Source organism: Mobula birostris, chromosome 17 (genome assembly GCF_030028105.1).
Source record: "Mobula birostris isolate sMobBir1 chromosome 17, sMobBir1.hap1, whole genome shotgun sequence".
Taxonomy (NCBI): domain Eukaryota; kingdom Metazoa; phylum Chordata; class Chondrichthyes; order Myliobatiformes; family Myliobatidae; genus Mobula; species Mobula birostris.
Window position 1 is genome coordinate 57,274,652 of NC_092386.1, and position 144,179 is coordinate 57,418,830.

Sequence of the window (144,179 nt, forward strand, 5' to 3'; positions counted from 1 at the left end):
GCTGCTTGGGAAATAGTAAGAGAACCTGGAAAGCAGGGGACGGGAGCAGGACAAGAGAAGGATATTAGGAAGAGACTGTCAGTTCTCCGAGGGCAGCCCTCACCTCCTCCAGAAGAGCTATAAGGTTTGACTAACTTTAAAAGTGCTGATAAACTAAATGGAAGCAAAAATAGACAGTGATATACCTACCTCGAGAAATACATGTTATAATGTGGATTTTATATTACTCAATTTTTAAAAATTCATTTATTCATTCCTTTTTCCCCACCTAAATGAGAATATATATATTGGAGGAATACACTGGGAAATCATTTCTGTGTAATGGACATAGTTTTTTTTAACTTACTTTTATAGGTACTGCAACGGGGCCCCTCAACTCACAGGTCGGAGGGGCTATCCCCCACAGCTAGACTTTTCTTGTAGCCCAACCCAGGGTCATCTAGAGACCCCAGCCTTGGAATCACACCTTTGTTACCGTTTTTTTATTATTCATGTTTCTTGGCTCTTATTTGTTCAGGGAGTGGATCGATTAAGTTATGTTCTGCAAATTTCAATCATATGCTAACAGATAAATACACATGGCTAAGGACAAAGTAAAATTCATTTCTTTTAATGTCAATGGGCTGTTGAATCCAGTCAAGTGCAGTAAAATTCTATCAAAATGAAAAAAAAACAAGCCCGTGTAGTATATTTACAGGAAACTCACTTAAGTGATAATGAGCATGGAAAATTAAAGAGAATGGGCTTCACTAATTTTTTTTTCTCCTCATATAAATCAGGACATAAAAGAGGAGTTGCTATTCCCATCTCAAGTAAGCTAAATTTTGAAAAAGTATTCAAAATGGGAGATAAGGAGGGCCGATATATTCTAGTAAGGGGGAATATAGATGGAAATCCAGTTACTTTATTGAATATATATGCACCCCCAGGAAGTGATATTAGTTTCTTCCAGAAAATTACTAATATTATGGTAACGGAAACAGAAAGTCTCTTGATATGTGGGGGAGACTTAAATTTACAATTACAACCAAAGTCAGACTCTTCCAATAGAAAAACGTATGAAACAAAGTCCTTACATACGGAAGTTAACACCTTTTTTGAGGATGTTGGTCTAATTGATATATGGAGGGACCTTTTCCCCAACAGAAGGGATTATGCTCATTATTCTGCCCCCAATTCCGTATGTACAAGAATAGACTATTTCATAACTTTTGGAAAAGATAGAGACAAAATAATCACCTGTGGAACTGGAACAATAGATGTAAGTGACCATACACCTATATACTTATCTGTTGATTTTGACCTGATTTAAGGAATAGAACATCAGAGGAATTACAAAATAAGCCAAAGGAACTAGAAAAAAACACAAACAACAGGAACAACAAATCTCTTACTAACTCTTCCTTCAGTTAGTCCTGACGAAGGGTCCCGGCCTGAAACGTCAACTGTATCTCTTCCTAGGGATGCTGCCTGGCCTGCTGCGTTCACCAGCAACTTTGATGTGTGTTGCCAGAAAAAAACGCAAATTCAGTTTGGCACAGGAGGCACAGGAAATTAAAAAAAATTAGGAATGAAATTAATAGTTTGGCTACACAAGAAATTTTTAAAAATTTAATGTTTCTGAAACAGACACTATGAAAGTGGATCTAAATCTATGAAAATACTGGCATGGAAACTGAAAAAAAACGATAGCAGAAAATACAATTCATAGAATAAGGGATCCAAGAACAAAAGTGATAAAAAAAAATAAGCTAGGTGAAATTCAAGAAGCCTTTGAAATGTTTTACAAAACTCTATATTCCAAAGTTCCAGGGGGAAGCATAACCCATATTGACATCTTCCTGAATTCTTTAGAATTACCCACTTTAAGCAAAGAATAAAATAGAACAATGACTGCTGACATAACTGAAGCTGAACTAAAAACTGCAATTAGTAGGCTTAAATTAGACAAGTCACCAGGATCAGATGGATATACGGCAGAGTGGTATAAAGAGTTTAGAAGTGAGTTAATTCCTGTTTTACTCCCCACACTGAACTGGGCTCTAAGAAAGGCGCAAATGCCACCCAGTTGGAAGGAGGCGGTAATCTCAGTTATACTGAAAGAAGGCAAGGATAAAATGGAATGTGGGTCATTTAGACCAATATCTGTTCTCAATGTGGATTATAGAATATTTACTTCCATCATGGCCAAATGATTAGAAGACGTTTCTACCCACACTGACACATAATAATCAGACAGGCTTTATACAACGACGCCAAACACAAGACAATATACGAAGGACACTTCATTATGGATCATATTTTTAAAAAATGAAATTGAAGCAATAGTGATAAGTGTGGACGCTGAAAAGGCATTTGATTTGGTTAATTGGAATTTTCTTTACAGAGTTTTACATAGATTTGGTCTACATGACACAATTATTAAAACTATATAGGCACTATATGACAATCCTACTGCCAGGATTAAAATCAATGGATATTTATCTAATAGTTTTACCCTAGAAAGGGGCACGAGACAGGGTTGTGCATGGTCACCGCTACTCTTCACATTATATCTGGAACCATTAGCTCAATACATCAGACAAAATGAAGATATCAGAGGAATTACTATTAAAGGGACAGAGCATAAATTGGCCTGTTATACAGATGACATTTTGATCTATCTAGGGCAACCAACATACTCTTTACCTAAATTGATGCAATCCTTTGAACAATATGGCCAATTATCAGGATACAAGATCAACATAGATAAAACCCAACTACTTTCACATAACTATAGCCCACCAAGAGAAATTGAAAGTAGATATCCTTGGGCATGGCAAACAGGGTCCGTCAAATATTTGGGTATCATTATGCCAACAGATTTGGCAAAATTATCAGAATGCAAATTATCAGCCTATGTATATATAAAAATTAAGGAAGATATAACAAGATGGAACCTAATTCCTTTTCTTGGTCTCAGTTCAAGGATTGAATCTGTTAAAATGAATATAGTACCCAGACTACTATTACTCTTTCAGACCCTACCAATAGAGATTAACCAAAATCAATTCAATGAATGGAACAAGATGCTATCAAGATATATATGGCAAGGTAAAAGGCCTAGGGTTTGTCTCAAAACTTCACAATTAGCCAAGGAAAAGGGGGGATGGGGCCTACCTTCTCTTAGAGATTATTATTTTGCAGCACAGTTGAGAGCCATGATATGCTGGTGCAACCCATCATGTGACGCTCATTGGAAAAACATTGAGGAGAGGATACTTTCCATCCCGATACAGGCAATTTTGGCTGATAGCAACCTATAAAGTTACATAAATAATATTGACAACCCGTGGGTGAAATGGACTTTAAAATACGGAAAACTATTATAAAAGAATATAAACTAGAGAGAGACATTCCTATTCTTAAATGGTGTGCATGTGACTCGGATTTTACGTCGAATAAACTGGATGCTAGATTTAAGGACTGGACAGCTAAAGGAATAACAGCTATTCGCAATATAATGAAAGAAGGAAAACTGTTCAGTTTTAAAATGCTGAAAGAGAAACACTTATTAGAAAAACAAGACTCTTAACAGTATTTACAGATGCGACAGTATGTTAATAGGACAGTTAAAAACGTAACCAAGGCAAGTGCGTGTCTGATAGAGCTATTTAGAAAAGTATATAATTCAGACAATGGTAGTAGGATAATTTCAAGCATGTACAAGGGTTTATGAAATCTTAAAACACATTCGACTTCATACATTAAAACAAAATGGGAGAAGGAAGGAGGGATAATAATACCTGAGGAAGACTGGACAATAATATGGAGGTATCAATGGAAGTGTACCAGTTCACAGAAATGTAGGGAGTTTGGGTGGAAAAACTTGATAAGATATTTTATTACACCCTATCAGAAATCCCATTATGATAGTAACCCCCCTGTTTGCTGGAGAAATTGTGGAAATCAAAATGCAAACCATTATCATATTTTCTGGGAATTATCAAAGACTATTGGAGTGGGATACATAATGCCCTACAAGACACCTTTAAATGTGAAATACCCTTAGAGAGTAAGACCATATATTTTGGGTATAAACCTCAAGAATGGTTGAAAAGAGATAAATATTTAATGTACTGCTGGTGGCTGTTAAAAAGACCCTTACCAGGAAATTTTAAATGTATGGATGGATATTACAATGGATATTTACAAAATGGAGAAGATAACAGCATCTGTTAATCATAAGTTGGAACAATTTGATTCATACTGGAAAAAATGGTTTAACTACATAACACCTCATAGGCCTGATTTTATTCTCACAAGTCAATGAATATGTTGTAAAAAAAAATCACTCCCTACTTTGTACATAGTTTTCTTCTTTCAATTGTTGTTTCTTTCCTCTCCTTTCTATAACTGTATACCTTAGATAAATATTATGTGGAGATTTGTGGCAAATATGATTATATGATATATATGTATAGTATCTGAAATACATCTTATGTAAATGTTTGTTTGATGATGAAATTCAATAAAAAATAAGTTACAAAAAAAAGTGGAAGAGAGCACACACTTGACGCTTTGGGCTGAGACCCTTCATCAAGACTGGAAAAAAAAGATGAGGAGTCAGAGTAAGAAAGTTGGGGGGAGGAGAGGAAGAACCACAAGGTGATAGGTGAAACGAGGAGGGAGGGGAGAGGTGAAGGAAAGAGCTGGAAAGTTGATTAGTGAAAGAGATACAGGGCAGGAGAAGGGGGAATCTGATAGCAAAGGACAGATTTGCTGTCCTGAGCTGTAGTGGTGTCTGTTATAGTATTTTGTAATGAAGGTCAGTTTTGAATGTTATCTATGTTGGGTGGGATGGATTTGCAAAGAAAGATATTGGAGAAAACAGACATGGGAAGGAATCCAAGTTGAGATACCAAGTTTCCAAACTTGAGGGCCAGGCAGTTTGAGCCAAGAGGGAAGGAGCAGAAAATGTGACGTTATGTTGGCATAAGTGGTGAACAGGAAGTTGAAGATACATATACTCAGATGAGACAGAACATTCCTGTGGCCATCCAGCTCCAGCATAAGTGTAAAGCAACCCATTGGGGAAGGGATCTTTAGTGAAGGGCACTTTGCAGCCCTGTTTAATTTTAACCCCTTTAGACTTTGGGCAAATTTCTGTCTGTGGGCCAGTTTAGTGGTGGAGGGATTGTTAGGGATGGGACATTCTTCAGGAATTATATGATCGTTGTAACAAGTTAATACAAATGAGAACTGGTCTTCACATTTGACATCCCAGCTGTAATCTGACACCACTATCTTTAAAGATCACAGGCAGCTTGGAAGCCAATAAAGAGCCAGGCTTTGGAAATTGTCAAGGCAATCTCTTCCAATGATACCCATACAAGTATACCTCCTTCAACAATGTAACATTCATCAATACTCTAATGACTAGTCATTGGATGTGGGACCTTCTGATTCAGCACCACTGTAACTGTCAGGGGCAGCCAATAAATGAGCTTTTATGTTCATTGGTTCTCATTGAAATTCACAGGATGAGATTAGGGAAGGTATTAAGTGGCCTTTACTAATATAAAGTGCCATCCCAGTCACTTATCACATGATACAAGACACATTTGTTTTGTCAATTAAGGTATTCTGGGGGATTTGCATATCCATAGAGACATCCCTTAACACTGTAAGAGCAGTACACACTGTATGGATCATTGGGGTTTTATGCTCAAAACCCTTCAGAATGTCCGCTGGTACTTGATTATTTAAAGGTGTCTTGTCGGTTAAGATACATTCTACTGTAAATCTGGAAATCTACAAAGTTAGCTATCTACACCCAAAATGTTATAATTCAATAGCTATTTGTAAAGAAGTGTGGGTTAGTAGGTGACATGGGTGCAGTTGTGTGGTGTAGGCTCGTTGGGCCGGAAAGGCCTGTTACCATGGTGTATCCCTAATAAATTGTATCTCTAAGCGAGAGAGAGAGAGAGAGAGATGGATACTCCAGAAAACCTGTTGGACCTGCTGAATAAAAAGCTGTTAGAACTACATCTCCATTCTCCGCGTGATTCATTTACAATGACACCATTTGGGGCATTTCTGGAAATGACGTGAAATGTAGTGAAGGAGGCATATCCATATTTTGTCTGATTTGAACTCCAATATCCTGTGCATAATATGGAGAAGAGGAGGCATATATGTGTTATCAATTGTGCCATACATATGCGTGCATGCACACACACACACACACACACACACACACAAAACGTGCGCGTACACACACAAAACGTGCGCGTACACACACACACACACACACACACACATGTAACAGCTATGTTTTGAGATCATAACTGCAAGAAATTCTTCAGATGCTGGAAATTGAAAAAAAATGCTGGAAGAACTCAGCAGGAAATGAATAAACAGCCAATATTTCAGGCTGAGACACTTCTTCAGGACAAAAATTCTGAGATTATAGCATTAAAACATTGAAAATCAATAGCACTAAAAATGTTTTTCCACACAAATGAACTTGTAGCCCAATATCAATATAATCAGAGTTACCACAACTTTCTAAAACAACTAGGGCAGTATAGGATTGATTATCAATCTCTCATCTAGGGCTGATTTCACTGTGTCCAAATGCTTAAGGTAATTAGAAAGAGCGTTAAGACCATTTCAATATTACAGTACTCTAATGTCCACTTCCAGTTATGAGAATAAGGAATTTCTTAGGCACCGTGCTACACTGTTGCAAAGTTCACTGATCAAGCTGAACTATTTACATTGCAAATGGGAGGAAAATGTATCATGATGTTCACTGATGCGACTCAGTAACAAAATTAATCATTAAGTGCTTAAGTAAATGACCGAGTATACTCCTGGACTATAGACCTTGCAGGAAGTGTGCCATCCTGTCTATAAGGGATCAGAGCAGGGGTTCCCAACCTTTTTTATGCCATGGACCGATACCATTAAGCAAGGGATCCAACGACCCCAGGTTGGGAACCCTGGATCAGAGTAGGTTGTGTTTCTCTTCAGAATTTCCATCTGACACACTGTTTTCAATATCCTTTGTAGAGAGTTCAGTTCTACAGTTAACCTGAATGGAATGTCATAGCAGGCTAGTGACTCACTTTGCTAAATTACTGCCAAGAGAGTAAAGACTAGGTTTTATCCGCCTGGCTTGAAAGGCATTACCACAGCACTACAACCCCATGCCTTACCAATACACTAATTATTTCTTTTATTTAGAGATAGAGCATGGAATAGGCTCTTTAGCCCTTCGAACCATTTTGCCCACCAAACCCCGACAACCTCAATTTAACCCTAACCCAATCACAGGACAATTTACAATGACCAATTATCCCACCCAGTACATCTTGGATCTGTGGGAGGAAACCAGAGCACTGGGAGAAAACCCACACATTCCATGGAGAGGATCTATGGAGACGGCTTACAGGGGACGCTGGGAATGAACACTGAACTCTGACGCCCTGAGCTGTAATAGCATTGTGCAAACCACTATGCTACCACCACATGTGACCTCCTTCTCTCTCTGGTTTGAAATGACCATTGAGTTAGAATAAATTAAGTTAATTATATATATTGCAGAGTGATCAGGCTAATTGCATATCAAATAACAGCCTTTTAGTTTTGATTCCACCATAGGACTAGTAAATGCTATGCTCAATCTCTCAAAAGCTGGTAACAGGTTTGGAAATTATCTACAGTATGAGATTATGTATAAACATGCTTTTTAACACATGTAAATATGTACACAAATGCATCAAATTCCTAGGTGCAATTCCTACATCAAGCTTACATGGTACAGGTTCCTCCTGTCATATAGAGTCCTGTATAATCTCTATTCCGCTGATTGTAGTCACTTTTAGTAAATAGTCGTGCTTGCTTGCTTTAAAGCTACTTCATTAAACCTCCTAGTCTAACTATTCACAACTTCAACAGGGTATTTATTAGTTGTATTAATTTCACAAGTCATCAATGTTATTACTGGTTGACATCAGTAATGTCACATTTTTCCTGCCTAACTACTAATTTATATCTAAAATGTCTTAAAAGTAGAAGGTACCCTTTTTCTCTTTATAAAACCTCAAAGCTTTACTAATGTTCTTTAAACTCCAAAATAACATGATACTTGAAAAATATACTGTAGAGGTAAATATCAACTTTAACCTAAGTGGCTGTCTTCTGAAATTGGCGACCTCATGGTTGATCCAGGTGGCAGGATGACCTTGGATGCCAGAGAGCAAACAGAGGCAATCTTCATAAACTTATAAATGGGCACGTTATAAACACATTAGAGGCAGAGAATCACGGGAACAGAACACTTTGTCCTAAAGAAGTAGCCCAACCATGCCTACTGTTTGTAATACTTATGCCCCAGAGCTGTTTTTCCCTCCTTTTCCTTCATCTATTTGTTCAAATGATTAGATCGACATATACAAAAGAATTCTAACTAGTACTCAATGCTGTACTTTAAAAAGATAAATAAATGTATTATGTAAAGTATTTCTCACTCACAATTTGTAATTGAAACCGTACTAGACATTGCAGAGAAACATTTAAAAGGGGAGCATGTTAGTGCATGAAGCAATAAAGAAACTTAGTAAATAAGCAGGAGAATTTTTTGGAGCGTATTTACCAACTTGGGCAGATTTACTTGGATTAATTTTCTGTATTTAAAATTCTCTATCATTTTATGAGTGCATTGTCTGTTTTCCTCAAGGCATCTGGGATTTAGTGAATATTAAAGAAGCCTTAAATCGTGAAGTGTAACTAATGGCCAATTTTCAGTGGCGCTGATCCTCTCCTTCCCTCAAATCCTGTCCATACTGTTCAGCAACTGGAAATCTGCGTTACTGCCTACAACATTTCCTCTTTTTTTAAAAATCACAGCTGAATTAATCTTTGCCGTAGATAATAAAAACAAAACAAACTGTAGTTTAATCTCACTATATTCACCAATATTCGAAGCTCTGTAGCTCAATTCTGCCTGCTGATTGAAATGGCAATTATTTTGCTGGAAAAAATACCTGACAGAAACTGAAAAGCAGTGGATATGCAATCTGGGTTGTTATGACTGACACACTACAAGAATATTCTAAAAACATATGATGAAGGGACTTTGACCTGAAATATTAACTTTAATTCTTTTTCCACAGATGCTGCCTAAACTGCTGACATGCTTTTAGTATTTTCTGATGTTGCATTTTCGGTATCTACATCTTATTTCATTATCAGTGACTGTAATTTGTTTTATTGGACAGCACATCACTGGGTCACTTCATCAATCGTACTCGATTAAGCAGAGTTTTTAGATTTTAAAAATGCAGTCACTTGGTAATGTCTGCCAAATAGGAGATTCTGCACTATAGAGTCATTGAATCATTGAGAAGTACAGTACAAAAACAGGCCCTTCAGCCCATCAAGTCAATGCCAGACCATTTAAACTGCCTTCTCCCATCGGTCTGCACCGGGACCATAGCCCTCCCTCCCTTTACTATTCATGTACCTAGCCAAACTTCTCTTGGCCTTCATTGCTAGAGGGATTGAACTTAAGAGCAGGGAGGTTATGCTGCAACTGTTCAGGATACTGGTGAGGCCGCAGCTGGAGTACTGCGTGCAGTTCTGGTCTCCTTACCTGAGGAAATATATACTGGCTTTGGAGGTGGTGCAGAGGGGGTTCACCAGGTTGATTCCAGAAATAAGTGTGTTAGACTATGAGGAGAGATTGAGATGCCTGGGACTGTACTCGCTGGAATTCAGAAGAATGAGAGGAGATCTTATAGAAACATGTAAAATTATGGAAGGGATTGATAAGATAATCAGGAAATTTGTTTTCACCAGTAGGTGAGACTAGAACTAGGGGACATAGCCTCAGGATTTGGGGGTGAAGATTTAAGACAGAGATGATGCTTTTCCCAGAGAGTGGTGAATCTGTGGAATCTTCTGCCCCATGAAACAGCAGAGGCTACCTCAGTAAATATATTTAAGACAAGGTTGGATAGATTTTTGCATAGTAGGGGAATTAAGGGTTTTGGGGAAAAGGCAGGTAGGTGGAGATGAGTCCATGGCCAGGTCAGCCATGATCTTATTGAATGGCAGAGCAGGGTAACGGGCCAGATGGCCTACTCCTGCTCCTATTTCTTATGTTCTGATGTTCTTATGTTTTTAAATTCTGCTCCTATATCTTATGGTCTTAAGCATTGGAATTAAGATTGCATGCATTACTTGTGGGGGCAGCTCATTCCATACCCTCACCATTCTCTAAGGGAAGAGGTTTCTCTTCATGTTGCCTTTAATCCTTTCACCCTTAAGCCATGACCTCTGGTTGTAGTCCCACTATATGCTAATTGTCTCTACTTTTCTTTTATTCTTCACCCCAGTGTTTATTCTTCACTCCGCTGGCTGTTCATTTCTCAGCGGACTTCAAGTTATTTGTGTTCATACATTTATCTTCATGTGTTATCCACTTGAGCTTTGCAACCTCTTGCAATATTGTATTCTAATTTGGAACCTACACTCAGGGTGACTATGCATAATCCTTCACTTTCATTTGCCAGTATTAGCAGAGCTTTCAACTTTTGTCAGTCTAATCTTTTTAAACTCTCATTGATGCTTTAATTTCTGCTCTCACGGCATAATTTTAGACCTCACAATTTCTTACTTTATCAAATTCATCTAATTTCTGCATATTGCCTGGACCTTCTCCTTGCTAAAATTCTAGGTGCATAAGAAGTCATTGTTTAGGACTGTTATCCTCTGAAATTATTCAAACGAATCAAAGGGGTAAACTAAAACTCCAATTCCCTGCTAATGGTTCAGTATCTGGCTCATTCCGGGCAATCTCTGCTGCATGCGCTTTCAAGTCACTGGAGGACACTGGGGCCTATGCTCCTCTCAAATTATTGGGATTCTGGTTCAACTCATGAGGACCCAATTTCTGTGCTATAATTCAATTCACCAGCACTCTGATTCCTATGCTCCCTTTCAACTAACCAGAGCCTCAGTTGTTTTTCTATTCAACGGGGTCCCAGTTCCTGTCCTCCCTCTCACATCATGGGAACCTCATTCCCGTGCTCCAATTCACACCGTAGGAGGTTCAGCTCTCCTGTTCCATTTCAATGCACAGGTTCCCATGCACCCTTTCCAACTCATCAGGATTAATGGAATATTTATTATGATTCTGTGTAACAGCTAAAAAATATATTAAACCAAGGTGTGATTGGGTCTCAAAATGAATAATATCTGAAAATAAAGAAAATCTGCAAGACTGACATCAAAACCTTGAATATGCTGGGATGTTATTGTTCAGTGAAAAGCAGACACTGGCATTCTGAAATAAAAAAAAGTGAAAATACTCAAATATTCATACTTCTGTGAGTATCTCTAGCATCTCTAGCAGTTATGATTGCACTGCCCCTGAGAAACGCTGTCTCATTCTGCCCTGCAGAGCTGGTGTATGGTTAGAATGACAATAAAGTTTTTGAATCTTGAGAATCCACAGTTGTTTAGCGAAGCAGACCTGATGGGCCAATTCTCCTCCCTTACTTTATAGTCTTATTATGTATGAGAACTGATGAGCATAGAGACCAAGGTAAATGAGAAATAATTTGGCTTCCCTTAGCATGAAGCTTGGATGTTGTTAATTCTTGGACATCATCTGCATTGGCCATATTGGTCTCCTAAGTCCTCAGGAACAGGTGGATTGTTGTGAGATTTTGGCCAGTCATAGGAACAGCTAAAAATAATTGGCTACATTCTTAGGATGAGAATTTTGGGGCAAATGTAATGTATTATTTTGAACCTTACTGACTAACTGTTAATTTTTAATTCTACATTCTGTTATTGTTTTGCCCTGTACTTCCTCAATGCACCATGTAATGATTTGATCTGTGTGAACTGTATGCAAGACAAGCTTTACACTGTACCTCAGCACATGACAGTAATACACCTAGTCCAATTCCAATGCCAACTCAGCAATGGTCTCTTTTGTAATAAAAAGTGCTAGGAGTTTATTGTAATGGTAAATAGAATTAATTGAAATGCGCTTACTAATAGAGGAAAACAAGATGAAGATAGTTGGTACTGGGACGAAGAGGCTGTTCTGTACAATGATCAAGGAGTAGCGGCAGGTTTACATTCAATAGAACTTAATATGGTTTACTCAGAAATGGGGAAAGATGGTATGTTCATTTGCAGACCAGAAGCAGCCAAGCTGTTCACCTTGTACGAACTAATGGAGTTAAAGTGGTGTGAGTACAGGGGAACTTACCATAAGGCCTGGCTGCGGTAAGCGCAATCTGATAAAAAAACCAGAACAAACAAGAGAAAGTCTGCAGACGCTGGAAATCCAAACAACACACACAAAATGCTGGAGGAACTCAGCAGGAGAGGCAGCATCTATGGAAAAGAGTACAGTTGACGATTCGGGCTGAGACACTTCAGCAGTACCCTTCAGAACCTGCTGAAGGATCTCAGCCCGAAACGTAGACCGTACCCTTTTCCATAGATGCTGCCTGGCCTGCTGAGCTCCTCCAGCACTTTGTGTGTGTTGCAGCGAAAGTTCAGACAGCACCTATGCAGAGAGAAGCAGAGAAAATCTTTCTGGCTCTGGTTTTCTGGGCAGTATGGTTAGTGCAATCGCTTTACAGTGCCAGTGATCTCTGATTGGGGCTTGATTCCCTCTGCTGTCTGTAACGAGTTCTGTATGTTCTCCCTGTAACCGCATGGGTTTCCTCCGGGTGCTCAGGTTTCCTCCCACATTTCAAAGGTGTACGATTAGGATTAGTGAGTTGTGGCCATGTTATGTTGATGTCAGAGGCATGGGCACCCCCAGCACATAGCAAATACAAGATGATGCAAACAACTCATTTCATTCTATCTTTCGATGTATAGCTAATCTTATCTTACCTTATGGCTTTTCATCAGAGGCAAGTTTTAAGAAGAGTATTTCCAGCAATTTCATTTTTTGTCTTAGGTAACATGTTACAATATTTTTTGTTGTGATTATGAGCATATTGTAAAATACGGTATGTTCTCATTGATTAAGACAGCCCTAGCGTTGCTTCATGCCATTAAGAAGCCATTACTTTCACAGTCTTTGTTCTGATATTTGCTTCAGAGTATTAAATCTTTTCAAATGAGAGCTTCTTGCTAGCAGCATAAGGTTTTTTACACAGAATACCTCCTTAATCCTAAAGACTTCAAGGTTTAGGGCAGGTAGTTTCACTAATACAAGAAGACAAAGACATTCTTTGAACTGCTAGGCAAATTAGGATGCACTTGCTGGCAGTATCAAATGTCTCAGATTGTGTTCTGCATACTTTCTGAGTTTATTAAACTTTGCAGTGTAGGAATTAACAAATGTCAGCTCTAATGAAAGATATTTTCATCATCTCCCAATTTGCTGAAATAATTATTTGATTAAATATTCAGTTCGTTCTAAGATGGCAAACAACCTAAACATTCAACAAAGGGGTGAGAAATAAAAGATAACCACTAAAAAACTCACAAACTACAAGGAGGTTTTTTTATGTCTGAGGTTGGATATAAAAATTACCCAAACACAGCTGTGTCAGAAGATCATTTTTGATACTAAATGCCAAGTCTTGTCTTGGTTATATGTATAAAAATTGCAAAATTGTTGTTAAAATTATATAGGACAAAACTAAATAGATATTTGGATATCTATTACTTGCGGGTATTTGCTTCCTTTTTTGAGAAACAAAGGAGTGTATTTGCCCCTTGGCCATGCTCAAAGTTAAGCCATCAGCTATGGTGTAAGAACCTGACATATCCATCTACCAGAGAACATAAAAACTTGCTCTTCATGCTCCAGGTCAGCTTGTAGCCAGTTGTAGATCAATACAATGTGAAACAAGGACACTAGAAACCAATTTATATTTTGATGATCATCCAGCGATGAAGATTAAGAGATGGGAGCTCACTATACCAAGCTGGAAAAGCATGGAATTCCGTTCAGCAAGTGGTTAGTTACACTGTTTTATCTCAGTCTTGTCAAGTTAGCACTGGAACCAAAAAATGTACTGTTTGGATTTAGTAAGCTTTCCAATTGTGCAGTATTCATCTGTGGAAGATAATAATTAGGTTTGGTCTTTACAAACCATCAACATATATTTTCATAGGGAACGTAAATCTTCTGCTGTGTTTCCCAATCTGCTCTCACCGTCAGTAAGATCTGTCAATTTTCTCAATTCGGTTCCGTACAGTACAGAAAATATAACTAAGATTTTCTGTCATTATTACATGGCACACAGGAAATAAAATGCTGAGATCGATTGAGCAATGATGCATGGAAAGGAGAATGAATTAAGTAAGAGACACACAAGCGAAATCAAGATATTACATTTGATATTTTAAATATTTATAGCAAGGATCTGGCAGTTCATGAGAGTCCTGTTCCTGAGAACTGTTTGTAATCGGGAGAGGATTGAGAAGCAGCTGTGATGGGAGAAAGTGCAGGTGAGGGAAGAACAGCTGCCAGTCGGCCTCACTGACTCAGTGAGCGGGTGAGTCTGCTCAGTGCTTCCAACTCTCATTAGCTCAACCCAGCCCCCACTTTTTTGCAGCTCATGGGTGGATGGGAGGCTATGGAGAGTCTCTGAGCAGTTCTTGTAGCCAAGGTATTTATGTGGCCACTTGAGTTTCTAATGAATGGTGACCCCCAGGTTTATGATCATGAGTTTTCAGTAATGGTGATGCTGTTGAATATCGCAGGTGAGTGGTTAGTCTTTGTTGTTGGAGATGTTCTGTATATGGGACAAATTTTATCCGCCATTTTCAAGCCCATGTCTGTATACCATCTTGCTGCATGCAGGCATAGGCTGCTTTATTTGCTGAGGAGTTGAACATTCTGCGATCATCTTCAGATTTATCAAAACATCATCAAATCCACACTTCTGACCTTATAACGAAATGGAAGTCGTTGATGAAGCAGCAGGAGGTGGCTGGCCTAGAACACTGAACCAAGGAACCTCTGCAACGATGTCCTGGGGCTGGGATGTTGGACCTTCACCAACCACAAGTACTTTATGACTCCAACCACATTAGTTTTACCAGAATGCCTAGATAATAAATTTGTTGAAATGCTGACACAAGAGACTGCAGATATTGGAATCTGGACCAAAAAACAAAGTGCTGGGGGAACTCAGGGGGCCAAGCGCAATTCGTGGGGGGACAGGAACTGATGATCTTGCAGGTTGAGACTGCCTTGGTGCCACTTTCACTTCAACTTTAGGAGTCATCTCTTGGGTTCAAGTTTGGACCAAGGCTGAGATGCGGTCTAGAGATAAATGGTCCTGGTGAAACCCAGTCTGAGCACCAGTGAACAAATCAATGCAAACAAAATGCTGGAGGAACACAGCAAACCAGGCAGCATCTATGGAGGGGAATGAGCAGTTGACATTTTGGGTCGAGACCCTTCATCAGGACTGGAAAGGAAGAGAGCAGAAACCAGAATAAGAAGGTAGGGATGAGCAAGGAGGGAAAGTAAATAGATTATTGGTTAGGTGTCACCTTATGACAGTGCAAATGACAACTTCCATCACTTTTTTATCATTGTGCAGTAATAAGCTGGGTTATATTTGTCCTGTTTTTTAGAACAGGACACATCTAGGTAATTTTCTCCATTGCCCAGTTGATGCTCGAATTGTATCTGCTTTGTAAGCACTTGGTTGGAGGTGCAGCTAGTTCTGGAGGACAGATCTTCAGTACTTTAGGTGGAGTCTTAGACCCATAGTCTTTGCTGCATCTATTGCTTTCAGCTCATCATTAATATCATTAATTGACAATGATAAACTTGTATGATAGTGCTGTGACATTAATTTTGAAATCTGGCAAACATATATAATTAGCCAACAGTTTGTTAGTGTGAAGGCATTAATAGAGAAGTTTAAATTAGTCAGCAGTCCCTGGTGACTGGTAACTCATGTCATGGTATGAGTGTGTGTGCCAGTGTGATAGCGTTAGTTCTTTCAGCAGGTTTTGGCCAATGATCTCAACACCCAGTCTCTTACAACTATTTACATGTTCTCAATTATAGCAAGCAAGCCAAGTCTTAAGACTCAAGATGGAGTGAATGCAGTGTTTGAGACACTTTTAGTTTTACTGCTGTTAAAATACATTTCAATATTGGATTGCTTTCTGACTTATGTTTTGTTAGGGAGCACTTTAAAAATGATTGTTCCCTGGTTCAAAGTATCTGATAGTTAATGGCAGGTAAACTTTTTATTAATGCTAGTTTTGTATGAAAGTTTTTGTTAATATTGGGTATACATTCTATACATACGCATTGGATATACATTGACGTCTATCCACACGTGCTATTCAGGACTATGGGACGTAATGAGGATTATTTTCTCGTGGATAGAAGGATTGAACAATATAGTTTTTAAACAAATGTGGATTTAAAAATATACATTAATTTGGAGAAAGATTCATTTATTTTCAAGTAAATATAACATACACTGCTGATGTACTTAAGTGACCTTGTGACCAATGTTGCTCTTTCTCATCATTAAATCTCATGTTGATAGTCTGGAAATGTTTCTGCCAGATCCTATAGATTGCCTGTATTTTAAAATAAATAAACATTCAGGCAAAAGAAAAACTTACTCCTTTTCTGAAGGCCCATTTTATACCCAAATAAAGGAATTTTATTTGACCATTAATGTGTAAAATACTCCAGGGATTCTACGAGAGAAATTGGTAGGGCTGATTTCACCATTTCTTGATTGGAATTGCAGAATCTACAATTATACGATGGACAGGGTCTTTTAAAAATGTGGTTTTATGTTCAGAGGTAGCCATTGTTAGGTTCCTCTGCCTGCATTCAAAGGGGGTGGTGCTTAGTTACAACTGTGTCTGCAGTGACGGAATACAGTGCAGAGGAGTAAAGACAGCAGGATTTCACACTGAATTCAGCACTCTGTCTTTGAGTGTGAGCGTGTGTGTGTGCATGTGTGTATTTTTAAATTTGTTCTTTTGAATTCTAATCATCAACAAACATGGGGAAGAAATCAAAAAAAGGATGTGATTTTAAAGCTGCTTTGAGGAAGAACTGGTTGCTCATGAGCACAATTCTCGCTGTAGTGTTAGGTAAGCATTGCATGTGTAACCTCAATATTTTGTTTTTGTACAATGGTTATTTCTTTGTAAGGGAAGAGATAAAATGGATTAGTATCAACAATACTACAATACTGAGTCCAGTATAAAATGTGGCCGTATTCTAGATCTTAATAATATCAGTATCTTTGTGATTATATTAGCACCTTCCAGCACAGCTGATTGATTTTACATGCTGAAGTTGATTGGTTTGACAAATCCTGCGGGATTCCATTATCTCAGTGTCCCAATCCTTTACAAACCTGTATGATAACAAATGCCTGATAGATTTGTTTTGATTTGAATATGTATCACTGGATTTAAATATCCAGCTCCAGCCAGTAAACATAAGAGTCAATAGGCCCAGCATTTGAAATGTTGTTTTATATTTTTTTTGATTTAGTCTTTTTTTCTGTCCAGTCAATTCATTGGGTTATCATCTTCAGAAAAAATTAATATTATCAATTAATATTTTCAGAAGGTGAGCAAGCAATATTTTCGTGGGTTGATCTGAGGCACTCTGTACTTAACTCACAGGGTACTTAACTCCTGGGTGGTATTCAGGAGTGACTTGAAATGGAATGCTCTCAAATATATGAAGCAAATTTGCAAATAAGAGGACAGAAAATCTTAAAAAAAATAATTTTAAATATCATTGTAATGGATGAATAGAGTTTTGGATGAATAAACAAAGATGTATGAGATGCCCTTCTTTATGTTTTGAGAATATCTACTTTAAGTCCTCTAGAGAAAGAAACACTATCATTGTTCAGTGTCTCTGCAAAGAGAGAGACAGAGGCAGAGAAAGAGAGAGACTAACACATAACTGACTTTAAAATATTTTCCACTTGTCCCCTACAGACAATTTCCTTCCTCTATCCCCTCTATCTAGGGGTATGGACAAATAATATATTTAATAACTGAAGTATGTATTAACTGACAGAGTAAATAATTCCCTACTAGATCTGGCAAAACACTTCAGGTTTTCATTATTTAACTGAATGATAATTTCATACATAAAGTAATGTTTTAAAATCTTTATATCCATAAAAATTACTACTCTTTTTTCTAAATTTTCCAAATTATGCTATAAGTTACGTGCAACAGATATTTTCTTACAACATGATTCTATAAAATTGAATTTGAAGGATTTCTGCAAAACCAACAATATTCTCCCAAAGTATCCAGTCATCACCTTTTTACATGCTAACTATCCGTCTCCGTTTGATAACGTATTCCCTTTGTCTAATGATAACCTTTGCTGTGTGTCTTCTGATTGTTAAGTCTTGGTTATCACTGTACATCTACAACTGGTGTCTGCATCAGTGCATTATGTCTGCCAAACAACCTGTCAAGTCTGTTCTACCTGACAGAAATAGATTTATGAGGTTGCTCTTATCGCAGTCCAACTCCGCTCTCGGTATTCTTTGCATAGAAATTTAGTACCACAGTTAAATGGTATCATTACTGAGCAACGTTCTGATGTTAATATACTATGATGAAATTCCCTTTTGAAATTAGCACTTGTGATTATCTATGATCACGAATTTCACGTTTGTTCAGATGGATGTGGCTTATATTTCATCTCAGCAGAAGCGAACCATGATTAGTATTATTAGTCTCTGTGCTGTTAGCCAAATTAGTGCCATTAGCCAAATCATTAAAAACTGTTAAATATAAGTCAATAATTAAATATAAGTGCTTCAACATGTTTGGCAGCTATTGTGGAGGGCGAAACAAGTTGGGATGCACTGACGGTTAGCTGGTGAAACTGCCTGAATTGCACATATCGCCCTTTTGAACTCTGACCTGTCCCTGGTTTCACCATTTAATCCTGTGTCGTTCCTGAATAACACTGAGCTCTGGGCCCGGATGCACTTTGTATCTGGATACTCAGCTCTAAGTCAGCCACTTTGTGCACCTAACATCTAGATGTCATTAAGAAGATGAGAGAATGCACGTTTTTATTTCATTTTCATCTATGTTAATTAATATCAGTGTTTTAATTAAATTGCATTACTTCATTGTGTCAAAGAAATAATTACTTCTAATCATTTTAAAACTTATTCATTTTATTTTCAAATTCCATCAAAATGACATGTCTGAGTGTAAAGTAGCAGATACCTGAAACAATTTTAAAGGTCTTCCAACAGCGTAAGCTATGACAAGGCATGCTGGGTGTCCTTGTGTGGGTTGCAAGCTTACGCAGTCTGAAGCCTAGTTGCACTTTTACTTTGTGGACTGCCCTTGATAGCAATGCCAAAGGTTATTGAGAACTGTGTGGTTATAGAGCACGGTGTAGGCAGGCACAACAGTGGTGTGCGGGTGTTGAGGTACAGGAGTGGGAGTGGGAAGGATTGTCAGTGGGGCTAACTGAGTGCAGTGAGATCAAATTCAGCATTTCAATTCTCCCAAAATACACTCTGACTGCTTCCAACATTTTATTATTACATCAAATTTTCAGCATCTGCACTTTTTTACTTCAGTTTTCTCGAACACCATTGTTATTTTTGCAACATTTATTCCATCCCCATTTACCAAAGACATTCTGGAAATGCATGCATAAAACTGAAGTAACTGTCACCCCTCTCTTTGTTTCGCATAAAGTTTTAGTTGCAATTGACTCGCTGTTTTGAGTCAAAACCACTAATGCAGGATTTTGACACATGACAGCTACAATATTTTGAGCTCAAACTTCCCCGATTCTTTCTTCACACCGGTGCTGCTCAACCCACTAAATTCTTCCAGCAGACTGTTTGCCAGTTAAATTGGGATTTTCAATTATTTAGCTATTTGTCTTCTGGGCATCAAAATCCTAAATGCACAACACAGTTACTGTGGCTACTAAGATACAGTATTTTGAGCAAGCAATCCATACTTCGGCCATTACATTCCTTCATATTGTTTCTTAGTAACTAGCTACGGATGGAGTGGCACTCTGTTTTTTCCCCACATGCATAAAGAAAGAAGAACAAAAGTGATAATGGCTGGTATGAGTTCATCCAGCAGATCTCTTATTGCTCAGGATTCCAACACCTGCAGTCCCTCATGGCTCCAGAATAAGCCAATTGCATTCCTGATTGGTAAATGAAATTGGGCAGTAGACAGCACAGTTGAGCATCTGATCCTAACACTTGAATCATTTTATTCATTTGATGTTGGACAAAATGTTAAGATGGAAAGTAGATGGATTATGCTTAGATACTTTAACTCACAGCAATTCAGCAATTTCCATTGGAAAACATACTGTTGTACAGGTCTGGTTTTAGTCTATCTGCCATAAAACATTGTATCATTTCTTAATGCATGTATGCATTTCTAAATGACAATAAAAGAGGACTGAGTGTTCTCATAATCTAATGTAAAACTAATTCTCTTCATTTCTATCAATTAATGCAATAAATAAATGTTTTAAATTATCCATGTCGATATCTCCCATAATGGAATGTAAAACCAAATGGCAAACGCAGTTATGTATTTGGTAAATAATGGCAGTACATTAAGTACACATTTATTTATTCATTGAGATACAGCACACAGAAGTTCCTTCCGGGCCTTCGAGCTCACTGCCTAGCAACCCCCAATATAACAATAGCCTATTTGTGGGACAATTTACAATGGCCGATCAACTTACTGTGAGAGAAAACTGGAGTACTCAAAGGAAGCCCATGCAGTCATGGGGAGAACATACAAACTCCTTACAGGCAGTAGTGGGAATTGAAACTGGGTCGCTGATACTGTGAAGCGTTGTGCTAAATGTTGCGTTACCTTGCAGCCACTGAACCTTTTAGTGTTTAATGAAAACACTAAAATATGTGCTGAGTCAAGAGTTGACTTTATTCAGCCATGAGACCTTTGGCTGAGCAGCACACACAAAATGCTGGAGGAACTCAGCAGGTCAGGCAGCATCTATGGAAATGAATAAACAGCCAATGTTTAGGGCCAAGACCTTTTATCACCATTTCATTTTGCTGATCTTGGGAAAATGCAGGTGTAATGATGCCATTCAGTACATTTTAACTAAGTGTTATCATGAATATTGAGGCATTGTCTTTGAAAATCTGTGTTGAAATGAGGTAATTAAGCCTGGGGAGATGTCTCCACTCATTGTACATCATGTAAAAACCGACAATGAGCAAATTGGTTTATCCCTTGCCCATGACTCAATATGACCATGAACATTAAAAAAATGTGATTATCCTTCTTTTGCAGATAACCAACTAATACTCTTCATGAAAATGGAGGAATTTGTTTTATATATTTCCCTAAATATTTAGAAGAGGGATATTAATACATGCAAATAAATCTCTTGTAGAAAGCTATTTAAGGCAGGCTTTTTTTTTGGAAATAAAAGTATCAGGCTGTGATTTTTTTTGTGTTGACTGGAGCTTGAAGCCAAAAGCACACCAAAAACCTGAAAACAACCATTGTAAAAAGCTGAAGTCATTCTCTTCTCAAGAAAATTGACGATTTAAGGATAACTTCCTCAGAAGTTGGTAGAAGTGAAGGAAATTTCAAATGCAGTAGGAGTATGAACAGAAATTTTTATTTGACCACGTTGAAGGGGCATGGTCTCACATCCTCAACATTCTCAAGGCGAATTTAATTGCACATCGAAAATAATATTCTAGATGAGCACTGGGCAGGGTTTTTGATGGGTGTTGGGGAGTGGTCGTTTTATACCCAACGTCCATTTGCATACTCCGTGGAGTTGCTCAGTGGTACAACTGCTAAAGCCACAGTACCAGAGAACTAGGTTCAGTCCTGACCTCTAGTGCTGTCAGTTTGCAACGTGTATGTTCTCCTGTGAGTGTGCTGATTTCACTTTAGTGCTCTGGTTTCTTTTCACATCCCAAAGACATGGGGTTTGGCAAGTTAAACTGGCGGCAGTAAATTGTATCTAATGTGGAGTTGAGTGGGAAAATCCTGAAAGAGCTGAGGAGAAAGAGGGAAGAATAATTAATGGATTAATGTAGATAAGTGGAAATGAGTAGTTAATGGTTGGCATGGTTGGTTGGTAGGCTAGAGCTGCACATTTATACCACTTGGAACTCAGGAGAAAAGTACAAAGAAGGGTTGTAAAATATCCATAGATGAAAAAATGTTTCAGAAGTTACTTTTATTCTAAGGGTAAGGAAAATCCACCTAATGGGACACTACAAAACACACTAGAAAGCCTTCGAAAGAATTAGGAGCACAATGGCTTCTTATATTTGTCATTTCTATTCCAGGAAACAAATCAACATAAATTCCAATGGAACTTGCCTTAACTGTTTTTTAATGAGTGCCCATGCTATTTGTGAAACAAAACACCTCAAGATTTCTCATCTAATCTGTTCCTCATAAATAAATTCACCCTGCAACAAGAATGGAGAAATGTGCCTTCCTCTGGTTGGCTGAGCAGATGATAAAATACACCTTATTTATTTCTTTAAGTATGTCAAACTTGAACTTGCAACCAAAAGACAATATCCCGAATGGGGTAACTATTCAAGCAATTTGATATAATGGCACTCCCAGTTCATAGTCTCTTCAGCCTGAAGGACACGTTTAGAATTAATAGAAGCAAAAATAAATGATGACGTGTCCCTAATAAATGCAAGGTAAAGAGAAAAGTTCAGCTCTAACATTTAACTTATAATTTGCACCTGCAAAACTTGTCTGCTGAGATTGCCTGGTATTAAGTTTGGAAATACTTACGTACTAATTTGTGCCCAGAGTAGCATAGAAACACAATGGTTTTATTAAAACAGGTGCTCAGGATCGTGGGTTCAAATCTCATGAAGGCAGCTGGAGAATTTACAATTATGTAAAACTGAAATTTGAAAAAGATATTAAAGTCAGTAATGGTAATCGTAAAACCATTATGATGTTATAACAACTCACTGGATCACCACTGTCTTACAGGGGAAGAAGATCTGCTGCCTTTACCTCAATTAGTTTACATGTGACCATTTAGGTTGGCCCTTAAATTGAATCCTTGGTTTGGGCAATTTAACATGGACATTAAATGCTGCCGTCGCCAGTAAAGCTCACATCCTGTGATTGATTTGTTAGGTCAAAGTTCCTGTCATTGTGCTGTGAACTCAAAGCAAACACAAAAAGAGCCAAATATATACAAAGCAATTTTGTATGTTGATCTTTGGTCAAAGTTGAAGGTAAAATTTATTATCAGAGTGCATGCATGTCACCACATTTCTACCCTGAGACTCTTTTTCTGTGGGCATTCTTAACAAATCTATAGAACAGTAACTGTAAACAGGATCGATGGACAACAAACTGTGCAAATGCAGATATAAGTAAATAGCAATAAATAACAACTATGAAATAACAAGATAAAGAATCCTTAAAGTGAGACCATTGATTGTGGGAACACCAGAAGTAGAATGAGTGTAGCTATCCCCTTTGGTTCAAGAGCCTGATGGTTGAGGGGTAGTAACTGTTCCTGAACATGGTGGTGTGAGTTCTGAGGCTTTTGTACCTTCTTCCTGATGGCAGCAGTGAGGAAAGAGTGTGGCCTTGGTGGTGAGGATCTCTGATAATGGGTGTTGTATTTCTACAGCAAGATAGATGGTACCGGAAGGTTCCTCCTTATTGTTAGGTTTCCTGGTTTTTCCTTCACCCTTTTTAAGGAAATCAATTGAGTCCTTAAAAGGGCCGACCTTCCTGCCTCCCCTGTGTTTCCATGATTTCTGGAAGGATTGCTGGGATCCTGAAGATAGACCAGATTAATACCATCGACAAACCCGTAAGGAAGCTCAAATCTCAGCTCACGTGGGTCAAAGGTGACCTGAGACTCAGGTCGGCTGGCGTTCACAAGATTCCCTGTGAATGTGGAACAGCGTATATCAGCAAGATGGGACGCACAGTGGAAACCTGCATCAAGGAGCTCAAGAGGTGTATCCATTTTGGTTACCTGGAGGAATCAATGGTAGAAGAACATTGCATTTGCAAAGGCCATAGGATTGACTGCAATGGCATAAATCTACTGTGCTGCACCAATGGGTTTTGAGACCGCCTGCTAAAGGAAGCCATTGAAATAAAACTAGGGGAAAAGAATTTTATCAAGGATGAAGGTCTTGGTCTAAGTAAGAACTGGAATTCCATTGTAAACAAGGTGGGAGAGCAGAAGCCTGATTGGTTGAGGACTAACCAATCAGGAGGGGTGAACTATGGGGGTATAAATACCACTGGACTAGACATGCCCAGGCATCATCCCATATGAAGATGGCAGAGTTTGCTATTGAAGCATTGCTGATAATCAAACCAATACCCGGCTGGAAGCTCAAGAAGGATTTATTCAACATCTGTGTTGGAGGAGTGGAGGGTTGTGCATGTCGTTCCTTTATTCAAGAAAGGGAGTAGAGATACCCAGGAAATTATAGACCAGTGAGTCTTACCTCAGTGGTTGGTAAGTTGATAGAGAAGATCCTGAGAGGTAGGATTTATGAACATTTGGAGAGGTGTAATATGATTAGGAATAGTCAGCATGGCTTTGTCAAAGGCTGATGTCAAAATTGTCAAAATCATGCCTTATGAGTCTGATTGAGTTTATTGAAGATATGACTAAACACATTGATGAAGGAAGAGCAGTAGATGTAGTGTATATGGATTTCAGCAAGGCATTTGATAAGGTACCCCATGCAAGGCTTATTGAGAAAGTAAGGAAGCATGGGATCCAAGGGGACATTGCTTTGTGGATCGAGAACTGGCTTGCCCACAGAAGGCAAAGTGTGTTGTAGGTGGGTCATATTCTGCATGGAGGTTGGTGACCAGTGGTGTGCCTCAGGGATCTGTTCTGGGACCCTTACTCTTCGTGATTTTTATAAATGACCTGGATGAGGAAATGGAGGGTTGGTTAGTAAGTTTGCTGATGACACAAAGGTTCTAGGTGTTGTGGATAGTGTGGAAGGCTGTCAGCGGGACATTGATAGGATGCAAAACTGGGCTGAGAAGTGGCAGATGGAGTTCAAGCCAGATAAGTGTGAGGTGATTCATTTTGGTAGGTCAAATATGATGGCAGAATATAGTATTAATGGTAAGACTCTTGGCAGTGTGGAGGTTCAGAAGGATCTTGGGGTCTGAGTCCATAGGACACTCAAAGCAGCTGCACAGGTTGACTCTATGGTTAAGAAGGCATACGGTGCATTGGCCTTCATTAATCATGGAATTGAATTCAGGAGACAAGAGGTAATGTTGCAGCTATATAGGACCTTGGTCAGACCCCACTTGGAGTACTGTGCTCAGTTCTGGTTGCCTCACTACAGGAAGGATGTGGAAGCCGTAGAAAGGGTGCAGGAGAGATTTACAAGGATGTTGCCTGATTGGGGAGCGTGCCTTATGAAGACAGGTTGAGTGAACTCGGCCTTTTCTCCTTGGAGTGATGGAGGATGAGAGGTGACCTGATAGAGGTGTATAAGATGATGAGAGGCATTGATCATGTGGATAGTCAGAGGCCTTTTCCCAGGTCTGAACCGGTTGCCATAAGAGGACACAGTTTTAAGGTGCTGGGGAGTAGGTACAGAGGAGATGTTTTTACGCAGAGAGTGGTGAGTGTGTGGAATAGGCTGCTGGCAGTGGTGGTGGAGGCGGATACTATAAGGTCTTTGAAGAGACTCTTTTGGATAGGTACATGGAGCTTAGAAAAGTAGAGGATTATGGGTAAGCGTAGTAATTTCTAAGGTAGGGACATGTTTGGCACAACTCTGTGGGCCAAAGAACCTGTATTGTTGCTGTAGATTTTCTATGTTTCTATGTTTCTATGTAGAAGTCTATCAAAGTTTTTGATGACATGCTGAAACTCCACACCTCTGAAGGAAATAGAGGTGTTGTCGTACTTTCTTTGCAATTATATTTATATGATGGGTCCAGGATATGCCCGATACAAGTTAGATCGATGCCAATATTTCACAGCAAAACTGCAGATTCCATACATTTTATAAATCCTTACTTCTAGTTTCAGATGAATAAATTTCTTTGTTTTAAAGAAAATAAAGTCTGTCTTGTGAATGAGAAATGGAAGCTATCAAAGGAGTTCAATGACAAACAGGACTTTGAACTTCAGAGCGGCTAAAGAGATGCTTTGTTTCAGAATTTATAAAGTAAATTTTATGGCAAACTGGAAAATTATTCATTGATGACCAATCTAAAATGATGTGCTAAATTCCAGTTTAGGAATGTTATTTGAGTTTAGCTCATTTCACTGCCAGCTTTGTTTCAGTAGATACTGGGATCATGTTTCACCACGATTTGAGTAATTGGTCAGGTGTTAAACAGAAGACTTCTCTGTCCATTCTCGTAAGACTAAATTATCCCATTCAACTATTGAATGAATGGCCTCACATTGTGAGTTACTGGCTGTACCATTCATTGTTGCAGTGACTGTCTTTTAGATGTGTGTCATTGGGTGTAGAGTGCTCTTGGACAACTTGAGATCATAAAAAAAACCGGTGCCATAGGAATCTTATTCATTTATATATCTTCAAGTATTAAGTGAAGTAGATTGTTTCACAGAAATCTGTCTGAGGGTAACATTAATCTTTTCAGCTCCTTCTGTTAATAGTAACTCACTGCAACTATTAACAATTAAAATACTAGGTTGAAATAAAGCTAATAATGATGATAAATTTAATAATGATGCATTTGAAGGCCATGAATAAAATCAGCCCTCCAATGGGAAATTTATCCCAGACAATGCTTCAGAAATGATCAGAAGTGCCAAAATGAACACTATGGTAAATCAGAAAAAGCCAGTGCATTGATCATAATTGTTATCTTGGTAAAGGAGGTTAGTGAGACCACATGAGAAATACTGAGTATTTTCATTTCCTCACCTAAAGGGTATATTTGCCACAAAGAGTGTAGTGAAGATTCAGCAAACTAGATCATGAGATGGTAGGTCTATCCAATAAAGAGAGAGAGAAGGCCAAGCCTTACTCCTCTCAAGTTAAGAATAAAATGTTACCTCTTGCTTTCATGACAGAGGTCATGCGGCTCGATGCTTACCTCTGCCACTTGGGATTAGGACTGCCACGTCAGAGTCCGGGGTTGGCGAGTCACAGGCCCTCCCCGTCACTGAGCACATTGAGAGCGCTGCCACAAGAAAGCAACATCCATCATCAAGGTCCCCATCATTCAGCCATGCTCCCTTTTCGCTACTACAGTTGGGCAGGAAGTACAGAAACCTTAGGTTCCACACCACCAGGTTCAAGAATAGTTATTACTCTATAAATATCAGGCTCCGAAGCTGGCTTGGATAACTTCATTCGCCTGTACTTGGAACTGATTCTACAACATACAGAATTACCTTAAATGACTCTACAACTCATGATCTCAGTATTATGTACTTTTATTTACACAATTCATCTTCTTTTGCACATTAGCTATTCGTCGGTCTTTGTTTAATAGTTTTTCATAAACTCTGTTGTATTTCATTATTCCTATAAGTACTTACTGCCTGTTACACTGCTGGCATTGGAGGCAGCAATGAAGATTCTCCATCTCTGGTGGTGTTCAGGTCTTCCTTCATCATGTCAGTAGATTCCTCTCGGTTTTCACTGCTGTCAATCATACAAGTCCCAGCTGGAGACTCAGGAATACCATCGCACTTCATTGCTGTTTCCGTTAACAGTTTTGTTTGACCTGTCAGGGTTGCTAGCCCTGAGATGAACCCCTGAACCTGGAAGACCGATGGACCGCTCATAGTCTGGCCTCTACCCTTTGACCTGTTTGGCATGGGTGACCCTACCAAGATCCAAGGCATAAAGCCCTGATTCAAGTCAATGTAGCTCTCCAGCTCATTAAGACACGCAAGCCTCCAGACAGTATGACAAGGTTGTGGTCCTCTTGGAGCATTCCTGTAAAAGCAAGAAAATGAAACTCCAGATAGAATAAGGTAATGAATTTGATAATAAATTTTACTTTGACTTTGACTTTAACTATCAATGCTATTAAATGTCCTTAATCTTGATTTATTAAATTACCAATAATTTATGGTTGTAAAGATACTGACTGGTGGCATAATGTAAACATGGCAACAAGAATTACTATAAATACTACAGTGGTTTTCAATCTTTTTAAGGTAAATCCCATTTCAAGATCTCTCTGACACTAAACATGTAGAGAAGCAGCAATATCATTCTTCATTAATTAATTCACTCCTCCATTTGCATTTTAACAAACTTGGAGTTTATAAATGGATTTCACAACCCTGCAATAGATCAGTAGAAGTGGATTAGGAAATTATTCATTTATCTACCATTTTTGTGCTGCTGTTCACTTAATGTTAAACTGAACAATCCCTCAGTGCATCATTAAGCCCATTACTGAACTGACAATGCTCAGACAATCTCTTCAAATCAGTCACATAAGCTGAAATGGTCTCCCCTCCTTTGTGATTTCACTTATGAAACCTAAAACGTTCTGCAATCAACAATGGTTTCAGTTCTAAATGTTTCTGTATTACTTTCACAATATCAGCAAAGCTCATTTCTTCTGGTTTGGTTGGAGAAGTTAAATTTTGAAGCAAACTGTATGCCTTTAAATCCAATGCACACAGCAAAATTGATTCTCATTTCTTATTGGCTATTTCATTTGCTTCAAAATATTGTTAATTAGCTCAGTATACATGAGCCAGTTACCCGTTGAGTAATTGAATGCATCTATCTTTCCAAAGTAGCCAGCCATTACTGCTCTTTTTTAATTTATGATTATTATCACTGTTTATGAACCCCTGAATTCTTTCATTTTCTGCCCTTTTTAAAGGCTCGATCGTGTCTTCTCTTCTGAAGAACATGTGATGCGCTGCTTTTTTTAAAAACTGGAATGCCTCACTGTGCTTCAGCAGGTCAGCCTCGGGTTTGTTTTAAAATATCTCATCGCCACTGTTATGTTTTGCAACTTCAAAACATTAATTCAAAGGAAGACACGGCAGTCTGAAATGTGAGTTTAACTTTGTGCTTTACTTTAAACAAGGCGTACATATATCCCTTGGTAGAGTGATGACATATGCAATTCACGTATTTTTACATATAACCTGTCATGAATTATTTAAACGAACAAGAACGCTTAATGGACAAACTACTTAAAAGATCACTCAAATATAACTGAAACAATAAGTACACAACACTCTCTCCATGTTTAGTCTTTTTATACTTTGCAGTTTTATGTGGTTTTGATGCTGCTCATTAATACATTGGGTGATTTTGTGCATTTTCCAACTTGTGATCAAAACTTGTCAATTTATAGATAGTTATCTGCCAAAATACGACCTGTTCATTACCCAGGTCAACTTGTATTAGTTTTCCGAAAAGATACTGCATGACATTCTACACAATATGAATAAGGTTGTTCATATATTTACCTATCAAGGTGATTCTCCTGAATCCTTATTGAAAATATAATATGAAAATCATTAGAAGTTAGAATGTGTACAGGAGAAAACTCAGGCTATGTCCACACTATGCTGGATAAATTTGAAAACGAAGCTTTTCCTCTTCGTTTTGACCCTCCGTCAACACTAAAGCGGCATTTTCTTCCACCGAAAACAGAGATTTTCAGAAACAGTCTCCAGAGTGAATAAATCTAAAAACACTTAATATCCATTGTAGTGTGTACGGGGTAAACGGAGAGATTTAAAAACGCTGTCATGACAACACCACAACAACAATGCTTTTTCTGCTTCTGCTTGGTACTGCACAAGCACTGCCATTATAACGCGCAGTTGGTGTGAACGGCGTGAGAGTTAAATTGTAAAGTGAGCTTTTTTGACTACTTAAAAGCGTTGTCATGACGTGCCAGATTAGATGGCCGCAGCACAGCATTTCGTTGTTTTCTTGAACGCACCCCCCCCCCCACATAACCTAACAATTTCAGAACAGGCGGCAACGAGACTGAAGCCAGAAGAGATAGAAATGTACTCACCAAATACTTTGACCTATAGCTTACTGAATAAATAAGTATACTCACTTTGCCCTGTTTTCTGTCCTTGCTTGTATGAAGGTGGGTTACCTATTTATGCAAGTACTTCTCTGACAATAGATGTGTAACAGCCTAATGTAACATTGTATGGAAATACAAGATAACACTGATGCAGACATGTTTTATACATTTAACAAGGTGCTTTATTAATGCAAATGAGTTAGTCAGTTCGTTGTCAGCCGGGTCATACTGTCCGTGAACTCCCTGTCGGTTGCCTCCATACACTCCAGTATTTGTTTTTTTTTAGTTTTAAGTCCTCCTGTGCGAGAGCCAAGAGCATTTCCTTTGAAGCTTTTCTACCCTGTAACTGGACAAACGCGCACTAAGTATACCGTTTCCTCTTCGCTTGTTTTCTGTGTGTCCTGTGCGTGCCCAGTAGAGGAGATTCGCCCAAATATCCGTGTTAGTGTGGACAGAGATATTTTGAAAAACGCTTAGTGTGGACTCCTGTCGTTTTTACTCGAAACCGGCGTTTTCAAAATTATCCAGCGTAGTGTGGATGTAGCCTGAATATTGCAACTTCTCTGTCATGTTGGTATCTCAGAAGTGCTGAACCAAACAGTTGTCAAGTCCTTTAAATATTCTGTTATCAGAGTAGCTGTTCTATTGTGATTCTGAATAATATATCTGTCTCAATGACATCTCTTTGGTTGATAATTTGTTAAGTTGAACTCAATGATCCTTTAGATCTCCTTTACATTTGTATGGTAGTTGTGATTCTATTTATGAGAATGAATCTGGGGATATCTTTGCAGTCTTTGACCACATAAAGTGTGCATAAGGCATCAAAATCAGGAAATGTATTCCTTCCACATCTACCTGTATAAATCACATACAAAGCATTGTGTTATGAAGTAGAGGTTGGCAAATGTCTTTAAATGCAGCTGATTTGCAACAATTATTTAGTTTAATTGGTTGGATCTCAGTTAATGATGAATAATGATAGAATGGAGTAAAAAGAAATTGTGGACTGGCATAATAATGCTGTGAGCCACTTGCATGAACTGTCCATGCTGGTGTAATTGGGTTGAATTATGCTGACTGATAGCCAGGAATTGTGAAGGCAGCCCTCAGCTAGCAGACTGGGATTTCTAAGTGTGGTTAACTGCAGGAGTCCAAAAGATCCTGAAGGTTACATGCTGCCTCGTATGACAGCCCATGTTGTAGATGGATTTACCATTGAGACCAGCAGATGTGCTCCCCACCTAGCCTGGCACTTCTGCCAAGGAAGGCAGGTTCAACACTACTTGAATGTGGTCGTGTACATTTCATGTTAATGCTTTTAATTATGTGTGTTTTAATTAAATGTATTTGTTTCTTTAAATGTTTATTTCCTTTAATGATAATATATTTGAATAGTTTTTATATGTTTTTAATAGACATTTATAGACTGTAAAATATATTTTATGGTCCTTGAGGGTAGTGAGCATGTTTCACCTCACTGGGTGCCAACTGGGTGCAGAGAGTCAATTCATTTAGTGAATCTGGCCTAATATGTGTACTTCAGTTGCAACATTCTGTTAATTAACTTCTGGCTAACACTGGACACAAGTATTTAAGAACTGCTGTTCTTTTACGACCAATTAGGAGATAACATAGGTCACAGTAAAAAAAATGTAATGATTTCCTTCGGTTAGCACAATAAATGTGGTGGAAATACCATTTAGGAAGGATACTTATTTAATACATTTACATAACTTTTTTTTACTGTGGTGTGCAGAAGCTGTTTCATGATGCATACTTTATTTTAGACAAAACTGAGGCCATTTTGGTCCTGGAATGTCATCCACATACTGTGTAGTAGTTGTGGCTGAGACTATATTGATAAGGGATTCAGCAACTGTGCAGAAGCATGCGGAACGGGTGAGGGTTGACATCAGTGGGTGCAGTTTGCTGATTTGACACAGGACAACTTTATTAGTGCTTAACACTCACAGGATACACTCTGCCTTAACCTTTCACAAGTTATCATATGCTCAGCAGCAAGCAAAGCACTTCACTAGACTCTTGAGGGATTATCAGCTAGCTTCAGAGTTGCTGCAGATTGTTATAGATTGCACAAGAGCTTAATGCTGTTTTACAGTCTAATCATTAAACTACTGAAGTTCTCAGGGTATGAATAAGTAAGTACTAAAGAATTTTGCTCTGACATCAACACTTTGCAATAGCCAATTGTAAGAAGGCCCTGATGGGAGTTATTTATAGGTTTCTGAACAGTAGCCAGAATGTTGTCTACAAATTATAATGGGAGATAGAAAAAGCATATCAAAAAGGCAGGGTTACGTTATTCATAGTGGATTTCAATATGCAGTAGGATTGGGAAAAATCAAGTTGATACTGGATTCCAAGAGATAGAATTTGTGGAATGCGTCCAAGATGGCTTTTTGGAGCAGATTGTGGTTGAGCCCACTGGTGGATCAGAAATTCTGGATTGGATGATGTGTAATGAACCAGATATGATTAGGGTGTTTAAGGTAGTGAAACCTTTAGGAACCGGCCATCATGATATGATAGAATTCACCCTGCAGTTTGAGAGGGAGAAGATAAAGTCAGGTGTATCAGTATTACAGTGGAGTAAAGAGTATTACAGGCCATGAAAGAGGAACTGGCCAAAGTAGATTGGAAGTGGACACAAGCAGGGATGATGGCAGAACAGCATTGGCTGGAGTTTCTGGGAGCAGTTCGGAAACTGCATGATAGATACATCCCGAAGAAGAGGAAGTATTCTGAAAGTAGGATGATGCAACTGTGACAGACAAAGGAATTCAAAGCTAATAAAAAAGCAAAAGAGAGGGCATACAATAGAGAAAAAATTTGTGGAAAGTAAAGGATAGAAGAGGGGTGAGAATAGATATTGAACCACAGGACAATTAAATTGGAGAGATAGTAATGGGGGCAAGGGAATGGTGGACGAACTGAATAAGTAATTTACATCAGCCTTCACTGTGGAAGACACCATGAGTATGCCAGAAATTTGACAGTGTCAAGGGGCAGAAGTGAGGGCAGTTGTTATTACTAAGGAGATGGTGACTGGAAAAATGAAAGGTGTGAAGTCAACTACACCTGATAGAGTACACCCCAGAATTCTGAAAGAGGTAGCTGAAGAGATTGTGGAGGCATTAGTAATGATCTTTCAAGAATCAATGAATTCTGGCATGGTACTGGAGAACTGGAAAATTACAAATGTTACTCTACTCTTCAAGAAGGGAGGAAGCCAGACAAAAAGAAATTATAGGCCAGTTAACCTCACTTCTGTGGTTGGGAAGATGTTGGAGTTGGTTGTTAAGGATGTGGTTTCGGGGTACTTGGAGGCACATGACAAAATAGGCCAAAGTCAGCATGGTTTCCTTAAGGGAAATCCTGCCTGAAAAAAACATGAATATAGACATAGGAAGACCAGTGGATGTTGCGTATCTGGATTTTTGGAAGGCCTTTGACAAGGTGATCCACATGCTAAACAAAATGAGAGTCCATGGTATTACAGGAAAGATACTAGCAAGAATAGAGGCTGATTGGCAGGAGGGAAAGAGTGGGAATAAAAAGAGCCTTTTCTTGTTGGCTGCTGGTGACTAGTGGTGTTCCAAAGAGATTTGTGTTGCATCATTTCCTTTTTACGTTTCATATCAATCACTTGGATGATGGAATTGATGGCTTTGTGGCCAAATTTGCAGATTATACCAATACAGATGGAGAGGTAGATGGTGTTGAGGAAGCAGAGAGGCTGCAGAAGGATTTAGACAGATTAGGAGAATGGGCAAAGAGGTGGCAGATGGAAAACAGTGTTGGGAAGTGTTTGGTCATGCACTTTGGTAGAAGGAATAAAAGCATAGACTATTTTCTAAATGGGGAAAAAATTCAAAAATCTGAGGTGCCAAGGGTCTTGAGAGCCCTGGTGCAGAATTCCCGAAAGGTTAATTTGCAGGTTGAATCAGTGGTGAGAAGGCAAATGCATTGCTAGGATTCATTTCAAAAAGATTAGAATATAAATGTAAGAATGTAATCCTGAGGCTGAGGTACTGGTGAGGCCTCACTTGCACTATTGTGAGAAGCTTTGGGCTCCTTATTTAAGAATGGATGTGCTAACATTGGAAAGGGTTCAGAGGAGCTCTATAAAAATTAGTCTAGGAATGAAAGGGTTATCATATGAGCAGTAATTAAAGGTTCTGGGCTTGTACTCACTGTAATTTAGAAGAATGTTGCGGGGGGTGGGTGGTGGATGGAATCTCATTGAAACCTATCAAATGTTGAAAAGCTTAGACAGCATGGATGTGAAGAGGATGTTTCCTTTGGTAGAGGAGTATAGGACCAGGGAGCACATCCTCAAAATAGAGAGATGTCCATTTATAATTGAGATCTATTTCATTAGCCAGAGGGTTGTGAATCTGTGGAATTCGTTGCCTCAGGAGTTGTGGAGGCCAGGTCGGAGGCTGATAGATTATAATTAGACTGGGCTTGAAAGGTTATGAGGAGAAGGCAGGAGAATCGGATCGAAAGGGAAATGGATTACCCATTATGAAATGCTGAAGCAGACTTGATGGGCCTAGTGGTCTAATTCCGCTCCTCCTGTTTTATGTATGTCCAACCATCCTTCATTTGCATTAACGTTGCTTGCGGCAAGTATTTGTGTGGTACTTTTCTTGCCTGGGTAAAATCCTTATTAAAAATATTTTCTAAAAATTAAAAAGGCATACATTTTACAGTGCAATGATGTTGCAATAACTTGTTGATGGTCAAGGTGGCCACATTGTTTATTAACTGATTGTGTTAAAAAGCACACTCTTTTTTATAAAGGAATTACAACCCCTGTAAAAGGCAAGCAGGATCCTCTCTTCTATTTGTGTAGAATCTCCGATCACTCGTTTTTGCATGATTATCATAGTAGTTTTTATTAAGTTACTCCATTATTTTCAAACAATCATCTAGGAATATTAGAACATATGTAGGCCCCCAGATCCTGTGCCTGCAATCCATATTCAATTAACTCACTGCTGATTTATGCCTTAACTCCATGTTTATGCTTTAGTCCCAATACTTTGATGACCCTATCAATGAACGATGATGTGCACAATTGCATTCAGAATTACGGCTCAGAATTTTTAAATTGTTTGCTGTGAGCCTTTGCACCATGATAGTATACAAATTATGGTAATTAAGAACCCATATGGGACCCAGAGGGTGACGTTAATTTATGGATGGTAGTTAAATAACTTGTCTTTCACAATTCAGAATACTCCAATGAACTTCAGAAATTATACAGAGCCAGAAAAGTAAGCAGGCTTCTCACCAATCCATTGCACACACATACACACTATGCAGAGAAAACACACCATTTCTCAAGTCAAAGTCAATTTTACCCCAAGGACTGGAAATTAATGGAACTCAGAATAAGAAATGGTGATGCCTAATATCTTGGTGTGAAATGCACTTAACCCTGATTCAGTAAAGTTTCCAGGAGCAGCACCAGGCATACTTCAGAATGAGAAATCAGCTTACGGAAGCTACAAGCCAGGACAACTTGCATCCCAAACAACATAAGCAACATGCAATAGACAGGAGCCGAGAAATCACACAGCAGCTGATCAGATCTAAAGCAACACACACATCTGCAAGTTTGAGATAAGATCTAAGCTCCGCAGTCCTGTCACATCCATTTGCGAATGGTGATGGATAATTAAACAACGCTCTGTAGGAGCAGTGTCCACATATGTATATTCCCATTTTGAATGATGGAGGAGACTGGCATATCAGTGAAAAAGAGGAAGCTGAAGCATTTGAAAGAATCTTCAGCCGGTAATGCCAACGTGGATCATTCATCTTGCCTCCTCCTGTGATTCCTTGCTTGACAGATGCCATTTTTCAACCAATTTGTCTCAGTCCACGAGATATCAAGAAATATCGAGCATTGGATACAACAACGGCTATGAGCCCTGACAACAGTCTGATAATAGTACCACAGAACTGTGCTCCAGAACTTGCCGTTACTTTGGCTTATCTGTTCCAGTACAGTTACAGCAGTGGCATTTACCTGACAATGTGGAAAATTACCCAGACATGCCCTGTCTGCAAGAAGCAGAACAAATCCAACCTGGCTAATTTCCGTCCATTTGTCCTTTCTTGATCATCAGCCAATCCAATTGTTCAGCCAGAGTCACTCAGCGCCTGATCTCATTATGTGCCTGGTCCAAACATGGACAAAAATTGCTAAACACCAGAGGTAAAGTGAGTTCAAAGCAATTTATTAACAAAGTGTGTACACTGTATGTCACCAAATACTACTCTGTGATTGATTTTCTTTCGTGCATTCGTAGTAGGACAAAGAAATATAATCGAATCAGTGAAAAACTATGCACGAAGACTGACAAGTAACCAAGTGCAAAAAAACAAACTGTGCAAATACACAAAAAACCAAAGAATAATGAATAAATGAGTAAATAAATAATACTCAGAACATAAGTTGTAGAGTCCTTGAAAGTGAGACCATAGGTGATCAGTTCAGTGCTGTGGTGAGTGAAGATGTCCACATTGGTTCAGGAGCTTGATGGTTGAAGGGTAATAACCATCTCTGAACCTGGTGGCGTGGGACCTAAAGCTGCTGTAAGTCTTTGTAGATGTGCTTGATGGTGGGGAGGGCTTTTCCTATGATGAACTGGGCTATATCCATCACTTTGTGGAGGCTTTTCAGTCCTTGGGCACTGGCGTTTGGGCAAGCAGTCAAGATACTCTGCACTGTACATCTGTCAATGTTTCTCATGACATGCCGAATTTGTGCTTACTCTAAGAAACTAGAAGTGCTGCTGTGTCTTCCTTGAAATGGAACGTGTGCTGGTCCTCTGATATGATAATGACTAGGAATTTAAATGAACTCATGGTCCCCAACTTCTTCCTCCTGTCAGCAAAAATTAGCTCTTTAGTTTTGCTGATGTTGAGTGACACTACTCAACCATATTTTCAATCTCCCTCCTAGATGTCAATTTGTCACCACCTTTGACTCGGCCAACAACGGTGGAGTCATCAGCAAACTTAAATACGGCATTGGAGCTGCGCTTAATCCCACAGTCTTAAGTGAGCAGAGCAGAGGGCTAAGCACGTAGCCTGGTGGTGCAGCTGTGCTGATGGAGATTGTGGATGAGATGTTGCTGCCAATCTGAACTCACTGGGGTCTGCAAGTGAGGAAATCCAGGATCCAGTTGCACATGGAGGTATCGAGCCCGAGGTCTTGGAGCTTATTGATAAGTTCTGAGGTGATGATAGTGCTGAATGCTGAGCTGTAGCCAATGAGTAACATCCTAATGTATGCTTCTTCATTGTCCAGATGTTCCACAGCTGAGTGAAGAATGGCTCCTGCTGTTGACCTGTTGTGACTGTAGGTAGTTTGGAGCAGATCCAAGTTACTCCTTGGGTAAGAGTTGATATAATTCATGACCAGCCTCTGAAAGCACTTCATCACAGTGGGTGTAAGTGCTAGTGGACAATGGTTATTTAAGCAGGTTACCATGCTCTTCTTGGGCACTGGTATGAGGAGCATAACTGCCCTTGACACTAACGCAGTATTTGATTGAATATTTCATAAAGTAGCCCTGCATAAAATGAAGTCAATGTGAATGGGGGGAAACCTCCATTGAATGGAATCATGTTTGCTCGTTGTTTGCCATCATGATTGGTGGCAAGTAGGATTTATGTCACATATGCGTAGCAATATCAATATCTAAAGAGGGATATCCAACACAATGATTACCTGCCCCTCTCCCCCAACATTCAATGACATCACCATCACTGGAATATCAATATCCTGGGGATTACTGAATTGAGATAACCTGGGGGAAGCAAGAGTGGTCGCACCTTTGGCACAGAGTCTGGCCCTGTGGCTCAGAAGGGTAGGGAATGGAAGTAGGCAGCAGTAATAGGGGACTCTATTGTTAGGGGGTCCGACAGGTGATTCTGTGGATGCAGGAAAGAAATGCGGATGGCTGTTGCCTCCCAGGTGCCAGGGTCCGGGATGTTTCTGACCGCATCCACGATATCCTGAAGTGGGAAGGAGAACAGCCAGAGGTCGTGGTACATATTGGTACCAACGACATAGGTAGGAAAAGGGAGGGAGTCCTGAAAACAGACGACAGGGAGTAAGGAAGGAAGTTGAGAAGCAGGACCACAAAGGTGGTAATCTTGGGATTACCGCCTGTGTCACGCAACAGTGAGTATAGGAATAGAGTGAGGTGCAGGATTAATGAATGGCTGAGGGATTGGAGCAGGGGGTAAGGATTCAGATTTATGGATCACTGGGACCTCTTTCGGGCCAGGTGTAACCTGTACAACAAGGACAGGTTGCATTTGAATCCGAAGGGGACCAGTATCCTAGCAGGGAGGTTTGCTAAGGCTATTGGGGAGAGTTTAAACTTGCAGGGGAGTGGGAACCACACTGAAGAGTCAAAGAGAAAGGAAGGGGCAGCTGGCTCACATATAGAGAAAACTTGGAGACAGTGTGAGAGGGAGGATAAGCAGGTGATAGAGAAGGGATGTGTTCAGACCGATGGTTTGAGATGTGTCTATTTTAATGTAAGAAGCATCACGAACAAAGTGGATGAACTTAGAGCATGGATCAGTACTTGAAGCTATGATGTCGTGGCCATTACAGAGACTTGGATGGCTCAGGTACAGGAATGGTTACTTTGAGTGTCAGGCTTTAGATGTTTTCAGAAAGGATATGGAGGGAGGCAAAAGAGGTGGGGACATGACACTGTTGATCAGAGATAGTGTCACAGCTGCAGAAAAGGAGGAAGACATGGAGGGATTGTCTATGGAGTCTCTGTGGGTGGAACTTTGGAATAGGAAGGGGTCAATAACTCTACTGGGTGTTTTTTATAGACCACCCAATAGTAACAGGGACATCGAGGAGCAGATAGGGAGACAGATTCTGGAAAGGTGTAATAATAGGATTGCGTGGTGGGAGATTTTAATTTCCCAAATATCAGTTGGCATCTCCCTAGAGCAAGGGATTTAAATGGGGTGGAGTTTGTTGGGTGTTCAGTAAGGTTTCCTGACATAATATGTAAATAAGCCTACAAGAGGAGAGGCTGTTCTTGATCTGGTATTGGGAAATGAACCTGGTCAGGTGTCAGGTCTCTCAGTGGGAGAGCATTTTGCAGATAGTGATCACAATTCTACCTTCTTTACCATAGCATTGGAGAGGGATGGGAATTTACAAGTAACGGAAGTGTTTAATTGGAGTAAGAGAAAATATGAAGCTATCAGGCAAGAACTTGGAAGCGTAAATTGGGAACAGATGTTCTCAGGGAAATGTATGGTAGAAATGTGGCAAATGTTCAGGGGATATTTGTGTGGCATTCTGTATAGGTATGTTCCAATGAGACAGGGGAAAGATGGTGGGGTTCAGGAACAGTGGTGTACAAACGCTGTTGAAAATTTAGTCAAGAAGAAAAGAATAGCTTACGCAAGGTTCAAAAAACTAGGTAATGATAGAGATCTAGAAGATTATAAGGCTAGCAGGAAGGAGCTTAAGAATGAAATTAGGAGAGCCAGAAAGGGCCATGAGAAGGCCTTGCTGAGCAGGATTAAAGAAAACCCCAAGGCATTCTACAAGTATGTGAAGAGCAAGAAGATAAGACATGAGAGAATAGGACCAATCAAGTGTGACAGTGGAAAAGTGTGTATGGAACTGGAGGAGATAGCTGAGATACTTAATGAATACTTAACTTCAGTATTCACTACGGAAAAGGATCTTGGCAATCGGAGGGATGACTTACTGCAGATTGAAAAACTTGAGCATGTAGACATTAAGAAAGAGTATATGCTGGAGCTTTTGGAAAGCATCAAGTTGGATAAGTCTCTGGGACCAGACGATATGTACCCCAGGCTACTGTGGAAGTCGAGGGAGGAGATTGCTGAGCCTCTAGCAATGACCTTTGCATCATCAATGGGGACAGGGGAGGTTCTAGAGGATTTGAGGGTTGCAGATGTTGTTCCCTTGTTCAAGAAAGGGAGTAGAGATAGCCCAGGAAGTTATAGACCAGTGAGTCTCACTTCAGTGGTTGGTAAGTTGATGGAGAAGATCCTGAGAGGGAGGATTTATGAACATTTGGAGAGGCATAATATGATTAGGAATAGTCAGCATGGTTTTTTCAAAGGCAGGTCATGCTTTATGAGCCTGATTGAATTTTTTGAGGATGTGACTAAACGCATTGATGAGGGTAGAGCAGTAGATGTAGTATATATGGATTTCAGCAAGGCATTTGATAAGGTACCCCATGCAAGGCTTATTGAGAAAGTAAGGAGGCATGGCATCCAAGGGGACATTGCTTTGTGGATCCAGAATTGGCTTGTCCACAGAAGGCAAAGAGTGGTTGTAGATGGGTCATATTCTGCATGGAGGTTGGTGACCGGTGGTGTGCCTCAGGGATCTGTTCTAGGACCCATTCTCTTCGTGATTTTTATAAATGACCTGGATGAGGAAGTGAAGGGATGGGTTGGTAAATTTGCTGATGACACAAAGGTTGGGGGTATTGTGTATATTGAGGAGGGCTGTCAGAGTTTACAGAGGGACATCAATAGGATGCAAAACTGGGCTGAGAAGTGGCAGATGGAGTTCAACCCAGGTAAGTGTGATGGGGTTCATTTTGGTAGGTCAAATATGATGGCAGAAAATAACATTAATGTTAAGGCTCTTGGCAGTGTGGAGGATCAGAGGGATCTTGGGGTCCAAGTCCACGGGACACTCAATACTGCTGCGTAGTTTGGCTCCGTGGTTAAGAAGGCATTGGCCTTCATCAACCATGGGATTGAGTTTAAGAGCCTAGAGGTAATGTTGCAGCTATATAGGACCCTGGTCAGACCCCACTTGGAGTACTGTGCTCAGTTCTGGTCACCTCACTACAGGAAGGATGTTGAAACTATAGAAAAGATGCAGAAGAGATTTGCAAGGATGTTGCCTGGATTGGGGAGCATGTCTTAAGAGAATAGTTTGAGTGAACTTGGCCTTTTCTCTTTAGAGCGACGGAGGATGAGAGGTGACCTGATCGAGGTGTATAAGATGATGAGAGGCATTGATCGTGTGGAAAGTCAGAGGCTTTTTCCCAGGGCTGAAATGGCTATTATGAGTGGGCACAGTTTTAAGGTGCTTAGAAGCAGGTATAGAGGAGATGTCAGGGGTATTATTTTTTATGCAGAGAGTGGTGAGTGCATGGAATGGGTTGCCGGCGATGGTGGTGGAGGTGGAAACAATAGGGTCTTTTAAGAGACTTTTGGATAGGTATATGAAGCTTAGAAAAATGGAGGGCTATGGGTAACCCTAGGTAATTTCTAAAGTAAGTACATGTTCAACACAGCATTGTGGGCTGAAAGGCTTGTATTGTGCTGTAGCTTTTCTATGTTCTATGTTTCTATGTATATAAAATGTGGCTACAACAGCTGGTTAGAGAGTGTGAACCTCGCAGCGAGTAACTCACCTTCTAACTCCTCAACACCTATCTGGCATCTACAAGACTAAGTCAGGAGTGTGAGAAATACTTTCAACTAACCTGAATGGGTACATCTTTAAGAACAGGCAAGATAACACACAGAACACAGCAGCTCACTTGATAGGTGCCCCATCCGTAGCCATTTATTCATTTCACCACTGACGCACAGTGGCCGCAGTCTGTACCATCCACAGGATGGACTCCAGTAATTTACAAAGATTCTTTAGGCAGCAGCTTCCAAACCTATGCCTTCTAGCATGTTGAAGGACAAGTGAAGCAAAAACATAGGAACGCCATCATCTGGAAATTTCTCTCTAGGCCCCACACCATCTTGAATTGGAAATATATTGCTGTTCCTTCACTGTCACTGAGTCAAAATCCTAGAACTCTCTCCTTAACAGCATTGTCGGCAGACTCTCACTCTTCACTTCAAGGACTACACTGTTTCAAGTCAACTTTTCAAGGGCAATTAACTGCTGCCTCAGCCTGCAAAGTCCTTTTCACTAGAATGAATAAAATAAACTCACCTCTGTTCGTGGCTGAACAATTTACTGACCAACCTGCTTATTTATCTAAATGCAAGGGCTTTGCATATGTTTACCTACATACATGGATATTAGCCTTTTGGAACTTACCAGAAAAAATCTTACTTTGAGAGCCACATTCTTTTTGACAAACCTATTACTGGAACTACAGGGGGCCCACAGATATTCAAAGTCTTAACTGCGTAGGGCAATTGCTGTCCTCCAGTTTCCGCAAGACCCCACACATCACTGCATACAAATATGAGGCACAATTCAAAGTACTCATATTTAATTTGGTAGCAAAGCGGCATCTCTTAATGTATGTAGAGATGCAGGGCAACATCACGTGGTCTTGTAGTGAACGCGTGTTATAAATTAAAGTTCTATTGCTTTAATGGGAAAAAATCGGCTCTAAAGTTCCAGATTGAATCCATGCAATAGTTAAGGATGGATATTTTAAATTTAATTTCAGCACAGTCAACTGGAGAAAATAAGACAAGGAAAAAGATAAATTTATGAGTGAATAGGCACCTAATTATAAAGTGCCCATCATAGGTTGGCTAGCAACAGATACAATAAGGACAACAGTAAATAATAAGAACTAATTGACTGCACATCATGCACCACAGAATGTCACTGATATTTATGGTGTACTTAGCAATACAATGAATTGGAGAGGGACCAAAGTTTAGCAAAATTGAAATACGGAATGTTTTATGGATGTAGGAACGCTGACTTTGAAATTGCTAAGAAGTCAATGTTAGAATAAAAGGAATAGAGCTGAGAATATAGCCTCAACCAAAGGATGAAGATGCGATAGCTTTAGTGTCCTTCCTGTTAGGGGGTACAACTATCTCAATAAAGTTCACAGAAAATACATTATCAAATTGCGAATATGTCACCATATACTACTGTGAGATTCATTTTCTTGTAGGCATTCACAGTAGAACAAAGAAATACAATAGATCAATGAAATACGACACACAAACTAAGACTGCAAAAGACAATCTGTGCCAATATAAATAAGAATAATAATTAATTAATACACAAACAATAATACTGAGAATATGAGCTGTAGAATACTTGAAAATGAGTCCAAAAGTTGTGGAATCAGTTCAGTGTTGAGGTGTGTGAAGTTATCCACTTCCTAAATGTGATTACATGTTGTAATTACACTAAAAATAGCATTAGTTGATCAAGCTCAAGTTTAATTATCACTCAGCCATACATTAATATAGTCAAACGAAACAGCATTATCCCTGGGCCAAGGTGCAAAACGCATTACCCACAGCACACAGCGTGTAGCACATGTACCACATATGGTTTGGTTGAAATTCATTACTTTATACTTTCTTGCCAAGAACCAACAAGTTATATAATGAAAGTTATAGACTTCCGGTAAGTAAATAATAATTTACATTTCTTTATAGAATCACTGAAAGTCTACATCAGGAGGCCATTTGGCCCATCCAGTCAGCCAGTCCCATCATTTGCTTTGTTCATATCTCTATATTGTTTTCCCTAAACTGTAGTCATCATGTTCTATTTTGAACACTAATACTGAAACTGTCTCACCAACCCCAAAGCCGACTAGTCATTCCAGGTCCTAACTACTTTAAGATCATCAATGTGAGAACAAAGGAGTAAAAAACAAGAAATATATATATCTTTTTAAAAAATTAAAAATGTCTCTCCTCTCATCATTTTTATTTTTTTGTGCCAATAAATTGCACTCCACATCCTCTGGTCAATGGAAACAGTATGTGACTGTTAGATTATATTTGAAGCTGAATTACTGTTGTTATCTAAAATATGTGCATCAAATGCCACAACAAACAAATGGCTGGACACTGAAAGTTCTATTGTGTTAAAGACATTATTATTACTTCTAGCTTAATGACTTTGAAGTTGAAATGTGTTATCAGAAATATGCTCAACGTGTGGGTTTATCTGACTGTGAAGAATGCCATCAAATATATCTGTTATGTGGGATCTAAAGTACAGATTTTAGATTAGTTAACAGACCTCTTGCATCGAAACAATGTCTAATCTATTCTGTAGTCAGACATCTTGGCATTTTCATCTCCTGAGACTTGAAACAATTCCAAGGATATGTAAGCATGAGCTGAGGAAGTGAAATGATAATGTTCGGTCATTGATTTTTAATTATACACAAACCATAAACATGTACCACATGAGAGAGGGATAATATGTCTGTTTTACCCAGGAGTACAATAAAGCACAAAGTGAATTAGCCATGAGATCGGCAAGAATTATTAAATATCATTGGCAAACATGATATAAGTCAAATGATACAATATTACTTGATATATTTGTTTCCCATGAATTTTGATCACCTATCATGTTTCCATGAAGTAATAGAGCTAGGTGTGGAACTTCAGAGAATTCATCACACAGGTGATCCAACTGTCAAATGAGTACCGCCATTTCAGCTTCCAAGACTACGGTCCGACCCAGAAGCTGCAGATGCCGAGTCATCTTCCCAATGTAGCCTACCAATTATAAATACTGGCAAAGTGGAATCAGTACTTGGATGGGACAAAAGATGTAGATGGAATAATTATGAAGAAAAGGGGGAAGTTAAAAAAGGTTATTTTTGGATTCCTCAAATTAAAACTAAGCCTAATTTTAGGCTTACTAGCTCTTCCTTCAGTTAGTCCTGACGAAGGGTCTCGGCCTGAAACGTCGACTGCACCTCTTCCTAGAGATGCTGCTTGGCCTGCTGAGTTCACCAGCAGCTTTGATGTGTGTTGCCTAATTTTAGGACAGGACCAAGGGATCCAATTAGCATTTGAGTTGAGCTACCTCCTGACGTGGCAGCTATTTCTGGGGAGGGACTTCAAAAGCCAAACTCGAGGTGTCAAAAACATGGAGGCTTATTAGTTTTTCTCTATACTGGTTTTGGAGTACGATCCTTTCTGAACGGCAAGGGACGCTGAAGTTCAGCCAGTGGTTTCAGTCCCATCTAAAATGATTTGGCAGTTTTAATGTTTTCCGTGTCAGTGATTTGCTTGGAAGCCTTCCATGCTCTTTGCTTATTATTGTTCAGTTACTTTAATGTGTTGCCTTAAAGCTAGCAGTATGCATTAAATTGCTGATTTCTCTTCTGAACCCAGCTTCATCAAGTTGATTTCAAATACGAATGAGGTCGTTTGGACATATATAAATGTAGCCTTGGTTTTAAATGCTGGTTTGACAGTATACATCATCAAGCTCCATTAAAATGCAACTTTTAGGTCTGTCTTAGATAGTCTGTGGAAAAAACACTGGTGCTGTCAGTCCTGTGAGCAATCCACAGGTAGAAATTCATCTTCGATTCTATGCATTATATGTATGAGGGAATAATAAAAGCATATGAACTCTGTTTTTAAAATATAACTGCATGACTGTACTTGGGATACTTTACAGAGGAGACTTGCATTATAACGTCTGTCTCTGCAGTTCAATGTCTAATTATACAACAAGCTAATCTAGAGGGTTAGCAATACACCTTCCTTGTGATTTTGTCAAAATACTGCGGCTTTCTGAAGGCCATCTGAGACATTCAACCTTGTTTTGGTTACTTCTTCAAAGATGCACAGTGTTAAGGCTAATAAATTCGTATCACTAAACTATCAGCTTTCTGCAATGGTTGCCTGAATTCCATGAAGGTTTCATATGCTGTCTGTTTTAAATTAGACCCAGGGTTTCTGCATAAATAGAATTGGCCTCTAAACTGTGTTTCTGAATTTTTATATGGTTATCATCTTCATAAATTGGAGAACTTTAAAACTTTTTACTGATTGAAACTAAGGCATTTGGGACGTAAAAATAGGCCTTTGATGGAAATAGATTATGAGCACAGAATGTCTTCCCCTGAGTTTAATACAAGTTTTGAGATTGTGTAGTAAACTTCCTGGTCAGATGAAACATCATTGACTGAAAATGTTAATTTTCTCTTTCTTTTCCCTCAGAAGTTGCCTGTTCTACTGTCTCTTTCAAATATTTTCTATTTCAGATATCTGGTTTATAGTATCTGTAATTTTCTGGCTTTTGATTAACAACTGAATTTGTTTTATGTTGTGTACTTTACAGCAATCAAATTCAAAGCCACCAAAATGTGAAAGACCTCAATCATTTACAATACTGATGCAAATTTTCTGATATAGTCCTCTTGGCTTATTAATGTTCGACATTCCAGGTATCGTGACAGGAGTTTTGGTGCGAGAGTTTGCCATTTTATCAAGCTTGGACAAATTCTACTTCGGGTTTCCTGGAGAGATTCTGATGAGAATGCTAAAGCTGATTATTTTACCTTTAATTGTCTCCAGTATGATTACAGGTAAGTAGTCTTAATGATCCCAATTTACTGAAAGAGATCATTGTGGGTCAGAGAAATTGACACTAAAGTATTTGCATTTGAATACACATGGATTTCATAACAGGAACAAATGCATTTACTGGAATACCTTCTGAAATTTTCTATCCTCCTACCTTGAATTTGCATCTTCATATCCCACAACCACTGCTCCTATCCCCACCCCACCTGTGTCTGAAAATATTGTTCTGATTTCCTTTCCAATACAGTTCAGTTTTCCATATTGACATAAATGGCTGCTTTTACAAAGGGCAATCATTTGCCATGCAAGTTTTTCACCAGTAAATATATCATAATTTGATGTAAAATCTATGTCCATATCCTATTACACATTTGGTAGTTTATATAAAGTTTCTATAAGATTTATACTGTGCAGTTACTCTTTGATGCTGCAGTGTTTGCTGAGCTTTGCAATTAGCTTGCAGACATTTCATCACCAGTCAAGGTGACATCCTCAGTGTGTAGTTGTTGTGAGAGGCTCAGTGAACACCATAACATCAAATGCCTCAACCTGAGCAACCAATATTCACCACCATCACAGACAGTTATTATCATTCAGATCATCCTCCAAAGTTGTAAACGTGCAAGGAATTAAGAAATACCTTAGTAATAATCATGCAATTTTTTGTGAAATTTTACTGTGAATGACTGACATGAGAACGATACTTGAAATTATGCTTTGTGGTAGATTACTTTTTTAATGGAAATAGACTGCACGCAATAACAATGAAAAGAGACGACATTCTAATGGAGACCCAAGAGACTGTGCAAACTGGAGCAAACATAAACGCTGGAGAAGCTCCATGCGACAGGCAGCATCTGTGGAGGGAACATATTGGGTTGAGACCCTTCATCTGGTTTACAAAGGAATGCAAATGCTTTCCATTGAGCAAGACCCCACGATCAGCATTGTGATGATTGAATGGTTGATTTATTTTTGAAGGCATTATTGAGAGTTTAACATTTGGGAGATCCTCAGGAGAATTCCTTATTGACCTTTGACCTGTCCTCTCTGCCATACTGGCTTGTTAACTTCCAACTTTGTGTAAGGGCTAGCAAGGAACTAACAAGGTGAGTAATCCATTTGGCATAATGGTACACAATACACTTCAGTTAATTTTATTCCTGATCTTATAATTATTTTAAAGCTGTAGACAATCAGAAGTTGTGAGGTCTCTCTGAAGAAGATTACATAATTTTATCTGGTGCTTCAAGACAATATTAAGGGAGCCCTGTATTTTGAGATGAGGTTTCATGTCAGACATAAATGAGAGCCCTCTTGGGTGCCATTAAATGTCATTAATTGAAGAGAAGCAGAGGAGATCTTCTGGCATTTTCCAAAACATTCATCATTCAGCCATAGTTCACGAACCTTGTAGTGTACAACACGGTTGCAATGTTTTTCTATATTTCAGACAGCCAAGCCTGTTGCCCTAAATCACAAAAGAAGGCATGTACATGTGCACTGGCTGTTAAATTGAATGAAGAATTAGTAAATAAGTAATTTAAAAGGATGAAAAATACTATGGTGGAATACATTGCAGATTTGATTGTACATTTTTTAATTCAACAAGTAACTAAATAAAATTATCTGCTTTGTAGCTTTAATAAAAATATTGCGGTAACAGGTTTCCTAAATCGTTCTCCACAGGAGTCGCTACTTTGGATTCCGATGTCTCCGGGAAAGTTGGCGTACGGGCAGTGGTATATTATTTTTCAACTACTATTGTTGCTGTGATTTTAGGTAATAAACCGTGCTCTGTAATATTATGCATCCTATAAAGTATCTTACAATTTCAAAAGTATGCGAAGAATAATGTGCTATTCTGTTACTTCGGGCAGTGATCATTAACATTTCAGTTTTGACTTGAAAAGAGTCCAAGAGGATATAATATTTCCCCCTAAAAGAATTAAGTCTTGAAATTCATCCTATCTTAAAAACACATGCAGAAGTAACAATGTGGAAGATGGGTGCTAATTGGATCTGTCCTCATTGGGTGAGTAATTGCAATGTACAAACCTGGTATGAGCTATTTATGTAAGCAATAGTTTTGTATAGTTGTAACACCATGTAATTTGAACCACAAACTGAACTAGACTGGAGGGTTTTAAATGCAAGAAGAGATTAGATAGACTGGCACAGTTTTCCCTGGAGTGGTGGAAGCTGAGAGGTGACATTATGGAGGATTTTTTTAATATAAAATCATGCAGGGCATGAGGTCTATAGTCACAGTCTTTTTCGCAAGGTAGAAAAGTCTGAAACTAGTAAGGTAAAAGAGGAAAAATTTAAAAGAGATCTAATAAGCAGGTTTTCCAGACAGAAAGTTGAGGCAGAGAGAAAAAACATTTAATAGACATTTGGACAGGTACATAGATAGGTTTAGAAGGAGAGGGACAAAAATGAAGTTTACCTTTGGTAGGCATCTTGATCATTATAGACAAGTTCGGTCAAAGGGCCTGTTTTCATGCAGTATAACTTGATGACTCAATGCACTGAATGAAGTCCTAAGGTGGCTAGAACTCTTAAAGTGGAGGTTCTCAACCAGAACTACTGCTGGAATTAATGGAGGGGCTTGGTGTGGACTGTCATGAGGAGTGTCAGGTTGACCCTGGAAGTGGGCACATGGTTCCCCAGTTTAGTGAGCACATTGAAAATGGATCAATGCATTGATGGCCTGTCCAGCAAAAATGAAGAAAGTCTTACTTAAATAACCGCTGCCATTCCATTATCACCTCTGATCAAGTAAAGAGATATATTCCCTAATATGCTCACTAAGGTGTAGGCCAGGTGCATCCCTTTCAGCTGTGCACATATGGGCTTACTTCCTTCTACCAGGGCTTAATTTTCCATGCATGGCTTTGTATACTTAGTGGACAATTAACATTATTGTTTTGTGCACAGTGCCTGATACGCACTAATGTTCACTGACGATCATGACCTTACTACATTTAGCCATTAATTTTACTCTAAAATTGCAAATCTAGAACATAAAAAATCACAGACAATGTGGTTAAATTTCTGTGCCTTCATTTTGTTACCCAGTTTTTGTATTGTCTCTTAAAATAACTTGTTATTTCTTGTTTCTAAAGTAAACCCATGCAAATCTGGCAAACTTCGGAGTTCATCACGAGTATTAAATTATGGGATTTTTGTTTTAGCTACTTAATTATATGAATGAACGTAAATGGCAAATAAACATGTTTCCATCAAGTAGGCATTTGTTAAGAGATCTCTATAGAACTAAGTTTCAATGTGTTGTCAATGGCATTTTCTCATGCAAATAATTGACTTTGTTTTGGACAAGGAATTGTGTTGGTGATGACCATCAAACCTGGTGTCTCCCAAAAAGCTGAAGAAATTGATAGAAGTGGAAGCACCCCAGAAGTCACAACCGTAGATGCCTTGCTAGATCTTCTTAGGTTAGTGATTCACTTCAGATACGCCATTTATAATTATTTGTCCCCAAATACGTCCAAGTACATTGCCTTCAGTTAATATATCTTGTTTACATGTACTTTAGGGGGTGACAATTGCACTAACTTCATACCGGCCTCTGTTCTTCAGCAAGTGAAGCAGTCCAGCTTGCATGCAGTAAGACAACATTCAGCCATATGTTAATAAGCACTGTTACGTACCCCGTAACTGGGTTGCCAAACCAGCAGAAATGGATCACTCAATTGGAGTCTGGACTACTAGAACTAAGAAAGTCTTATTAAAGAAACAAGCAACACAGTACTCTAATCAAAAGGATAATAAATGCAACAGTTCAGCAATGATAAACATACATGTACACAGAATTAAGATAACAGGATCAATCAAGCTCTATCGTTGTCTAGGGGTAAATGACCAGTTTCAAAGTGACGAAAAGTTCAGTTCAATTTAGTTCAGTTCAGTTCGCAGTAATCGCTGTCGTGGGAGATGGACAGTGTGGGGGGAAGGAGAGAGAGAGAAAAATGAATGAATATTCAAAACGGCCTCCACACACAGACCTTCGCAGTCAGCTTTCGGGTGAGTCCTTTGTGATGTCATCTGAGGTCACCGACCGTGACCCCTCCATTTCCAGATATGATCGTTTCTCTGCAGTGAACCCGGCACCCAGGCAAGGGTGGACACACACCAGGTTCCCGCCGATCGTGCCTTTCCACCCTGTGCGTCTATGGCCTGGTCCCACAACCGGCCTTCCAAAACTTCCCACCGACTTGTGAGAGACGCACCGCTTCCAGGGTCTCGTTACCTCGGGTGTCATGTGTGTCCTGCCTTAGCGAACCTGTCCCTTTTTATCCCCCTGCTGGGGTATCGCCTGTCCATCACTTCAAACAGTTCAGGGTTCAAAGGGGGAGCCGCTCTTGACAGCTCTCTTTCCGTTCCTTCATTAACATCTCCATTGCTGTTCCATTGTTTTCCTTATCTCTCTCTCTCCTGAAGACAGGTGACAGACCAACTGCTGATCCCACTGGTGCCAGCACAGGACAGCTAACATCTTAATCTATGTGTATTCTCGTCACAGCACCAAATAGCATCTGATTCTTTAAAGTTGCAGACATCTCTAAGCGAGCCTCCAGGCACCTAATCTTGATGCTCAAAACATTACTTTTGCTAAGTCACCCACCATCAACTTCCTGGATGAGCATTGACTAGACTCTTGACTAAATCAGCTAAATTAATGCAGAAGCTACAAGAGCAGATTGGAGATGGGGAAATTGTAGCAGGCAACTTTCTTTCCATCACCTGCAAGGCAAAAGCCAGGAGTATAATGGAATACTCTCCTTACCTAGATAAGTGCAGCTGCATGGAAGTCCAAAAGAAGTTTTTTTACAGCATTTCTCAGGCCATATCTTTACACTGTGAGACATTACATTTACCCTTCGCATTGCATTCATCACTACTGTATTCTGGACGGAGTAGCCCACTTGAATGGCACCCCGTTAACAGTAATTGGATGCCTGGAACACCACCATCTGCAGGCTCACTCCCCAAATCACATGCCTCCCTAACCTGAAATGTATCATCACTGGATCGAAATTTTGGAAATCCCTTCACAACTGTACTTTGGGAGTACCTTCACCAGGTGGACTGGATTGATTCATGATGCTGGTTTACCACTAGAGGAATGAGGGTTGGTCTTGCTAATAACATAGATACTGAAAAATGAGTTACTAAAGCGAATGCTGCAATGTCCCATTATACCACATTACTTAATCAATTTAGCTTTGAATCAAATGTGTTTTAAATTTTTTTTTACCGGAAACATCCATTTAAAACATTGCATACAGACATTTTATTGAGTCCTCTGAAGTACATTCGTTTTATATTAAAAGCGAATTTTGAAATATGATGATTGAATCAATGCAGTGGTAGGATTTTCGGATCCAACACAAGCTCTTTAGCCTATTTCCAACAGACTGCATCTGTGTCTATCTGGTTATGTCAATCAATATGCAATCATAGGAAAAAAATTTAATTTGGCCTCAGGATGCTTTACCTTGCTTCAAATACTTAAAGCAGACGTTGACACTAACTGGTAAGAAAGCAAACTTGTAATAGCTTCTGAAAGCATCAGTTGCTGCATGGAAACCCCAAGGAAGTGTTTTATATTATGTCCTAGGCCAAACTTCTACACTGTGAGATATTACTGTACATTGTACCCTTCACATTGCATTCTGAGATATTTCTCACATTAGTTATTTCAAAGCACATTTATCGATTCCCCTTGTAATTTTTGCCAATCACTATTGAGTTTCACGTTTCTCCTTCAGTATCTTTTAAATGTTCCTTTAAAGCTTCTGCCCCATTTTCAGACAGATAACTCACTGTTTTGTTCTGATATCCAACTGATGCACAAGCTTCCCTGCGTTCCAGTTGAGTCCGTCTCTAAATTCAGTCCACTTCTATAGCCAAGTTAACCTTCCTGGTTTTCTGCCTTCTTTCTTTTCCCTTGATTTATTTTCCTTATTAATTTATGAACAATATTTGCCACCTTATGATTTTGAGAATTCTGATCATTTAAGAACTTAGCAGCAGCAGGGAACAGAATGTCTGCAATTTCTGTTTGTAAGTACTCTGTTTGTAAGGGATGTCCAGATCCCTTTGAATCACTCCTTCAATTGTGGTGTATTTTTATACATAGGAATGCATTCCCAGAAAACTTGGTCCAGGCCAGCTTTCAACAGGTAATTGCTTTTGTATTTTCTCTCAGCACATGAACGCCATCAAAATCAGTCGTAGACTCATCTTTAAGCGTTTAGTTTAAAATTGCAGTCAGCTAATCGAGTAATATATTAAAATTTACCATCAATGAGACACCATTAAAAATAAGTAAGGACAAAATATTGGTAAATTTTGTAAATAAGGTCATAAATAATATTTCAACAATATGAGCAGGCAGATAATGCAAGTGATGTTGCATGAATTTAAATATCCCTTCTTAGTTTGATGAGACAGTATAAAGCCATCATAAATGTCATCCAATTCTAATAAAATTGCATCATTTGTACATAAATAAAACCAAGTAATAATAAATCTGTAATACATTGTGCTTGTTGGAATTGGTTTATTAATATCACATACTGAGATACCCTGAAAACGTGCCTTGCATATTGTCCGTATGGATAGGTTCATTACATGGTGCCTTGAGGTTGTACAAGGTAAAATAATAAAAATGGAGAAAAAATATAATGGCTATAGTGAAAGTGCAGTGAGTTCAAGAGTCCATCTTATCATACGAAGGAGTAAGTTAACTGTATTCTAATAGTGGGGCAGGAGCTGTCTTTGAGCTTGGTGGTACATGCTTTCAGATGCTCGATAGGGGAGGGGAAGGGAGAGAATCTCCAGGCAGGTGGCATCTTTGATCAGGCTGGCTGCTTTACTGACACAGTGAGAAGTGTAGGCAGAGTCCGCGGAGGGGAGTGCTGGGTTTTGTGATGTGCTGAGCCATGCGCACAACTCCCTGAAGTCTCTTGTTCTCATATGCAGAGCAGTTGTCACACCAAACCATTATGAATCCAGATAAAATGCTTTCTATGGTGCATCTATAAAAACTGATAAGGATCACAGGAACCTGCCAGGAACCTTTAGCTTCCTGAGGAAGTAGAGAATTTGGTGAGCTTTCTTGGCCATCATATCGATGTGTTCAGGCCAGTCTACAACAACTGTTCATAAAGATCGCATGGATGAACTACAATTGTTCATCCCAGTTTGGCAAAAGAATAAATCAAGGAAGGTAGTGCACCCGTGGCTGACGAGGTAAATTAGGGATAGTATCAATTCCAAAGAAGAAGCATACAAATTAGCCAGAAAAAATGGCTCACCTGAGGACTGGGAGAAATTCAGAGTTCAGCAGAGGAGGACAAAGGGCTTAATTAGTAAAGGGAAAAAGATTATGAGAGAAAACTGGCAGGGAACATAAAAACTGACTGTAAACGCTTTTATAGATATGTGAAAAGAAAAAGATTGGTTAAGACAAATGTAGGACCCCTACAGACAGAAACAGGTGAATTGATTATGGGGAACAAGGACATGGCAGACCAATTGAATAATTACTTTGGTTCTGTCTTCACTAAGGAGGAAATAAATAATCTTCCAGAAATAGTAGGGGACAGCGGGTCCAGTGAGATGGAGGAACTGAGGGAAATACATGTTAGTAGGGAAGTGGTGTTAGGTAAATTGAAGGGATTAAAGCCGGATAAATCCCCAGGGCCAGATGGTCTGCATCCTAGAGTGCTTAAAGAAGTAGCCCAAGAAATAGTGGATGTATTAGTGTTAATTTTTCAAAACTCTTTAGATTCTGGACTAGTTCCTGAGGATTGGAGGGTGGCTAATGTAACCCCACTTTTTAAAAAAGGAGGGAGAGAGAAACCAAGGAATTATAGACCGGTTAGCCTAACATCGGTGGTGGGGAAACTGCTAGAGTCAGTTATCAAAGATATGATAACAGCACATTTGGAAAGCGGTGAAATCATCGGAGAAAGTCAGCATGGATTTGTGAAAGGAAAATCATGTCTGACGAATCTCATAGAATTTTTTGAGGATGTAACTAGTAGAGTGGATGGGGAGAACCAGTGGGTGTGGTATACTTGGATTTTCAAAAGGCTTTTGACAAGGTCCCACACAGGAGATTAGTGTGCAAACTTAAAGCACACGGTATTGGGGGTAAGGTATTGATGTGGATAGAGAATTGGTTGGGAGACAGGAAGCAAAGAGTGGGAATAAACGGGATCTTTTCAGAATGGCAGGCAGTGAATAGTGGGGTACAGCAAGGCTCAGTGCAGGGACCCCAGTTGTTTACAATATATATTATTGACTTGGATGAGGGAATTAAATGCAGCATCTCCAAGTTTGCGGATGACACAAAGCTGGGCGGCAGTGTTAGCTGTGAGGAGGATGCTAAGAGGATGCAGGGTGACTTGGATAGGTTAGGTGAGTGGGCAAATTCATGGCAGATGCAATTTAATGTGGATAAATGTGAAGTTATCCACTTTGGCGGCAAAAACAGGAAAACAGATTATTATCTGAATGGTGGCCGATTAGGAAAAGGGGAGGTGCAACGAGACCTGGGTGTCATTATACACCAGTCATTGAAAGTGGGCATGCAGGTACAGCAGGCGGTGAAAAAGGCGAATGGTATGCTGGCATTTATAGCAAGAGGATTCGAGTACAGGAGCAGGGAGGTACTACCGCAGTTGTACAAGGCCTTGGTGAGACCACACCTGGAGTATTGTGTGCAGTTTTGGTCCCCTAATCTGAGGAAAGACATCCTTGCCATAGAAGGAGTACAAAGAAGGTTCACCAGATTGATTCTTGGGATGGCAGGACTTTCATATGATGAAAGATTGGATGAACTAGGCTTATACTCATTGGAATTTAGAAGATTGAGGGGAGATCTGATTGAAACGTATAAAATCCTAAAGGGATTGGACAGGTTAGATGCAGGAAGATTGTTCCCGATGTTGGGGAAGTCCAGAACGAGGGGTCACAGTTTGAGGATAAAGGGGAAGCCTTTTAGGACCGAGATTAGGAAAAACTTCTTCACACAGAGAGTGGTGAATCTGTGGAATTCTCTGCCACAGGAGACGGTTGAGGCCAGTAATTTGGCTATATTTAAGAGGGAGTTAGATATGGCCCTTGTGGCTAAAGGGATCGGGGGTATGGAGGGAAGGCTGGTACAGGGTTCTGAGTTGGATGATCAGCCATGATCATACTGAATGGTGGTGCAGGCTCGAAGGGCCGAATGGCCTACTCCTGCACCTATTTTCTATGTTTCTATGTTTCTATTGGTGATGTTCATTCCGCTCAGCCTTCTCAACCTCAACATTGTGGCTGAAGACATGAGCAAGTGAACTGCCTCCCTTTCTGAGGTCAATGAGCAGCTCTTTTCCTTTGCTGACGTTGAGGGAATGGTTGTTGTCATCACACAATGTTATTAAGCTCTCTATCTCCTCCCTGTGCTTTGAACCATTGTTATTTGAGATGTGACTCATCATGATGAAATCATCTGCAAACTTGTAGATGGAGTGAGAGCAGAATCTGGCAAATCTGTCATGAGTGTATAGGGAGTAGAGTAGGGGCTGATGATGCACTTTGTGGAGTGTCAGTGTTGAAAGGTGTTACTGCCTATCCTTACTGATTGTGGTCTGCTAGTCAGGAAGCTGAGGATCCCATTGCAGTGTGAGGTATTAACTCCCAGGGTCCAAAGTTTGGTGACAAGTTCTCTTGAAGTTATAGTAATGAAGGCAAAGCTGTAGTTAATAAGCAGTAGTCTGACATACATGCCTTTATTGGGCAGGTACTCCAGAGATGAGTGTAGAGACAGGGGCATAGCATCCATTGGAGATGACAGAAGGCAATTTGCAGTGGGTTCAGGTTATCTGGGCATCTGGAGGATATTTGTGCCATAGCTGGCATCTTGAAGTACCTCATGATGGAAAATATCAAAGCCACATTCTTGGTGGTAGTCATTCAATGCATTGCTTCTCTAAAATCATCGGTTGAACAAACATTTTCATTAATGTATGAAAGCAAAGTTGAATTTTTCCTTAAAATAATTGTAAAATCATTCCTTGACAACAGAAACTTGTCATTTTAATGGTCTCTTCTCATAAGTGTCAACTAATAGCTTTTTTCCTGGGTGAACCTGGGGAAAAGGTCAACCACAATCACTAACTACTCCTTTCTATCAATTTAATTCTCATTGATACGTGTGATTCTCACTTAAAACATCAAAGCAAGTTACTGCAATATAACTAACTCTTCCTAGAACAGATAACAACACTGCCATATATGGAGTTATGTACCTTGTATTCTGCCATAACAATGTTAGTTGGGTGCACTAGCCTCAAAGAAGCTTTTCCCCTGCACCATCCAGCCTATGGCTCCTCTGAATGTTTGCCAGCAACTATTACAGTTTCAAAGTGGCTCAAGGATTGGGGTTTTGTTTGCAGTCACTTCACATGATCACTTGAAACAACAGCCAGGAAGAAGCATTACCTCAGCAACATACACAAAATGCTGGAGGAACTCAGCAGACCAGGCAGCATCTATGGAAAAGAGTACAGTCTTGGCCCAAAACACTGACTATACTTTTTTCCATAGATGCTGCCTGACCTGCTGAGTTCCTCCAGCATTTTGTGTGTGTTGTCTGGATTTCCAGCATCTGCAGATATCTTCTTGTTTGTGCAGCATTACCCCACCAAGTTTGAAAGTTTGAATTTTCATTTCCATTATTGAATTTTATAAAATGTCACATTTTTCAAATTACTTTGTATTTTCTCCAGTGGTATATGTGAGATGTAAAAAGAACTGAACTTAGATTTACTAATTAGTTAGTGTGTATAAAGTCATGATCTATTCTGATTTGTCAAGTTGTGTGTGATTTCTCTTTTCCTTTTTATTTCCAGTATAAAAGCAAACGACAAGAAATTGGATCTGTAAGCAACGCCAGTGTTACCAGTGAGGTAACAGTTACTGTTATAATGCCCACACAAATGAATGAGGTAACTAAACATTGCTATCATAAAGTTTATTGAATATTTCTATCAAGTCATTTACAAATCACTTGTTATTGAGTGAGCTTCACCCGCATTAGTCACAGAATACCAATAATTAGCAACATAAATGCATCGCTTACAGGTATTCAGAGTGCCAAGTGCATTTGATCCTAGTTACTTCTCCAATGAGAACACAGCCACATTCAATAGGGATGGTGGCAGGTGCTGGTGGAAGACAGAACTGCAAAGCTTTGCATTAAGTTGCAGAGATAATTTTGCTGATTCTGGCTGCAATATTTATATTTAAAATTGCCTGCAGATTTGGAGGTGTCTTCTGCCATTGTTCTGTGCTTATGATCTTCTGTAATGTATATAAGTTATGTGAGCTCTGCTGGAGAGTTGCCAGTCCATCTATGGGTTAATGCATGCACCATCAGTAGAGACACAAAGGACTGCAGAGGGTGGAATCGGAAGCAAAGAACTCAGCAGGTCGAGCAGCATCTGAGGAATGATACAAGATCTCCATCCAAAATGTCAACAATTCTTTTCCCTCCATTGATGCAGAGTGGCCTGTTGAATTCCACCAACAGTGTATCATTTATTATATGGACATCTTATGCTGGCAAGAAGTAGAAATTAGACTATGATTTTTAACTTAAACTTCATTAAACCTTCACAGAGTATAACCAAGGATTACAAAGTGATCGGCATATACTCTGATGGGATCAATGTTCTGGGCCTTATTGTCTTCTGCCTAGTGTTTGGAATTGTCATTGGGCAAATGGGTGAAAAAGGGAAAATCCTGTTGGACTTTTTTGATGCATTGAATGAAGCCACCATGAAAATAGTGCAGATCATCATGTGGTGAGTAAGATGTTGCATTACAATCAGGTTCAGTACTAATTCCACATTATTATTTTTGTACTAAATAAAAGAGGCATCAACACCATTGTTCAATCAGCTAATTCTGTCAAGCAATTAAATCCTTCTTCTTAGTTTTGTGAGAGACATTTCTACTGATCAAGTGGTGAACTAGGATCCAAGGTCATACTGATTCCTGCGGTGACTGTGCCCGCTCTTGGAAATGCAAGTAGTTAAAGGATTCCCTGGTTCAATTGCCTCCAAAATCCCCAGGGTTAAATTTCTGGTCAACTTTCTATATTTAAGTAGCTGAAAATTCCTGTCAATCATTGTCTAAAAAAAAAATGAAGTGAAGAATTAAAATGAAAAGTAAAGCCCCTTAAACTCTGAATTTAGACTCGAGGACATTTTCTTTCCTGATGTTATAAAACTCTTGAACAGACCTCTTCAAAGATGAGTTCTTGATATTTGAAACTACTTTGTCAGGGCCCACACATTTTGCTGACCTGCACTGCACATTTTCGGCAGTGAACATTATATTCTGCATTTTATTTTGATTTTCCATCACCGTCTCTATTACCTCAATGTGCTTTTGAATGGAATGGGCTGTCTGGATGGCACGCAAACAAAAGCTTTTCCCTGTATCTCAGAACAGGTGTCTGTAATAAACCAATTGCCATGCTTCAGGTAGCTGATGACCGCTGTGTATATATCAAGTCCACCTTAAGAGGAATTTATGCAATTTCCAGTCATTTATATCTGCTATCTGGCTTGAGTCTTCAAGCAGAAACTTCCATACTTCAGTCAGGTTATTTATTTCAGAGCATATCAAATGAAAATAATTATTTCTGAAATTATATTTTGCAGATATGTTAATATAACAGAATTAAACCGAAATTACTTTTACAATATAACCATTTATCAATGACTCTTTTCAGGTATATGCCAATTGGCATATTATTCCTGATTGCTGCAAAAGTAATGGAAGTGGATGACTGGGAAATCTTCCGGAGACTTGGGCTTTATATGGCTACAGTACTAAGTGGGTATGCATCATGGTTCTTTAAAATGATTTTTGAAATTAATGAATGAAATTTAAGAGTTCTATTTATTGAATTATTCCAGAGAAAAGAGTGGACTACAGCTGGTCAAAGAATTAAGTAGTAGAGCTGGAATGAAATCTTGAACTTTAACATACTGAGTTAAAAACTGCATTGTCAGATTCTATGCTGAAGCTAAAATAAGTGTATAGATTGATGGTTGCTGAGGTTGTTATGTTAAATAGGCTGAAGTGGCTTTAATGTTAAATACACTGGTATGGTATTCCCGGAATAGAACTTTAAATTACGTGAGATATAATCAGTTTGTGTATTCAATTGTACAAAATCATGATATTAGGATTGAGAATAGATCTTTGTGGTACTTCCCACACAGCAGAAAGCTCTCTATATTGAAATAGGCTGAAAAATAGTGCATATTTCCTAAAGTGTCCAGTTGCAGACAAAATGGTATAAGGAGTTTTATTTCGTGTGCCTTTTTGAGAGAATCCATAAAAATAACTTCCAGTCAAGAAGAGATTAATAATAACAATAATTAGTTGTCATTATTCACAATGCTAATTTATCATGTTATTATCATAATAAATTCACTTTATAAGGTGATCTAATGCATAAAAATGTCCCAAGGTCCTTCTCAGTTGTATGTTTCATTCTAATTGATTTAAGTAATTAATGTGAGCTGGGAAAATACCCCTGGGCTTTCGGGCTCAATTAGTTCCATGAATTAATGGATCTTCTAGAAACATGTTGACATTTTTCTGGACAAGCTGAGTAGGCCATATAGGGACAGATCGCAAGAATTGAATTGATATTGTGATTATGCTATTGAGATCCTTAAACAAAATAACGTTGAATAGCCCTCTGATGTTGAAACATACATTACAGAATGTGGAATAGCCCTAAATGTGGATTTTATTAGCTTCTATATTTTTTTTAACCTGGTCTATAATGAGGTATGATTTATCATGCTCCTCAACCTGAATGCAAACGTAGACACCTCACAATTCCTTTGTTGTTTCATTTCCACTATTAAGATTTTTGCTGTTGTTCTCACTTAGTTCTGTTACTTTATTGTTTTGAATTCCAACTATAAGATCACTTGCAACACACACAAAAGTGCTGAAGGAACTTGAAAGGTCAGGTAGAATCTATGGAGAAGAATAAGCAGTCGATATTTCAGGTCAAGACCCTTCATCAGGACTGGAAAGGAAGAGTCAGAAACAAAATGACTGCTTATTCCTCTCCATAGATGCTGCCTGACCTGATGAGTTCTTCCAACCTTTTGTGTGTGTTGCTCTGCATTTCTAGCAGCTGCAGAATATCCTGTGCTTATAAACAACTTGCAATGTTTCTTCCACCATCCACCATCTTTTGTTTCTCATGGTGGCATTCTTTCTTTCTCCTTTCCTCTTCTTGACCTTTAGCAGTTTCCAAAAAAAAACTTGTATAAACTTGAAGAACAATGCCTGATCTAGGCGTGTTGGTGGTCACAGGACTAACAGCTAAATTAGTGGGAAGATAGAGGATTGGGAAGTTTTTAAAAACCTACAGAGAGCAACTAAAAACCATTAGAACGGAAAAGATGAAATACGAAAGCAAGCTAGCAAATAATATCAAGGTGGATAGTAAAAGTTTTTTTCAAGTATGTTAAAAATAAAAGAGAAGTGAACGTGGATATAGGACCGCTAGAAAATGAGGCAGGAGAAATAATAACAGGGGACAAAGAGATGGCTGATGAACTAAATGATTATTTTGCATCTGTCTTCACTGTGGAAGACACTAGCAGTATGCCTGATGTTGTAGTGTGTGAAGGAAGAAAAGTGGGTGCAGTTACTGTTATGAGAGAGAAGGTGCTCAGAAAGCTGAAAGACATAAAGGTACATAAGTCACCCAGACCAGGGGAACTGCACCCTAGGGTTCTGAAAGAGATAGCATTAGAGATTGTAGTAGCATTAGAAATGATCTTTCAAATATCATTGGACTCTGGGATGGTGCCAGAGGATTGGAAAATTGCAAATGTTGCCTCACTCTTTAAGAAAGGAGGAAGGCAGCAGAACGGAAATTATAGACCAGTTAGCCTGACCTCAGTGGTTGGGAAGATGTTAGAGTCAATTCTCAAGGATGAGATGATGGAGTAGTTGGTGCCACAGGACAAGATAGTACAAACTCAGCATGGCTTCCTTCAGGGAAAATCCTGCCTGACAAACCTGTTAGAATTCTTTGAGGAGATTACAAGTAGAATAGGTAAAGGGGATGCAGTGGATGTTGTATATTTGGACTTTCAGAAGGCCTTTGACAGGGTGCCACACATGAGGCTGCTTACCAAGCTGAGAGCCTATGGTATTCCAGGAAAGTTACAAACATGGTGAGAACATTGGTAGGAGGCAGTGAGTGGGAATAAAAGGATCCTTTCCTGGTTGGCTGCCAGCGACTATTGGTGATCCGCAGGTGTCGGTGTTGGGACTACTTCTTTTTATGCTGTATATAAATGATTTAGATTATGGAATAGATGGCTATGTTGTCAAGTTTGCAGATGATATGAAGATTGTGGAGGGGCAGGTAGTGTTGAGGAAACAAGAGGGATGCAGAAGGACTTAGACAGATTAAGAGAATTAGGGGAAGAAAGTGGCAAATGAAATACAACGTCGTAGAATGCATGGTCATGCACTTTGTTAGTGGAAATAAATGTGTGGACTATTTTCTAAACGGGGAGAAAATCCAGGAATCTGAGATGCAGAGGGACTTGGGAGTGTTCGTGCAGAACACCCTGAAGGTTAACTTGCAGGTTGAGTCATTGGTGAAGAAGGCAAATGCAATGTTAGGATTAATTTCAAGAGGTCTGGAATATAAGAGCAAGGATGTGATGCTGAGGCTTCATAAGGCACTGGTGAGGCCTCACTTTGAGTATTGTGAATAGTTCTGGGCTCCTCATCATAGAAAAGATGTGCTGGCATTGGAGAGGATCCAGAGGAGGTTTACAACAATGATTCCAGGAATGATAGGGTTATCATATGAGGAACATTTGATGGCTCTGGGTCTGTACTCACTGGAATTCAGAAGGATGAGGGGGGATCTCATTGAAACCTTTTGAATGTTGAAAGGCCTAGACAGAGTAGATGTGGAAAGGATGTTTCTCATGGTGGGAGAGTCTAGGACAAGAGGGCACAGCCTCAGAATCGAGGGGCACCCTTTCAAAACAGAGATGCAGAAAAATTTCTTTAGTCAAAAGGTGATGAATTTGAGGAATTTGTTGCCACATCTTTTTGTGGAGGTCAGGTTGTTGGGTACATTTAAGGCAGAGATTTCTAAGTTCTTGATTGGACATGGCATCAAAGGTTATGGGGAGAAGGCTGGGAACTGAAGTTGAGGAGGAGATAGGAAAAAAGGATTAGCCATGACTGAATGGCGGAGAAGTCTTGGTGGTCCAGATGGCCTAATTTTGCCATTGTGTCTTATGATCTTATGGGCTCAATATTGTATTACAGACTTTTGGATTGTCCGAGTCTGAACACGCTAAACGGTTGCTTTCATTTCCTGGTTTCAGTGATTGTAAGCCTTTGGAGCTAATGGACCACACGCTGTCTCTGCTAGGAAATCACCACCCTTGTTTTATTCTGAAAGAAATCTTCATGCAGCAAATGCCTGATCAAGTTTGCATAGCCCTTGCTAATGCGCCAATAAAGGACTATAGGGAGCTTGCTAAAATGGCTGAAACACACACAAACTGCTGGAGGAACTCAGTAGGCCAGGCAGCAACTATGAAAAAGAGTAAATGGTTGATGTTTCACGCTGAGACCCTTCATCAGGACTGGAGAAAAAGATGAGAAATCAGGGTAAGAGCATGGAGGGTGGGGAGGAAGAAATACAAGGTAGTAGGTGGTAAGTGAAACAAGGAGAGGAGGAGAATGAAATGAAGAGTTGGGAAGTCAATTGCTAAAAGAGGTAAAGGGCTGGAGAAAGAGGAATCTGATAAGAGAGGACAGAAGGCTATGGAAGAAAGGATAGGGGGGAGAAGCACCAGAAGGAGGCGATGGGCAGGTAAGGAGATGAGGTAAGAGAGGGAAATGGGAATGGGGAATGGTGAAGGTGAGGGGGAGCATTATAGGAGGTTTAAGAAATCAATGTTCATGCCATCAGGTTAGAGGCTACCCAGATGGAATATAAGGTGTTGCTCCTCCAACCTGAGTGTAGCCTCACCACAGCAGTAGAGGACGCCATGGACTGACATGTCAGAATGGGAAATGGGAAGTAGAATTAAAATGGGTGGCCTCTGGGAGATCCCACTTTTTCTGGCAGACAGAGCATAGGTCAGGAGTCAGCAACTTTTTTGCCTCTGTGGGCTGGATCGTGTATTAATGAGCCGGATAAATGCCATAAAAAACTTGAAATATAGGAATTATCCATTTAAGTACATCTAGTTATGTTTTGCCTCAAACTAATGAATAACGCATACTAGAAAATCACTTGTGCTTAACCAAGGATGCCCATTAGTAATCAAAGAACTCAGTTTAGTTGCCACTTATTTCAATCAAGGCATCTTTTAAATCTACTAAAATGACACAAAGAATCTTTAAACATAAAACGTATGAACATGATGCATTGAATGGTGGTAAATTAAGTATAATAAAAAAGAAAGTTTTAATGCAAACAGCCGATAAATCAATATGAAAGTTGATGCTGTTTGTTGCTTGAAAGCTTCTCAATATTGGGTGTCAGACTTGCTGATGCCAAGAGCAAGACATTATCCAGATGGGCATCAGTCAGTCTTGTTCTCAACTGGTTCTTGGTGTGCTTCATTTTTGAAAATAATTGCTCACACAGATAAGTGCTGCCAAGCAATGATGCCATCTTTTTTGCATGGTCCACTAAGTCAGGATACTTCCCACTTGGATGAATATAGCTGGCATGGGTACTTCCTTCATTTTCACTGTTTTCTTGGCAAAAAATGACGTTTGATTTCCGAAACTAGCCTTCATTCGCTCAACTTTATCTTTCCTTGCTTACCCAGTAAACTTGTTTAAAATTTCCACTATGGCAGCTCTTGTAATGTTGCCTGATATTTGCCACCTTCTTCAACATTTTCTTGGCAAATGAGACAAACTGGTTTCCCAGCTTGCTCGATGAAGAAGTAATCTAGTGTCCAAGTGTCTTAGAAATTTCGGCACTCAGTGTCTACCTTCCTGCGTTTTGCATTCATTGCCATTGGAATTTTTTTCTTCGATTTTATTTCAAAACATGAGTTATTCAATAAGTATCATAGCACATGTAAATATCTGGATACTTAGCATGGATTTCTTTTTAAAACACAGTGAACTGTTTCTGTTTACAAATTTGAACGATCCTATCCGAAAACCTGTGCGTGCACGGGGAGTATCTAATACATATTAATAAGGTAGTCTGTCTTCCCGTCATTCATATATACCAGTGTTTGGTTTGGAACAAAACGGAACCTGGGGCCAGTATAACAAGACGCCATGCATGTCCATCAGTGTGGTTGCGTGAAACACTCAGAATAAAGAAAAATCGTTTGTGGGCTGGATAAGCATAGTATCCCAATACTTGCTTGAGAGCCGTCAAAATACCTTCGCGGGCCGGATCTGAAGATGAAACCAACAAACTCTCAGGTAAAGTGTTCACTCACCTGGAAGGACTGTTTGAGCCCCAGGATGGTAGTGAGGGAGGTGTAGAGGCAGGTGTAGCACTTATTCTGCTTGCAAAGCTAAGGGCTAGGATGGGAACAATGGGGAGGGATGAATAGACAAGGGAGTCATGTAGGGAGTGATCCCTGCGGAAAGCAGAAAGTGGAGAAAGTGGGTGGGTGAGAAAGACGTGCTTGGTTGTGGGATCCCATTGCAGATGGCAGAAGTTATGGAGAATTACGAGCTGGATGTGGAGGCTGGTGGGGTGGTAGGTGAGGACAAGAGGGACCCGTGCTAAAATGACTGATAGTCTACACTCAGCCAGGTGGCAGTGCATCATTGCTCCTCCTTTCTCTACCTGAATAAGCTTGGTCTGCAAGGCCTCCAACATAAGGATGCCCACCACTGTGAAATAGATGACACCAGGTCTGTGTTTTTACCATGCTCACTTTGGTACGAATGCCAGGAAGTGCCAACTGCCTTGCAGCTTCCACAGTGCCAGCAATTCAGGACAACAAAGATCTGTGAACCCTGTGGGTTCCAGCTGCCAGGGTCATCTACTGTTCTTTACAGATGCCTTCTCAGGGCAACACTTCCTGTGTGACACGGGTGCTCAAGTGACTGTGCTGCCAGCATCACCTACTGACAAGAAGGCAAAGAGTGATGAAACATCGCTGGAGGCCACCAAGGGCAGTAGGAGCCAGACTTACGGGACGCTATGAGTGTCGCTCTGGTTCAGTGGGCGATGTTACACATAGAACTTCATCCTGGCTAAAGTGGCTAGATCTCTGCTCAGTGCAAATATCCTGTGTGCCCAAGGACTGTTAGTCAATTTTATGAACTGTTGGATTGTGGATGTCGAGAAATTTGGATCGTTACCCTATTCCCCCAGTAATTTCCCTGCAATGACTTTGGAAGCACATGCACCACCACATGTGAGTTTACTCGACTGCTGGGTGAATTCTCAGACCTCACCAAACCCACATTTCCCACTACAGTCGCAAAACATGGAGTGAGCACCATATTCCCACAACTGGCCCGCCAGTCCATGCCCACAAGCATAGATTAGACCCAGAAAAGCTGGCAAACATGAAGACTTGAGTTTGGCCTATTTGAGTTTTTGCACATGCCATTTGGACTGAAACATGCAGCACAGACTTTCCAACGGCTGATGGAATCTGTGATAAAAGATTTAGATTTTCTTTTTCTTTACTCGGATGACATACTCATTGCTAGTGTGTCCAAATCTGAATGCGTATCACATCTCTGCACACTTTTCAAGCACTTAAACCAACCCGGGTTGATAATTAACTCTGCTAAATGCTAGTTTAGACTGTCAACCATTGACGTTCTCAGCCATCGCATCTCCACAGAAGGTATGAAACCACTCCCAACAAAGTTAGCAGGTTTTATGGATTCCCCACCACCCCACACCAGAAAAAAACATGCAGGAGTTTTTAGGTATGATAAATTTCTATCAGCGCTTCATTCCATGAGCTACTGAACCTGTGATCCCCATGTATAGTGCACTTAAAGGCAATAACTGTAATCAAGTACGTGACTGGTCAGTGGACATGACCAGGTCATTTGATGAGAGAGAATTTGTAGAACATCTAAGAGATGGCTTTTTAGGACAGCTTGTTTTTCAGCCCACTAGGGGGTCAGCTGTGGCTGGAATGGGTATTGTGCAATGATCTGGAGGTGATAAGGAACGATAAGGGAACAGTGATCACAATATGATCGAGTTCACTTTGAAATTTGAGAAGGAGAAACTAAATTCCAATGTGTTGGTATTTCAGTGGAATAAAGAAAATTACAATGGCATGAGAGGGGAAATGGCCAAGGTTGACTGGAAAGGGACACTAACAGGAAGAACAGCAGAGCACCAATGGCTGGAGCTTCTGCGAAAAATGAGGGAAGTGCAAGGCAGATATATTCCAAATAAGAAGAAATTTTTGAATGGAAGAAGGTCACTACCGTGGCTGACAAGTGAAGTCAGAGACAAAGTAAAAGCAAAAGAGAGGCCACAAAGAAGGTCATTAGGAAGGAAAAGATGAATAATGAAAGGAAGCTGGTGACTAATATCAAAGAAGGTACTAAAAGCTTTATTAAGTATGCAAAGGGTAAAAGAGAATTGAGGGTGGATATAGGACCAATAGAAAATGATGCTGGAGATATTGTAATGAGAGATGCAGAGATGCCAGACGAACTGAATGCGTATTTTGCATCAGTCTTCATAATGGAAGACATCTGCAGTATACCGGACATTCAAGAGTGTCAGAGAAATGAAGTATGTGCAGTGAAAATTATGACTGAGAAGATACTCAGGAAGCTTAATGATCAGAGGGTGGATAAATCTCCTGGACCTGATGGAATGCACCCCTGGGTTCTGAAGGAAGTAGGTGGAGTGATTGTGGAGGCATTAATAATGATTTTTCAAGAATCGATAGATTCTGGCATTGTACTGGATGAATGGAAAATTGCAAATGTTACTCTGCTATTTAAGAAGGGTGGGAGGCAGCAGAAAGGAAACTATAGACCTGTTCGCCTGATATCAGTGGTTGGGAAGTTGTTGAAATCGATTGTTAGGGATGAGATTTTTGAATACCTGAAGGCACATGACAAGATAGGCCAAAGCCAGCATGGTTTCCTGAAAGGAAAATCCTGCCTGACTAATCTACTACAATTTTTTGAGAAAATTACAAGCAGGGTAGACAAAGGAGATGCAGTAGATGTGGTTATCTTGGACTTTCAGAAGGCCTTTGACAAGGTGCTGCACTTGCAGCTGCTTAGTAAGATAAGAGCCCATGGAATTACAGGAGAGTAACTAGCATGGGTGGAGCATTGGCTAATCGAGAGAAAACAGAGAGTGGGAATAAAGGGATCCTATTCTGGCTGGCTGCCGGTTACTAGTGGAGTTCCACAGGGGTCGGTTTTTACGATGTATGTCAATGATTTAGACTATGGAATTAATGAATTTGTGGCTTAATTTGCTGATGATACAAAGATAGGTGAAGGAGTAGGTAGTGTTGAGGAAACAGAGAGCCTTCAGAAAGACTTAGATAGTTTAGGGGAATGGGCAAAGAAGTGGCAAATGAAATACAATGTTGTAAAGTGTATGGTCATGCACTTTGGTGAAAGAAATAAACTGGCAGAGTATTATTTAGATGGGGAGAGAATTCAAAATGCTGAGATGCAAAGGGAGTTGGAAGTCCTTGTGCACGATACCCTAAAGATTAACCTCCAGGTTGAGTCAGTGGTGAGGGCAAGTGCAATGTTGGCATTCATTTCTAGAGGTATAGAATATAAGAGCAGGGATGTGATATTGAGGCTCTATAAGGCACTCGTGAGACTGCACTTGGAGTATTGTGTGCAGTTTTGGGCTCCATATTTTAGAAAGGATATACTGACATTGGAGAGGGTTCAGAAAAGATTCACAAGAATGATTGCAGGAATGAAAGGATTACCATATGAGGAACGTCTGGCAGCTCTTGGGCTGTATTCCCTGGAGTTCAAGAGAATGAGAGGGGGATCTCATAGAAATATTCCAAATGTTGAAAGGCCTAAACAGATTAGATATGGCAAAGTTATTTCCCATGGTTGGGGAGTCTAGGACAAGAGGGCATGACTTCAGGATTGAAGTACATCCATTTCGAACAGAGATGTGGAGAAATTTCTTTAGTCAGGGGGTGGTAAATCTATGGAATTTGTTGCCACAAGTAGCTGTGGAGGCCAAGTCATTGGTTGCATTTAAGGCAGAGATAGATAAGTTCTTGATTAACCAGGGCAGGGTATGGGGAGAAGGCAGGAGAGTGGGCATCACTGGAAGAATTGGATCAGCCCATGATTGAACAGTGGAGCAGACTCGATGGGCTGAACGGTCTACTTCTGCTCCTATTTCTTATGGTCTTGTGCTCAAACAAGCTCTCTCCAACAAGATCCTCCTGGCACACTGGCACCCCAACGCACACATAGTCATCACTACTGGTGCTTCAGACTACGCACAAACTCCACGAACACTTGGTCGGAGGCACGTGGCAGTAGCTTACCTCTTCAGCCAGCAGCTCCCCCCACCAAAAGGAAGTACAGCACGTTTAATCTTGAAATTCTCATTCTCTATCTGGCTGTCGGCCATTTTCATTTTCTTCTACCGGATCGCCATTTCACAGCATTCATTGACTACAAACCCCTCACACATGCGACGGCCAAAATCTCAGATCATTGGTCTGCATGGTAGCAACACCACCTGGCTTGAATATCCGAGTTCACAACTGATATACAACAAATTGGGGAAAATAATGTCGTGGCTGATTGTCTCTAATGGCCAACCGTTGAGGCTGTACACATAAGGGTTGACTAAGCCGGCATGGCAGCCAACCAAGCTACTGACCCGGAGGTGTAGGTTTATCAAACAACAGTCAAGGGCCTGAGGTTGGCTGACATTAAGCTTGGGGATGCTGGGGCTTCTCTTCTGTGTGATGTCTCAACCGGTCGCCCTCGGCCCATTGTAACCGTAAACTGGAGGTGGACTGTTTTCGACTCCATACATGGTCTCTTGCATCAGGCTGGAAGGCCTCACAGAAACTGGTTGCACTAAAGTTTGTGGGGAACAGCCTGAGAAAGGACTACATGATTGGACTGCAGCTTGTGTGGAGAGCCAATGTGTAAAAATTAACCGTCATGTTCAGGTGCCATTGGCACCTTTTGATGTCCCTAAGGTTTGACTATGTCAATGTGGACATTGTTGGTTCTCTTCCCTCTCTTGGGTTTTCATGCACCTCTTTACCATTGTGGACTGTACCACCAGGTGGCCAGAGGTCGTCCCTCTGGGATTGATGACGGCTGCAGAAGAGGCTCGGGTGTTCATCAGCACCTGGATTGCTCGGAGTGGCACCCCACCTGATAGTTCCTCTGTCTGCGGTACCCAATTCATATCAGACCTCTCGGCTGTGATGGCCCAGAACCTCGTGTTAGGATACATCACACCATGCCGTATCACCCACAGTCCAATGGCCTAAGTGAATGGTTTCGCTGCTCCTTGAAGGCTGCTCTGAAGGATTCCCTGATCTTTTTGTTTCCCATGGGTCCTACTGTAGCTCAGGGTTGCTCTAATGGAGGACCTGCACTTGTCCATGGCTGAGTTGGCATACGGGCAGCCGTCACGAGTGCAGGGTGATTTCATTTCTGATGCCATGTCTCTCTGGTCGGCCTCTCAACAGAGTTCCACCCTCCTCAGTAAATTCAATTCCTACCTCCCATCATAGAAACATACAAAACGTACAGCAAAATACAGGCCCTTCGACCCACAAAGCTGTGCTGAACATGCCCCTACCTTAATACTACCTAGGCTTTACCCATATCCCTCTATTATTCTAAGCTCCATGTACCTATCCAGGAGTCTCTTAAAAGACCCTATCGTTTCCGCATCCACCACCACCGCCGGCAGCCCATTCCACGCACTCACCACTCTCTGCGTAAAAAATTTATCCCTGACATCTCCTCTGTACCTGCTTCCAAGCACCTAAAAACTATGCCCTCTCGTGCTAACCATTTCAGCCCTGGGGAAAAGCCTCGGACTATCCACATGACCAATGCCTCTCATTATTTTGTACACCTCTATCAAGTCACCTCTCATCCTCCATCGCTCCAAGGAGAAAAGGCCGAGTTCACTCAACCTATTCTCATAAGGCATGCTCCCCAGTCCAGGCAACATCCTTATAAATCTCCTCTGCACCCTTTCTATGGTTTCCACGTCCTTCCTATCGTAGGGCGACCAGAATTGAGCACTGTACTCTAAGTGGGGTCTGACCAGGGTCTTATATATCCGCAACATTACCTATCGGCTCCTAAACTCAATCCCATGATTGATGAAGGCCAATGCACCATATGCCTTCTTAACCACAGAGTCAACCTGCGTAACAGCCTTGAGCGTCCTGTGGACTCGGACCCCAAGTTCCCTCTGATCCTCCACACTGTCAAGAGTCTTACCATTAATACTATATTCTGCCATCATATTTGACCTACCAAAATGAACCACCTCATCTTTATCTAGGGTTGAACTCCATCTGCCACTTCTCAGCCCAGTTTTGCTTCCTGACAATGTCCCGCTGTAACCTCTGACAGCCCTCCACACTATCCACAACACACCCAACCTTTGTGTCATCAGCAAATTTACTAACCCATCCCTTCACTTCCTCATCCAGGTCATTTATAAAAATCATGAAGAGTAAGGGTCCCAGGACATATCTCTGAGGCACTCCACTGGCCACCGGCCTCCATGCGGAATAAACATCCGCAACCTCCAATCCTCCGGAACCTCTCCCGTCCTCACTGATGATGCAAAAATCATTGCCAGAGGCTCAGCAATCTCCTCCTTTGCCTCCCACAGTAGCCTGGGGTACATCTCATCCAGTCCCGGTGACTTATCCAACTTGAAGCTTCTCAAAAGCTCCAGCACATCCTCTTTCTTAATATCAGCATACTCAATCTTTTCAGTCCACTGCAAGTCATCCCTACAATTGCCAAGATCTTTTTCCGTAGTGAATACTGAAGCAAAGTATTCATTAATTACCTCCTTTATTTCCTCCGATTCCATGCACACTTTTCCATTGTCACACTTCATTGGTCCTATTCTCACACGTCTTATCCTCTTGCTCTTCACATACTTGTAAAATGCCTTGGGCTTTTCCTTAATCCTATCCACCAAGGTCTTCTCATGACCCCTTCTGGCTCTCGTAATTTCATTCTCAAGCTCCTTCCTGCTAGCCTTATAATCTTCTAGGTTCATATCATTACCTAGTTTTTTGAACCTTTCATATGCTCTTCTTTTCTTAATGACTAGATTTACAACAGCCTTTGTGCACCACAGATCGTGTACCCTACAATCCTTCCCATGTCTCATTGGAACGTACCTACTCAGAACCAAATACCCCTTGAACATTTGCCACATTTCTTCCGTATGTTTCCCTGAGAACATCTGTTCCCAATCTATGCTTCAAAGTTCCTGCCTGATAGCCTCATAGTTCCCCTTAGTCCAATTAAACATTTCCCTAACTTGTCTCTTCCTATCCCTCTCCAATGCTATGGTAAAGGAGATAGAATTGTGATCACTATCTCCAAAATGCTCTCCCACTGAGAGACCTGACACCTGATCACGTTCATTTCCCAATACCAGATCAAGTACAGCCTCTCCTCTTGTAGGCTTATCTACATATTGTATCAAGAAACCTTCCTGAACACATCTAACAAACTCCACCCCATCTAAACCCCTCACTCTAGGGAGATGCCAATTGATATTAGGGAAATTGAAATCTCCCACTACAACAACCCTGTTAATATTACTCCTTTCCAGAATCTATCTCCCTATCTGCTCCTCGATGTCCCTGTTACTATTGGGTGGTCTATAAAAAACACTCAGTAGAGTTATTGACCTCTTCCTATTCCTAATTTCCACCCTCAAAGACTCTGTAGACAACCCCTTCATGACCTCCTCCTTTTCTACAGCTGTGACACTATCCCTCATCAACAGTGCCACGCTGTTACGTAACCGGCAACAATGAATATTAATTGAGACAGGTTATATGAAAACAACCAAACATTTATTAAACACATATAAACGATAAGGAAAAAAAAAACAAAGGAAAACTTTAACCGGAAGTTAACAGATATGCAGCCGTTTACCAACTCCACTCGGCTCTGGTTCTTAAAGCGTTAAATGCAAAAACAGTTCTTAAAGTGATACAGTCAGATATAGTTCTTAAAGCGATAACTTCAAAAGTCCAACAGTTTTACGCATTCAATTGGGAGAGACTTCTCTGGAGAAGGATTTCTTCACAGACGCAACTTTACTGCTGGTTCTGTCCACAGGATTCCCGATGCTGAAGATAAACAGTTTAAACCGACTGACCTTAAATTCCTTTAGAGAGAGAGAGAGCACCTATTTGCATGAACTCATTGCCCTTTTGCAAGAGTTATCTCAATGCAGGTTCTCCTCTGACGAAGACTCAATAAGGTCGATTCTTAATTAAACTGCCAAATGATGCTGACTTCTTTCGATCCTTCGATGAATTCTTTACTCTCCCTTCAGATGTCGGAATTGAGTAAATTGACACTTCCTGCCACAAATTCCCAGTCCAAATATACTGTATCTCATAAGAGAACGCACCCTCCATTTTAAAAATGAAACTGCATCACAAAAACAAACACGCAACAGAAACGGAGGCACAACATGTTCTACCTGGAAATCTTCAAACTCAAAAACCAACTGCATCACCTGGGTCAACCCTTATATAGTCACGGGGCACATGTCATCACGTGACCTCACATCGGCGGGAAAATCACATCAGGTGACCTCTAAAAGACCATTACATCATTCTCACAAAAAAAACAGATCTCCTTGGGCATGTAACACCTCCCTCCAAAAAAAAATTTTTGGTCTCTTGAAGAATAAAATTTTAACAATTTATACAAAAAAAAATACGAAGGTATAAAATTTACAAAATACACAATATATACAACCTTATCTTTCAACCCTTTACAAACTAATGTACAGTAGGAGTGTTACAAACATTAAACTATCACTCCAAAAAAAACCAAATTTTCCTTGTACATTTAACATCTAGACAAGCAATCAGCAATCACATTGTCTTTACCCTTAATATGAGTGATCAAAATATTGTACTTCTGTAACATTAAACTGGATTATTAAATTGGAGTTTAATTTCCTTAACCCTTTTCCTTAACAGTCACAGTGGCAACTTCTCTCTCATAATACGGTTTTATCATATTTATATGACACAGCTGTGTTGTCTTCCTCCGATCTGGAGTTTTTACCACATAATCCACCTCATTTACCTTAGATTTAATCTCATAAAGACCATGGAATTTGGCTTGTAATGGGTTTGTTTGTACTGAGAAAAGAACCAACACTTTATCTCCAGGCTTAAATGACCTCATCCTAGCTTCCTTATCATACCACATCTTCATCTTCTCTTGAGCTAACTTTAAATTTTCCTTGGCCAAACTACAAGCTTTGTACAAACTGTCTTTAAATTTCAAAACATAATCTAACAAACTAATGTGTACTTCTTTATTAATCTACTGTTCCTTCAACAAAGCCAAAGGTCCTCGAACTCTATGTCCAAACACAAGTTCAAAAGGACTAAAACCTAAGGATTCCTGTACTGCCTCCCTTACTGCAAAAAGTAGTAAATGTATACCTTCATTCCAATCCTTTTCATTTTCCACACAATATGTCCTAATCATAGTTTTTAGTGTAGAATGAAATCTCTCCAAGGCTCCTTGTGATTCTGGATGATAGGCTGAGGAAATAATCTGCTTTGCTCCCAGTTTATAAACTATCTGCTGAAACAACCCAGACATAAAATTACTACCTTGATCTGATTGTATTTCCTCAGGCAAAGCAAAATAAGTAAAGAATTTTATAAGAGCCTTTGTCACAGTTTTAGCTGTTATATTCCTAAGAGGTACTGCCTCTGGAAACCTAGACGCTCTGCACATTATAGTTAATAAATATTGATGTCCAGTTTTAGTTTTTGGCAAAGGACCTACACAGTCTACAATGATTTTTGAAAAGGGCTCACCAAATACTGGAATTGGTTGCAGTGGAGCCACTGGAGTAATCTGATTAGGTTTACTAACAATTTGACATGTATGACACGTTCTACAAAATGTTGCCACATCTTGCCTTAAACTAGGCCAATAAAAATGTTTAGAAACTTTGTTCATAGTTTTCTTTACCCCTAAATGACCACCCAAAGGAATACTTTGAGCCATTGTCAAAATCTCATTTCGGTAAATTTTAGGAACAACAACCTGATGATTAACGTCCCATTCCTCACTAGCAGGAATTGTAGGTGATCTCCACTTTCTCATTAATACCCCCTTCTCAAAATAATTTCCAACTGGTACTTTTTCAATTTCACTACCTGGAAGAGCTTGTTCTTTTAATTTAACTATCTCAGGATCCTTACCTTGCTCTGCTATCATCTCCTTCCGAGATAAAGACAAGTCTTCCTGATCAGACTTAACCAGCAAAATCCTGATCAAATAAGGTAGGTAAGAAAGTTTCTGATACATCCTCAAAATTCGAATCTTGATTTGAACTGTCATGGGTAACAACCTCATCCTTTACATCAGTCTTTTTAGCCATAGCTCTTGTTACAACACAAGAAGAATCTGTGTTAGAATCCCTCTGTGGTTCCTCAGAATTTGAATTTATTGTCAAATGCACTTCAGGAAAAGCTTGTCCACCTGCTAAATCATTCCATAACAAAAGAGAAACATCATTCACAGGTAAACTAGATTGCAATCCTATTTTAACAACCCCTGTAACTAATCCTGACCTTAAATTTACTCTATGTAAATATACTGGCATAAGGGCACTCCCTACTCCTCTTATATAATTTACCTCACCAATGTCAGACTCATCACTAAACCTTAGCACACTGTCTAATATTAGTGATTGCGAAGCTCCAGTATCTCTAAGTATCCTATCGGTACTGCATTGGATCCTTCTTTCAAGGATACAAATCCTTCTGTTATAAAAGCTTCATATCCCTTCTTAACTTGGTCAGACTCTGACACATCTTCATTAACATTTTCTAAACCCTGTGGTTTTACAGGTTTTCCAATATGCTGCACACAAGCATCTGGGCCACTTCTTTCTCTTTCTGTTTCAATTGGAAGCAGTTAGCCACTACATGTCCAGGTTTCTTACAATAATTACAAATAATACCAAAATGTCTTTCCTTCACAGGTCTCCCTTCATCCTTACTTTTCTCACTAACTTCAGATTTAATGTCTGATTTAACTTGACTCTCTGTGCTAGTTTTCCTTTTAAAAATTTTACCTGGAGAAAATTTATTCTTGGTGAATTAAAACATACTCATCAGCCAATTTAGCAATCTCCTGCAATGTAGCAGTGTCCTGTTCATTTAAGTATGTTCTCACTTCAACAGGAATGCTTCTTTTAAATTCCTCCTGCAAAATCAGCTCTTTCGATTTATTATACTCCCCATTCACATTTTTAGAGGAAACCCATCTCTCAAAACATACAGATTTCTCATAGGCAAATTCCACATAAGTTTTTTCCACCGATTTCTTCAAACTTCTAAATCTTTCTCTATACACTTCCGGAACCATCTCATATGCCTTTAATATTTGCTGTTTAACAATATCATAATCCAGTGCTTGCTCAGCATTTAAAGCTGTATAAACTTGTTGTGCCTTGCCTTTAATTACACTTTGCAATATCACTGGCCATTGGTCCTTCGGCCACTGTAAACTCAGAGCAACTGTTTCGAAATGTTGGGAATATGCGTCCACATCAGCTTCATTAAATGGAGGAGCCAAAACAACCTCACGACTAGCAATAAACTATTTCATAGAACCAGAAGACTGACTCCCGAACTTTAATTTCTGCATCTCCAGCTCGAATTTCCTCTGGTTTTCAGCTTCTCTTTCTGCAAACTCCCTTTTTTTTAAGGGCTTCTCTTTCTTCAAATTCCCTTTTTTTAAGGGCTTCTCTTTCCTCAAATTCCCTTTTTTTATTAGCCTGTCTTTCGGCCATTTCCTCTTTAAATATTTCAAACTTTAACTGTTCAAGATGCAACTGCATTTCCAGATTACTCAGTAGAAACTTATCTAACACATCCTGATCAAACAATTCCAAATTAATATAATGTTCAGCAATTTTTCTTTGTATGAAAGCCTTGGTAGAATTCCTCGTAATTCCTTTAATATCCAACTTCTTAGCAATCTCTAATACCACAGGTTTTCTCGCAGTCTCCAAAAATCCCGAGTCAGGCGCCTTCAAAATATCATCAATATCCATTGTTGCTGAATACAACACACACACCAATCAAACCAAAAAAAAAAGTCGGGTATTCCCCTTGTCCAAACCAAAATAGCAATTACCAGCACTTAAACTCAAAATCAGAACACTTCCTGGCCGAGCCCCCACAAATTATGTTACGAAACCAGCAACAATGAATATTAATCGAGACAGGTTATATAAAAACAACCAAACGTTTATTAAGCACGTATAAATGATAAGGAAAAAAAAAACAAAGGAAAACTTTAACCGGAAGTTAACAGATATGCAGCCGTTCACCAACTCCACTCGGCTCTGGTTCTTAAAGCGTTAAATGTGAAAACAGTTCTTAAAGTGATACAGTCAGATATAGTTCTTAAAGCGATAACTTCGAAAGTCAAACAGTTTTATGCATTCAATTGGGAGAGACTTCTCTGGAGAAGGATTTCTTCACAGACGCAACTTTACTGCTGGTTCTGTCCACAGGATTCCCGATGCTGAAGATAAACAGTTTAAATCGACTGACCTTAAATTCCTTTAGAGAGAGAGAGCACCTATTTGCATGAACTCATTGCCCTTTTGCAAGAGTTATCTCGTTGCAGGTTCTCCTCCAACGAAGACTCAATAAGGTCGATTCTTAATTAAACTGCCAAATGATGCCAACTTCTTCCGATCCTTCGATGAATTCTTCACCCTCCCTTCAGCTGTCGGAATTGAGTAAATTGGCACTTCCTGCCACAAATTCCAAGTCCAAATATACTGTATCATATAAGAGAACGCACCCTCCGTTTTAAAAATGAAACTGCGTCACAAAAACAAACACGCAACAGAAACGGAGGCACAACACGTTCTACCTGGAAATCTTCAAACTCAAAAACCAACTGCATCACCTGGGTCAACCCTTATATAGTCACGGGGCACATGTCATCACGTGACCTCACATCGGCGGCAAAATCACATCAGGTGACCTCCAAAAGATCATTACATCATTCTCACAAAAAAAAAACAGATCTCCTTGAGCATGTAGCAACGCCCCCACCTCTTTTTCCTCCCTCCCTGTCCTTTCTGAAACATCTAAAGCCTGGCACTTGAAGTAGCCATTCCTGCCCCTGCACCATCCAAGTCTCTGTAACGGCCACAACATCGTAGCTCCAAGTACTGATCCACGCTCTAAGCTCATCCACTTTATTCATGATTTCCCTCGCATTAAAATAGACACATCTCTTTCTTTTCTCCTTTTCAATATTTTTATTGATTTTGATTTCTATACATAGAATACAGAGTTCAAGAGAATACATTTCATAAAACAAAAAACAAAATATAATGATACCAGATACAGTATATTGAATCATATTAACATACTCCTTACTCTATATTCATATGGATTAGATTAGTTTGTATATTTGAATATAAACATCTCAAACCATCAGTCTGAGTGTGTCCCTTTCTCTATCACCTGCCTATCCTTCCTTTCACACTGTCTCCAAACTTTCTCTATTTGTGAGCCAACCTCCCTTTCCTCTGTCACTTCAGTTTGGTTCCCACCCCCCAGCAATTCTAGTTTAGACTCTCCACAATAGCCTTAACAAACCTCCCCGCCAGGATATTGGTCCCCCTCAGATTCAAGTGTAACTTGTCCTTTTTGTACAGGTCACACCTGCCCCAGAAGAGGTTCCAATGATCCAGATATCTCAATCACTGCCCCCTGCTCCAATCCCTCAGCCACGCATTTATCCTCCACCTCAATCTACTCCTATATTCACTGTTACATGGCACAGGCAATAATCCTGAGATTGCTACCATTGAGGTCCTGCTTCTCAACTTCTTTCCTAACTCCCTGTAGTCCTTTTTCAGGACCTCCTCTCTTTTTCTATCTGTGTCGTTGGTACCAATCTGTACCACGACCTCTGGCTGTTCTCCTTCCCACTTCAAGATATCATGGACGTGATCAGGAACATCCCAGACCCTGGCACCTGGGAGGCAAACTACCTTCTGCGTTTCTTTCCTGCATCCACAGAATCACCTATCTGACCCTCTAACTGTAGAGTCCCCTATCACTTCTGCCATCCTCTTCCTTTCCCTACCCATTTGGGCCACAGGGCCAGTCTCTGTGCCAGAGGCGTGACCACTGTTGCTTCCCCCAGGTATTGTTAAGGGGGAACAGCCACTGGAATACTCTCTAGTACCTGCTTCTTGACCTTTTGTCTCCTGACTGTTACCCACTTCTCTGTCTCCTGTGGTCTCGGGGTGACTACCTGCCTATAGCTCCTCTCTATCACCTCCTCACTCTCCCTGATGAGACGAACGTCATCGAGCTGCATCTCCAGTTCCCTAACACAGTCTCTAAAGAGCTGCAGCTCCATGCACCTGGTGCAGATGTGGTCGTCCAGGAGGCTGGGAGTCTCTAGGACTTCGCACATTTGACACCGAGCACAGAAAACTGGCCTCACGCACATACTCTCTGTCTTTATTTTAAACAGATAACCTACCTCACCTCAACCCTTCATCGCCGAAGGTCCGTTGAGCCAAAGCCTTCGTAACTCTGTCTCCCACTACTCTGTCACCCGCTTTATAAATCTGACTTCCTTTTAAACTCTTCCCGCTGTTCCCACTGGCCAACCCCCATGCGCTTGCACAGTCGTGCCCCGTTCAAACTGCCGAAGAAATAATCATGGCATATAGCACTCTTGGATTCCTGTTCACCTATATTCCGCCTCGTCTGTTTTTGACCACCATGACAAACACCAACATCTCCTTACGATGGCCCATTCTGCATTTTGGAATGGGGAGAAAAAGCTTTATCATAGAACATATTTTTGTAGATCGCCTTAAACCAGCCCACCAAGATTTGGAGGATTCTGCTGTCATGCCACTGGCATATCAACGCACATCTGGATGAGCCAAAGGCAACTGCAGTTCCTCCTCCCATGGAACATAGGACCCGAGCCCAATGGCTTGTCTGAGCTCCTGACAGGTTCACAATGCCGGTTTTAGTGAATTCTGGGTGAGCACGTGTAGGGTAATGTAATTGGGAGAAATGTACATAATTCACAACCACCAACATTGATTTGGGGTTTCACCTTAAGAGGCTAGTCTGACGTGATGACGTTATTCAGTAAAGAGTTTTTAGCGCTTTTGTGATGTAGGTTTTGGAGTTCAATAAAATGTGTTACAGGTTTCATTAAATACAAAACACCTCACTTCGTTTTATTCATGGAAATCTAGATGGATTTAGGGGCATTAAATTGTAACATTTCGGTCATCCTTTCCACAGATGCTACCTAAACTGAAGAATATTTACACAATTCTCTTTAATTTCAGATTTTCAGCAACTGCTATGCTCTGGAGCTTCCAGCTTCAGCCATTTTCCCCTCTGTTGCCTTTGTTCAACTCTTTATGTTTACATTATTTCAGATGGATGAGCTATGATTAACACGAATTCATCATCCCCTATCAGGAGTCACTGACGGTATTCATGAAGCATGGATGTTCTTGCCCTCAGACCTGATGAAGTGTCCCAGCTGAAACGTTGACTGTACCTTTTCTGTAGATGCTGCCTGTCCTGCTGAGTTCCTCCAGCACTCTGTGTGTGTGGCTTTGGATCTCCAGCCTCTGCAGGTTTTCTCACGTTCGTTCTTGATCTCCAACCTATTACCAACATTCCCTCCGTTCCCTCCACTATCTCCTCTCTGCAATTTAAAAAAATCTTGTTTTCTTTCCATTTCAGTCTGAATGAAAGGTTATTAACTGGAAATGTCATTTTTTTACCTCTGTATAGATGCTGACTAAGTTACTAAATGTCTCCAGCATCTTCAATTTTCATTCTTGGTTTTAATACTTCAGCACTGAGTACCAGGGTTTTCGTTACTTTGGCCTCAATCTCTGAAATTCTGTCTATAAAACCTCTTCCTCTCTCATTATTCCCTTCAAATGCTCTTTAAGTTTATTTCTTTGACCAAGTCTTTGCCATCTGTTCTATTTCTTTCTTTGAATGACAGACTTCTCTAGTTTCTGCTCTTATAGTTCCTGTTAGCACCTTTAATTACAACAGAAAGGCAATGTCAATACATGTTATTATTGTTCGTTTGATGTAAGCTAATTTGAAAGTTAGTAAACCAAAGTTTAAATTTGTAATCTTCAGAATAGAAACATGGCAATGTATTTTAAGGAAAATACAATGACATTGCAGTGTGAAAAAAGTGGAATGGTTGTTTTGACAAATACAGTGGGTTTGGTTAATTGGTTCATCTGTTAATAGGGGCATCTGCATATTTCATTAAGCTATATTTCATATCATGGCAATATTTCTTTAGGAGTTCGAGGAGATTTGGTATGTCACCTAAAACAGGCGCAAACTTCTGCAGATGTCCCATGGAAAGCATTCTGACTGGCTGCATCACCGTCTGGTATGGGGGTTGGGGGCTACAGCACAGGATCGAAGTAAGCTGCAGAGAGTTGTAAAGTTGTCAGCTCCATCATGGGCACTGGCCTCCATAGCTTCAAGGAGCAGTGTCTCAAAAACCCCCACCCCATAGGACTGCCCTCTTCTCATTGTTACTGTTAGGATGGAGTTACAGAAGCCTGAAAGCACATTCTCATCGATTCAGGAACACCTTCTTCCCCTTTGCCATCCAATTTCTGAATGAATATTGAACCCATGAACACTAATTCATTACTTTTTAATTTCTATTTTGACTACTATATATAAACGTATATCTACTTAATGTAATTCACAGTTTTTTTCTATATTATCATGTATTGCATGGTACTGCCGCCACAAAGTTAACAAATTTCATGACACATGCCGATGATATTAATTCTGCTTTGGGACAACTCTTAGAGAACAAAAACTAATCAAGAAAGTAGCCGGGATTCCCTTTATTTATTTGAACACAATGCTGCTTAATCAGGACAGGAAACTGTTGCTCAATAGTTTCAAAGTAGTGTTAGCTGCATGAACTTGTGTGGCTGTTTGACACTACACTAGGATTAGAGTGAACGGTGTCATTTGCATGTGTTTGTATTCAAAAAGTAGTGATTTTTATCACTGATAGTTGCTGAGAAATAAGCAGTAAGATAATTCAGAATTATTTTGCTTACTGTGGTTTCAAGCATTCAGTCTTGGAGATGCCAGATTATATTCCTTCAACATAACTATGAAGAATTTGAAGGTATCAACGTTCATCTTGAAGGTTACAATGAAAGTGAAGACTTTGGAGATGAAATTATTGAAAACATTGTTTGAAGGCAGTCCATTATCAACACCAGGTGTCTGTGCTAATTTTGTTGATTTTGTTACTCGAAAGAACACAGCAGCATGTTGTTTGCTTGTGTTTCACTGCGGCATGACGCCCACTGGCCACGCTCACTTGATTTAACCTGCTTGTTGAAGCGGTGTACTGGGGTGTGCCCACTGTCACAAGCAAACAGTTACTTAGAGCCACAGGTAGCAGTTGAGTGTCTGGTGGGGATGAAAGGTAAGTGAGCTGCCCTAGAATGGTCACAACAAGCCCTTTCTCCAGAGATGCCACCCCTCCCTGGACATCTCGTACACAGCACCATACACTGGGTGAATTCCTTCACTGATAAGGTTTAGGAACTAATACATAGTTTTCTAGTGCTGTAGTAGAATTGGTGGTGTTCTAATTTGTTCTGTATTTAACTTAAATACATAATTTGCTACTCAGTTAAATGGTAGTTTCTCTTTTTTATAGCCTTTTAGCTATTTCCATTTAACTTCTGCTTGACAGGTGAGACTTGTGGCTGTGAAACAATCTTAGGTTCTCGGGCGCCCTCCATAGTAGTTGTAGGAGTTGACTCTGAGACTGCAGGAAATGGTTCTGACAGCTCTGGAATATTTCTGATGTTTCTTTTTCTTTTCCTTTTTCTTCTTTCTGGGGTGTGCATCTTGATCTTGGGACAGTGCAATTAGTTCACTGGAGTATTCTTTCATTAATCCTTCTATTGCTCCCTTTACGATCTGATCTCTTCTCTTAGTTTCCTCATTCACAACATCATCTGACAAATCATCTGTTTTCGTATCTCCATTAACTCCCTTACTTTGTGGCCTTCCATTCATCCAACTGGGCTTTGGTCTTTGCATCTACTTTTACAAGCAAGTTTTGTCTCCCACTTGAAGTTCATGCAATAAACTCACAAAAGCTGAAAGCTTGTAACTTTCCTGAAGCTCCTCAAACTCTCTTCCAACTTAAAACCAAGTCACATTTCACAAGTAACTGCCTGATTAACATATCAGAAGCTTTCTCAGATATGTTGCCTACAAATGCTGTTATAGTCAGACCACTTTCATGCTTCCTCTGAGCAGCATGGTCCTTCCTTGATCCGATATGCTTCCCAACCAGAAAGCACAGAGTTTGGCACCAACAGATGTTTGCCCTCTGTTTGGGCAATGGTTCATGGTGCATAGCATGGAGACAGTTGTGACATCACCCACTACCTTTTTAAATTAATTTTCAGTTGACATTATTGCAGGAGATGTGACATGCATCTGGTGGGTGGATCTCCAATCAAGTTGTAGGTGACTCAGCCAGTCATGCCCCACAATGCTGGTCCTTCTGTTTTTCCCACATACAAGCTCAAAGTGGCTTGTTTGTTGCTGTATTTCACAGCTGCCAATGTCGTTTCCACAGGGGTTATCTTTTCTCCAGTCTCAGTTCTGAATTGAATATCTACAGGTTTCAGTTTAGAGTCTTTGAAATGCCATTCAAACTCATTTTGTTGAATGACTAAAATGTCAAATCAGTATCCAATTCCATTTTAATTAATTTTCCATTTACTCCTGGTTTAAGACATATTGCTTGTCTATTGTACAATGTTTTCATATTGTAAATCTCAAGGCTATGCAATCCTCAGTCACTCTCAACATTATCAGATTTTTCATCAACACCATGCAGATTGATGCTCTTTTTGAAACTACAACTTGCCTTTTTATCTTTTTTTCTCTCCCCTGTTCAGTCCATTTATTTTTGTCTCCCTGACATATTCTTTGTATGTGTCCTACTTCGTTGCATTTTCTGCAAGTTTCACCTTTAAATCTAAATTGGTTTGGTGTATGTGAGCCCCTGCCACAATGTTAGTACATTTTTATAGCCAGGCCGGTTTCTGTTTAGATGTTTCAATTTTGTTCATTCTCACTTTCATTCCTGACTGCAACTCAATTATGTCTCTGTCTGCGGTTTCCATTGTAACAGCTATTTCAACTTCTCTTTTAAATGTGAGCTGTGCTTCAGTTAGGAGCCATTTTTAATGATTTCTTGTAAGGTGCCACAAACTAAGAACTGACAATGCTCAGACAATCTCTTCAATTCAGCCACATAGACTGAAATGGACTTTCTTTCTTCATTCCACTATATAACCTAAAGCATTCTGCAATCAACAATGATTTTGGTTCTAAATGTTCCTCCATTACTCTAACAATATCAGCAAAGCTCATTTCTGCTGGTTTGGTTGGAGCAGTCAAACTTTGAAGCAACCTGTATGTCTTTAAACCCAATGCACTCAAAAAAAAAATTAGTACTTGTTTCTCATTGGCTATTTCATTTGCTTCAATTTGCTTTGTAGATAAAATTCAGTTATCAAATGTATCTCCCTTTCTGATATAGCCAGCCATTTCTGCTCTTTTTTTATGATGCTCACTGCTTATGAACCCTGAATTCTTCCTTTATTGCCTTTTTTAACTCAACTGTCTCTGCATGTGTTGTGTTTTTTTTAACTGAACATTCATTGCTGTGTTTTTCCTTTTGTTTGAACGTCTCGCTGCACTTCAACAGGTTGGCAGTCATTGCTGGTTTGTTTTAAAAATACAAATGTTATATTTTGTAACTTCAAAACATTAAACTAATTCAAAAGAAGACAACAGAGTCCAAAATGTGAGTCTAACATGTGAGGTGCGCATGTATCACATGGTAGTGTGATGATGTTGGCAATTCACATATTTTTATATATACATTAAAAACCCATAATTAAACAAGAATGCTTAACCAACTCATATATATATTACTCAAATCTTACTTAAATATTAAATACACAACAGTTCTGATGTGTACCAACTAACCAGAATCCACTGTAACATTCAAATGAACAATATACTTGTTTATTGAGAAATTAGATCAGAAGTCTTAGTCATCAATAGAAAGGGCTCCAGATGTCAAGGAGACTATAAGTGTTAAAGACCTGCTGCATTGATGTTCTTACCATGCACAAGGCCCAAGGTAGGTTGCATCATAGAACAGATCTAAAGTGTCAGCAGCTGAACATTCCAGTACTTTTGAATTAGATAGAAAAGTGATAACCAAGTGAGTGAAAGGTTACCACAGGCAGACGGGAGAGCAGATCTGAGTTTGCATTTCGGGCACAATCTTACTAAATAGTAGAGTAGCCTTCTGGGATCAACTGGCCACTCTTGTTCCTAAAACGGTAGCTCTTTTATTTTGTTGTTAGTGGGGTGGGTGTGTAATAAAATCAAATACTCAGCATGGCACGAGAGATGAGAAGGTCAGCTCTTTCTCTAGCTAATATCTGTTTTGATGTAGGAACTTTAGGCAACTAAAACGGATACTATAAACTCATTGCATGTTTTCTGCCATTATTGCCCACATTTGCAATGTCCATGTAGACATCTGTCCTGTACATGGAATGTCCAAATCAATTCTGTAAGTCTGCAACCTGTGCACCATGTATCTACATTAGAAATCAGGATGTTGATAAAAGTCAATTATGTGGTGACTAAAAACAATGTGATAGGCAAGATGATCTTTAAGCCAGAAATCCTGAAGTAATCATTACAATTCCTACATTTTCTGGGGTTCTCGTTCTCTTTTTAATCAAACTTTCCTGGCTGCTTCAGCAAATGGGAAATATTCTAATAGCTTGTACTGCTCCTATTTTGAAATAAGTGTGAATAGTTTTGGTCATTCTTGCTTTTTTCCCCTACACCTCTTTGGAAGGATGTGTCAGTTTGCTACCAATTCAATATCCACAATGTGTCTATATATTAACAGTGATCTGATGAATATTTAATCTCTTTTTAAATATGGCTGTGAAAAGTATATGACCTTAAATATATATTGTTCTTTTATAGATTAGCCATCCATGGTATTATCGTTCTGCCTCTGATCTACTTTATTGTGGTGCGGAAAAACCCTTTTACATTCATTGGTGGGATGGCTGAGGCGTTACTGACTTCAGTGATGATTTCATCCAGGTAACTGGGCATATTTTAATTGCAATCGTCTCAGCAGTATAATTGCTTCATGAATAGGAATTTATAGTGTCTGAACAGAAGTTCAGATATATATATATCATCCAGTAGCATTTACATTCACTGTGATGAAGTGCTTTGAGAGGTTGCTGAGGAAGCATATTAACTGCTGCCTGAGAAGTGACTTGGATTCTCTCCAATTTGCTTCCCGGCACAACAGGTCAACAGCAGATGCCATTTCAGTGGCACTTCACTCAACCCTGGAATGTCTGGATAGCAAAGGTCCATACACCAGGATGCTCTTTATCAACTACAGCTCGGCACTCAATACTATCATCCCCTCAAGACTGATCAATAAGTTTCAAGACCCTGGCTGTAATACCTTCTTGTGCAATTGGATCTTCAATTTCCTCACTTACAGACCCCAGTCAGTTCAGATTGGCCAAAGCATCTCCTCCACAATCTCCATCAGTATGGGTGCACCATAAGGCTGTGTGCTTGGTCCCCTTTTCCATTTGCTTTATACTTATGACCGTGAGGCTAAGCACAGCTCAAATGCCATATTTAAATTTGCTGACACCACTGTTGTTGGCCAAATCAAAGGTGGTGACAAATCAGCATATAAGAGTGAGATTGAAAATCTGGCTGAGTGGTGCCACAACAACAATCTCTCACTCAATGTCAGCAAGACCAAGGAGCTGATTATTGACTTCAGGAGGAGGAAACCAGAGGTCCATGACCCAGTTCTCATCGGGGGATTAGAGGTGGAGACAGTCAGCAACTTTAAGTTCCTTCGTGCTATAATCTCAGATGATCTGTCCTTTGTCCAGCATGTAATTGCCACTAAAAAGAAAGTATAGCAGCATCTCTATTTCCTTCGAAGTCAGTGAAGACTTGCATGACAACTAAATCTTTGGTACACTTCTATACATGTGCGGTAGAGAGTATATTGACTGGTTGCGTCACAGCCTGGTATGAAAACAACAACATCTGTGAATGGAAATGCCTACAAAAAGTAGTGGATACGGTCCAGTCCATTATAGGTGAAGCCCTCCCCACTATTGAACACATCTACACAGAGCATGGTCGCAGGAAAGCAGCATCCATTATCAAGGACCACAACCGTCCAGGCCATACTCTTTCCTCACTGCTGTCTTTAGACCCCCAGCACCAGGTTCAGGAACATTTATTACCCATCAGTCATCAGGCTCTTAAATCGGATACTCGAAATCTTGAGCAAGACACACAAAATGCTGTCAGGCAGCATCTGTGGAAGGGAATCAAGATATTTCTGGCCAAGACCTTTCATTTGCACTGGAAAGGAAATTTCTGGTGCCTACCCACTTCCTTTCCAATCTTGAGAAAGGATTTTATCTGTGAGGTAAATTTCCATCTTTCTAAACTGGATTCCCTCAGGTATCAGTTCAAAGGGTCTCCAAAAGCCAACAACATTAATAACAAACTGGGAAATCAACAAATCATATCGAAGAATCGTACAGACAAAAAACAAGAAGCAAAAATCAAAATATTTAACTAGTATTAAATACTGTGTTTGAATTACATTAGTCTACATGTAATAAGATGTACAGAAAATGAAATGCCATAAGCATTTAAAAATTAAATATGTATTACATCCATAACAATACTTCCGCAAATGGGTTTGCTATCCACACACATGAAATTATGTTTTTGAGCCCAGAGTTTCCACAACGGTAATCATTGCTGAGTTACCATTAAGACACGTTACAAATCATTAGAATAGTGCCTAATTTTTTTTAGGGTACTGTATTTTACAGGCAGATGCTGAATAATAATTGGGTCTGCAATTGGAGTTGCTGCTATTTCCATGTTTTGAAGTGTCACCTCCAATCTCTGTGTGAAGACCATAAGACCATAAGACAAAGGAGCAGAAGTCGGCCATTCGGCCCATCAAGTCTTCTCCACCATTTTATCATCAGCTGATCCATTCTCCCAATTAGTCCCACTCCTCCGCCATCTCACCATAACCTTTCATGCCCTGGCTACTCAGATATCTATCAATCTCTGCCTTAAATACACCCAATGACTTGACCTCCACTGCTGCCCGTGGCAACAAATTCCATAGATTCACCACCCTCTGGCTAAAAAAATTTCTTCGCATCTCTGTTCTGAATGGGCTCCCTTCAATCCTTAAGTCATGCCCTCTCGTACTAGACTCCCCCACCATGGGAAACAATTTTGCCACATCCACTCTGTCCATGCCTTTCAACAATCGAAATGTTTCTATGAGGTTCCCCCTCATTCTTCTAAACTCCAAAGAATACAGTCCAAGCGCGGTCAAACGTTCCTTATGTGTTAACCCTCTCATTCCCGGAATCATTCTACTGAATCTTCTCTGTACTCTCTCCAACATCAGCACATCTTTTCGTAAATAAGGAGACCAAAACTGCCCGCAGTACTCCAAGTGAGGTCTCACCAGCACCTTATAGAGCCTCAACATCACATTCCTGCTCCTATACTCTATTCCTCTAGAAATGAATGCCAACATTGCATTCACCTTCTTCACCACCGACTCAACCTGGAGGTTAACCTTAAGGGTATCCTGCATGAGGACTCCCAAGTCCTGTTGCATCTCAGAACTTTGAATTCTCTCCCCATTTAAATAATAGTCTGCCCATTTATTTCTTCACCAAAGTGCATAACCATACACTTTCCAACGTTGTATTTCATTTGCCACTTCTCTGCCCATTCTCCCAATCTATCCAAGTCTCTCTGCAGACTCTCCGTTTCTTCAGCACTACCGGCCCCTCCACCTATCTTTGTATCATCAGCAAACTTAGCCACAAAACCATCTATTCCATAATCCAAATCATTGATGTACAACATAAAAAGAAGTGGCCCCAACACGAACCCCTGTGAAACACCACTGGTAACCGGCAGCCAACCAGAATAGGATCCCTTTATTCCCACTCTGTTTCCTGCCAATCAGCCAACGCTCTATCCACGTATGTAACTTTCCCATAATTCCATGGGCTCTTATCTTGTTTAGCAGCCTCATGTGTGGCACCTTGTCAAAGGCTTTCTGAAAATCCAAATATACAACATCCACTGCATCTCCCTTGTCTAGCCTACTTGTAATCTCCTCAACAAATTTCAATGGGTTTGTAAGCCAGGATTTTCCTTTAAGGAAACCATGCTGAGCTCTGCCTATCTTGTCATGTGCCTCCAGGTGCTCCGTAACCTCATCCTTGACAATGAACTCCAACAACTTCCCAAACACTGATGTCAAGCTAACAGGTCTATAATTTCCTTTTTGCTTCCTTGCCCCCTTCTTAAATAGCGGAGTGACATTTGCAATCTTCCAGTCCTCCGGAACCATGTCAGAATCTATTGACTTTTGAAAGATCATCGCTAATTCCTCCGCAGTCCCCACAGCTACTTCCTTCAGAACACGAGGGTACATTCCATCTGGTCCAGGAGATTTATCTACCTTTAGACTATTCAGCTTCCTGAGTACTTTCTCTGTTGTAATTGTGACTGTGCACACTTCTCTTCCCTGCCACCCTTGAGCGTCCGGTATACTGCTGATGTCTTCCTCAGTGAAGACTGATGCAAAATACGCATTCAGTTCCTCCGCCATCTCCTTATCTCCCATTACAATTTCTCCAGCATCATTTTCTATCGGTCCTATATCTACTCTCACCTGTCTTTTACTCTTTATATACTTGAAAAAGCTTTTAGTATCCTCTTTGATATGATTTGCTAGCTTCCTTTCATAGTTCATCTTTTCCCTCTTAATGACCTTCTTAGTTTCCTTTGTAAGCTTTTAAATACTTCCCAATTCTCTGTCTTCCCACTAATTTTTGCTTCCTTGTAGGCACTGTCCTTTGCTTTAACTTCTCCTGCCAGCCACAGTTGCATCCTTTTTCCATTCAAGAATTTCTTCTTTTTTGGAATATATCTGTCTTGCACCTTCCTCACTAGTCGCATAAACTCCAGCCACTGCTGCTCTGCTGTCCTTCCCGCTAGTGTCCCTTTCCAGTCAACTTTGGCCAGTTCCTCTCTCATGCCACTGTAATTTCCTTTACTCCTCTGAAATACTGACGCATCAGATTTCAGCTTCTCTTTCTCAAATTTCACAGTGAACTCAATCATGTTATGATCACTGTCTCCTAAGGGTTCCTTCACCTCAATCTCTCTATTCATACTCTGGTTCATTACACAATACCCAATCCAGTACAGCCGATCCCCTAGTGGGCTCAACAACAAGCTGTTCTAAAAAGCCATCTCGCAGACATTCTACAAATTCTCTCTCTTGAGATCCAGTGCTGACCTGTTTTTCCCAATCCACTCGCATGTTAAAATCCCCCACAATTATCATAACACTGCCCTTCTGGCAAGCCTTTTCTATTTCCTGTTGTGATTTGTAGTCCACATCACTGCAGCTGTTTGGAGGCCTGTATATAACTGCCATCAGGGTCCTTTTACCCCTGAGATTTCTTAGCTCAACCCATAAAGATTCTGCACCTTCCCATCCTATGTCACCTCTTTCTAATCATTTAATATCATTTCTTACCAATAAAGCCACACTATCCCCTCTGCCTATCTGCCTATCCTTCCGATACACCGTGTATCCTTGGACGTTCAGCTCCCAGAGACATGCATCCTTTAGCCACGTCTCAGTGATGGCCACAATATCATAACTGCCAATCCGTAGCTGTACGACAAGATCATCCACTTTATTCTTTATGCTGCGTGCATTTACATATAACACCTTAAGTCCAGTATTTGGTACTTTTTGCTTTGATTGCACTGCAACTCATCCCAATGGCTGCAAATTTGCCCCATCACCTGCCCGTCCTTCCTGACATCTTTACTGCTCACTATCTTAGATTTATTTCTGTTTTCCCCCTCCTCCGCTATATCATTCTGGTTCCCACCTCCCTGCCAAATTAGTTTAAACCTACCCTAACAGCTCTATTAAACCTTCTCGTCAGGATATTGGTCCTCTTCAGGTTCAGGTGTAACCCATCCTTTTTGAACAGGTCATACTTTCCTCAGAAGAGATCCCAATTATCCAAGAATCTGAAGCCCTGCCCCCTGCACCAGTCTCTCAGCCACGCATTCATCTGCCTGATCCTACTATTCTTGCCCTCGCTAGCACGTGGCACAGGTAGCAATCCCGAGATTACTACCCTAGAGGTCCTGCTTCTCAGCTTCCTTCCTAACTCCCAGAAATCTCTCTTCAGGACCTCTTCCCTTTTCCTATCTATGTCATTGGTACCAACATGTACCAAGACAGCTGGCTGCTCACCCTGTCCCTTCAGAATATTCTGCAGCCGATCCAAGACACCCCGTACCCTGGCACCTGGGAGGCAACACACCATGCAGGTATCTCTTTCAGGCTCACAGAATCTCCTGTCTGTTCCCCTGACTATGGAATCCCCTATGACTACCGCATTCCTCTTCTCCCTCCTTCCCTCCTGCACAACAGTGCCAGGCTCAGTGCCAGAGACCCGGTCACTGTGGCCGTCCTCTGTCAGGTCATCCCCCTCAACAGCATCCAAAATGAGATTCTTGTTGCTGAGGGGAACAGCCACAGGGGTGCTCTCCACTATCCGGGCATTTTCCTTCCCTCTCCTGGCAGTCACCCAGTTTTCTGACTCCTCTAGCCTAGGGATGACTACCTCCCTGTAGCTACTGTCAGTGAAGATCTGGGCATGGGTTTAATGATGACCTTCTCTGTCCTTAATACTGTAAATACATATTCATAGGTCTGACAGTTCTCCCTCTGTTTTTTCTGTGCGCACTCATTTGCTTTATCTTTTGAAAGATACGCTTCTGAATTCTCACCAATGTAATTCAAGCCCTACTTTAGGCCTTGGCAGGGCTGCAAGCTACTTTTGCCAAAGAATCCTTGTGTGCAGATCCCAGACTGAACTAACCTCTGCAGTACACAATAAGTTAGGAAGGTGAAAGACCTGAACGTAGATAATCACCTGGACGAGATGGACCGCTCCTCAGGCTGCTGAAAGCAGAGATTCTGGAGGCATTAGTAGTAATCTTTCAAAAATCACTAGATTCTGGAATGTTCTGGAGGACTGGAAAATTGCAAATGTCACTTCACTCCTTAAGAAGGGAGGGAGGCAAAATGCAAGAAATTATAGGCCTGTTAGTCTAACATCAGTGGTTAGGAAGATTTTGGAGCCCATTCTTAAGAATAAGGTTTTAGGGTACTTGAAAACACATGATAAAACAGGCCAAAGTCAGCATAATTTTTTAATGGGGAAATCTCGCCTGACAAATCTATTGGAATTCTTTGAGGAAATAAACAGACAGATAGATAAAGGATATTGATTACTTGGATTTACAGGAGGCCTTCGATAAGGTGCCACACATGAGGCTGCTAAACAAGATACAACCCCATTGTATTACAGGAAAGATACTAGAATGGAAAGATCAAACAAGAGAAAATCTGCAGATGCTGGAAATCCAAGCAACACACACAAAATGCTGGAGGAACTCAGCAGCCCAGTCAGCACCTATGGAAAAGAGTACAGTCGATGTTTTGGGCTGAAACCCTTTGGCAAGACTGGAGAAAAAAAAGGCTGATGAGTAGATTTAAAAGGTGGGGGAGGGGAGAGAGAAACACAAGGTGATAGGTGAAATCAGGAGGGAAAGGGATGAAGTGAAGAGCTGGGAAGTCGATTGATGAAAGAGATACAGGGCTGGGAAAGTGGGAGTCTGATAGGAGAGGACAGAAAACCATGGAAGAAGAATAAAAGGGAGGGGAAGGAGCATCAGAGGGAGACGATGGGCAGACAAGGAGAGAGGGCGAGGGGGGAAAAGGGGATGGGAAATGGTGAAGGAGAGGGGGTGGGGGGTTCCTGCTGAAGGTTCTTGGCCTGAAGCATTGACTGTACTCTTTTCCATACCTGCTGCTTGGTCTGCTGAGTTCCTCCAGCATTCCATGTGTGTTGCTTGGGCTCCTTCCTGCAGAATTCCCTAAAGGTTATCTTGCAGGTTGAGTCAATGGCGATGTTATCATCCATTTTGACAAGACTAGAATATAAAGGCAAGGATATAATGCTGAAGCTCTATAAAGCGCTGGTCAGACTGCGCATGGAGTATTGCGAGAAATTTTGGGCCCCTTAACTGAAGAAGGATGTGCTGGCATTAGAGTTGGTCCAGAGGAGGATAGTGAGCATAATCCCAGGAATAAAAGAGTTAACATACAAGGAGCATTCGATGGCACTCAATGGAGTTTAGAAGAATGAGGGGGATCTTACTGAAACCTATTGAATATTGAGAGGCCTAGATAGAGCAGACATGGAAAGCATGGTGGAGTCCAGCACCAGAGGGCACAGCTCAGAATAGAAGGCTGTCCCTTTAGAACAGAGATGAGGGGGATCTTCTTTAGCCAGGTGGTGGTGAATCTGTGGAATTCATTGCCACAGACATCCCTGGAGACAAGATCAGGTGGGTATATTTAAAACAGAGGTTGTTAGGTTTTTGGTTAGTGAGAGCATCAAATGTTAAGGGGAGAAGGCCGGGGAATAGGGTTGAGAGGGATAATAAATCAGCCATGATTGAATGGCAGAGGAGACTCAATAGCCTGAACAGCTTAATTCTGCTCCTATGTCCTGTGCCTAAGCCTCAAAACTCTGTGTCTGATCTGGTGACATGGAGCTACTGGCAATGAATGAATATCAATGTATTTCTACATCAGAATTGTGTGTGACTTGGTCTGAGCCTGGAAGGTGTGATTTCTATAAGCATCCCCTGCCCTTAAGGTACTAAGTAATTTCTAGCAAAAGCCTTGGTAAATTGCTATAAAGGATCTCAAAGGCGCTTTACTCTGCAACCACTGGAAACCCATCAGGTTTACAAATCATGTCCCGCCTCCCCCATCCACTTCCCATCCTACTGCAATAATAATCCAATACTGTGGAACTTGTGAAGTTACAATGAATGTGCACTTGCTTCTCTCACAACTTTAAAAGATACATAAAAGTGCTGCTCTGTAAGCCAGCGATCTTAAATGCCTATGAAATGTCTCTGCTACTGGATAATTTCTTAAGGCAGTGAAAAATTGCCTATTATTTGGGTTACTTTATCCTTGATAATGCAAAGCTTTTTGAAATTCACTGGATCAACAGTCATTCACTACGTCAAGAGTTCATGTGTATCTTGTTGTCAGTGGAAAGTCTTTGGATTAACTTGGGCAAATTCCCACGATCTGAACATCATTTCAAAGATTAAAAATACATTTATTATCAAAGTATGTATGCAGTATACAATCCTAAGATTTGTCTTTCCCACAGATTGCCATGAAACAAAGAAAACCATGGAACCAGTTCAAAGAAAAACATCAAACCCCATCCCCCCAACATGCAAAAAAATAATCGTGCAAACAGTAGCAAAAAAAAAGAGTGAAGAATACAGAATATAAAACACAAAATTGAAAAAGTCCAGGCATATTCAGGTCAGCTCAGTGTTCGTATCTGCAGGCTGCCCCGACCAAAATTCCCCAAAATAGCAATGAGAAAAGGGTGACCAGAGACCAGGAACACATCATATGTGAGCTATAGATCCAATCCACAAACTGCATCAACTAGGCCTTGCCCAAGGCCCAGAGCTCCGGCACCATCCTCCGACAGCATCGAGGGCGAGAGAGACTCTTCAAATGCAGGGATCTTCATTTGGGAGCAATGAGTGAGAGGAAGAGGGAGAGGGAGAGAGAGAGAGGCCATCACATGCAGACACCTTCCTTTGGGAGCAGTGACAGAAAGGGGGAGAGAGACAGAGACCACCACATGCAGAAACTTTGTTTCGGGAGCAGCGAGGGAGAGGGACAGAGAGACAGACACCCCCTCCTTCGACAGCAGCATGCTAGAGGCTGATAGCCAGTGTAGAACATCCCCTCACCACGATGATTTCAATCTTCCTTGGCACTTTAATCAGTAAGAAACAGAGTCAATCATGCGCTTACAGCTCGCCTCTAGGCCACACATTTCGTTCAAAGCCTCATGGAACCTTCTTGGCAACAGCTAAATGCCAGATTACTCTTTCGACCTGAAAACCCACCACTAAAATGTAGCTACAGTATTAATGTGATTGCTCCAGCTAAATTTCAAATCAATGGTGACTCTCAGAATGTGGGTGGTAGTATTTTTTTATCATAGCGATACAGTTTGTAGTGGGCCCTTCCGGCCTTTTGAGTCAAGCTGCCCTAGCACCCCCCGACAGGCCCAATTTAACCCTAACCTAATCACGGGACAATTTACAATGACCAATTAACCTACACTGTAAGTCTTTGGACTGTGCGAGGAAACTGGAGCATCTGTGCTTCAACCCACACATTGCACGTGGAGGGCATACAGACTCCTTACAAATGATGCTGGAATTGAACTCTGAACTCTGACCCCGAGCTGTATTAGAGTCGCACTAACTGCTAGGCTACCATGGCACTGATGTTACTGAACAACAAGGTCTGGTTGTTAGTTTCTAAGCTGCTAGTCAGTCTTTTGTTGCAGCTGATTAGTACCTCATGCTTTTTGTTGGTATGTTGTCACTTTCCGCTTGTCATATCAAGCTTGCCAGAAAGATGGGTAGGAAGATGTTTTGACAGAGACTGCGTTTATTTTATCAATTTAACTTGTAAAATATATACTTATTGTAGGGCAGAAGTTATATGAAGATGTACAAGAGATTTTTACTATCTCAATAGTATTCATTCTTACACACAGCTCAGCAACTTTGCCAGTGACTTTCCGATGTGCTGAGGAAAAGAATAACGTGGACAAAAGAATCACCAGATTTGTGTTGCCGGTGGGAGCCACCATCAACATGGATGGGACAGCTCTATATGAAGCAGTTGCTGCCATATTTATTGCTCAATTGAATGACTACCCGCTGGACGCAGGACAGATTGTGACCATCAGGTGTGATTTTTATTTCATGCTTCAGTCAAAGCACCAGCACTCCTATTGCACACTTTTGAAGGTGACACTGGGAGACAGCTCAAAGTCTGTACCAGATCAGACGCACACTCGTTGCGTATTAGAGAATAATTCAGTCTGCGATTAGCACACAGTGGTTCACTAGACAAAAGTAGTCTTTCCAAAGCCCAGAGCTGAGTAGCTGTCACTTGACCAGCACTGGCGCAGTGAGATGAATAGCACCATCAGGATCATAAACATTCAATGATTCTCGGACTTCCTGTTATCCAAGATTCCATAATTTACTGATGGAATAAGCTGGAATCTGAGCTTCCCTTCTGAAGATTCTGGGTTAAGTAGTAGAGCTGAGGATCCCAGGTGGAAACCAAGAAATTAGAGAAAGCTTATGAGCCGTGTTAAAGTATGATAATGCAGATCTTATGTGCAAGACTGCCATTTTCTATGCTTCCATGTGTCACGTGCTGCTTGTTTTTAAATAGAATATACTGAACAGAACAGTTTACTTATTGGGCTACACAATGAAAATATTTTACTAATCCAGGCAACTTAACTCTAGAAATATAAAATACAGACTTGTTTGTTCTTCCTTCTGATCTTCACCCCCCCCCCTTTATTTTATGAAGGAGGTCACTCATATTTGAGTGCAATCCTATACTGATAAAAATTGTGGCCATTCTTTGTATGAAAACGAAACTAATCTAATGTTTTACCCATCATAGTGGAAATACTGGAAACCAGTACTCCACATATCTGAATTCTACCAATATTTTTCCCACCTGAGTGAAATTGGAAATTTTCTGGTCTATTTGGCTCAACAGTTCATCAGTCTATTAATTACTTACCTTGAAGGTTTGAACCTGGATAGGATTTTAGAAATGGTTTTCCGCTGTACTTTTACACATGTGTCTGCTAACTTCCAGCATTACAGCAACAGCAGCCAGTATAGGAGCGGCTGGAGTTCCTCAGGCTGGAATGGTCACCATGGTGATCGTTCTCACTGCTGTCGGATTACCTGCTAATGATGTCACCCTGATCATTGCCGTGGATTGGCTTCTGTAAGTGTCTGTGTGAAAAAGATATCCTCTCAGGGGAAAAATATTATGGCTTATTTGTAATTCTGGGAGGAGAGCTGGGATTTGTACAGGACAAGCTGGATGCATGTAATTTTTTGCATCTTTGTTACTGGCGTTGTTAAAGCATGGAAGCAGGGCATACTGCCTATTGTTTCCATAGCTACTCCTAGCAGGCAATCCTGACTGTTCTATTCCTAACAGCTTCTCTGCAATATTGTTCTCTCAAGTGTCTAATTCCCTTTACAAGGCATTGAGTGATTGTGCTTCCACCATGCCTGGGGGAAGCAAGATCAATCATTTCTGAATTCCAGATTATAAATGTTTTTGCCCAAATTTCTGAACCTGTGCCCAGTGCATCCTTTTGGCAACAGGCCCACTCTGCTGGGATTCATCACCTGCGATGTCACAGAAAGGCAGCAGCAAGTTGAGGCATATCTACAAGGATCCACCAGGGTCCCAGATCATTAAATGATGCCCACGTGGCGCTGCAGATCCTGCACACCACATCCTCTCAGCCATTAGCAAGGACTTTCTGTTCCTCAGTAAATAACTTGCATGTCCTAGATTATTAATGTAAGTAGGAAAGAAGTTGTTAGAATACATTCACCCTTCAAAGCTTGCCTCTGCCAGGAACAATTCTAACATTAACTACTTCTTTGGTTAATGATTACCAGTTAGTCAACTGCTTAATAACTATTCCCTTGGTAAATGATTATCTATTTTTCAAACAGCACCAGAGGTATGTTGTAGCAAGATCAGTGTCTCAATTTAACTGGTTATTGAGTGCCATCAAGTTCATAAAGGAATGCTATTGTTCTAAGTCAGGAGAGGCAGTGGGCATATTTGGAGACTGTTGCAGAATAGTTGCACAATTTACAAAAGCTTATGGTCTGGGTTCTGCCATCAGTGGAGAAGAGGTTTGTAGCTGAGCTGGACTTGGAATTAGTGGAAGAAAATGTCAGTGACCTACAACCAGAATCTGCCAAATCAGATCTAGGGGATATTGCAGCATACCTCAATACTGAAGTCTCACAGTATATGGAATAAGGTAGATGACCTTGTAGCATAGTTAGAGATTGGCAGGTATGACGTTGTGGACATGACTGAGTCGTGGCTGAAAGAAGATCATAGTTGGGAGCTTAACATCCAAGGTACACATTGCATTGCAAGGACAGGGATGTAGGCAAAGGGGTTGAGGTGGCTTTATTGGTGAAAAATGAAATCAAATCTTTAGAACGAGGTGATGTAGATTGGAAGCTGTAGCATTCTTGTGAGTAGAGTTAAGAAGCTGCAAGGGTAAAAAGACTCTGATGGCGATGGGTGTTATACAGGCCTCTGAACAGTAACCAGGATGTGAGATATAAATTACAATAGGAGAAAGAAAAAGCATGTATAAAGGGCAATGTTACAATAGTCATAAAGTATTTCAAAATGTAGATAGATTGAGAAAATCAGATTGCTGCTGGATCCCAGGTGAAGGAATTTGTAGAATGCCTATGAGATGGCGTTTGAAGTATACCAGCATGGATAGAAAAGTAGCTGAATGGCAGGAGGCAAAGAGTTGGAATACAGAAAGCCTTTTCTGGTTAGCCTCCAGTGACTAGTGATGTTCAGCAGGGGTCTGTGTGGGGCCGCTTTGTTATGTTTTGTAACTCCAAAACATAGAACTAATTGAAGGAATGATGCAAAGCTGAGAATAACATGTCTACTTTGTTCTTACTTTTAGTGAGGCGCACACATATGACATGGTGTTGTAATGACGTATGCCATTCGCATACTTTTATATATAACCTGTAATGAATAATTTAAACAAAGAATGTTTAATCGAGCAATATTTTACAATATTACTCAAATATTATTGAAATATTAAATACACAACAGGCCTCTTTTCACGTTCTATGTCAGTGACTTTGAGGACGGAATTGATAGGTTTGTGGCCAGGTTTGTGTGGAGGGTCAGGTGAGGTTGAGGAAGCAGGAAGTCTGCAGAATGACTTTGACAGATTAGGGGATTGGGTAAAGAGTGGCTGATGGAATACAGTGCAGGGAAGTATGTGGTCATGCACTTTAGTAGCAGAAATAAAGGCAGAGAATATTTTCTAAACAAAGAGGAAGTTCAGAAATCAGAGGTGTAAAGGGACTTGGGAGTCCTCATGCAGGATTTCCTAAAGATTAACTTGCAGGCTGAGTCAATAGTAAGGAAGGCAAATGTAATGTTAGCATTCATTTCAAGAGAGTTAGAATATATATAAAAAAGGATGTAATGCTGAGGCTTTGTAAAACATTGGCCAGATCATACTTGGAGTATTGTGAACAGTTTTGGGTCCCTTATCTGAGAAAGGATGTGCTGGCATTGGAGAGAGTCCAAAGGTAGTTCACAAGAATAATCCTAGGAATGAAAGAGTTAACACCTGAGGTGTGTTTAATGGTTCTGGGCTGTACTTGATGGAGTTTAGAAGAATGAGGGGGGGATCTTACTGAAACATCGAATATTGACAGAGTGAATGTGGAGAGGTTGTTTCCTATAGTTGGGGAGTCTAGGACCAGAGGGCATAGGCTCAGAATAGAAGGACATCCCTTTAGAACAAAGATGAGGAGGAATTTCTTTAACCAGAGGGTAGTGAATCTGCAGAATTCATTGCCACAAATAGCTCTAGAGGCCAAATCATTGTGTATACTTAAAGAGGAAGATAGGTTTGTGATTAATAAGGGTGTCTATGGTTATGTGGAGAAGGCAGGAGAATGCAGTTGAGAGGGATAATAAATCAGCCATGGTGCAATGTTGAAGCAGATTTGATGGGCCAAATGGGCTAATTATGCTCCTATGTCTTATGGTGTTATGGTCTTTTGAGGTTATCGTTTGCATTATATGTTAGTGACCTCCAATCCAATCACTTCCCATAGCAAAATTATTAAGCCTACCAGGAGCTAGTAGTCTTAAGCACTGTGTACTTAGTACCCATAAGTGCTGGGAGTTACTCCTGGACTGCTTATGGTGTTCTGTTATTACACATTTATACGTATTTTGCTGGCAATCAGAATATGATGAAGGCTTGGAAATGTGGAATGTGGGCAAGTAGCAGGAAGGAGTAGTGTAGTACGGGCTATGGCGATGGTTCATTGTTAAAGAGAAGGGAAAGATCCTTGGGGGATACTGTTGAGAATCCACTTATTGTAAGATTCTAAGTGAATCTGTCTTATTTGGAGCCTATAGTCAAAATAATGATGTCAGGTGCTTGAAACAGTGTAAAGACCCAAATGGTGCCAATGGGTACTCACTAAATAAAAGGGAATAGTCAATAGTCCTTGTCTGACTTTGGTAATTTTTTGCTACATTGGTTTGTGTTTCTGGCTGCAAGGATTTAGTCATGATTCTACCTCCCATTAGATCCCTGCAGCATGACAGAAGTATTATACTTGGCAGGCTTTCCCCTTTCAGCATCCAGCACCACACTTCCTTAGCTGACTGTCATTGAGGGAGGTGAACAATGAACCCAGATAATGACATTTTCATCTCCATCCTGAGACTGTGCTCTGATCTCCACTTTAGCTCTCTGTGCTATGTGATTGTTTGTTAAATATTCTTGATTTGTGAGAAAACAGCAAAGGCACAGCTCATTAAGCTAGAAGTCAACTGAATCAGATGGCTGCTATCCTTCGGTAACCACTTCCTCTGCTGATATGCTACTGCTGCCTTCTTCAGCCAGAAATGCCTTTCCCAAGGTCACACACATATATACTCCAATCAGCATTCAAAGTCCGAAGTAAATTCATTATCAAAGTATGTAGATGTTACCATAAGTTACCTTGAGATTCAAATATACTTACAAAGCACTTCCAGGTAATGTCTATACCTGGAAAGCCCAGTAACTCTCTTTCAGCGCATGGCTCTAGTAACTATAGATCTATTCATTTTGAGATGATGGGAAAGGACAGGACAGGTCCATGCATTGGGTCCTAAACAGGAGCAGAACTATTATTGGAATTAGGCAGGATCTAGCAAAGGTTGATTTGATATGCCTATTCAAAGGGAAGGAAATGAACAGCATGTGGGAGGTTTTTAAGAGTGTGATATTAAGGATCCAGCAGCAGCATGTTCCTGTGAGGGTGAAGGGTAAACTTGGCAAATTTAGGGAATCTCAGCTGATGAGAGACATTGAAGCTCTGGTTAAGATAAAGAAAGAAACATATGTTGGGGTTAGGAGGTCAGGCACCAGGGAATCCCTTGATGACAGCAAAAAGATTAAGAATAACCTTTAGATGAAAATCAGGAGGGTAAAGAGGACAATAGATGGATCTGGCAGTTACAGTTAAGAAAAAATCTCAAGAAGTTCTATAGCTACTTTAGAAATAGCTTAGGAGAGAGTAGATCCCCACAGAGTTCAGCATGGCTGCCTATCTAGAACATAGAACATAGTATGGTACAGTACAGTACAGGCCCTATGGCCCACAATGTTGTGCCGACCCTTAAACCCTGCCTCCCATATAACCCCCCACCTTAAATTCCTCCATATACCTGTCTAGTAGTCTTCCTCTAATATTCCCCTTGAACTTCCCACCCCTTACCCTAAAGCCATGTCCTTTTGTATTGAGCAGTGGTGCCCTGGGGAAAAGGTGCTGGCTGTCCGCTCTAACTATTCCTCTTAATATCTTGTACACCTTTATCATGTCTCCTCTCATCCTCCTTCTCTCACAAAGAGTAAAGCCCTAGCTCCCTTAATCTCTGATCATAATGCATACTTTCTAAACCAGGCAGCATCCTGGTAAATCTCCTCTGTACCCTTTCTAATACTTCCACATACTTCCTATAGTGAGGCTACCAGAACTGGACACTACTCCAAGTGTCGTCTAACCAGAGTTTTATAGAGCTGCATCATTACCTCGCGACTCTTAAACTCTATCCCTCGACTTATGAAACCTAACACCCCATAAGCTTTCTTAACTACCCTATCCACTTGTGAGGCAACTTTCAGAGATCTGTGGACATGTATCCCCAGATCCCTCTGCTCCTCCACACTACCAAGTATCCTGCCATTTACTTTGTACTCTGCCTTGGAGTTTGTCCTTCCAAAGTGTACCAGCTCACACTTCTCCGGGTTGAACTCCATCTGCCACTTCTCAGCCCACTTCTGCATCCTATCAATGTCTCTCTGCAATCTTTGACAATCCTCTACACTATCTACAACACCACCAACCTTTGTGTCGTCTGCAAACTTGCCAACCCACCCTTCTACCTCCACATCCAGGTCGTTAATAAAAATCACGAAAGGTAGAGGTCCCAGAACAGATCCTTGTGGGACACCACTAGTCACAATCATCCAATCTGAATGTACTCCCTCCAGCACCACCCTCTGCCTTCTGCAGGCAAGCCAATTCTGAATCCACCTGGCCAAACTTCCCTGGATCCCATGCCTTCTAACTTTCTGAATAAGCCTACCGTGTGGAACCTTGTCAAATGCCTTACTAAAATCCATATAGATCACATCCACTGCATTACCCTCATCTATATGCCTGGTCACCTCCTCAAAGAACTCTATCAGGCTTGTTAGACACGATCTGCCCTTCACAAAGCCATGTTGACTGTCCCTGATCAGACCATGATTCTCTAAATGCCCAGAGATCCTATCTCAAGGAATCTTTTCCAACAGCTTTCCCACCACAGACGTAAGGCTCGCTGGTCTGTAATTACCTGGACTATCTCTACTACCTTTTTTGAACAAAGGGACAACATTCACCTCCCTCTAATCCTCCGGTACCATTCCCGTGGACCACAAGGACATAAAGATCCTAGCCAAAGGCTCAGCAAACTCTTCCTTCACCTCATGGAGCAGCCTGGGGAATATTCCATCAGGCCCCGGGGACTTAACCGTCCTAATGTATTTTAACAACTCCAACATGTCCTCTCCCTTAATACCAACATGCTCCAGAACATCAACCTCACTCATATTGTCCTCACCGTTATCAAGTTCCCTCTCATTGGTGAATACCAAAGTGAAGTATTCATTGAGGACCTCGCTCACTTCCACAGCCTCCAAGCACATCTTCCCACCTTTACCTCTAATCGGTCCTACCTTCACTCCTGCTATCCTTTTGTTCTTCACATAATTGAAGAATACCTTGGGGTTTTCCTTTACCCTACTCGCCAAGGCCTTATCATGCCCCCTTCTTACCCTTCTCAGCCCCTTCTTAAGCTCCTTTCTTGTTTCCCTATATTCCTTAATAGACCCATCTGATCCTTGCTTCCTAAACCTCATGTATGCTGCCTTCTTCCACCTGACTAGATTTTCCAACCCACTTGTCACCCATGGTTCCTTCACCCTACCATTCTTTATCTTCCTCACCAGGACAAATTTATCCTTAACATCCTGCAAGAGATCCCTAAACATTGACCACACGTGCATAGTACAATTCCCTGCAAAATCAGCATCTCAATTCACACCTGCAAGTTCTAGCCTTATAGCCTCATAATTTGCCCTTCCCTAATTAAAAATTTTCCTGTCCTCTCTGTTTCTATCCTTTTCCATGATAATGTTAAAGGCCAGGGAGCGGTGGTCACTGTCCCCCAGATGCTCACCCACTGAGAGATCTGTAACCTGACCCCATCCCATATATCTCAAACCACGGGAAATGGGAGAGATGTTTAACAATCATCAATGTTTACCTCCATATTTACTGAGGAGAAAATCATAGTAGTTGAAGAGTTAGCATAGATCTGACGAGCTGAATGGTCTCCAGTCTTCTGATAAGCCAGTAAATATTTTAACGATTGAGAGCTCGTTGGGCTAATTCCATCACCTCTTTCCCAATTAAGTCAATGCAACCAAATCAAGAAGGTATGCCTCTACCAGTTGAGTTTTTAGTGCCATAATCAGATGTGAACTAATATGAAGATGTTTTTCACAACCATCTTTGAGATGGATTGAAAACATGAACATTTTATTAGTACAAGTACGGAGCTTATTTATTTTGAATTGGCCATCTCAAAATTATCTTTTGACAGCAATAGTAGTAAAGTTTATGGCCCTTATTATTTTCACAGACCAAAGAGAAAATTACTGGATCTCATTATGAAATTGTATTCATAATAAAAATAGTCATTTTGTCTTAATTATATTAATCACCTTTATGTAAGCCAGAAATAACTTAGAAACATACTTCCCTGTCTCCACCCCATTCAATGTCACTCAAGGGAAATTCTACCCCAAAGAGGAGAGCCATGTTAGGAGATCACAGAGACAAAGTTGTGCTTTGTGTGCAACATTGAGCTAATTATAACATTTGTTTGAGTTCTTGCACCAGACCAAGGATTACCTGTTATATTGCACACAGCACCTTGTGTAGAATGCGTAAAGCCTGTGTGATGGTATTTACAATCTCACTTTCCTTTCAGTATATTGGTCCCCTGAGGCTTCAATAAAATTGTCATAAGACTGTGTCCCGTCAACATGTGACTACAGAATTGCTGGACGATAAAGTCCATTCACAGAAGTAACTGGTAATTCCAAATTGATGAAGAGTAAGTACAGAGGGTATATAGTACAGAGAACTCAAATTTGTAACAATCATTGGATGCCAAATACTGCTTTGGAAACTGAGAGAAAGGTGAAAATGTAAACCAAGGAAGTTATATAGAATGAAGTTTAGTATCACTAGCATATGCCATGAAATTTGTTGTTATGTGGCAATACGTAGTAATAAAATCTGTAAATTACAGTAAGTAATATACATAAATCAGTGTTGGCACGTGGCCAAGTGGTTAAGGCGCTCGTCTAGTGATTTGAAGGTCTCTAGTTCAAGCCTTGGCTGAGGCAGCGTGTGTATCCCTGAGCAAGGCACTTAACCACACATTGCTCTGCGACGACACCGGTGCCAAGCTGTATGGGTCCTAATGCCCTTCCCTTGGACAACATTGGTGGCGTGGAGAGGGGAGACTTGCAGCATGGGCACCTGCTGGTCTTCCATACAACCTTGCCCAGGCCTGTGCCCTGGAAACTTTCCAAGGCGCAAATCCATGGTCTCATGAGACTAACGGATGCCGATATAAAGTTAAACTAAATAAGTAGTTCAAACCAAGAGAAAAAAAGTAATGAAGTAGTGTTCATGAGTTCAATGTACATTCAGAAATCAGATGGCAGAGGGGAGAAAGCTATTCCTGAAACATTGAGTGTGTGCCTTCAGGCTCCTGTACCTCCTCCCTGATGGTAGCAAAGTCTTTTTTTCAAAAATCTTGCATGTACTTGCTTTGCCTACATCTTGCTAAGTCAAAATAGCCAGAAAACGGGTCTACTTCCCTACGTACTGCAGTAATACTCTGTTTTTAATTCATATCATTTTAACATTTACATCCTCAGGGATCGATTTCGAACAATGGTGAATGTACTCGGAGATTCTTTTGGAGCTGGAATTGTGGAGAAATTATCGAGAAAGGAATTGCAACAGATAGACCTGTCAAGTGGCATTGACATAGTGAATCCATTTGCTTTGGAGTCAGCTGCCTCAGAGAAAGAAGAATTGAAGATAAAAGAAGCATATGTCAATGGGGCATTTGATATCGATAAATCAGACTCTGTAGCTGTCACAGAAACTTCACAGTTTTGACTAAGTAAGAATGACAGTATGTGATTGTGACATCACGAAGATTACGCTGGCAAAGCTGTGGATCTGAATGAATTAACGAGTTTATTCCCACCAACAACAAATACATTAAGATAAGGTTTTGAAAATATAATATATATTGACCATTGAACACCCTGATAATTAACCACAAATTATTTCCCCATCAGCTTGCAATCAAGATATGTTAATGCTCCAATTTAAATGCATGGATTGGGATACCAAAGGGGCAACTGTTGCAAGTAAGTTACTGTTGAAAGCAACAGAGCTAAGAGTAGGTAATAACTATTTCATGAAATTAAAATATTACTCAATGAAAATAAGTACTAGATTACAAGAATTAATATTAGGTGGTAATCATAATTCTCGGTTCAGGTAAGAATTCATGACAATGTCCATTAGCTTATGATAATTGTCTCAACCCCAGTTAGTTGCATTAACTGTTCCAGGTAGTTTTTATGTTTTAAATGATGTCTCAAAGAATACAAGATCAACATTCGATGCTTAAGAAATTGATCTGCAGCGAAATTAGTCTGAAATCAGCCTTGGGTATATAAGCATATAAGCATGAGATTCTTAATGTTAATACAAGCCAATATGAAAGTCACTGCATATGGCTGGTAAATTCAAAATGGTTCTATTTGCATTGATTCTGCAAAATGATCTGACACTAGCTTGTGATGAATTTCTACAAGGATTTTCTTGCTGTGTAATTGTGTGGTATTGGAAGTTTGCTGGGAACACTGTGTACATAAACAGAACTGCTGATGTTATGACAGCAGACTGGGAGATGGCCTGAGGAACTACATCTCCACTATATTTTGCTCCACTGTAAATTAAGAAGCTCTGCTATTCACTTCATAGAGGTTCAAGAATACCTATATGGAACACTAATTATGCTCAGATGCCAATGAAATCTGAATTAGAGCTTGCAGACATTCTGACTGTATACTGGCAGATGACATACAAATATATAATTAAAATGCCTCTGTGATCTGTTTATATTGGCTACACTTAATAGTCATACTGCTAACTTACAAAATTCAGAACACCATCAATGTGTAGAATAAAATGCAGACAAAATTCTAATGCCATAACATGCTGCTTCTTTGAGTTGATTAAAAGGTGGGGAGAAGAAATTTACTCAATCATTACTAACTCTAAGCATTGGCTGTGGGTTACACTGATTTTCTAACATTCATTAACATTGATTTAATTAGAATTGAATGTCCAATACTAGCAGCAGCTGTTACTCTTGGAACCATTTAGCTCCAGTAACCAAAGTTAAATTTTCTTCCAAACAGAATCTTCCTAGTGAAGCCTAGCCAAAATTAATCAATCTACATCTGCTATTAAGATTGTACTTCAGTAACACTCTGAGCCCATTATTTATTCTGGAACTCAAATTAGGATTAAATTGCCTAAATATAGTTTCAACCCAAATATGGTAAACAAATGTTAACTTGGCTTCTGTCTCCAGTATTTCAAGAAATTGATCTTAAGTTCATTGTTTCTAATTGGATGGAGAAGCAATGATGACAGTTTAAATATTCAAACTAAAATTTGGTATACTGTAACTCAATCACGTGCATTACTTCAACATCTGGTTTAAACAAACTGAAAGTGCTGAACATAAAGTGCAGGTAACAGGCAGTGTAGGAGAAAGAAACAGAGTTAACATTTCAAGTCCATGACTTCAGCAAAAGTTAGAAATGTTTCATCAAATACCTGTTTTCCTTCTGCCTCTTCTGAGGGCCAATCACGTGGATGACAGTTTAGATATTCAAACTAAAATTTGGTATACCGTAACTCAATCTTTAATAATACCCAGATCACTTAAGGTATGCAGGCATTCGATTAACCCTTACAGCTTACAATGACATTACAATGATGAACTGGTGAAACTCACTCCACTGGGTCATAGTCTGCTTTGAGTTCTGAATTCAGGTTCCTGCTTCTTTCATAATTGTTTCTGGATTATTGCTGACAAAGTATTCAATGTTTCTTCTTTTATATGTCTTTACACAAATCTTTCAGAAGTTGGGCTTCCTCAAACCTCAGCTGAGCCAATCAGACAGAGAAGAGTGTGGAATTAATTGCCCCTGAAAGTTTTCAGACATTGTTTTCAAGGCCTAGTCTTCTCACATAGGTATTTTACAACTCTAACCCAGACCTTTGGTTCTTACCATAGTAATGACTTGCTCTTTTGCCTGATATTGAGGCCTTGGATGCCACTGGAGATATTCCAGAGTTTCTTATCTCACAACAACCCAATGCCCATTGTCTTGCTGTTTTCAATTCCTTAGTCTGAAACTTAGTCACAACAAAGCCAAGAATCTGCACTGAGATGAATGAGACAGATAGACTGTTCATTTCCAACATCATTACTCTCCCATGAAATGTTGTTTCTGTCTGTACTTGTAGTTTAATTGGCACAGACAGCTTCTCAAAAAGTTTCCAAATCATAATCCTGTGATCAATCAAACAAAGTAGGATAAAATGCTTCCATTTAAACTGTTATCAATCCCCTCAGCATTTTCATAGAACTGTGCAGATTATTGACTATTCTTGCATGTAGTTTGTTCAAACTGAAAACACTTATCTTTTTTGGAATGGTTGTTTTCAATATTTTGCCAGCCACCTTTGCATTGTTCTATTTCTCTCCTCAGGAATGTCTCACTGCTTGTGAAGAATTGGATTCTTCTCACATCCTATGTGAGAGAGTCATAGCTGCCAGCCATAGGACTGAAAACTGGCACAGGGACAGAGGAGGAGAGAATGAACAGGGTTAGGCGGTGGGTGGTAATCAAAAAGGATATGTCTATGATATAAAACCAGAAAATACTAAGAACACTCAGCAGCTCAGTCAGCGTCTGTGGAACGAGAAAAGGTTAGTGCTTCAGGGCGTCATTCCCATTCCACAGATCCTCTACAATTTGCACTTGAGTAGGTGTTGAAATGCGTCAACCTCCTTGGAAGAAGCATCAACTGTTTTACACTGAAACATTTCTGCTTCATATTTTTCCTATAATTAGATCAGTCAGATTGGATTCATAAGGTAAGTATAATTGCCCTGAGCACAATGTTAAATAATGGATCAGATATTTTAGTACTTAAGGATTTATCAGCAAACTATAACTTTGGATAATATAGATGTTATTCTCGACTCGTCTGTAACTTGTTCAGCACCCAAGAAGGGAAAGAATAGAGAATTGGTGAATGAAGGAAGAAATTAATTGAATTGTTAAACATATTTAAAATATTTAGTTGCTGTCCAAAAGGTTTTCTCTGAACATGAAAAGTGAAAACAACACTGAATGTCACTCAGAACTAAGACATAATTAATCACAAATTATACTGACAGCAATCTACTGAGATCATTCCTTAAGAATTCTGAATCATCTTTCCAGCTAAATTTTAACAGAATGAATTTTGTTGCTTTTCGAGACAGGGGCCAAAAAAATTGACTTGCATATAGAAACTGATGCAAAGTTACAGACTGTTGGCTGCATCCTCAGGCCTAAACAAAACTTGGATTAAATTTTGACTGAACATCCTTTAACTGTTGCTTCGTGACCCTGTTGCAGTTCACCACTCGGAGGACTGGAAATTGACCTACTTGATTGTGACCAGCAGGTAGCATCTCAGGAGAGGACTCAATTCTGAGAAGGCTCTCACTGATGCTGGTCCAGAATGCAGATTGTTAAGGGTCAGAGCTGACTTTACTTGTGCCAGCCCTCTTTCCTGAGCAGCCCTTGTTTAGTTAGACTACTCACTGCTTAATGATATCTTGGAGAAACACACATAATGCAAGATTTCCTCTAATTACACCTGAAATTTGCAGTTAGGTTGCAACAACTAACATGGAGCATTAACTTGCATTTTCCAGCAGGACTTTTTCACCTCCTATGTTCCATGATACAGTCCCATTGTCAGTCTTGTCTGAAAACTCCTAGCAAATTGAAAGTCAAAAGTCGAGTGTATGTACAGATGAAATGAAAAGCTTACAGCAACATCACAGTTTTCAGGAAGATGTTTGCATTGAATTTACAGTAAAATATCAGGTCATTTGGTTTATTACAGCCAATGGCAACATATAAGCTTCATTCACGAGAAAAAAAACATAATTTAAATATGTTTCACAAGGAAAAACACACTTTTAGTGCAAAGTGGTCATAGTGTTGTTGATCTGTAGTGATTAGGGTCATGCCAGTTGGTTCAAGAACCAAATGGTTAAAGGGAAGTAGCCGTTATTGAACCTAGTGGTGTGTGACTTCAGGCCTCTGTAACCCCTGCCCAATGGTAGCAACGCAATGAAAGTGTGGTGTTGCATTTTGCATGTCTCCTTCTTGAGGCAGCACCTCCTGCCATTGCCAGTGGTGGGGAGGGACATACCCGCGACAAATTAGACAGAGCCCACTGCTCTCTGCAGCTTCGTACGTTCCAGAACATTCAACATCCTGGACATCATAACAGTAAGCATGTTCCACAGTCTACAATCACTGAGTGCTCATTATCTAAGTGTACGATAGATTGCTCTGAGTTGAATTTTGGACTCTTTTAATTGTCTCATTGTCAGTGATTGAAGGCACTTTCTCAATTGGCTTTTACATATTTATACCTTTTCTCGCTTTTTTTTTCCCACCCTGTCTTCATCAATAGGAAATGTTTAGTTGGTAGTCTATTTATCAATTTCAGTTTCAGAATTCCAAATCTGTGGGTTAGAAAATGTAGTTCAACTGCAGAGCACACTCAGTGGCTGAAATATCCGCTCTCCAAAGACTGTTTCGGCCTTCGGCTTTCTGCTCTGCTCTACAGGCTTCAGGAGCACTGGGGCAAGGGGAACAGAAAAGGCCGGTAGCCAGCAGGTCGCTGAGTGAGTCATGTGGCCGGGTGGAGGTTTCAAGGTGGGGATAGTGAGCAAGATTGGTCTGGTGGTTGCAGATCAAACAAGTGACAAGAGTAGAAGTCTGTTGGGCTTGAGACTAGGCTATCAGGAGAGAGGCAGGAGGATAAAGGATTTGTTCAATCTCTTTAGGGAGGTAGGTAGCTGAAAGACTAAAGCTTCATGAGACATAACACAAGAGTCTCATTCCAGTGCTGTGTTGGGAAGACCAAGCTGTCTCAGGGATGATCAACAACGGCTTTGGTAAAGATAGTTTGGCTCAATGTCCTGTGTGTTACAGATATGAAAAACACAGGTGTGGAAAGGTGAATTGCAACAATTAAATTTCTGGTTGAATTTCACACCCACAATGATGTCTATCTCATTCCATTCTGGGAGAAAAAAAAACAATTATCAAGTAACTTTGGAAACAAATAGTTCTTAAAAACTAACACAGTTTTTGGAAGAGAGTTTTGCCATACTTCAAAATTCTTGGGCTTTCTTTTAAGCAGATTTATTTTTGCCTTTTAGACTTGTCTATTCAAAATTCTGGACTGATGTGACAATGTTCTTAAATTTGGGATAGTCATAGAATAATATAGAACAGAAACACCCTTCAATCCATCTAGTCCATGCTGAACCAGCTGAACTGTTATTCTGCCTAGTCCCATCAATTTGCACATGGACCGTACCCCTCTCATGCATCTACCTATCTAAATTTATAGGGCCAAATTATAGAGAAATTTAGAGAGATAAATTATACAGTTTCACGTATAACATCCTGCAGATCCATTTTCAACAGCACGTAGGAACTGGGTGAGCAGAGAGAGTTTTGTTCTTGCATGCCTCAACCCTTCCCAGTGGGAAGTACCAACTGGAAGGTAGATAGACAGACAAAGGTCAAGTAATCTAGAGGATCAAACCCAAACTGCTGGCCTGCTGAGTTCCTCCAGCATTTTGGAGCATTGTGTTCCTCTGGATCTCCAATTTCTGCAGAATCTCTTGTGTATACAATTCGTCTAGAGGCTATTCACTGGCAATAGAAAAAGATGCATGGTAGCAACATTTGATTGTAGGAGGTGGGCATTGTGAGGGTACTGCATCTTGCCCTGAGTGGTTACCCTGAGTCTTGGAGGTTGGTGTTGTACCTTGGGTAAAGTTACTTCTGATTTTACCACTCAAGCCAGTCACTATGTTACTATCTTAGAAGGTTACGAATTTATAAGGGTTCCATTAATGCAAAGGAACTTGATACTGGATTATTTATTTATGAAACTCCTGCAAGAAATCCAGAGATAGGCTTATCTTCCACAATAACTCACAGCAATAAAATTGTAAATAGGCAGAAAATGTTGGCAGGAAATGGAGTTCCCTCTTTTTAACTACTCCCAGCTCTCTATGTTAAATTGCCTCCTTTGCTTGTACATAAATTACTTGAAAAGGTCCTCGAACATGGTATGTCTCTTCAAAAAAACTGCAAAGGCTTCTAGAATAAAACAGTAAAATATATTTTACACATGCAAAATCGGCCTTTTCTTTTGATCTTGTGATATTTTTGTGAGAGTTAATTCTATGGATTTTTAATATAATGAGAAAATAAAATGTAATATTGATGAATTTGTAGATTAGCTGGAATTTGTCAGAAGGTTTAATTGACCTAGAGGTACTTTTGCTTGTAAAGATCTACATGAACAAACTGGTCATCTCAATCACTTACAAGTGCTTCAAATTCTTACAGATTTTCATAGAAATAACTTTCCAAACGATCCTTGCTGCATCTCCAAATATTGCCCAAAGTGTGGGATAAGTAGGATTTTATTGCAGGGGTTAACCCTTTGCAGACTAAGCTTACGACTGAAGGATGTTTGAAATCAGTGTAAAATAATAGCTCCTGAGCATAAGAACAGGTCATCTAAAAGTAATTAGTGATAAGATGGAAACAATCAGTAGAAATGATTTAATGTCATTTATCACTCTCGACTTGGAATGCAGAGAGGAGAAAAGAAAGGTCAAAGTGTAATTCACATGTAAACATTTAGGGGATTGAATGTATTGATGAGGAATATTTGTACACCTTGTTTTTTGTTGAATAAAAAACTCCGACTACATGTGTATGACTATTTGAGTCAATATGAACTTAATTTTACGCAGACACAAATTGCTCTTTTATGTGCATTTAAATATTTGACCAAATGTTGGTGTTTGCTGTGTGGCTGGTGTACTAAAGTATGAATTAATTATTTATTTTAACATCATTACTTACTTTAATATGTTTTAGTTAGCTTTATTTTTTGATAAAATATTAGTAATTTATATTTAATTGTTTCATTTAATGCTTTTTAAATATTTTAGAATGCCATTCCCAGTAGCATACATATCACTAAGCTCTGCTTTCAGGATCTAAAGACTGACTAACTGAATTCACCAATCTTCAACACTTCCAGTGTCATCAGCTATTTTATATAATATTTAAGAAATATAATATTTTATATGATTTTTAAAAATAAATATAACTATTTCCCACTCAGGAAAATGTCAGTTATTGACTCCATACAAAAATACTTTGACTGTCCTAAGAATATTTACAATGCCCAATATTCTACCAGTGTAGCAACTAATGAAACATAAAATCACTCAAAATCAATTAGCTCCAGAAGTCCACAGACTCAGTTTTAACACCAATATAGATCACGCTCATGATAATTCTGTTTAATCATCCTTGGGCTCCAGGATGGTTGATAGTTTTATTATTTGAGTATTGCTAAGGTCTTTTACTTCATTTGTGTAATAAACATTTTTGACAGCAGGGACCTTTTAACATAGAACATAGAATAATACAGCACAGTACAGGCCCTTCGGCCCACAATGTTGTGCCGACCCTCAAACCCTGCCTCCCAGAAAAGCCCCCACCTTAGATTCCTCCATATACCTATCCAGTAGTCTCTTAAACTTCACTAGTGTATCTGCCTCCACCACTGACTCAGGCAGTGCATTCCATGCACCAACAACTCTCTGAGTAAAAAACCTTCCTCTAATATCCCCCTTGAACTTCCCACCCCTTACTTTAAATCCATGTCCTCTTGTATTGAGCAGTGGTGCCCTGGGGAAGAGGCACTGGCTATCCACTCTATCTATTCCTCTTATTATCTTGTACGCCTCTATCATGTCTCCTCTCATCCTCCTTCTCTCCAAAGAGTAAAGCCCTAGCTCCCTTAATCTCTGATCATAATGCATACTTTCTAAACCAGGCAGCATCCTGAATCTCCTCTGTACCCTTTCCAATCTTTCCACATCCTTCCTATAGTGAGGTGAAAAGAACTGGACACAGTACTCCAAGTGTGGCCTAACCAGAGTTTTATAGAGCTGCATCATTACATCGCGACTCTTAAACTCTATCCCTCGACTTATGAAACCTAACACCCCATAAGCTTTCTTAACTACCCTATCCACCTGTGAGGCAACTTTCAGGGATCTGTGGACATGTACCCCGAGATCCCTCTGCTCCTCCACATTACCAAGTATCCTGCCATTTACTTTGTACTCTGCCTTGGAGTTTGTCCTTCCAAAGTGTACCAGCTCACACTTCTCCGGGTTGAACTCCATCTGCCACTTCTCAGCCCACTTCTGCATCCTGTCAATGTCTCTCTGCAACCTTTGACAATCCTCTACACTATCTACAACACCACCAACCTTTGTGTCATCTGCAAACTTGCCAACCCACCCTTCTACCCCCACATCCAGGTCGTTAATAAAAATCACGAAAAGTAGAGGTCCCAGAACAGATCCTTGTGGGACACCACTAGTCACAATCCTCCAATCTGAATGTACTCCCTCCACCACCACCCTCTGCCTTCTGCAGGCAAGCCAATTCTGAATCCACCTGGCCAAACTTCCCTGGATCCCATGCCTTCTAACTTTCTGAATAAGCCTACTGTGTGGAACCTTATCAAATGCCTTACTAAAATCCATATAGATCACATTTTAGTGAAGAAATTATCAAAATCCAAAATAATTTTCAGTGATGAAATACTCGCCAAGTGAAAGAGTGGTATTATTTTACTGTACAGTTCTCAGGAAAGTGTTTGCTTTGAATTTAACAATGAAACAGGGCATTTGATTTACCCAGTCTGTGCAAGCATGTATCTCCACTTAATTACTTTTCCATCCCAGTGACATAATTCCTCATATTGACATATCCTTTTATTCCATTCAAACCTTCACCTCACCGACTCCAACTGATATAATGTTCCATATTCTGATCTCCCTCTGAGAAAAAAGGCTTCTCCAAAATTCTCCAAAAACTGAGTTTATTGATAATCATTTAAACGCCCCTAGTTTTGGAAAGGTTATAATGTAAATATGTGTCATGGAAATCAAAACACCCTGTTCATAAATTTTCCCAGCTGATCATAAAGTTGTGAAAGGTGTATCCCTCATTTATTAAAGATCCAAACACAAATCCTATCATTGGCTCACTTGCATAGCTTGGTTGGATACCCAGGCAGAAAAGATGGCTGCATAATGGGATAAACTATCTCTGGTGTAAGTTTGGAACCACGTAAGACTTACAGAAAGATTCATGTTACCCAGAGTCTGATATGAATGAATGCTGATTATCTATTTATGAAAACATAGATGTTTGTATATCCAGGGAAAAGATGGTAATATAACTGTAATAATATTTTGAAGTAAGGTGAATGATACAGATGATGACAAGTGAAACACAATCCTCCTGAAGGATTTGACAGAATCTTCGATAGTGATGTTGTAAGATTGTAAGCAAATAAATTATCTTATTATAAATTCAGAGATTACATTTATATTGCACTTGTTCTGCAACAGGATTCAAATTCTTTTGTTCTAAAACCCTTTCATGTTCGCTTTCAGTGTTGTGGAGAAGGCAGTTTTCATTTTCATCTTTCAGTGAGTTGGTGCTTACATGTCAGGAAAAAATAATAGTTGCAGTGATTCTTAGTCTTCAGAACTCTAAAACCTTCTCTTCTTCCCAATGTCAAGGCACTGATATTCCTTTGTAAAAATCTGCCATGACTTTCACAGTAACGTTGGGGACTTTGTGGAATTGTTCAATGGCATCCCTGCAGAATTTTACATTTGGGAATTTTCATGGTAATGAAATACAGCTTGATTAGTCCAATTCCTTCCACGTAGATTGATGGCTGGAATTCTGTATTTCTAGAATGGAACATTGTTGAAGCACATCTAGTCAATGTATGACTTTAAAAGACAAAGATGTACAAAACGTTGACTGTAAAAAGACCACAGAAAAAAAAATGTTTGGAGATTTGGAAGTGAACAAGAGACTACAGTTAGAACCGATAGACTCCACTGTAAAATACAGACAATGTCTGATGGACAACAATACCTTATGACTATCAAACTTCTGAATACCAATCTGCCAGCACTTGTGCAAGGCAACAAAAACCTCTTCAGCCTTTAATCAAGACAGTTAGAACTGGTATAGTTAATTTCTATGAATTAAATAGAAGCAAGTTTGGAAGGCATGTTTGTTAAATTTGCTGATGACACAAAGATAGGTATGGAAGTAGGTTGTGAAGGTCATATAAGGATGCTAATTATGTCACCTTCATAGCTTATTTCCTGCCTATCATTTTGATTCCCTTGTACGTATGCTGGCAGGACATTTTGTTGAAGAGTGAATGATTCAGATGATGACAGGGGAAATACAAACATACATCTCCTGAGTCTGAAGGAAGGATGAAGCAGGGTGTTTGAATACTTTTTAAGGCAGAGATAGATAGATAGTTGAAACACAAGCCGATGAAGTTTACAATTGACAGATGAAAATACTTAGCTGACTATACCATTAAGTCAACATTGATTTTATTAAGTACTAGATATACTTGAGAAACTGAATGATTTATTCCTGCTCTTAATTTGTTTGTGGGTTCATACGCATGTCAAAATTAACTGCAATGCTTTGAGTAGGCAGAGGATTGACACCTACTCCAAGTTGGAATGGCAAGACAGATGAGCTGTTCCAGCAGCAATGTTCAGTGAGGAACCACCATTCAATTAGTTGAGTGTGAGCGGTCTTCTGAGAGAAGGCAATCAAATCTGGGAACTTCTTCAAAGTCAGTTCACACTGCAATAGTAATGGTAGAGGTGGGGATGGATGCACGGAGAAAAGAGATCTGAATTTAAAGCATAAATATAAACAGAATTCAATCGTCACAGAACTAGGTCCAACTTGAATTCCTCCTACCACCCATGAACAGAATCAAATCTTTGTCATCTGTGAACTCATGATTTTTGATTCTGAAACTGATAGCTGTTTATGTTTCGTAATAGAAAATAAATTGTTTGTGAGCAATCATATTATTCATCTGATCTCAGCATCACAGGCTTAAGGATTGTATTTTGTAGACTTCATGCCAATTCATGCACCTTGAGATACACGTGGTTTCACAAACTAATAAATGTTTTGGCAGTTAATAAATGGTGGGATGTGTTAAATCAAGAAACCAGATTTTACAATTGTCGCTAACATATGCAGGCAAATTATTTATTCACAAACAATGCGTCAATTGCATGTATGTCATAGACTTTGTGAATACAACTGTTTTATATCAGGATGAAAAATGACAGCAGGCACACACAAGCCTACTGCTATTGTTTATTTAGCCATCCCATGTTAATGCAGTGTAGTTCTATTCAAAGACTAAACCCTTATGATGACCCTGCAGACAGACCTAAGTTTGTAGAAGTCCTTGGATTTGAGAAGCTACAAAAACCCTCAAAGGCAAACAAGGGAATTAATAAGCTGACCAATGAAAAAATATGAAGAATGAAAAAAACCTCCCTTTATGAGACCTCATATAAAAACATTTATTTATGTTCAGCAAAAGAGAATAGCAAAGTGTAAGTTAATTAATCTCAAATATATATGACATTTTAATGAATACTAAGAGTGTCAAATCTGTTAAAAGAGTACTTTGTATATGTTTTTTAAAAAATTGCAAGAGGGTAAACTACCATTGGTGCAAAGAATTCTAAAAATGTTAAGAGAATAATGTAAACAACAGGAATTCTGCAGATGCTGGAAATTCAAGCAACACACATCAAAGTTGCTGGTGAATGCAGCAGGCCAGGCAGCATCTGTAGGAAGAGGTGCAGTCGACGTTTCAGGCCGAGACCCTTCGTCAGGACTAACTAAAGGAAGAGTGAGTAAGGGATTTGAAAGTTGGAGGGGGAGGGGGAGATCCAAAATGATAGGAGAAGACAGGAGGGGGAGGGATGGAGCCAAGAGCTGGACAGTTGATTGGCAAAAGGGGATACGAGAGGATCATGGGACAGGAGGTCCAGGAAGAAAGACAGGGGGGGGGGGTACCCAGAGGATGGGCAAGAGGTATATTCAGAGGGACAGAGGGAGAAAAAAGAGAGTGAGAGAAAGAATGTGTGCATAAAAATGAGTAACAGATGGGATACGAGGGAGAGGTGGGGCCTTAGCGGAAGTTAGAGAAGTCGATGTTCATGCCATCAGGTTGGAGGCTACCCAGACGGAATATAAGGTACCAGCCCCTGGGTCCGACATATTATTCTCTGTAACTTCCGCCACCTCCAACAGGATCCCACCACTAAGCACATCTTTCCCTCCCCCCCTCTCTCTGCATTCCGCAGGGATCACTCCCTACACAACTCCCTTGTCCATTTGTACCCCCCATCCCTCCCCACTGATCTCCCTCCTGGCACTTATCCGTGTAAGCAGAACAAGTGCTACACATGCCCTTACACTTCCTCCCTTACCACCATTCAGGGCCCCAAACAGTCCTTCCAGGTGAGGCAACACTTCACCTGTGAGTCGACTGGGGTGATATACTGCGTCCGGTGCTCCCAATGTGGCCTTTTATATATTGGCGAGACCCGACGCAGACTGGGAGACCGCTTTGCTGAACATCTATGCTCTGTCCGCCAGAGAAAGCAGGATCTCCCAGTGGCCACACATTTTAATTCCACATCCCATTCCCATTCTGACATGTCCATCCACGGCCTCCTCTACTGTAAAGATGAAGCCACACTCAGGTTGGAGGAACAACACCTTATATTCCATCTGGGTAGCCTCCAACCTGATGGCATGAACATCGACTTCTCTAACTTCCGCTAAGGCCCCACCTCCCCCTCGTATCCCATCTGTTACTCATTTTTATGCACACATTCTTTCTCTCACTCTCTTTTTTCTCCCTCTGTCCCTCTGAATATACCTCTTGCCCATCCTCTGGGTCCCCCCCCCTTGTCTTTCTTCCTGGACCTCCTGTCCCATGATCCTCTCGTATCCCCTTTTGCCAATCACCTGTCCAGCTCTTGGCTCCATCCCTCCCCCTCCTGTCTTCTCCTATCATTTTGGATCTCCCCCTCCCCCTCCAACTTTCAAATCCCTTACTCACTCTTCCTTCAGTTAGTCCTGACGAAGGGTCTCGGCCTGAAACGTCGACTGCACCTCTTCCTACAGATGCTGCCTGGCCTGCTGCGTTCACCAGCAACTTTGATGTGTGTTGTTAAGAGAATAATGTAATGGCTTTTCACCTGGAATATCCAAATAAAATAGAGGAAGAAATTTGAGATAAAGTCATTATAATATTCCAAAACACTTAAGACTAAAGAATTCTGTCTAAAGTCTATTAAAAATTTGAAGGGTTGTCAGAGGTTACAGTGGAACATCAATAGGATGCAGAATTGAGCTGAGAAGTGGCAGATAGAGTTCAACCCAGATAAGTGTGAAGTGGTTCATTTTGGTAGGTCCAGTTTGAAGACAGAATATAATATTAATGGTAAGACTCTTGGCAGTGTGGAACATCAGTGAGATCTTGGGGTCTACGTCCATAGGACACTCAAAGTTACTGCACAGGTTGACAGTGTTAAGAATGTGTATGGTGTGTTGGCCTTCATCAACCATGGGATTGAATTCAAGAAACATGAGGCAATGTTACAGCTATATAAAACCTTTGTCAGACCCCACTTGGAGCACTGTGCTCAGTTCTGGTCACCTCATTACATGAAGGATGTGGATGCTATAGAGAAGATGCAAAGGAGACTTACAAAGATGTTGCCTGGATTGGAGAGAATGCCTTATGAGAATAGGTTGAGTGAACTTGGCCTTTTCTCCTTGGAGCGACGGAGGGTGAGAAGTGACCTGATAGAGGTGTATAAGATGAGAGGCATTGATTGTGTGGATAGCCAGAGGCTTTTTCCCAGGGCTGAAATGGCTAACACAAAGGGCCATAGTTTTAAGATACTTGAAAGTAGCTACAAGGGGGATGTCAGAGGTAAGTTTTTCACACAGAGTGTGGTGGGCATGTGGAATGCACTGCTAGCGAAGGCAGTAGAGGTGGTTGCAATAGGGTCTTTTAAGAGACTCTTAGATAGGTACATGGAGTTTAGAAAAATAGAGGACTATGTGATAGAGAAATTCTAGGCAGCTTCTAGAGTAGGTTACATGGTTGGCACAATATTGTGGGCTGAAGGGCCTGTAATGTGATGTAGATTTTCGATGTTTTTCTATGTTCTAAAAATGGTTTAACATTTCTGGATTTATACTAGTCAGAAAGAAGGTTCCATTTTCCTTCTTATATTTCCCTGTAAACTATTATTTCTCATATTTTCATCAACTCCCTTTGACTCTTCCTCTATCTGCTTACATCTGGGACAATTTGCAATAGGCAACCAAACCATTGGCATGCCGTTGCGACATTGGAAAAAGCCAGAGTATCCTGGGAAACACATGATTGTGTGAACTCCAAATGAATAGCAGCCGAGGTCAGGACCATATATTGGACTCTGGAGTAGCTGCACAACCACTGTGCCACGCAGCGTGTGGGAGAGAAATGAAAATATATATTAGCCAAAGGAGACAAGATAGAATCTGAATAAAAATTCTAGAGCAATTGGGCTTATTTTTCTGTTTCTTTTGGTAACATCTGTTAAGTATTCTTTATTTGTGTTTGATTAGTGCTATTTCTGTCTCTACATCTCATGTTAACAGAAAGCCTTTGAAGTTTAAGGTGAATGATAATTGGTAAACATTTGAGGTGTCAGCTGACCCAGTGCCACAAGGTGTTTAATGACCTTGCATGTGGTTCAACATCAACAGCACATGAAAATATTTCCATTACCAAGTACTGCATCACTACTCTCAGCCATTGCTCATTCAGCTCACTTCTATGACTCACCGAACAGAAGAACGAAAAAAATTGGAGCGGCAAGAAGCCATCTGGCCATTCAGCCTGCTCTGCCATCAATAAGAACATGGCTGGTCTGACCATGGACTCATCTCCACCTACCTGCCTTTTCCCTATAACCCTTAATTCCCCTACAATGCAAAAATCTATCCAACCTTGTCTTAAATATATTTACTAACAGCTCTAAGAGCTGTGCCACTTGTTACGTACCCCGTAACTGGGTTGCCAAACCAGCAGAAATGGAACACTCGTTGGAGTCTGGATTACTAGTAACTAATAAAGTTTTATTAAAGAAATAAGTAACACAGTACACTAATTGTAAGGATATAAATCTAACAGGTTAGCAATGATAATACACACGTATACACAGAACTAGGGTAATAGGAATCAACAAAGCTCTATCGTAGTCGAGGGGTAAAATGATCAGTCTTAAGTGAAGCAGAGTTCAGTTCAGTTTAGTGCAGTTCGCAGTAATCGCTGTTGTCATAATGTTGGAGAGAGCGAGAGAGAGAGAGAGAGAGAGAGAGAGAGAGATGCAATTTGGTTTCCGCAGACCTTTTTGATGTCTTCGCAATTTGGTTCAGGCAGATCTTTGATGTCTTCTATCCCGCTGTGGTCACTGACTGTGACCCCTCCTTTCCGGATACGATCGTTCTTCCGCAGTGAACCCAGCACCCAGGCAAGGGCGGATACACACCCCAGGTTCCCACCGATCATACCTTTACACCCTGTGAGCTTCTGGTTGGTTCCCATGAACCGGACCTCCAAACTCTCACCAACTTGTGGGGGCACACTACTCTTTCCAGGGTCTCGTGGTGTGTTCGTGCCTTAGCAAACCTACTCCTTTTATCCCCCTGCTAGGGTATCATCTGTCCATCAAACTTCAAACAGTTCAGGTTCAAAGCAACCGGTCTGTCAATAACTGAATTGTGTTCCTTTCCCGTTAATCCCTCTCCTCTCCCTTATTAGCATTTTGAATGTTTCTCCATTGTCTTTCTTATCTCCCTCATTAGCATCATCAGTCCGGTACCTCTGCTGGGCATCACACATGACACACTAAACTACTCATATGCATTTTATCTCATTCTGTAATCTGTAAATGGAATCATAGTTAGGGGTTTAATTAAGAATAGGCGAAGAGACAGGCTTTCAATTCATGAAGGTGTTAGCAATTCAATTCAGATACAATCTGTATAATAACAAGTATGGATCTAGTTCAAAGATCAGGAAAATTATTAGCGATATTTGGACAATTATTGGAGTATTATCTTCTCTTTGAATTTCAGTAAAATATTTTATTTGGCTAGTTATTCATCTTTGTAGTTAAAATAATCACAGAAAGAACATTTGTGATATGTAAGATTTAAGTGAAATATTAGCACCGTATAGCTGATACTACATTCTTTAATACATTAGCACTGAAAGTAGATTAATTGGGACTACATTGTGCCTCCTTGTCTTCTTTTCTGTTACTCAAGAAACACTCACTTGACATTACAGGATATTTGATTGGGAAGTATTAGACTGACTACAGGATTGTCAAACATTTCTCAAAGATCTACACAGTGTGATTCAACCAATATGGAGTGCTTTATTCATCATATAGCTGCTAACATAATCAATCAATTCTTCAGTGATGACACAACTCTTAGTCACCCATTACAAGGGATGTTATAATGGTAGTGAGTGGCCAAATAATAGGTCTGAGAACTTGGAGTTGAAAGCAAAGGCATGCCCAGCTGCAAAAGGTTTACTCACTCACACAGTCTTCAGAGGTGCCACTTGCTGCCAAGACCCCTATGGTGGACAAGGAATTCACAGGCTTAGGTTTTCCAAGGGATACGAAATTCATTGGGAAGACATTCAGCAACACTCTAATGCCTGGACTTTTCTCTTCCAGAAAATCAAGGCTACATGGTTCCCATCTTCACCCCACAGGATCTTTCCAAGCCACCCAGCAGATCTTTGACATGACTCACAGCTGAAAGAGGAAGGTCTCTATAATTATGGAGAAGTGATTACATATGCTTTGATTCCACTAACCAACTGGTGACATCCTATATCATGGGATTTGCCAGAATTGCTGGTTTCTCATGCAAGAACACATAAATTCCTAACTAAAAACATAGACCTTTTCATGAACAGAAAATATTTCTACCCCTTTAACATTTTGGGAACTTGGATCATCAGAAGAATTTCTTCATTGTCTTTGCCATGTTTCTAGAAACTTCATATTGTGCCTTCATCCTCAGGAAGACTGAGCTAATGGTTATTTTCTGCTTCCGGTGCATCTTGGAGGGATGAATTCTCAGCCATGTGGAATGCTCCTAACCTTCCCAGTTCCTCATACTACTTACCAACCGGCCACATCGACTGAGTAACAATACACAGAAGTCCAAGTTATGGAACATGGTTTTTTGTCTTCTAAAATGATACTCCAGTGTTCTGCATCAGTCTAGGAAAACCGTAAAGCATTTTCCCAAGAGGAACAATGGCTTACTGTCGTGTGCTCCATAACTACATTGTACTGGTAATGCACAACTTAACTATCTGAGGCTGGCAGTCAGTACAAGAGGAAGAAAAGCATGCTGATCCAGAACCTAAGTAACATTCTGAAGAACACCAGGATCAGGAGAGGCAGGACCTAAGTCAAATAAGCCAGGGAAGTCCCAACAAAACCTAAACATTTCTATCTTTCCACAATGCAAATGAGCACAGCGTAGTTTGTATTGTCTATTTCAGGTTTCATCACGGAGTCTTTATAAGGAACCTGCTAAAATCCTAATCCCTAATGCAGACCAAGTGAACTTCTCTACACCACAATTCTTTACAACAATATAGGTCTACAAGTCAGTCAAAGGAGACCAGATCACAGTAATAATCCCTTACATCTGCCTTTGCAGAATAACCAGGCTGGTTATAATTTATTAGTACATCAATCCCTGATCCAGTTATTGAAATAAGTTGCTCCCACATCTAAAAGAGACAGCTAGAGTCACTTCCTGACAGGTTCTTTCTTGGGTGGCCTTTGCTAGTCCCTTGGATTATTTGGCACACTGAACATCCCTTCTGTCATTTGCTTTTTTGATTAGGATATCCATGATTATTGAAATAAAATTTGGAGTCTTCCATTCTCCACTGTGCCCTTCAACTATTCAATGGCTGTCATACTCTGCATTGCTGTGTCTCACTGTCATACTGTGCATTGCTGTGTCTCACTGTCATACTGTGCATTGCTGTGTCTCACTGTCATACTCTGCATTGCTGTCTCGCTGTCATACTCTGCATTGCTGTCTCGCTGTCATACTCTGCATTGCTGTGTCTCACTGTCATACTGTGCATTGCTGTGTCTCACTGTCATACTCTGCATTGCTGTCTCGCTGTCATACTCTGCATTGCTGTGTCTCACTGTCATACTCTGCATTGCTGTCTCGCTGTCATACTGTGCATTGCTGTGTCTCACTGTCATACTGTGCATTGCTGTGTCTCACTGTCATACTCTGCATTGCTGTCTCGCTGTCATACTCTGCATTGCTGTGTCTCACTGTCATACTCTGCATTGCTGTCTCGCTGTCATACTCTGCATTGCTGTGTCTCACTGTCATACTCTGCATTGCTGTCTCACTGTCATACTGTGCATTGCTGTGTCTCACTGTCATACTCTGCATTGCTGTGTCTCACTGTCATACTCTGCATTGCTGTCTCGCTGTCATACTCTGCATTGCTGTCTCGCTGTCATACTCTGCATTGCTGTGTCTCACTGTCATACTCTGCATTGCTGTCTCGCTGTCATACTCTGCATTGCTGTGTCTCGCTGTCATACTCTGCATTGTTGTGCTAGCTGTCTTACTGTGCATTGCTGTGTCTCGCTGTCATTAAGACAGTGCCTTTTTAAGATGGCACTGATGAAGGCAGGTGACAGCTTACTGGTGGTTCCCAAAGCAAGAAATACAACTAAATACTTTATTGATAACACTTTTTTCTGTAAAGTATTATGGTAAATGGTCACTGCAGATGCGAGGCTGAGTTGAGGGTTGAAGTTTGTGGGTCGAGACAAGGTTGGAGCAAGGTCAAGGCATACTCCAGACAGAGTCAGGGTGAGTTTGAGGCACTTTTGTGATGGCGATGAGGCAGAGTAGAAGAGAGGCATACTCGGGGCCCATGTACCTAAACGGAAGGGCAAGATCTGATTGATTTCAGTACCAGGCCAACTTGCAAAGATCGGGTTCGGACTGAAACATTGTGACGGGGTGCAGGCACAGACCTTATCGAAGAGTCCGGGTCCTAGGGCAAGGATGTCTGGACAATTTAAATGCCACCCATATGGATTGAAAAGGCAGGGCAGTGGGACCAGAGGCCAGTTCTCCCCACTGCTTCACAATGTTTACTCTGCTCTTTGCTGCACTGAGGCTGAGGCTGTGGGCCTACCCCGGCTGCTCGAGGCTTTGTGTCTGAGGTTTCCAGCTGTGTGGGCTAGAGACAAGCAAGATTGTGAGCAGGTAGAGATAGACCCAGTTAAAATAGAGGAGGGTCTGTATAAACCCCCGAAGCAGGACCCTATACAAACTGACACACTGACCGATGTTCAGGGTATAGTGAAGGAACAAAAACACCAGGGGATACTCAGAGAGACTGCGGCCACTCCAGAACATGAAGTTTTCCCAGTTCCTCCGAGGGCAGACAATACTGCAAATAAGGAAGCAGGGGAACAAGAGGCAATTGAAATTGCGAGTGTGCAGGAGGAAACGACAGAAGCCAGCTTAGTAAAATTGTATGAGACATAGTCATAGTCATAGTCATACTTTATTGATCCCAGGGGGAAATTGGTTTTCGTTACAGTTGCAGCATAAACAATAAATAGTCATAGAACCATAAATAGTTAAATAGTAATATGTAAATTATGCCAGTAAATTATGAAATAAGTCCAGGACCAGCCTATCGGCACAAGGTGTCTGACCCTCCAAGGGAGGAGTTGTAAAGTTTGATGGCCACAGGCAGGAATGACATCCTATGACGCTCTGTGCTGCATCTTGGAGGAATGAGTCTCTGGCTGAATGTACTCCTGTGCCCACCCAGTACATTATGAAGTGGATGGGAGACATTGTCCAAGATGACATGCAACTTAGACAGCATCCTCTATTCAGACACCACCGTCAGAGAGTCCAGTTCCATCCCTACAACATCACTGGCCTTACGAATGAGTTTGTTGATTCTGTTGGTGTCTGTTACCCTCAGTCTGTTGCCTCAGCACGCAACAGCAAACATGATAGCACTGGCCGCCACAGACTCGTAGAACATCCTCAGCATCGTCCAGCAGATGTTAGAGGACCTCAGTCTCCTCAGGAAGTAGAGACGGCTCTGACCCTTCTTGTAGACAGCCTCAGTGTTCTTTGACCAGTCCAGTTTATTGTCAATTCATATCCCCAGGTATTTGTAATCCTCCACCATGTCCACACTGACCCCCTGGATGGAAACAGGGGTCACCGGTACCCTAGCTCTCCTCAGGTCTACCACCAGCTCCTTAGTCTTTTTCACATTAAGCTGCAGATAATTCTGCTCACACCATGTGACAAAGTTTCCTACAGTAGCCCTGTACTCAACCTCATCTCCCTTGCTGATGCATCCAACTATGGCAGAGTCATCCGAAAACTTCTGAAGATGACAAGACTCTGTGCAGTAGTTGAAGTCCGAGGTGTAAATGGTAAAGAGAAAGGGAGACAAGACAGTCCCCTGTGGAGCCCCAGTGCTGCTGATCACTCTGTCGGACACACAGTGTTGCAAGCACACGTACTGTGGTCTGCCAGTCAGGTAATCAAGAATCCATGACACCAGGAAAGCATCCACCTGCATCGCTGTCAGCTTCTCCCCCAGCAGAGCAGGGCGGATGGTGTTGAATGCACTGGAAAAGTCAAAAAACATGACCATCACAGTGCTCGCTGGCTTGTCCAGGTGGGCGTAGACACGGTTCAGCAGGTAAGAGGTAGAAGCAGAAGAGAAGGGAAAATGGAGGCGAAAAGGAGCAAAGAAGGGACCAGGTGGGTGCTGGACACATGGGGATGTTGAGAAATCCTGCCACCGTTGTATCATTTGTGCCCAGCATAACCCTGGTAAGGGCAGAAAGTTACAGCTGGCAAATCAGCCTTGGCCGAGGGGACCCTGGGAAAACATCCAGACAGGCTTCACAGGGCCCCTGCCAAAAAGCAGGGGGAAAAGTTACTGTCTAGTAATCATGGACCACTTCACCTGGTGGGTGGAGGCTTTCCCAACAAGGGACTGCACTGCCCGCACCGCTGCATGGATCCTAGTTCAGGAAATCCTCCCAAGGTGGGGAACCCCAGTTCAGGTGGATTCAGATCAGGGAGCACATTTCACGGGGAAAGTGATGAAGGAAATGTGCCAACTACTAGGGATTCAACAACGATTCCACGTACCTTACCACCCCCAGAGTTCAGGGATGGTAGAAAGGATGAACCGAACAACCAAGAGTGCGTTAGCCAAAGCTATAGCTGAGACAGGAAAGGCATGGGTTGATGTATTACCAGGAATCCTGATGAGATTGCGCGCAACCCCGAACTGCAGTTTGGGTCTCAGCCCCTACGAATCATTGATGGGGCGAACAATGCGACTCCCCTATGGGGTAGTTACGGGTTGCGGGGAGCCTGGGGCTTACAGGGATAGAATGACCCAATATGTGAAAGACTTTAGTAACCAACTTAAAGTATTAAAGGATCAAGCAAAACAACAGCAGCGAATCGCTGATCAGAGAGAGCCAGAGGGAAAGGGGATAGTTCTTCCACAGCCCGGCAACCAAGTTATGGTGAGGGTGTTGCCAGAAAGGCCAGGGTTTGCCCCCAGGTGGACAGGACCACAGACGGTACTCTTAACCAATGATACGTGTGTCTGTGTACAGACTCGGTGAGGCAGCCAGTGGAAACACTGGACTCAGGTTTAAGCATACAACTCACTCTCTTGTTGCTCCCACAGACGGAGTGGGGAACCAAGTGTACCCAGTAACCATGTAATTACAGAGAATCTAAGAGAGGAACACCAGCCGGCCATTCCAGACCTGACCACAGCTGATGAAAACATACCCGGAGAAAAAGCAAAGGCAGAAAATGCTGAGAGCATGGCAGAAGACACTGAGAACGTGTTGGAAAACCATGAATACCCTGCTAAAGTATGATGACGATGGTACTCTGTAAAGAAGGCTGGTTGCTGAAGGTAGATGATTAATTTTATAGCATAGTATAGAAAATTATTTGGGAAATAGATGGGAAGGGATTTTTGAGTTAAAGCAGAGATGGCAGTTTTGGGCTCCTTATTTAAGAAAGGATGTGCTGACGTTGGAAAGGGTACAGAGAAGATTCACCAGAATGATTCCGGGAATGAGAGGGTTAACATATGAGGAACGTTTGTCCGCTCTTGGACTGTATTCTTTGGAGTTTAGAAGAATGAGGGGAGACCTCATAGGAACATTTCGAATGTTGAAAGGCATGGTCAGAGTGGATGTGGCAAAGTTGTCTCCCGTGGTGGGAGAGTCTAGTATGAGAGGGCATGACTCAAGGATTGAAGGGCACCCATTCAGAAAAGAAATGCGAAGAAATTTTTTTAGGCAGTGGGTGGTGAACCTATGGGATTTGTTGCCACAGGCAGTAGTGGAGGCCAAGTCATTGGGTGTATTTAAGGCAGAGATTGATAGGTAACTGAGTAGCCAGGGCATCAAAGGTTATGGTGAGAAGGCAGGAGAGTGGGACTAAATGGGAGAATGGATCAGCTCATGATAAAATGGTGGAGTAGACTCGATGGGCCGAATGGCCGACTTCTGCTCCTTTGTCTTATGGTCTTATGGACTCACTTTAGTTCTAAATGCTATTTGCTTACTTTTTATTGTTTATATTACTTGTGTTTTTTTCCCTCTCTCTGCGCACATTGCATGTCATTTTTTAATGGGTTCTTTTGTGTTTCTTAACATAGAAACATAGAAAATAGGTGCAGGAGTAGGCCATTTGGCCCTTCGAGTCTGCACCGCCATTCAGTATGATCATGGCTGATCATCCAACTCAGAACCCTGTACCAGCCTTCCCTCCATACCTCCTGATCCCTTTAGCCACAAGGGCCATATCTAACTCCCTCTTAAATATAGCCAATGAAATGGCCTCAACTGTTTCCTGTGGCAGAGAATTCCACAGATTCACCACTCTCTGTGTGAAGAAGTTTTTCCTAATCTCAGTCCTAAAAGGCTTCCCCTTTATTCTCAAACTGTGACCCCTCGTTCTGGACTTCCTCAACATCGGGAACAATCTTCCTGCATCTAGCCTGTCCAAACTCTTTAGGATTTTATACGTTTCAATCAGATCCCCCCTCAATCTTCTAAATTCCAGCAGGTATAAGCCTAGTTGATCCAGTCTTTCTTCATATGAAAGTCTTTCCATCCCAAGAATCAATCTGGTGAACCTTCTTTGTACTCCCTCTATGGCAAGGATGTCTTTCCTCAAATTAGGGGACCAAAACTGCACACAATACTCTAGGTGTGGTCTCACCAAGGCCTTGTACAACTGCAGTAGTACCTCCCTGCTCCTGTACTCGAATCCTCTTGCTATGAATGCCAGCATACCACAGCTCATTAATGTAAATATCTAACCAGTCAGTCATACGACAGTAACTCAATATATGCAAGCATGCAGACATGGTAAAGAAATTCAGTTGTTATTCAGACAAATGTCAGAATGGAGAGAAATGTGGTCTAAGTGACTTTGACTGTGGTGGTTTGAGTATCTCAGAAAATGTTCATCTCCTGGAATTTTTACCCACACAGTGTGCTTATAGTGAATAGTGTGAAAAAACAATTACATCCAGTGAATGGCAGGTCTGTGGATGAAAAAGCCTTGTTGATGATAAAGGTCAAAGAAGAATGACCAGGCTGTTCAAGCTGACAGGAAGATGACAGTAACAGAAATCACCATATGATACAACAGTTGGCGCAGAAGAAAATCTCTGCACAACACATCAAACCTTGAACAGGATGGGCTACAGCAGCAAAAGACCACAAACATACATCAGTGGCCACTTTATTTGGTAAAGGCGGTACCTAATAAAGCGGCCACTGAGTGTATTTTCCATTTTTTCTGACGAAAGGTCCTAGAAGTGAAACATTAATTGTTTTTGTTTCCACAGATGATGACTAGGGATTTTCTGTTATTTGCAAATTTTTCATTTTCATTTCTTTATATTCTTTGCTAATTTATTCTCTTAAATTTTTAATACTCCTCCTGATAGTTTTCCTCGATTCTTTGTATTTTTCCAGATTTGCTGATTTCATTTGTTCCAATAATATTACATTTTTTTTCAAACATGATCCAATTCCCTTAATCATTCTTGTTGAATGGTGTTTGGCACAGTCCCTGTTTATCTGACTGAATTGCATATAATGGGTCATCTGTAAATAATGCATCATTTCTACACAATGCCGATAAATCCATCTCTCATAATAGGATTCTTTTTCTGGGTCTATTTGTGGATAATTCAAAGTTTCATTATAAGATCATTATTAATATACATATATTCAATTTGTCTACAATCCCTTCCTAGTAGTCCATAATTTACTTCCAGCAAACCATTGTTATTTCTCTGCTTAATTCAAAAAGATTCAGTTTGGATTGCTAAATCCATTTAAATCAATAAAGGAATTTATTTTGAAGACATAAATGGAGAAGGTTGAAGCCTCCTTAAAAAAACATTTAAAAAATTCACATGTGAATGCTTATTTTTAAGTAATTGTACCTTTACATAGATCAATGCTAATTAGACTACCGTATTTTGATTTTGTTAATGTAGTATGCAAACAGTTCAGAATAAATAAAGAATAAAATTATGTGAAATTAAAAAATAATAATTTTTTATTATTGCATTACATTTGATTTGTCTTCAGGAGAATAAATTCAATTATTCCAGTTGGCATTATAACAGTGCATGTTTGTTAAAAATCTATTGAACTCTCGTACTTTCAAAACTCTGTTGCATCTTTAAAACAGCAATATCTGAGGATCAGAAAGGTTAAATTTAGGTTATATTATTTTTACATAATTTTTATGTAATATACAGGATACATGAAAACATTACAAAATACAATTGATACTATTATTTGAGAAAGTGAAGCAAACAGTAGAAAATACAAATTTGTGGTTCAATCAGCAATTCCTGTATAATTCATTATAAAATTACTTTACTTTATTGTCACCAAACAATTGATACTAGAGCGTACAATCATCACAGCGATATTTGATTCTGCGCTTCGCGCTCCCTGGATTACAAATCGATAATAAATATTAAAAATTTAAATTATAAACCATAAATAGAAAATAGAAAAGGGAAAGTAAGGTAGTGCAAAAAAAATCGAGAGGCAGGTCCGAATATTTGGAGGGTACGGCCCAGATCTGGGTCAGGATCCATTCAGCAGTCTTATCACAGTTGGAAAGAAGCTGTTCCCAAATCTGGCTGTACGAGTCTTCAAGCTCCTGAGCCTTCTCCTGGAGGGAAGAGGGACGAAAGTGTGTTGGCTGGGTGAGTCGTGTCCCTGATTATCCTGGCAGCACTGCTCCGACAGTGTGCGGTGTAAAGTGAGTCCAAGGATGGAAGATTGGTTTGTGTGATGTGCTGCTCCGTGTTCACGATCTTCTGCAGCTTCTTCCGGTCTTGGACAGGACAACTTCCATACCAGGTTGTGATGCACCCTAGAAGAATGCTTTCTACGGTGCATCTATAAAAATTAGTGAAGGTTTTATGGGAGAGGCCAAATTTTTTTAGCTTGTATAAATAGTCAAATACCTTCTTTAACAGAATACTTTAAATATGTACATGTAGATTCAAAACATCACAATACCTCATGGTAAATATTTAAAGTAAAATGCTGTTGTATCTCATTGAATTGGATAAGGTAATGCCACAAATCCATGTTAATCTCATTTTTTATGAAAAGTAAGGCATTAGTGTAAAATTTGGGATTATTACAGGGATTGTGAATTCATGATTTTATTTCAGGCTCCTAAGAGAACTGAAATTTAATATACCGAGATTCTTGATACACGGAGCAATATCTAGTTCAGAACAATGCATGCCTGGATGCAATCTGGAATTTTCAGTTCTAGACATGGGCTACGCATGCTGAAACAAGTTTCAAAGTGCCAAGTTCCAGCGCAGCAATCATAACCCAATTCTAGAACCCTGTGTGATCTCATTACCTGACTTTCCTTTGGAATCGCACCACCCATGGCAAGAATTTCCAAAATATTCCTCATCCTGTCCCCTGCCCTTGTATTACTCCCCCTCCCAATTGCCATACCAGCACTGATCTTCAACCCAACCATATATGTTCTCCAACACATAAGAAATACTTAATTACTCATTCTTGCCTCCAAACAATGATCCCAAGCCTGACAATCTGATCCCTCACACAATTGATCAGCTGACTTATGCCCAAACCTCTCCACTTTCTGATCTTGTTAATGACTCTCCCTCAACACCAGCTCCATAGCCAAGAAAGCAAAGCAGCGTCTCTGTTTTCTGCAAAGGCTGAGAAAAGTCCATCTCCCACCCCCCATCCTCACCACATTCTACAGAGGAGTATCGAGAGCATCCTGAGCAGCTGTATCACTGACTGGTTCGGGAATTGCACTGTCTCGGATCGCAAGACCCTGCAGTGGATAGTGAGGTCAGCTGATAATATCATTGGGGTCTCTCTTCCTGCCATTACACTTACACCACACCCTGCACCCGTAAAGTCAACAGCATTGTGAAGGACCCTACACACCCCTCATACAAACTCTTCTCCCTCTTGCCATCTGGCAAAATGTACTGAAGCATTCGGGCTCTCATGACCAGACTGTGCAAGATTTTCTTCCCCCAAGCCACCAGACTCCTTAATACTCAGAGTCTAGATGGACATCTACATCATTTATTATTATATTGTAATTTGTCCTCTACTGTGCCTATTGTCTTGTTTATTATTTATTGTACTGCCCTGCACTGTTTTGTGCATTTTATGTAGCCTTGTGTAGATGTGTAGTCTAGTGTAGTTGTTGTGTTGTATTACGTAGTCTAGTGTAGCCTTGTGTTGTCTCACTTAGTCTAGTGTAGTTTTGTGTTGTTTCATGTAGTACTATGGTCCAGGATGAATGTTGTTTTGTTTTTACTGTGTGCTGTACCAGCAGTTTATGGTCAAAATGACAATAAAAAGCAACTTGACTTGAAAAGCTTTCTCTCTCTTATAACCTTCCAGATCTGACTATGGCCTTATCCAGGTGTAGATTGCAATAGGAAACTTCATAGTTGTGGACTTACATTGGCCAGTGGCTCTGTGAAGTTTAACCCACAAATTCCAAGCACATGCATAAAAGCGCAGTGTCCAAATAAGGTACAGTCAGTACCCACAAACAGTAATGCAATATGGCTAAGTCATCTGTGAAAGTTTGAGGATAAATAGTGACTAGGGTATTGTGGATGGTACCCATTTCCCTCTTTTATGGAGGATTAAGATATCATTATGTTCATATTTAGAACAGATAGTATTAAGATGTACAAAAGAGGTTTTAAAATTAATAAAAATAGATACCCCTCTAATTTTAGTTACTGATGAAGAGTGAAACTGAGAATCCTCCAAAATTTAAAAAACAGTTTTCATCCTCCCTACGGATATAGGTCTCTTGCGCAAAAATAATATCAACTTGAAGTGTTTTTAATTTCTTAAAGATCTTTCTACGCTTAATAGGTTGGTTCAAGCCATTCAGGTTCCAAGAGATTATAGTTTTATTAACATCCATAATAAGGCTTTAATTTAATGATTAATAAAATAAGTTAGTGCGCCGGCACAAACCATCCCCGCAGGGAAGAACAAATTATGAATTTGATCAGAGACAAAAAAAAAAACAATTTGATTGACAGGAAAATCTCTCAGGACTGCCCAGTCAAAAAGACCTAAACTAATAGCCCCATCCTCCCCCAAAAGCCCGAAAACACATACATGAAGAAATAAACAAATTCCAAATATTTTGATATTATGTTTAACAGAGGTTAAAATGTAGTTACCAGCAGCCATCTTAAATTCATTTAATAAAAATTGATCATATATTCAAAAAAGATAAATCCAACCAAATAATATGTTACGACTAGTGTTAAACTCTTACAAATCCTAAAGGAGAAAATAAAACAGCCAAAACGATGTCTGGGCAGTCATAAAATGCAGATTGAACGTTCAATGATCCAGCCACAAATGACTCCCAGCCAAGGATTAAGTGTTTAAGTTGCTTGCATATTATGTCAAACAGAGGCTAAAACACAGTTAACAGCAGCCATCTTAAATTCATTTAGTAAAAATAGATCATATGTTCAAAAAAGATAGATCCAATCAAATAATATGTTACGACTAGTGTTAAACATCTTAGTACTATCACTGATTCAATTGGAAGATACTTAATTGTTACTGGTTTGTTATATGGTCAAAAGATAACTTTGGTGTGTGTGTGTATGCACCTAATGTAGATAGCCCTGAATTTTTTAAGAAGATATTTTCTGCGTTGCCAAATTTAAATGATCATGGGTGGTGACTTTAACTGTTGTCGCAGTCCTTCGATTGATAGATCATCAACCAATCCATGGCTTCCTAATAAGGCTGCGACCTGCATTAATTCTTTTTTACTAGAATATGGTCTGATCAATATTTGGAGATTGCTTCACCCTAAAGATAAGGATTTTTCTTTTTTTTCACATGTACATCATAAATATTCAAGAATTGATTTTTTTTCGTTGAATACGCGACTGGTGTCTTTTGTTGCTGACTGTGCGGATGACGCTATTGCGTGTTCGGATCATGTGTCCAGGAAACTAGTACTGAAGTTTCCTGATAACATACGGAATGCATCTCAGTGGAAATTTAATGCTACACTGCTGCATGATTCAGCATTTGTAAGTTTTATTAAAGAGCAAATTTCTCTATTTTTGAATTAAATACAACTGAGGGTATGTCAAATTTGGTTATTTGGGATGCGATGAAATCTTTTCTTAGGGGACAGATAATCTCATATTCAGTAACTTTAAGAAGAAAAACTAAAGCAGAACCTTTAGTGATTACTAACAGGATTAAAGAAATAGATAAAGTTTACTCAGTAACACCCAGTGAAGATCTATATAAAGAAAGGGTGGAACTTCAAACACCCTATGGTCTGCTTTTGACTTTTCTCATTGAGCAGCAACTTTTGACATCTAAAAGTCAATTTTATATACATGGGGATAAATCAGGTAAATTGTTGGCCACTCAACTTAAAGCATCGGTAGCTAGAAGACAAATTTTGAAAATACGAAGAAATGATAGAACTGAAAAGTTAGATTGCCAGGAAATTAATAAGGTGTTTCTGGATTTTTACTCTAACCTTTATAAATCTGATTTTCCAGACAATACAACTTTTATGAATAGATTCTTGCAATGATTGAATATACACAAAATTTCTATTCAAGATATGAATACATCAGATGCGCCTATTAAGCGAGAGGAAGTATTAAGGTCTATATCCTCTTTTCAATCAGGTAAAGCTCCAGGACTGGATGGATTTACAGTAGAATTTTTTAAGACTTTTATTGAAATACTTACACCACATTTATGCCAAACTTTCACTGATTCTATAACCTCTGGGACACTTCTGGAAACTTTCTATGAGTCATCAATTTCATTAGTTCCCAAAAAAGAAAAAGATTTACCTGAATGTGCCTCTTTCACACAGACCAATTTCCTGATTAAATGTGGATTCTAAAATTCTTTCTAGGATTCTGGCTTACAGGGTCAAGAATATTTTACCTAAGGTTATTTATAAAGATCAAACTGGATTTATTAAAAATAGATATTCATATTTTAATATTCAGAGATTACTGAATATTATTCATTCCTCTCCATCTAAAAAATCCGAATGTGTTGTTTCCCTTGATGCAGAGAAAGACTTTGCTAGGGTAGAGTGGTCCTATGTATTCGAAGTTTTAGAAAGATTTAATTTTAGTCCAGGTTTTATTTCCTGGATTAAGCTAATCTATCAAGCTCCTATGGCAGCAGTTATAACTAGCAATCAAAAATCTCCTTATTTTAGGCTATACAGAGGTAACCAGCAGGGTTGTCCTCTTAGTTCGCTGTTATTCGATCTGGCTTTAGAACCTCTTGCTATTGCCCTTCGGGACTCCAACAATGTTCAAGGTATTAAAAGGGATAAAGTGCATAAGGTTCCATTGTTTGCTGATGACTTGTTAGTTTATATTTCAGATCCTAAGAAATCTATTCCTTCTATGTTATCTATATTTTCTGAATTTAGTAGCTTTTCTGGAAATAAATTAAATTTGCACAAAAGTGAGTTATTTCTTATTAATAACTACTTGGATCAATACGATCAAATTCCTTTTAGCATTGCTAAAAATAACTTTACGGAAAGCAAGACCCTTTGGATTTCGTTGAATGATAATGTGGATCCTGAGGCCTTTTGGAAAAAATAGAAACTTCAGAAGGATTGAAAGAATTGAAGAAATTAGAAATAAGTTCAGCTCAAAATGACAATGCTACAAGTGATCTAGTCAATCTAGACCCAACTCAAGCAGCACCAAGCATTCAGTCCCAGCAAAGCCGGAGTGAAAAAGAGGGTCCTGAAACAGCGGCGGCAATGTCCAGTGCAAAAGAAGGTGCTAAAGTAACAGTTTCACCATCTAGTGTGAAAGAGGGTGCTAAAATGGCAGTTTCATCAACCAGTGCTAAAGCTGCATTGTCACCATCCAGTGCAGGAACAGCATCGGCATCATACATTCCAAGCCCTTCTGCTGCAGTACATCCTTCAGTACGTCCCAAAAGTTCCTTGTCTCCACCAAAGCCCAGTACTCCGGTAATTAAGGTATTTAATGAAAATGCAGCAGTGACCCTTTGGAAGTGCCAAGTGACATTGCACCTCAAGATTTGTGTCAGCTGCTAATAACAAAAAATCAATGTGTTCATGATGGTTCCTGGACTATCACTGAGCAATTGACTCATATGGGCATAGAAAGAATCGTAGAAGATCATGAATCAGTGATTCAGGCACAACAAAGTTGGGCGATGGATACAGACTGTAGATTATACTTCAAAAAATGTAATGCCAAATATGAATACTTTGGAAATCCAATGTATTTCCCAGAAAGCACGGTGTCTAGTTGCAATGAAACAAAAGAAACTTTAAGTTATTCACAGATGACACAGGAGCTCATGAGTTCAAGAATGTGTCCTGAAATTCATGGACATCTCCAAAGTAGAGAGCAAGGAAAGAAGAGTTGGAAAAAGCCCTATTCCATCTTGCGACAATCTGGATTGTATTTTTCTACCAAAGGAACATCAAAGGAACTGAGACATCCGCAGTTTTTCGCTGAGTTTAGTGAATGCAACGTGTACATATTGTTGTCAGTGAAGAAGACCTATGGAGCTCCGACGAAGTTTGGATTCTGTATCAAGTATAACAACTCGGGAGATGCCAAAGATCTGAAGTTGTTTTGTGCAGACGATGAACAAACTAGGGCACACTGGGTGACAGCAATTCGACTTTTTAAGTTTGGATTACAACTCTTTCAAAACTTTATGCCACCACAGCCAAAGAGTGGATCAGTGAGTTCAGCAGTGAGAAGTAGCTCAGAAAGTTCTCTAGTAGCAATGGAGTTCTCTGGAAGTCAAGGAAGAATAATTGATAATCCTACAGAGGCAACTTTCAGCTGCTGCGGAGGAGGCATTGACATGGAGGAGGAGAAGCCACCATCGTATCAACCCCTTTGGAAGTCCAGCCTTGGCACAGAGCTATTCTTCACGCCAAGGTCTTCCCAAGGCACAGACTTGGTTTCATCCTGGTCTCTCTAGAGATGACGCTCAAAAAACGCTGGAACGTCGAGGGTTTGTGGATGGGATGTTTACTTGGTGAGAGACAGTCAAAGCAATTTGAAGAGTTATAGTTTGTCATTATTCTATGTTCGGAAGATAAGGCATTTACAGATTCTTCAGCTGGAAGGAGATGGAAGAGTATGTTATACAATGAATGAGGGGCACGCCAAATTTTCGGACCTTATTCAGCTTGTGGAGTTCCAGCACCTTAACAAGGAAGTACTGCCCTGCAAATTGAAACATGCCTGTGCCCGAGTTGCACTTTTATCTGAAGCCATTCGTTCACCAGAGTTGTTTTGAGTACGTGCTTTGAACAAACGCCGCAACCGTGAGAAGATAATTGTGACAGTGTGCACTGTGCCTCAGACCAAAGGAAGACTACCTGTGGAATAGATTGATGCTACTCAATACTTGATCTTTGATTTTTGAACCTCATTGTGCCTAAGAAATCAGTGTTTTATTGTGCTGCTTGTAATGGGTGGACAATACAAAAAATCTGTTGTGGCATTACTGAAATCTGTGCTGCTTGAGATTGGTCTCTGCCTGCCTGACATGTTTTTTATTGTGGTAACACTGTTTACTGTTTGATATTTGTGCACCATCCTTATTGGAACATGATGTCTTGCCAAGAGAGCAATGTGTTCAATTATAAAAATAAGCAACAGAAACAGAAGATCCCATTTTCTTAATACTTCAACATAAAGCAAAAAAAACAATAGACATAGGTTCAGTTTAGTATACTAATTTTCGTACAGAATTTTGCATTGAATTATCTGGATATTGTGTGTGAAGATGAGTGAAATTCATCCAGCATTATTTTGCACTGAAATTTAAATAGCAAGCATTTTCAGAAAATTCCAAAATTGCTTGCCTATTTTATCACTGTACCTCAAGTACGGAAGGTGAGTTTTGTGGGCAATTCTTTAGACATTTTGTTCTAATAATTGAACTGGTAAATTGGTGTAGTGTTTATTTTTTTGACTGCAATAACTGATTGTACTTTTTATGAATATGGTTTTGTAGCTTTCATTGCCAAATAGGGCCGAACTTGAATTTATTATTTGATCATGATGTGTAGACTCGTGTCCAATATGATTTGCCAATCCATTCCATTAAAGGGTTTGGCTGAGATCTGGTCTAACAAGCTTTTAAAATTGACAAGGAACCAGTCTCTATAAACTTACCAGTTTCATCAAATTAAAAGCTTGTTAATGAAAGTACTGTAACTTTAACAATTTTGCATTAAATATTGTCTGCTCCCTTTCCTAACAGACTTTTTGATACCAGTAAGTTCTACTGAAATTATTTCCCAAGCATAAATTTGAAGATGCACTTTGTCTGTATAAAGGCAAATTGACCTGCTGCTTCCTGTAAACTTGTAAATCTGACTTTTTTTAGTCTTTGAAACCTCAGGAAATGGAGAAATCTTGCATTATTTTGTGTATTGTATATACTATTTTCACAGAAGTCTTCAATTATGGTTGTTCTTCTGAGAATATCTGTTTAGGGAAATATTTTTAATGACTTTGTGAAAACCTGTGTTCTGATTTATATATGGGGTAAGTGAGAGATCAAGCTGCAAATGAACTATTTTCTACTAAATGCAAATTGATGTTTCTTTGACATTTTCTACGTGAATAAAGTTTGATTTAGATTTAGATTTAGATTATGAAGACACACAGTCCTCTTTTATTGTCATTTAGTAATGCATGCATTAAGAAATGATACAATATTTCCTCCGGTGAGATATCACAAAACACAGGACAGACCAAGACTGACAAAACTGACAAAACCATATAATTATAACATATAGTTACAACAGTGCACAATACCATAACTTGATGAAGAACAGGCCATGAGCACAGTAAAGTTCAAATGTCCCACATCTCACGCAGACAGGAGAAGGAAGAAAAACTCTCCCTGCCATGCCCGACCACAATCCGTCTCTGAGTCATCCGAAAACTTCGAGCTTCCGAATCAGCTCTCCGACACCGAGTACTGAGCGCCATCTCTGTCCGAATGATTCGACCTCAATCTCGGTCGCCAACAGCAGGCAAAGCCGAGGATTTTGAGGCCTTCCCTCTGGAAGATTCCAGAGCGTGCAGTAACGACAGCAGCGAACGAGCGCTTCAGAAATTCCTCCAGATGTTCCTCTGTGCTTTCACGTCCGTCTCCATCAAATCAGAATTGTCCACGGCCCCTATTTAACGGATATGATATCATTTTTCACCGGAGGGCTGCGCACGTGCAGCACGCTGCTCTGTCTCCTCCCTTACACACACAAGTTTGCTTGAATTTTCAAAAAAAAACCTTACTTATCTTGGTATTAAAATTACCAAAAAATTTAAGGACCTGTATAAGTATAACTTTCTTTCATTAATTGAACACACGCAACAAATACTTTCTAAATGGTCTCCTCTGACATTATCTTTAATTGACCGAATTAATGCTATTAAAATGATAGTGCTACCGAAGTTCTTATATGTATTTCAAGCAATCCCTTCCTTTGTCCCTAAACGGTTTTTTGATAGAACAGATTCTAAAACTTTATCTTATATTGGAATAAATAAAATCCTAGATTCAGTAAACCTCTATTGCAGAAATTAAAAAAAGCAGGGTGGTATGACTTTGCCAAATTTTAGAATGCATTACTGGGCAACTAATATTTGATATATTTAATTTTGGATTCATTATTCAGACATACATGATTGTCCTTTATGGTTAGATTTGGAGAAAAACTCGGTGAAGGGGTATTCCTTGGCCTCTTTACTGGGAGCTTCTATTCCTTTTTTGCTTTCTAAGATTGGTAGTCGAGACCTCAATCTCATTATAAAACATACATTAAGAATTTGGTTTCAGTTTCATAGACTGTTTGAGTTTAATAACTTTGTTCTTTCTAGTAAAATCCATCTTAATTATTTTTTTAAACCATCAATTTCTGATCTGACCTTTAATTTGGAAAACCAAAGGAATAATAAATTTTTTGGATTTGTTTATGGGGGATTGTTTAATGTCTTTCACTCAGTGGACAAATATAATTTATCTAATGCACACTTTTTTAGATATTTACAAATTAGGGATTTTTTACATAGTTTACTTCCAAATTTTCCCCCTGTTTATCCACCCAATATGATAGATACTCTTTTTCAGGTTAAACCATTTCAAAAATGATTGATAGCTATCATTTATAAATAGTTATTGAATTTGCGAAAGGTATCTAACGATAAAATTAAAGGTGCGTGGGAATTGGAATTTCCAGAGTCACTTTCAGATAATCAATGGGATAAGATATTTCATTTGGTAAATACCTCATCTACTTGTGCCCATCATTCCTTGATCCAGTTCAAGGTAGTACATCGGGCACATATATCAAAGGATAAATTAGCCCATATTTTTCCCAATATTAATCCTATTTATGACAGATGTAATATTGAGGTGGTTACTTTAACTCATATCTTTTGGACTTGTATCAAGATAGATAATTTTTGGAAAGATGTCTTTAAAACTTTATCAAAAGTTTTGAATTTGGACCTACAACCACATTTATTTACAGCAATTTTTGGGATCATTCCGCCGGAAGCAGGATATGTACCTGTTTCCGCTCAACCGATGGTAGCTTTTACAATTTTATTGGCTAGGAGAGCCATTTTGCTTAAATGGAAGGGCTATAGATATCTGAGATAATCCTCCTCTCGTTTGTATATATGTACTTTTTAAAAATTAATAAAAAGATTGATAAAGAAAGAAAGAACAGATAGTACCTGGGTTCAAAAATCTACTTCTGAAATATGGTATCTCAAATTGGATTGTACTAAAGTGTCAAGCTTGAATTTTTTGTTTAATTTCATGAAGTAAATTTTAAACTCACAGTTCAGAGATAAGCATGCAACTGATTCATTAAACAACTGGCTGATTGAAATTTTTGTTGACAAATCACTATCACTTTGAAAATATGGTACAGCCAAATTATTACACAAACCAGAACATTTGTACTGTAAAATAATAGGATTTCATATCTGAGTTTACTTTTACAATATGAGGAGATGAGGGAAGGGAGTTCAGGGAGTCAGGTTGGGATCTGGTTGTGTTGCTGATGGTGGATTGGTGTCAGGTTCTGTAGATGGGTAAGAGGTGAGGAATCAATGATCAGGGATGAAGATCTGAGGACAATGATAGAGAAGAAATCAGGCATAAAGCCCAGTGTTTGGTGACGTTGCTATCTGGAGATTAGGATGACTGGTGGGATAAGGAAAGTGGTGATGGCTCGAGGTGGGGTGGGTGGCTTTTGCAAAGGCTGAATATTTAAAGACCTATCTGAGATCTGGATCTCAGAACCAGGGATCTCCTCAAGCTGGAATCTCTGAACTTAACATTGAAGCAATCCTCACAAGCCTGCCTTTGCATAGGTGGTCTAATGGCAAAGGATATGTGAACTGAAATCCTGTAGGTAGTATCCCAACGTAGTGCATGTCTTGTTATATTACATTACATACATCAAGGCTCCCCTATGCATTAGACAAACAGAGGACACACAGCTTTGTGGAAATAATTTTCAGGAAGTTGCAATGTCTTTGGTCTTCCTTCTTGATTAATATTTCATTGAAATTGAATCATGCACCATTCAAAAACACACTGCACAATCCAGTTTCTTGAGCACTAGATTTAATGGAGAAACTTGGGCTGTTAGTCTTAAAGTAAAATAAAATGTCCAAGTTTATTTATGAAGCCAATAATGTTTATTTTTACAGATTTTGAACAGGTGTCTTTTGGTTCTTTAATATGTGTGTTCTTGTTTGTATAATATTGGGCATTAACACACACTGTTACATGCATGCAACACTGTAAAAGTATCAGCAGCTATAGAACACACCTGGAATCCGGTTTTGCTGTTAACAATCACTATTTTATTAGCAACTACTAAATATAGTAACTTAACCAGGTGATCAAAAGTGAGCAGTGTTATGCATATATAGGTGTAGAGATAAAGTTCCCACACTTATTCAAGCTCAGATGGCAAGAGTTCAAGTCTTATGATGGTACGTAGGGAAGTTCAGTTCAAATGGACAGAGTTGTTATTGTTATTATGAGGGAGATATTTGTAATCCTAGGTGAAATCTACGATAGGAGAAAAACAAATAAACAGGTGTCGTCGATCTTCCCATTGTCCTCCGATTCCTCACACAAAGTATCACCAACAGTAGCTTATCACAAAGGGGACCATCTTCATGGGAAACACCACCCAAGCAAGGGTAGACAAACCAGTAGATTCCACCTGATTACCCCAAACACACAACGTGATAGCCACTTATCCAGTTCCACGAAATAACTCCAACAGTGATTTGCCACAGGGGTACTGTCTTCCAGTGAAATACCACACCCAGACAAAGTATTTACAAAGGTTTTCCCTTCACCAGAGAACCCACTCCTGTGGATTAACTATGCGACAATCACACTTCCGCATTCGAATGGAATCAAACTCACCTTTTCGGGCTACTTGGAAGACAGTCCAAAAAGTGATCTCTTTATCACTAGGTTTCTTCTGTTTCAAACCTTTCTCTCCCCTCCTTGTTCTTTGCAAACTTCTTCTAGTTGCAGTACTTTGTGAGAGTCATTTATCAATACTCTGTGCAATGAACCAGATTTGATCAGGGACCTTGAAGTAAAGGAGCCATTAGGAGGTAGTGACCATAATATGATAAGTTTTAATCTACAATTTGAGAGGGAGAAGGGAAACTCAGAGGTGTCAGTATTACGGTTGAACAAAGGGAACTATGGTGCTATGAGGGAGGAGCTGGCCAAAGTTCAATGGAACAATACCCTAGCAGGGATGACAGTGGAACAGCAATGGCAAATGTTTCTGGGAATAATGTGGAAGGTGCAGGATCAGTTCGTTCAAAAGAGGAAGAAAGATCCTAAGGGGAATAAGGGGAGGCCGTGGCTGATAAGGGAAGTAATGGACAGTATAAAAATAAAAGAGAAGAAGTATAACATAGCAAAAATGAGTGGGAAGCCAGAGGATTGGCAAACTTTTAAAGAGTAACAGAAGGTAACTAAAAAGGCAATATGCAGAGAAAATATGAAGTATGAAGGTGAACTAGTCAAGAATATAAAGGAGGATTGTAAAAGCTTCTTTAGGTATGTGAAAAGGAAAAAAATAGTTAAGACCAAAATTGGGCCCTCGAAGACAGAAGTGGGTGAATTTATTTTGGGGAACAAGGAAATGGCAGATGAGTTGAACAGGTACTTTGGATCTGTCTTCACTAGGGAAGACACAAAAAATCTCCCAGATGTAACAGTGGCCAAAGGACCTAGGGTAATGGATGAATTGAAGGAAATTTATATTAGGCAGGAAATGGTGTCGGATAGGCTGTTGGGTCTGAAGGCTGATAAGTCCCCGGGACCTGATGGTCTGCATCCCAGGGTACTTAAGGAGGTGGCTTTAGAAATCGTGGATGCATTGGTAATCA

The 144,179-nt window shown here is 40.1% G+C and overlaps 1 protein-coding gene and 1 pseudogene across 2 annotated transcripts; both read left to right on the plus strand.

Moving 5' to 3' along the window:
• The first annotated feature begins 16,904 nt into the window (after positions 1-16,904).
• On the plus strand, positions 16,905-112,703 carry slc1a1 (solute carrier family 1 member 1). Of its 2 annotated transcripts, XM_072281771.1 has the most exons (12): positions 16,905-17,118; positions 46,299-46,439; positions 48,127-48,219; positions 49,781-49,895; positions 52,604-52,646; positions 57,369-57,464; positions 58,138-58,322; positions 59,258-59,365; positions 85,950-86,072; positions 95,798-95,992; positions 96,931-97,065; positions 105,434-112,703. In XM_072281771.1, the coding sequence occupies exons 1-12, from the start codon at positions 17,028-17,030 to the stop codon at positions 105,678-105,680; spliced, it is 1,572 nt and encodes a 523-aa protein (XP_072137872.1). In that variant the 5' UTR covers positions 16,905-17,027; the 3' UTR covers positions 105,681-112,703. The 2 variants fall into 2 exon arrangements, with proteins under 2 accessions (XP_072137872.1, XP_072137873.1); XM_072281772.1 differs by lacking the exon at positions 16,905-17,118 and having other exon boundaries at positions 46,419-46,439; positions 48,127-48,179.
• Positions 112,704-135,875: 23,172 nt separating this feature from the next.
• On the plus strand, positions 135,876-138,012 carry LOC140211447 (growth factor receptor-bound protein 14 pseudogene; annotated as a pseudogene).
• Positions 138,013-144,179: the final 6,167 nt, after the last annotated feature.

What these genes read in the sequence shown, in the direction of transcription:
- slc1a1 (XM_072281771.1), top strand. Translation starts at nt 17,028, where the DNA reads ATGGGGAAGAAATCAAAAAAAGGATGTGATTTTAAAGCTGCTTTGAGG. An exon ending in GCCTTGCTAGATCTTCTTAG is followed by an intron (nt 49,896 to 52,603) that starts GTTAGTGATTCA and finishes TTTTATACATAG; the next exon opens with GAATGCATTCCCAGAAAACT. An exon ending in TCAGTGATGATTTCATCCAG is followed by an intron (nt 86,073 to 95,797) that starts GTAACTGGGCAT and finishes TCTTACACACAG; the next exon opens with CTCAGCAACTTTGCCAGTGA.